General features: G+C 33.3%; 12 protein-coding genes across 13 annotated transcripts; 4 read left to right on the forward strand and 8 right to left on the reverse strand.

Moving 5' to 3' along the window:
- Positions 1 to 13,768: 13,768 nt before the first annotated feature.
- Positions 13,769 to 16,750, forward strand: LOC129312062 (uncharacterized). Its single transcript, XM_054954625.1, has 3 exons — positions 13,769 to 14,527; positions 14,645 to 15,193; positions 15,465 to 16,750. The coding sequence occupies exons 1-3, from the start codon at positions 14,044 to 14,046 to the stop codon at positions 15,782 to 15,784; spliced, it is 1,353 nt and encodes a 450-aa protein (XP_054810600.1). The 5' UTR covers positions 13,769 to 14,043; the 3' UTR covers positions 15,785 to 16,750.
- Positions 16,751 to 34,536: 17,786 nt separating this feature from the next.
- On the reverse strand, positions 34,537 to 37,802 carry LOC129311521 (cyclic dof factor 1-like). Its single transcript, XM_054953853.1, has 2 exons — positions 37,416 to 37,802; positions 34,537 to 36,073 (listed from the first exon to the last, which is right to left on the reverse strand). The coding sequence occupies exons 1-2, from the start codon at positions 37,539 to 37,541 to the stop codon at positions 34,874 to 34,876; spliced, it is 1,326 nt and encodes a 441-aa protein (XP_054809828.1). The 5' UTR covers positions 37,542 to 37,802; the 3' UTR covers positions 34,537 to 34,873.
- Positions 37,803 to 52,393: 14,591 nt separating this feature from the next.
- On the forward strand, positions 52,394 to 54,410 carry LOC129312077 (myb family transcription factor PHL8-like). Of its 2 annotated transcripts, XM_054954642.1 has the most exons (6): positions 52,394 to 52,824; positions 52,925 to 53,001; positions 53,108 to 53,165; positions 53,269 to 53,344; positions 53,444 to 53,510; positions 53,603 to 54,410. In XM_054954642.1, exons 1-6 carry the CDS (start codon positions 52,692 to 52,694, stop codon positions 54,182 to 54,184), a joined length of 993 nt encoding a protein of 330 aa, XP_054810617.1. In that variant the 5' UTR covers positions 52,394 to 52,691; the 3' UTR covers positions 54,185 to 54,410. The 2 variants fall into 2 exon arrangements, with proteins under 2 accessions (XP_054810617.1, XP_054810618.1); XM_054954643.1 differs by lacking the exon at positions 52,925 to 53,001 and having other exon boundaries at positions 52,397 to 52,824.
- Positions 54,411 to 54,766: 356 nt separating this feature from the next.
- On the reverse strand, positions 54,767 to 55,921 carry LOC129312078 (E3 ubiquitin-protein ligase MPSR1-like). Its single transcript, XM_054954644.1, has one exon. The coding sequence runs from the start codon at positions 55,628 to 55,630 to the stop codon at positions 54,962 to 54,964; it is 669 nt and encodes a 222-aa protein (XP_054810619.1). The 5' UTR covers positions 55,631 to 55,921; the 3' UTR covers positions 54,767 to 54,961.
- A 3,183-nt stretch (positions 55,922 to 59,104) lies between these two features.
- Positions 59,105 to 61,094, forward strand: LOC129310852 (protein DMP8-like). Its single transcript, XM_054952759.1, has 3 exons — positions 59,105 to 59,229; positions 59,899 to 59,982; positions 60,408 to 61,094. Exons 1-3 carry the CDS (start codon positions 59,105 to 59,107, stop codon positions 61,024 to 61,026), a joined length of 828 nt encoding a protein of 275 aa, XP_054808734.1. The 3' UTR covers positions 61,027 to 61,094.
- A 915-nt stretch (positions 61,095 to 62,009) lies between these two features.
- Positions 62,010 to 67,714, reverse strand: LOC129311869 (beta-1,3-galactosyltransferase GALT1-like). The gene is given in 9 exon segments (XM_054954338.1): positions 62,010 to 63,215; positions 63,496 to 63,603; positions 63,889 to 64,068; positions 64,140 to 64,268; positions 64,568 to 64,849; positions 64,950 to 65,122; positions 65,125 to 65,172; positions 65,264 to 66,397; positions 67,519 to 67,714. Coding segments are annotated over 8 exon segments (1,920 nt in total). The 5' UTR covers positions 66,045 to 66,397; positions 67,519 to 67,714; the 3' UTR covers positions 62,010 to 62,996.
- Positions 67,715 to 75,520: 7,806 nt separating this feature from the next.
- LOC129310853 (uncharacterized) lies at positions 75,521 to 87,284 on the reverse strand. Its single transcript, XM_054952760.1, has 3 exons — positions 87,002 to 87,284; positions 78,558 to 78,660; positions 75,521 to 75,863 (listed from the first exon to the last, which is right to left on the reverse strand). Exons 1-3 carry the CDS (start codon positions 87,282 to 87,284, stop codon positions 75,521 to 75,523), a joined length of 729 nt encoding a protein of 242 aa, XP_054808735.1.
- Positions 87,285 to 89,220: 1,936 nt separating this feature from the next.
- LOC129310854 (uncharacterized) lies at positions 89,221 to 89,532 on the reverse strand. Its single transcript, XM_054952761.1, has one exon. The coding sequence runs from the start codon at positions 89,530 to 89,532 to the stop codon at positions 89,221 to 89,223; it is 312 nt and encodes a 103-aa protein (XP_054808736.1).
- A 966-nt stretch (positions 89,533 to 90,498) lies between these two features.
- On the reverse strand, positions 90,499 to 92,381 carry LOC129311962 (ribonuclease 3-like). Its single transcript, XM_054954481.1, has 4 exons — positions 92,050 to 92,381; positions 91,796 to 91,951; positions 91,268 to 91,466; positions 90,499 to 91,156 (listed from the first exon to the last, which is right to left on the reverse strand). The coding sequence occupies exons 1-4, from the start codon at positions 92,155 to 92,157 to the stop codon at positions 90,933 to 90,935; spliced, it is 687 nt and encodes a 228-aa protein (XP_054810456.1). The 5' UTR covers positions 92,158 to 92,381; the 3' UTR covers positions 90,499 to 90,932.
- A 6,747-nt stretch (positions 92,382 to 99,128) lies between these two features.
- LOC129311982 (ribonuclease 1-like) lies at positions 99,129 to 101,565 on the reverse strand. The gene is made up of 4 exons (XM_054954516.1): positions 101,375 to 101,565; positions 101,124 to 101,279; positions 99,721 to 99,919; positions 99,129 to 99,638 (listed from the first exon to the last, which is right to left on the reverse strand). The coding sequence occupies exons 1-4, from the start codon at positions 101,477 to 101,479 to the stop codon at positions 99,415 to 99,417; spliced, it is 684 nt and encodes a 227-aa protein (XP_054810491.1). The 5' UTR covers positions 101,480 to 101,565; the 3' UTR covers positions 99,129 to 99,414.
- A 22,444-nt stretch (positions 101,566 to 124,009) lies between these two features.
- Positions 124,010 to 129,673, forward strand: LOC129311743 (probable apyrase 6). The gene is made up of 8 exons (XM_054954180.1): positions 124,010 to 124,819; positions 125,404 to 125,516; positions 126,176 to 126,283; positions 126,558 to 126,612; positions 127,128 to 127,319; positions 127,431 to 127,528; positions 127,709 to 127,905; positions 128,918 to 129,673. Exons 1-8 carry the CDS (start codon positions 124,219 to 124,221, stop codon positions 129,183 to 129,185), a joined length of 1,632 nt encoding a protein of 543 aa, XP_054810155.1. The 5' UTR covers positions 124,010 to 124,218; the 3' UTR covers positions 129,186 to 129,673.
- Positions 129,674 to 130,801: 1,128 nt separating this feature from the next.
- On the reverse strand, positions 130,802 to 133,224 carry LOC129312198 (uncharacterized). The gene has a single exon (XM_054954826.1). The coding sequence runs from the start codon at positions 132,681 to 132,683 to the stop codon at positions 131,160 to 131,162; it is 1,524 nt and encodes a 507-aa protein (XP_054810801.1). The 5' UTR covers positions 132,684 to 133,224; the 3' UTR covers positions 130,802 to 131,159.
- Positions 133,225 to 144,179: the final 10,955 nt, after the last annotated feature.

Genomic DNA, 144,179 nt, shown 5'->3' on the forward strand with positions numbered 1-144,179 from the left:
AAATATTTTCTGTAATAATGATAGGCCTTGGCTAAACGATTTGATTTCTTTGTAATCTTATCTGTTTCGTTTGTACTTTTTGTAAGGTTATTTAATGATATTTTCCTTGTTCATCCAAAGAAAATATACTACGTATGTGCTGATTCAACTAAATGGACCGACACATCAACCTTAAAGTTAAATTTCACAATCTCAAAAGCCCATAACTTTCAAAAGTAAAAAAAAAAAAAATCAATTCTATGTGTTGAAAAAAAATTAAAGACAAGCGTTTCTAGTTCAACTCTCATATATATATGTACATATTGAAAAAAGGTTGAAGGCTAAGAATTAAATTGTTTATTCTTTTCAATTTTTATTTTAAGAACGATTCACCCATGTAATGTTAAATAATCACGTTAAATGGTGATTCTTTTTACAATTGTATTTTCATTTAAAAAAAATAAAACATAACAAGTTAATGATTATTTAGTAAATAAAAGTAATCATGCATCGAATCTCTCTTACCCATACTGGAGAGCCATATACAATACATTCAACATGTGCAATTTAAGAAATAAATCATGATAAGAACAGAAGTAATTGACATAATATTTATTTTTTTTAAAAGAATTATTTAATTGGCTGGCCGGCAGAGCGGGCAGTTTGTTTGTTTGTTTGTTTTTTCCCGGTACAGAGCGGGCAGGTTTTTGACAACTTCATGGGTCTAATTTGGTTTGGTTGATGTTGGTGTGTGTTGGGAGTGCAAGGGGCAATGGGTCCAACCCAAGTTGGAAACTGTCCTGACTCCTTTATTAACGTTCGCCTTCCTCAGTTTTTCCCCAATTCAAGTTGAATGTTAGATATTTGATATTTCGCACACCTAACGAAAATTCACTCTGATGCACGGGCAAGTCAGTCTAATACAAGGAGTATGTTTGTGCCTAGGTTGTAGCAAGCTTCAAGCAATAGCTTCTAATTAGGATGTACAGGAATTCATGAAATAATAATTGTCGTTAATGGTGTCTTTTTGGAAGAGTCTGATGACTCCACTTCTGCTTTTCTGTTGCTGCTAGCTTCGTGCCCTCTTTGACTGGGTTTACGTTGAACACATCGCAGTAGGGTCCGCTTGTTGTCCATGGGTTTTGTCTTTTAGTTTATGTCTCTCTCTTTCTCTTCTTTATCGTCAACCATCTAATCTGATGAAGCTTAGCCGTTAGCAGGTGGGAGAGGCACACCCAATTCATGTCCCGCACTCTCTCCTCCAATTATACGATGAAGAGCCATCACATCATGGTACCCCCAAAAATACTGTTTGTTGTTCAATTCACTGTTTCCTTTGCTGATGCTGCCGTAACCACTTGGCTTAGCTTAGCAGATGTAATAGCATTGTTTCTCTCTTCTGTTACTTCAAGACTTCATCGTCACCGAGATCTAAACTCGTGGGGTTTTTAAATTGAAGTATGCCGGAAGTTTGAATCTTTATCATGGGACGGGATGATTATATCGCTTCTGATGTGAGAGCAGAGAGATGAGAAGGAAACAGAGCACTTGCTGAACATCCCATCCCAAGAAGAAAGAGCCATTGCCCTTATTATTATGATTTTTCTTAAAATTTGAGATGTTGATGTCAAAATCAGATCCTGATGGAATGCAATAATAATAACATGCTTTTTGGGTACGGTAGCAAAAGGACCAAGAACCGTTGGGCCTGCTCTGCTGCTTTGGAACAGCACATGGGGGTCTACACACGTGGGCTGGTACAATCTCTTGTTCTCGTTTCAAAGGAAGAGAGAGAGAGTGTCCACGGATTATTAAGAGAGACGCAAAATAGACAACTATTTAGTAGTGGAGTGGGGAAAATTCAAGATTCAGATACAGACAATTCCTCTATGATAGTAAAAGCTGTGTCTCATCCCCAATCAATGAAGCCAAATCTCATACAAAATCAACGCCCTGTCCTCTCTCTCCCTTCGCACCCTCTCTCTCCTGCCATCCTCTGCGATTACTTAACCTCTCTCAAAACCCCATAAATACTGTGCAACAAAAATTGCCGTGAAATCCCAACAATACCCTCAGGTCATATGCTTTCATCACTGTATCTCTGGTTCCACGGTACAGAGTACCATTCAGCCAGGACCTCAAAGACCGAAGAGTGAGAAATTGATGAGTCCAAAATAATAAAATATGGGAGATATGTACCTACACACGCATGGGGATCAAACCCTTTTACTGTGCTCTTAAACCGAGTTTCTGTTATGACTCGTGAGCTGTTAACATCGGGGAAATCATGGTAAAGTGTGGGGAAACCAACACAGACTTAACAGGGTATTGAATTTGCGATGAGGTCATCTCTTTTTTGAGCTCTACGGAGGGATTTCTGACTCCCTCCTTTCTTTTTCTTTTATGAATCAGGACGTGCGTGTTACGTTACCGACTGAGTGACTGTTAATTGTTATAGATTATGACTGTTTATATGTGGGCATTATAAGCATCTTTATATTTATACTTTTTTTGGATAACTCACGGTGGTCAGTAAATTCCGCACACCCCTTTCATAAAAGCGTTGAAGGCAAGTGATAGTTGAATTTACCATCACCCATGCCATGCACATCCTTCTCCTTTCTTTTTTTTTTTTTTTTTTTTGGGTGGGCGGTGAAGAATCCACTCACCACTTTTGGCAGATTAATGACGCAGTTCTTTTGGCTCCTAGACTGAGTTCAGAGCTGTAGAATATCAAATTCTTGCTGTCATTGCTGAGTTGACTGTCTATATGTGTAGACTGTCCTTGCAATGGGTCCGTTGTTTCGTGTGCCTTTGTGTGACTCTAGATTCTGAAAAATGCTACACGATAAAGAAATTATTGCACATGCTTCTTGCATGTAGTTAATAGATGTTTCGTTGTTTTATTAGTGGAGTTTGAGCTAACCATGTAAAAAATGTCCATTTACTAAATCCTAATTGACTCTTCGCTTGACCCGTATTTAGGATATATCTAACCCAAAAATTTTCATAGATATTATATAACTCTTAAATTAGAAGAGTATAACTATAGGGCTTCAAATATTAGTGGCCATATACAAATATGGAAGAACTTTGTGGCAAATTAAATAAGCAGTGCGTGTAGTAATCTTAAATTTATGGCTAGACCGAAATGTTGAACAAAAATTATGTTTGTAACTTCTTTTTATTTTTTACTCGCGTCTCTTTTGCACATGCATATGTGGTATGGGTTGCATTGTATTTTTTTTTTTTTTTTGCACTATTGTTTCATAATTATTGTCCTTTGGGAGGATACCTAATCCTGTTCTTTTGCTATCTATCTTTTCTCCTTATGAAACTCCTCACTTCTGTCTAAAACCAAATATGTAATTATCTGTTTGAATTGATTTCGGTTACCGCATTACTTCTCAAGTATTTTGTTCATCTGAAGTAGAATTATTTTCATAAGGTTGGATTGGCTACATATATACAATTATTTAAAAAAACTAAAAATTCTTTAAAAAAACTAAAAACTCCAGGAACATACATAATTACATATATTGTTGTAACTAATCAATGCATGAGCTCCACGTGACCATGTATCATATGTATATATGCTGACTTGAGCTATATATTTGCAAATTCTGAAAATGATATCTAGGTCTAACACGACTTCTTGGGTAGACACTACAACAATATATATAACTTTTTTTTGTGGGGGATGAAGACTGGGAAGATTTACATATATTGTTATGAGCTCCATATATACAGCTGATTTGAGCTATCTGCAAATTTTGATAATGATAACTAGAGTGGAATCTAAAACAACTTGGGTAGACACGGTGCAATGTATACAACTTTTTTCTTGTGGGGAAGATGAAGACTGAGAAGATTTGCATTTACACCGAGCAGGTATTTGCCGTTAAGACTTGAGCTATTATCATTGTCTCTGCCCTTGAAGCATTTCTTGGTTGGTTTGACTTGTCCAATACTCTGCCCTCTGCTTTTTTGGATAAAGGATTGGCTTTCACAATCTTACTTTTGAATTGAATGGACGTCTCCATCTTGTTCAGGATAGGCTTTGTTTAAAATTGCAGACAGCCTTTAAACTAACGAAAATTTATAACTTCTGCATGAAACTAAATTTTGCAGCTAAATAATATTGCCGAAGGAGTTGATCTGAGCAAAGCGTGCCTCTAAAATATATAGATGAAATTATTGCAAATAAAGACACATAAATGTGCGTGCGTGCGTGCGTGTGTGTGTAAAAACATGTTTGACAACAAGGCTTGAAGCTTATAGTTAAATTATTTGTTTGTTATTAATTTCACCGGTCAATTTGTAGATTTTAGTTGACAAAAACAGCGTGATAATCCTCCAAAGATAGGGCCAGATATAGGTGAAACCGTGAAAGGTGTTTCAGATCCACATGGGTGTGGGACAGAGCTGGTGCTTCTTAGCATTACATGAGCCATCAGACAAGCTTAACTGACTATCCAACGGATGAATAAGAAACATAAACGCAAAGGATTATGTGTTTTATTAATTATATTACCTACTTACGCGCGCACGCGCACATACACTCTCTCTCTCTCTCCCATTCTGTCTGTGTCTCTGAGTATGTGGTTTAAACTTCACAAACACAATTTACTCATTAGATCTGTCTTGTTCTATGCAGTTAGGATATTGCCCCTTGAATTTCAAGTAGTTCCAAGGGAACAGCCCCAACAGAATCTTATGGTTCAGCCTACCTATTACCATGGTGGGTCACTCATACCACCACCGATTCTGACATTTTTTCCTATTCATGCACGTACTTACGGCTCCTTATTTGACAGTAGAGACCACCCCACATTCTTGCTTGGGCCATTCCAAAAGCATTTTGTTCACTTGTGTTCACTATAACCGGACTTAAGCACATGAGCTTGGAGTCTTGTGTTGTGTGTGCATGTGGGGTGCCATCCCCATCACTACTTACTAATGCACCAGAAACCCCTCCCACTTTCACTCTGATGTGAACACACGCATGCAATTATCAATTATGCATACGGACTACGCAGAGCCATATTTGCTCTCAAGTGCCAACTTCACTATCCTCTTTCACAGCTATTGCTTCTTGGCCTGGAAAATTAACTACATATCCATTTTATGCTTCAGGCCTGTGATGACAATGACCTGTGGCTGTAGTCACACACACACACACACACACACACACACACACACACACACACACACATAGTCCCTCTCATGCCCCAACTCTACTGACCTATACCACAAAAGGAGTTCCCTTTTAACAAACATCAAATGACCATTTTTGGTATGGTCAATATCTTCAACCCTGATCAGTTAATCTAACATGACTCTTCATATAAAGTTATAGTAGATAAATATGCTTATTAAAGCATGTTATCATCATTTCACCCAGTAAGTACTCATCAAACAATATATATCCTATTCACCAGTGAGATCTACTAAAAGTGTAGTAGGTGATGTTACAATGACGTTGTGGCAACTTTAACCTTGTAAGGAATTTCTTTAACAAGATGATGTTTACTAGCCCGCAGCTTCAAAATAAATTGTTGCAGCTGGGAATATATTTGGCCTGAAAGAAATCATTTAAGCATATAAGAACAATGCAATTTGCAGGAGGGATTAGGCAGACCATTGCTGTGATAACTATCAAACCCTTTTCTAGTTGTAAAATACTGCACCAATCATTTCTAAATGTAGAATCATGGCCAAGGTTACTTTTTCTCATATTTGGTTGGTCTTCACCAAGTACAATGGTTTAAATTTTGTGGTGATGAGTGAGAGGGATGGGTCCTGCAGGTTTCTTGACAGCTCGCAGATACGAGGACAAGTGACCTTAGGGCAATAGAAGGGATCCTAAGTAAGAAGGAAGCAGTGAGTAACAATAATGGTTGTATGTAGGGCCATGAAATGCAGACCACTGCATGTGCAAACAAGGGTACACATGGGGACTGTGGGAGTCAAGGAAAAAAAAAGAAGAAAGAAATAAAAATAACTATTCAGAGCACAGTTTTTATTTTGGCAAAGGTAAAAAGTAAGGAAGATATTGCATGATGGGAGCAATATTTCCCCACGCTTTCTTCTGCTATCTCTGCACACATATTCACCTGTCAATAAGCCCACACACTACTACTAGGCGCACGTATTGATGATTGTTCAATCTCATTTTCATTTGGTCTCAGAAGTTGGAGACCAATTGAACCCCTTTGTCCTCTTACATCAGAAAGAGGATAAAATCAAAGGGCCCTTTGGAATGCTTATATGTTTAACCACTGGTCTCCCTATTTGACCCACAGGTTGTTTTCCTTGGACTTATAACTAATCCTTCATTCTCATCTCATCATCCTCTCCATTGATCCCCTCGCTTGTGAGGTTCTTTAGTCATAAAGTAACCTCTTTACATATGATATTTTTATCTCATCCTCCTACTGAAAAAGTTAACATACATTCATCAAATGATTGAGTATTCGAGCATTGGGAAACAGTAGGTTTGATTCCATTCCACCAAAAAGTAACTAACTAGTTATTATTATAATAACACATCTGATCCAGTAACTTTGAATTTGAATTTGGGTCTTCATAAACTCTCTGATTTAGTATAATTCAAGGCCTTTTAAAATTAAAGTTATTAGCAAAAAGACAAAACTCATGTTTTTTAAGATATATACTTGGAGAGAACTTGTAATTAGGACATAATCTGCAATAAATTCTTTAAACATGTGTTGCAAGTTTACCTCCCAAGAGGAAGCTTGATAAAATACTTTTGTGTGATTTGGATCTCGCAGATTCCCAATGTAATTTCTGCAGACGTGAGTTCATCGGGGAAGCGGAAAAAAATAAAATTAGAAAGACTGTTCACATAGAAATGTATATGCATCTTACTACTATTGGCATAAACCAGTACACCAAGTTGCAGCATCTGCTGCATTCACAATCAATGTCTATAACTATACTGTATAGTGATTGATTTATGAGCCGGTAGTGACAGAAGAATTGAACCTTTGGTGATGACCCCATGTCGATGCTCACTGATCAGAAGGTGGTGTTAGGGAATGGAATTGGCACCTACTGGTCAGTTTGGGAGGGTTCAAATGTCTCTTTAAGGCCATTTGTTGTTCTGGTCCATATTTTGTAGTAGTTATTGGGTCTGTTCAGTTGAGCTTTTTTCCACGTAAAATATAGGCTGTTCAGAGTTTTGCTTTTTTGACTCAACCAAGTTCTGTTCTTCTTCAGAGTGCAGATATGAACCGTACATTCCTGCTTCACCGTGACAGAAATTTAAATAAGTGAAGCGTCTGCAGATGGGTTTCCTCTACAACCCCATAGAGTGAAAACTGAAGACCCCAGGGTCCCTTTTTTTTTTTCTATGCAGTTTTTTTTACTGTGACCCAGAGAGAGGAGGGGATAGGATGGTAAAAAGCAATGAAATATGAGTAGATGACAGTAAAACGGGAAAAAAACAAGAGGAAAAGGAAGAAGAAAATAACATTCCATATGGGGAGAATTTTTTAACCAATTGTTTTGGTTTTTTGAGACTGTTGAATGAACTTTTGGTTTCTTGTTGAAGAAGGGTTTCTTGTAGTTCTGTTAGATTGGAAATTTAGAATGTGCAGGTTTCATGCCTTGAGTACTTAGTCTGATGATCAGAAGCATTAATTATGTCTAGGCCTGGCAATCTGACGAGTAGAAGCCGGCGATGCAAGTGGTTTTGAAGATGGGTTCCATGCATTGTGTTTTCTACATTAATTGACTTTTACCGTTTGCTTGTCTCATCCCATCTGTCTTCCACGTATCTTCTTTTCATTTTTCTTCACCCTAATCATGGTGTCTACGAAATATTTTTTTTCCAAAAAAAAAAGCAAAAAAAATTAAAACATTCAATGCCTTGAAAACATGGCGTTCAATTCACAATTCAGGCCTACACGGTGTTAACTATTCCCATTTCCCCATCTCGATGGAGAATGATATTGTTAAGGCTTAAGTCTCTTAAGTTTCGTGATTTAGCAGAACTCATTTTGGAGTTAATAAAAAAAAAACCATATGAATGGTCGCCCTAAAATACTAAATACTTGAGTTATTAACTTATTGCATGGTTTAAGGAAACGGAAAATTGTGAATAAGTCTCGACTAAACGATTTATTATAAATTAATGAAAATAATCTCGAGTTTTTAGGAATTAGATTGTAATTATGTTTCTTTAAAAGTCAAACTTACTCATTTAAAAAAAAAAGGTTAAAATATTAATATTTTACAATTTAGAAGTCAAACATAGTAATAAATTTACAAATGAACTAGTCAGTTTTTTTATGTGATTGCAGAGGATATGGGATCAGTGCTCTAGTCTAGTCCGCAAAACACCGATAGAAATCTAATTACAATTAAGTCTCAGAGAGCATGAGAGTATTTAAAAAAAAATATAAGACTTATTTGTAAATAAGTTTTTTAATTATAAGATTTATTCATAATTTTCCTTAAAAACATAAATTATGCTGGTTATTTAAAAAAAAATATGTATGTTAGTTTTTCTAAATTACCCATCCTTTTAGCTGTATTTAAAGGCTACAAATAGATTCTTTTTTAAAACAATAAATAACTCTAATTTTTCTAAGCAGGACAACATGGGTTAGTTGAACAAAAAGTAATAAATACAAGAGACAAGATAAATTAAGATCTTATATTTAAAACTTGAATAAATCACTTTTAATTAAAAAAACTTGAATAAATCACTCAACAAATTCTTATCCTTCGCGTTTTTCAATCACAATTTCAGTTCGTGCATATGCCATCCGACCGCACCTTCATATATCAACCAAACTCGCTTGGATCTTGACCTGCCATCATTTCTGGTTCTCAGGAATTAAAAGGCCTTCCTTTACATATACATACACATCTTTCTATTAACTGGACGACAAACAACATCAACAGTGTTCATGTTTTATATATCATATTTTCTGTCGATGAAAAATGAGATAAGAAATGTGAAACCTGAGCTGAGAGGGGAATGACATAAAGAGGACAGAGACAAGGAAGAGCAGGGAATGGAATGAAGTTCATGAACTGTTATAATTAGCTGAGGAAGATGAATGAATGAATCCAGTGTGGTTTCTGTGGTCAAGTCAACCTCAGGTGCTAAACTGAAACCCAGGTTAGGCCTTAAACCCTCTTCTTTCTCAATAATAATACTCGGCACAGTGACGTGGATGTGTTGATGTGATAGACAGAGATAGAGAGAGAGAGAGAGGCAGAAGAAGATTAATGGAGGAACATGGGGTAGCTACGCCTTCATTTAGAGGAAAATTAGAGGGAGGAGAGACAAGGCATGCTTGTGGGGGTAAATGATATATTTAGTGTTTTGGGGCTGTGACGTGAAAGCTGTCTCATCGTTTCCCACCACAAACCCTAACTAAGCTCACTTCCTCACACATGACGCTGCCCTTGTCATTTTTGAGAGAGACAGCCTATATCCCTGCAACCCCATCCATGGGGGAAGAGAGAGACACACACACCCTTGTTCACTTTCTCTCACTCTCACACGTGTGACTGACTTGTAATCATTTCCTATAACTAGACGTGCCGTAAAATTGCAAATTTGCCCAGACCTAAAATTACAAGTCACTAGTGCCAATATAAAAATTTCAGTCATTTAATTTAGAAAATTAAATCATGCGGCTTACTGGCATTAGAGTGTGCCTTTGTTTACAAAGTATTTATAAATTATTCACAAACAAAATTTTTATATAATAATAAAATTTGATTTCTTTATGCATTTAAAAATATTTTTTTATTTCAATGAGCATGTAACTCAATTAATAAATACTTTTTAAATTTAAATTTAAAATGAACAATTGTATTAAATTAAATACTTATAAAAAAAAGACTCTACCTTTCAGCTCAACCCTTGAGATCTTAAGTCTTGAATCTTAATCTTACAATTTTGACTAAATTTTGAGGCTCAACGTTTGTTAAAAGAGTTCAAGATTGGGTTTAGAAGTCTGAATTAAAAAAATAAATATTATAATTTAATATTTATTTTTTAAAAAATAATTTAATTCAACATCATAACATTTAAAAATATAATTTAATTTTGAAATTCAACATAAAATAAATCAAGATCTCACATTATTTAGAATATAAATATAAGATTTAAAAGTCTAAATACATATTAGAATTCACAACAAAGTTTCAAAAATAAAAATATGAGACATATTGATATAATCCTCACATAATAAGATGAAGGATCAAAATTTTTAAATTAAATTAAAATCTTAAAAGTGAGTATCACATTGAAATCTCAGACATTTATAGTCTAAAAAAATTCTATGTCAGATGAGAAATTACTTGAAAGTAAGAGAGTTAAATAGTCCAAGCAAAATAATTTTAAAGAGAGATATTGAGTCAAGAGATGAAGAGAATTAAAAGGCAAGCAAAGTGGGAAGACAATTAAAGAAAATAAAAAATTGAGTTGATAAATAAAGAGAGTTAGATAATTTAAAATAGTTAAATTTTTAAAACTTTTTTTATTTATCAAATGGTGCATCCTGAAGTAAGAGAAAAAAACAAAAAAACAAAAAATACTTTTAACCACCTCAAAAAAACACATTAACAATAGTTAAGTCATTAATTATATCAATCAAAAGATACAGTAATAAACTTTTAATTTTATGATTTTATCCTATTTAATGAAAAATTTAAAAATTTTATCAGAGAAAGACCAACAAATATCTCATATTATAGACCAAATCATCCTTTTGCTAGTGTCCAGCTACTAATCTTTTTCCTTTTGCTTTTTCTTTTTTTCTTTACCTTTTTTTTCCTTATTTTATTATTATGTTTTGTACTATTGACTTACTATCCAAAAAAAAAAAAAAGACCAAATCATCCTTTTAAAAAAAGGTGTGTGCTAAGGAGAGGGAGTACGTGCTCTGGAGGAGGGATTTTAGGCACCAACACACTTTCCAATGCTTTTAATAGGCCAGCCCCCGAACACAGCCTCATTAATGTTGTTTCGTTGCAACATTTTCAATTATCAAATAAAATATGTTTAGTGGGCTTTCGGTCTTTAAAATATTTTTGTCCTTAAAATTTAACGAGAACTGACCTGAAGATAGTGAACTTGTCCAGAATGGCATTGTGGATACCAAAAACTACTGAATGCATTTGCAAACAGACTCAAAATGAGACAAATTATTTTCAATTTATAAATAATATGATATGATTTTTATAACTTTATATTTTATTATAATGAATCGTGTATTCATGAAAAATTTGAAATATCTATTATAAGTTCTTATGATGATATTTTAATTCAAAAAATGACCTTAACATTGAAAATCCGAAAAAACTAAAGGACGTTAAAAAAATTGAAATTAAAAAATGAATCATATTTTTGTGCACAAAACACTTTAATTGATTTTATGATTAAAAATATACATATCAAACTTTTACGTTAACGTCATATGGAAGTTCATTTGAAAGGAAACATAACTTACATGAACTTAAATAGAAATAGCATATTAATGATATAATCATGAGTCATTTATGGGTAGCTTTAAAGTTCTCATTTTCCTCTCACGCTTTACTTACACATCTATACTTTAAATTACAATTCATTATAATAATAAAAATATAATCTTTAATTTATTTTTAAAATTAGGATCTCAATTTTATAGAAAATATGTTCAATAAAAAAGGTTAACAAAAACGTAGACACATACCCACTTGACAAGAAAATTAAACAATTATTTTTTTCAAAAATAGATCATGCGTCGCAAGATGTACCATATGCATCACAGCATATGATATAAAGCAACATGTTTTACCCCTGTGACATGTGCTGCGACTTGCATACCATGCACCACAATACATTATAAGATTTTGCTGTCATGGTAAATTTTTGATATGAACTTCTATCGCACATCATTTTCACATCTGATGTTCGATTGGAGTAATTAAAGAGCCTCCATGAAACTTATAACATAATATATCTAATAAGATAAGTTTGGATACGATCCAACTGTTTCATCTTAAATTGAACACCGGACGTAAAAAGCTAGCCGAGCAAGCTCAATGCCTGAATTAAGACTTCCAACCTCATATAAGACAGGCCCACCAAACTACTGCCTTAGATTATGTATCATAAATATGGGTGGTCTCTTAAGTCTTTACTAACGGAGCACAATCAACACTTGGACTATCAAGAGCTTAGGATTTTCTCGCTTTACACAGTATGGGGCCATGATCACTCATCCTAGTTTAGAATGCATTTGTGGATACATATACTCCTAAGTCCTCCTTAGCAAATCATCATTAATGCTTAGGGCCTTTCAAGACTTCTTAACTTTACACAAAATGGGGTTGCAACTCCCTACTTTAATTTAGAGTACACTTGCGAATGCAAATGCATGTGCATCTTTGCATACATTACAAACATCACTCATAAACACACATATTTCTTTCACAATATTGATACTTTATCAATTCATAAAACACAATGTACGTAATTCATATAAAATATTTGTAAATCATTTTACAAACTAACAAATAAAAGAGTTACTCCAATACCCTTTTACTCTTATTACCAGGGTTACTGTTCATGCTGAACTTTTCAAATCAATTCAACTTCCATGAGCAATCCTTTAATGCTCAATCCACATAATAAACATCCCTTACTCAATTTTCAACATTCCACACAGGGTATTAATTTGGCTAAGCAAAATTTTTTAACATATAAAACGTTTATATTAACATCGTTTGAGTTCACAAAATCCATTATCTATAATCATTTACTCCTTAGATTATCCAAATAATCAAAACATCTCCTTTCTCATTAAACCAGCATTTTCACCTCTATTAACATAGTGATTCAGGCTTATTTAAGCCTATATACTTAATGTTCAACTATCAAACCCTAGATTAGTCTAAAATCTTAGCTTCACATTCAAAAGTCCTTTTAAAACCTTTCTCTTTAATTCTAACCTCTTAAAATTTCCTAATTCAATTTATCTATCAACCAAATTTAGAGAAATTAGGTAGATATGTAGTGTAAAATGGTGCGAAACTTATCCGACAAATTATTGGTCGGAGCAAACTCCTAAGCTTCTAATAATCCTTGTCCTAGTAGATCTGAGCTCTTCTCTTCTTCTTAGGCACATTTTCTCTTCTCCTCTCCTCTAATTTTCACAAGTTAGCACATTAAGCTTTAAGTAAATTCTATAATATTGGCGTGTGGCATGATAAAATAACTCTCACTAATGCTTGCTCGTCATGCTTTAGATTGTCGTCTTGCCTTTCAATTTTATTAACACACCAACCAACCAATACCATACATTAATTCCCTCTCCAAAACTATAATCAATTCATTAATTATTAATTTATTCCTAATTAATAATTAATTCTCTTGAATTGAAATTTAGGATAATACACTAACTCTTTTTAGAGTTCATGTAACCAATAAATGGAGATATGCCTAAATATATTATATTATAATATGTAAAAAATTGTAAAAATTGCAAATTTTAATAAAAAATTAAATTAATATTGTAGAATAATTCTGACTGCTAAATAATAGAATTCTTCTCAATTGCAATTTTCAGTCTGACCTCCCGTGTGCAGTAGTAACAAGAAATTTTGGCTGTGCCAAGCAGCGTAAATTAGGAAGCCAAGTTTGTTGTGTCATTCTAGGTGGGTCCCCCATCTCATCCTCTCCCTATCCCTCTCCCTCTCGTTCTCGTTCTCCTTTAAAAGGTCAGAAACCATGGGACGAGCGTGTGGGACTGCGGAGAATCCGTGTAGGATTGTGTTCGAAGGCTCTCTAAACAACTTGAAGCTGTTTTGGCTGTCTCAAGTCTTCACTTCCCTCATCTCTTTTCCTTCTTCCTTAACTTCGGCATTGTCTCTCAAAAGTGCCAGACCTTGCTGCTTCTTCTCTGCGCTACACTCTATATCCTCCCTCATGCATCAGTATTTATATATCCTCTCTTGTTTTTGCTGTTCTGAGTATATGTGACTTCATTACAACCCTTCCTTCACCGAGACTTGTGAGATAGGAGGGATGAAATGAAGGCAGCTTGGCGGAACAGCCTCGTTTATTCTTCTCAAGAACACCCCAATGCTCTCGCATCTTCTGATCTCTCGTCTTCTTCGATGGGAATGGTGTATGCAGACATGGGCTCTCTTTCTCTTTCCTCTTCTTCTTCTGAAATGGGAAATAACAATGTTGGGGGCACCAGCTGGGGTGATTTTGCCTTTACGAGGGATCACCTTCCCAACACTGGTACCACCGATACTAATAATGATGATGCTTTGGAGGGTAAAGCTTCTGATTCTAGTACTGATCCTGAGAATCTGATGGATCATAACCAAGAAAACCCTAATGAGAATTCTGGTGTCAGTACGGGAAAAGAAGCAGATTCCGGGCAGTCAAAGCTTTGTGCACGAGGCCATTGGAGGCCTGCAGAAGATGCCAAGCTGAAGGAGCTCGTGGCTCTCTATGGCCCTCAGAACTGGAACCTCATAGCAGAAAAATTGGAAGGAAGATCAGGTGGGTCATGTGGAACTTAAAATTTACAATATAATATTCTTCTGACATCAGAGCATGTTTTGATTTAATTTCTTGTGTGTAATTTTGCATATTGTTTGAACTGTTTGTGAATTGAAGGCAAGAGCTGCAGGCTGAGGTGGTTCAACCAGCTGGATCCAAGGATAAACAGGAGAGCATTTACTGAGGAAGAAGAAGATAGGCTAATGCAGGCACATAGAATATATGGGAACAAATGGGCTATGATTGCCAGGCTATTCCCGGGAAGAACTGATAATGCAGTGAAGAATCACTGGCATGTTATAATGGCCAGGAAATACAGAGAACAATCCAGTGCTTACCGGAGGAGAAGGTTAAGCCAATCTGCAAGTTTCACAAGGTCATCCTTGGAGGACCAAAATTCGAGCTTAGTAGGCATATCAAGTAGAGGCAGCCCAGGGACAGAACCCCCACAACCTCCACCTTATTGTGTCGTCCCCCATAATAACATCATGGCTAGTTTCCCATATGGTCAGTTCAGTGGAGCTAATGGTGGGGTTGACTATGGCTTCAATGCTCCACCCTACATGACTGCTGGATTTGAAGCATTCTCCAGCAGCAGCAAGCTGGCCCCTCATCCTCACACGGCCTTTTATGCTCATCATCGTTCATCATTTGATGTCATCCCGGGTTTGGCCTTTCCCCTTTTTTCTTTTCAGTTTTCACCTTTCTTTTTGGGATCAGATCAACCATACAGAAATCCTGCATATAAGAGATTTACATTTGGTTTTCTTGCTGATATGACACTGACACTTTTGGTCTAGCACTACCTAGATTTCTCTCGTAGGTTTTAGTGGTTTCAAGATCTTAACTTTTTCAAGCTTCTTTTTATGATGTGATCTCAAAAAGCACACACACAGGCATGTGAATCTATATTCACTTTCCGGGCTGAAATTTGCAGGTGGTAGAGGCATTGACATGGTGGGAGGGGCTTTCGGGCAGAGCATTTATAGGGAAAGCAGGCCAAGTGAATATGAACTTCACTCTCTTAATGGCTTCTTCTATCCCCAAGAAGATAATTTCAACTCTTATATGATGCCGACAATGCAACAACCACCACAGTCAAGCTCAAACACAAATCCCAGTTTTCACAGCTGCTCACCAAATTCCATGGCCGCCAATGTTTCTTCCGTTGAAGCATCGTCATCAGAGAACAGAGATAAAGTACTGGGTCGTCGTCCTCCTCCATTCATCGACTTTCTCGGGGTCGGAGCTATATGACATGTTATGATCAAGTCAAGTTACAGAAAGAAGAAGCAACTAGCCAAACGAGGCTCGAGAAAAAAAGCTGCGAACTTAGCCAGAAGGTCCTCAATATAGATGTGGCCCAACATTTCCGAGAAGCCATTAGAGGTAAGCAGAAAGGATAGTTTAGCCGAGTTTGGTGACTGTGTAGCTTGCGTCACTTCTGGTTAAAGATCCTCCAATCTGTTGTGATTTCCCTTCCCGCATGGGGACCCCTCCTTTTCCACCCAAAAAAAAAAAACTATTATGAATATCATTATTATTATTATTTAAATTTTTGTACTTTATCAACTTTTCTCTTTACATTATCTATTCATTAATGAGTTTTGTCCGAGACATTCATTCTTACCCAGAGAACACACATGGACTGGCTACGTGGTTTATAAGAGGAAGGTATAGATTAAGAACAAGTTGGGAAGGAAAAGGGATAGTGAGTGTCGTTTTTATCATTTTTGAGGGTTTTAAGCAAAGCTTGTCATGTCAAGAAGAGAGAGGAGATGATGATGATGATGATGGAGTGGACGATGAACTGAAACTGTTTTGGAAAACAGAAAGAAAGGGATGTTAGAGATGGGAACTGTGGAGAACATCCTTTTCTGATGGTCCTGCAAAATGCAATAAGTAAAGGCACAAATTTAGCAAACAGTAACTTGAAATGTGCATTGGGCAACTGTTCAACCTCCTTCTCTCTTTCTCTCTCCATGAGCAGAATCTTTCAGAGAATTCATTCATGCCACTCACATGGCTGGTTGTGGTTTGTTTATTATATGTTTTTAAACTGCGTTGTTACAGTCTGTGAGAGACCTCATCTTTCTTTACTGATGCGGGTTCCATTTTTTAATCGTTTCAAAAAGGGGGAAAAAATAATCTTTTGATCAACGTAAGACTAGAGATAAAACAAACAAATGTACCTCGTACGGTCTGTGGTCTATAGACAATGAGAACTGTTTCCAGGGTATGTTTTTATGGTAAAGTAAGGATTAGTTGATCTTTCATAAGTAATAGTTTCTGTCAATGAAGTCTGAATATTATGACTGTTAAATTTATGTTGGTGTCTTGCCGTCTTGTTCCTGACTTGGATTCGGGCAGAATTTTTAATCCATTCATTTAATGAAATATATCAATATTTAAAAATTATGGATATATATATATATATATATATTATTTCTTGCTCACTATATAAAACCTTTAACTTTTGGTTACATGTCACTTTTCTCATTTTTTAAAATTTAAAATTAATTTTTTTAAATTTCGAGCAATTATATATGATTTTTTTAATTTTAAAAATTTAAAATTAACTCTTAATTTTTAATTTTATTTTTTAAAGTTTTTACTGTTAATTATTTTATTTTTTTATAAAGGTTAAAATATCATGAAATTAAAAAATGTTATTCAACAAAATATTGTATGATGAAAGGGTGGTAATATATTATATGGTAAGGTATTTTTAATTGTTTTACTTTTTAATAAAATAATTATTTATTTTGAAAATAATTTTATTTTGTTATATTTATTTTTGTTAAATATTTTATAATAAATATAAAGTCATTGATGATATTTTTAAAAAAATAATGATTATATTTTAAAAAATTAAAAATATTTTTAATTTAACTTTTAAAAAAATATCTTACATTTTTAAATGGAGGGAGTAATATAATGATCATATTTTTTTTGACTACAAATGCCTCAACTATTTAAAAAAAATAAAAAATTGATTATAAATAATTTTATAATATATTATTCTTTTTTAATAGCATTTTTAGTTAAATAACATTTTAAATTTTATAAAAAATAATATAATTAATGGTAAGGGTTTTTAAAAATAAAATTAAAAGTTAATGAATTAATTTTAAATTTTAAAAAATAAAGAGAGAAAAGGAAGAAGACAAAAGTGTATGAATGATTTGACTGATATCTCTTCCATTAAGCACAAAAGTATATATATACATGTAAGACACCAGCGCATGTAATAAGCTAGGCTGTTATAGAAAGTTTCATAATTAGTTAGAAACTAATTAAGGCTAACAATACCTTTAATTATTATCTTATAGTCATGTGCGAAGTTAAGAAGAAAATTTATGCATTTTAGTCATTATTTTATTTTTCAATCCCAACCAATAGGGCACTCCATCACATATATTTTATTCTAAAAAAAATGTGTTTGGGTTAAATATGAAACATCGCTTAAATAGGTTATAAGATTAGTTGGACTAAATAATCAAAACGTTAGGCCCAATATAAACAAAAGGGGTCGGCCTCGAAATTTGGTAAAGTCTACAATAAGAAAATATGTCGAAATCCTGTCGGCTGCAAATACTAGATCGTTAGCATGAAAACAAGATTCTAAGTAATGCCAAAATCTACACCTAAGTAGTTTGGTGAAATGGGCTAGTTATCAAAATGGAAAAACTGTGCCATAAGTTTCGCGAGATTCTTGATTCTTTGGCAGAATGTGCTAAATCCTAAGGGAAATGCTTCTGCAATTCGACACTATAAATAGAAAGAAGAAAAAAAATAGAGAAGGTAGTCAACACTCAATCAAGACTCGCACATTTTTACATTCATTAGCTCTTTTCAGTTTGTAGTTTTAGTCTGTAATCTTTTACACTTCAATAAAATCATATACTTGTTCTACCAAAGCCTTGTATCTTTTTACATCTGAGCAAACTATGGTAAGGGAACTTGGGACCCTTTTCATTATCTATTGAAATTCAGCATTTCTGGCACGCCTGGTATTTATTGCTCAACTACGAACAATTTCTAGCACGCCTGATGGGACCTATGTAACAAAGATGGCAAGGATGCAAAAAGACAAAATGACTGATGAAACAGGTGTTGGTTCTCACGAATGAGAAGGGATCTCTGTGCACGCAGGATCAGAACACTTATCGCTCGATGCTGAAGCAGCTGAATATCGTGAGCACATAATGTCGATGACAACAGGTAGCAACAGCATGAGCCCTAGCTCAAAGTCAGGAAGTGGCCAACCTAACCCACTGACTTGTGGCAAAAGTGCTGTGGGGAATTTAAAACTGAATGGATAAGTAGCTAAAAGAGAACTAAAGGTTCTTTGCAACATCCTTGAAAATGTTAGAACAGAAGTTCCACATCCAGTTCTATAAAGTAGAGCCAAAGGTCAGCATAGCAAAACTCTACAAGTTCACACAACGGGCTGGAGAGACAGCAAACCAATACTTGGTGAGGTTCAAATGTCTGAGGAGTAGGTGCCACATGCCGCTTTCAAAAACTAAATTTGTCAAGCTGGCACAGGCAGGACTGGATATACAGCTCTAAAAGAAATTGCAAGGGATGGAATTTTAAGATTTCTATGAGCTCGCGGCCAAGGTGTGGGGTTATGAGGAACTACTTAAGGAAGAGGACCATCACCGATGGACAACAGTAGGGACCTATTTTGGGGACCTAGACGTAGCAGTGGCAGAATTGAAGAATGTTGGTAACTACATATGCCCAGCTCTGATAAGGAAGGCCGGAGAACTGCCCAAAAGATCGAAGGTAATTCAATACACCTTTGATACTACTAAAATAGAGAAAATTTTTGATTTTCTCCTCAAGGAAAACTTTATCTCCTTGCCTATGGATCATAAAATTCCTTCGAAGGAAGAACAAAGAGGGAAGGAATACTATAAGTATCATCACTTGCGGAGCCACAGCACTAAGGCATGCTAGGAATTCAAGAACATTGTCCAGGATTGGATCAACAAGGGAGTTCTGAAATTCCTTAAGGAAGAATCCATGGTAGTAAATAAGGACCTATTCCCCCCATTTGCTACGGTCAACATGGTGGAGATAAACTTTAGTAAATGCGGCCCAAGAAAAGTGATGGTCAGCAGAAGAATGGGAGACCTTGGAACGTCTGGAATATGGATAAAGTAACTTAAGGAAACTCTAAGACAGTATGGGACCACCTGGGGAAACCTACAAGCCGGTCCAGTAAGAACAGCTCTTCTAAATGGGACATAGGCCCAGAGGACCAAAACATGAAAAGCCCAGATGGCTCTAAAGTAGTTTAGGACCGCTTGGGGGAAATCCATAATGGAGACAGTTAGCAGAAGGTGGAAAAAAATGACAAACGACCTTTAGGTTGGGATGTTGGCCCTGGGGGATTAGTAATGACAGAACCAAATGGATCTAAGCTGGACTATGACCACCTAAGGAAACTATTTGGTAGATTCGACTTCTTTATAAAGTACTCAGCATCCCCTGGATCAGGTGAATCATTCACAGGGACACCAACGGGTTAGGTTATAGGCCTCGACAGCCTACCGTTACTGCCATCAATGCCATTAGAAAATAACACAAAGGTTCCTTCAAAACCAAAAGTCGCTAAGGGCTCGGTCAGGTTTGTTATGCCGCCTGGCAATATGCCGCTTCTGAAATAGAGTTGTGAGGCACAAGAAGTTCCCAGCTGCCTTAAGGAGAATCCAGAAGTGACGTCTTCAATGAAAATGGGCTATACAGAGGTACCTCGAACAATAAAAAACTGAGGTATAGGATAGCCCCGACATTCAACAGGAGGCTAGCAAGTTTAGAAGGAAGTCCACTGAGAATCAGGATGAATGAAGCGAGGCTAAAAATTAGAAGATGGGATCATTCACGTTGGAGAGATACCGCTCAACCTCTACTGTGTGGTCTCATTAACACTTCTTTCTCAATTTCGGTCCACCACTGGTAATACCTAGGGCCAGCAAAAACAGAACTCCTCGGGATCGATGTAGACGACTCGTATCAATATTGCCTAATAGAGCTGAGAGAAGAAGAAGAGTATGAGTTTATAAGCATGCATGCATAAAAAGGAGAGATTGCAGAGCCTGTCTGCTAAATCACTTTACAAGCAATAGAAGGAAAACCAAAGCGGGTTATCCTGGAGAAATCCAGTGTGAAGATGACTCAGCACTTGAAGCTTTTATACATCAGGGCACATTTCGATGGGAGACTAATGACTAGGGTCCTCGTTGACAATGGCTCGATGATGAACATTCTGCTAGCCTGCATGATGATTAAGATGGGATAAAAGGATCATGATCTGATACCAACTGAGGTATTAGTTGTAGGGTTCACTGGGATCGCATCGAAAGTCCTTGACGTACTACAATTACAAGTTGATGTCGAGACCAAGTCATCATTGATAGCCTTTTTTGTGATCAACACCACAGCACAATATTAGGCCCTCCTAGGACGACATTGAATCCATGCTAATGAGTGCATACCACGTTCATTGCACTAGATGCTCCTTATGTGCAAAGGAGAGGAGGTAGAAGTGGTGTGGGCTGAAGACAAGCCATTCACAGCAGCCACTAACTTTGTGGATGCAATTCATTATGACGCTGATATGGGCCAGTTTACATTTTGAAAGCCTCAAGGAATCCTCTCATATAGAACAACAATGAACCTATAGTGCCTCTAACCTCATAGAGGCGTTAGCCCATCATAAAACTAATTGATAACCAAAACAAATAGAGGAAAGGCCATAGTAGCTATGGCCATCCAAAAGCTATGGTTGCATAATATACAAGAGAAACTAGAAGACTACGGACCCAAGACCTACGGCACTGAAGTTGTATATGAAGATGAAACCCAAAAAGTAGCACAACTGCACAAGCTAGACCCTGCACCCTTAAAATTTAAAGACATAGCCCCAGAGGTCCAGGATCTACTAGAAGAAGTAAACCTCAGATCCTCAGAAAAGCTAAGGATCACATTCATTAGCTCACTACTAGATAAAGAATAAAAAGATGCCATCAAGCTAACACTGCTGGAATTTAAGGACTGCTTTGCATGGGACTATGATAAAATGCCAGGGGTGGCTAAGTAGTTGGTCGAACACAAGCTTCTTATAAAGCTAAATTATAGACCGCACTAACAGCCCGCCAGGAGAATGCTAGTAGAAGTGGAGCTACGAGTAAAGGAGGAGATCAAACGCCTATTACCAACTAGATTCATACGGCCCTACAGGTATGCTCAGTGGCTCTCAAACATAGTCCCAGTAATCAAGAAGAATAGGAAACTATAGGTTTGTATAGATTTTTGAAACATAAACACGGCCACACCTAAAGACGTGTATGCAATGCCTATTACAGACAGGTTAATAAATGCTGGGGCCAAAAATGCTTTATTGTCATTTATGAATTGCTTCTCCAAATACAATCAAATATTTATCGTAAAAGAAGACATTCACAAGACCACTTTCAGGTATCCGAGCTCCATTGGAATATTTGAATGGGTAGTTTTGGTTTGAAAAATGCTAGGGCCACCTATCAGCGGGCCATGAATGCTATCTTTCATGATATGATAGGGAAGAATCTAGAAGTATACATGGATGACATAATAATAAAATCTAAGAAAGCACATGATCATATTAAACATTTGAGGACGAGTTTCCTTTGCATGGGGGAGGTCGGCTTTAAGTTAAACCCATTAAAGTGTGCTTTCGATGTAATTGCAGGTAACTTCCTTGGATTCCTGATCCATAGAAGGAGAATTGAAGTAGACTGGAATAAAACATGAACCATCTTAGAGGCAAAGGCACCGAGCAACAAGAAAGAACTTCAAAGGTTCTTGGGGCAGGTCAATTATCTCAGGCATTTCACTCAAACCTTATAGGGAAGATGAAGGAGTTTTTCAAACTCTTAAAACTTAAAAATGTCGAGGAATTCACCTGGATCAGAAATTATCAGGTGGCCTTTGACAAGATTAAAGAACACTTGACAAAACCTCCGATCTTAGTAGCCCTGAGGGAGAACACTCAATTTCTATTGTATTCAGCTTCTATCGCCACGTCCATAGGTTGTATGTTAGCCTAAAATGTTAAAGGAAGCAAGCGATCTATTATTTAAGTAGGTGTTTAACTCCCACTGAGGCCAGATACTCAACTGTGGAAATAGCATGTTTGGCATTATATTATGCTTGTACTAAGTTGAGGCATTATATAATAAATGCAGTTATGCATGTAGTTTCTCATTCTGATTTAATTAAATACATGCTTAATCGAAAAATCATGATGGGCCCTATAGGGAAATGGAGCTTGGTCTTAGCAGAATTTTTTTTAATATTTTTGTCTCAAAAATCAGTAAAGGGCCAAGTGTTAGCAGACTTCCTGGTAGATCACCCCTCAGCTGGGTCCATGAAGATGAGCAAGAATTACCTGTGCTCTCAATAGATTCGGGGCCCTGGGTGCTTAAGTTTGATGGATCTAGCATTGAACAGGCATCTAGGGCCGATAAAGTGATAACCTCTCCGACGGGGATAAAAACGATACTATCCCTTCAATTAAATTTTGAGTGTACTAACAGCCAAGTGAAATACAAAGCACTGCTTACAGGGCTTAAGATTCTTCAAGAAATGAAGGCTCGTGATGTAGTCATAGAGGGAGATTCTCAATTAGTCATCAAACAGTTAATTGGCGAGTATAAGTGCACGAGCCTGGTTCTAGTGATGTATTACGCTGGGGCTTCCCAGATTTTAGAAGAGTTTGAAACAGTGACATTGATTCACATTCTTCAAGCTCAAAACTAGGAAGCTAATGAACTAGCTCAAATAGCGTTAGGGCTAAAGCTGTCACCTGAACTCACCAAAAAGATAATTGTGGTAGAATGGAAAGAACATCCCTCAGTTGTTTAGTATGGTTTGACAGTACAATGTAGTGCGGTCTCGCAAGGGTTAGCCCAGGATTGGAGAGATGATTTTAAGATTTCTCTGTAAGATCCCAATCAATGTTACCCTTACAGAATAAGGATATGTGCTCAACACTTCATTTTAATTGAAGATGAGTTATACAGAAAAGACCCCAATGGGTTATTACTTAGGTGTCTGGCCTTTACTGATTATATGGAGGTTTTAAGACAGGTACGTGAGGGAGTTTGTGAGGCTTATTAGTTGGGGCCAAAGATGCAATAGCTAGTGCATAGGCATGGATACTATTAATCATCAATGACAAAAGACTGCATCGAATACATTAGGAGGTGCAAGAAATGTCAGACTCATAGGCCAACACAATAAGTGCCAGCATCAAACATGCATCTGATCATCAAACCATGGCCTTTTTAAGGATGGGCTATGGATATAATAGGGAAAATCTATCCGGCCTCATCCAAGGGTCACTTATTCATCTTGGTGGCTACAGATTATTTTACTAAATGGGTCGAGGTCGTCCATATGAAGAAAGTAGAACAAGGCGATGTTATTAACTTCGTACGTGAACAAATCGTGTCTTAGTTTGTGATTCCTCAAACGATTACAACGGACTAGGGGACAGTGTTCACCGAAAGTGAATTTAAGGCCTTCACCGAGGAAAGTGGGATTAAGTTATTGGCATCCTCACCATATTACCCCCAGGGAAATAGACAGGTCGAAGCTTCTAATAAGATCATCCTCAGAATTCTAAAGAAAAAAATTAAAGAGAATTCTTGAGAATGGCATGAGTGATTGCTCGAGACACTAAGGGCATACCGGACATCTAAAAGAGAAGCTACGTGCATGAGCCCGTATGTGTTAACATATAGGCACGAGGCTGTTTTACCTATGAAAATAACAATTCCTTTGCTACGCGTTGTGAGCAGTCTAGGAAGACCATCTGATAACTATAATGAAACTATGATGAATGAGTTAATTTAATTAGACAAAATTTACTTACAGTCACTCGATCATATAATCACCCAGAAGAAAGAAGTTTTAAGAATATACAATAAGAGGGTAAGACGGAAACACTTTCGGGCGGGCGAGATCATATGGAAACTTGTGCTACCACCTGGTTTTAAAGACCGGATACTTGGTAAGTTTTCGCCTAATTGGGAAGGACCGTTCAAGGTAGACGAAGCACTTAAAGGGAACACGTACATGTTAGCTAGCATTGATGGGATTCTACACAGACAGGCTATAAACGGGAAATATTTGAAGAAATATTGGCCGTCATTATAATAACAAAGCAATCAAGGACCTGAGGCTTAGAATGGCCTTTAGGCATACAAAAGTTGCATAATAAGAAAAAATATTTGTTCTTTATTATTATGTTCGAATCGTGTTACAAAGAATAAATAATAAACAATATAAAAAAAGTATGTGTGTATATATACATAAGTACACTATTTACAAAGATTGCACATGAGCTCCCACGTCGCCAAAGCTGAGTTCAGATTCACAGAAAGGGTCTGGTGAGGAGTAAGGGCCACCTCGAACTCAAGCATATACTGAAGCTTAGCATTTGAAATGGCCTGTGCCTCATCCAGAACCTTGGTAGCGACCTCCAGTTCTAGTTCAAATGGACCATCTTCAGCTTCAGCCTTCGATAACTCTTCTTCAACTGTTACGAGCTGGCACCTCAAGTCCGCCACCTTAGCCTGTAGCGCCTGAAGGCGATCCACTCGAGGAGCAATGTCATGGACCCGATCAGTAGTAGCAGTCGTTCGGGTCTTGGCGGTCAAATATTCATCCCTCACTGACTAGTTGTTCTTCAAATACTTTGACAAGAAGGGGAATTCTTTACGGTATTCGCTAATAATGCCATAAGATGTCGGGATTTGAGCTCACAGGAGCGCCAACTCAGACAAGGAGACCTGCTTCTCTACAGTCTCGAGAGCCTAGATCATTTCCTCAAAATTTTATTCAAGGATGAGGAATAGATCACGGCTAAGTTGGAACTGTACTACCCTTCAAGCATCCAATATAACGTCCATTTTAGGGACGCGAATGTGGGATAAGAGGGCATCAGTAGGTACCACCTTCAGTGCAGCCAGCTGAAGAAAACAAAATAACATCAGCAATAAAAGACTAAAAAGAAACTGGAAGGATGAGGGGACAAAAAAAGCAAACAGGATTATACCTGAATTGGGCCCACGAGTACTTTGTCTTTGCTCATGGGAGGGGGAGGAGTGTGTACAAACTGCGCCATCGAGCGCAGAGCCTTCTTTATATGGCTCGTCAAAGTAGAAGAGTCAGCTTGACCCCGCACTGAGCCACCTTAAGGAGAGATAAGAGCAATCATAGCGTCACTCACAGACTTCGTCTGTAATCCCTCTAGGGACCTCTCAGAGCTCCTACCCTCTTGGATACTTAACAAGTGGGAAGGAAGGATCAGACTGAGTGGGTAGACCATCTGGGGTCCTGTGGCAGCAGCAGGGTCTTGGACCCCAAACTCCAACTTATCATTCGAGGCTACAGCAAAAGCTTCTCCTTGATCAAGTGTAGCCCCAACGTCTTCTAAATTGCATGGGATTGCAGTAGACAAGGTAGCCCCCAGAGTTTCATCACGTTCTGCCACCTCCCGGCCACCTCTTGAGTGACTTCAATTGGGTCCATGGGTGTGGGCTCAGGAATGGCAGCGGCTTGAAAAGTGACTATTTAGAGATCTGAGAGTTAGGCCTCTTTGTCCCCTTGTTGAATTAGACTCACTCTGCCATCATCAGAGTCTACTGACAAGATCATCGTCCACTGGCGCTTATGTGTACGCTTTCCTTTTTAAGGTATAGGGTCGGTTAGGAAAGGGGTAGAAGCAGGTTGGTCAAGCGGTGGGGACGTCGTCTTCTTCCTTCTCTTAACTCCAGGAGATAGAGACGAAACTTGCTTCCTCTTGTCAAGAATATCTCCTCTGTCAAGATAACTGGAGGAGCTCTTCTTGGCCCTAGGTTTTCTAGAGATTGAGGGAACATAAACTTGGGAGGAAGCGTCGTCCTGCTCCATCCCTTAGACCACGATCCTTAATAAGGGGGCCGTCAAGGTCTTAGAAGCGGCAGGGGCATTAATGTTAGCCCTCAAAAATGTCATTAGCACGTGAGATTGTATCCAATCATGGCTTATAAAAAACAAAGCAGGTTTAGTTTGGGGAACAAAATAAGAAGGATAAAGCTAAGACAAATACGGGAGATAATACTTACTAGTATGGCTCTTTATTATGCGTCTAAAGCGCTAGGGCCATTATTTGTTAAAGCGGACGCAGGCGTCTCTATCTACAAGTTTTACCTTGTACTGCCTTTGGGTGGTGAGTGGAACAGCTATCTAGTCGATAGCTTCCCTATCTAACAGCTCCATGCTAATTTGGGGGGATAGGCCTCGAGGGATGCATTAGCTCAGTCCAAACTGGCTTGCCACCAGTTGAGGATGATAAGACTTCAAGTATACTTTAAGAGACTTAGAGGAAGAGCCAGTGTACGACAGCCACATCTTTCGGGGAGTGGTAGCTGAAAGGAAGATCTCATCCCTCAAGGGGTTGGCGGGCTTATTCTTCTTCTCCACCATATACTTGTACTAGGTAGGAAGGTGACAGTTAGGGATGTTGAAAGCTTTAAGGTCCTCCCCAAGGACTAACTTTGCTGATAGAAGAACTCGAAGAAGTTCTTCAACTCGACCAGCGAATGACCACCCAAAAGATAAGTGAATGGGTGGCTGGTGCGGGAATCATTTGGGAATGGATCCCATCAAAGATTGGGAAAGTAGGCTGTCGTCCATAACTTCAGAAACCAGACGGGCCCATAGAAGTTGCTGAAGGGCTTCTTGGTCAGCGACTCCCTCATGCCGTCATAAAGATGGTATAGAAACATAGTCCGCAGGGCTATTTGGTTGCCATAAAGCAAGAATTGAGCAATCCTTAAGTGTAACTGCATGGGCTTCCCTCCCCCCGAGGCCAGGATCTATTGGCTTAATAGGATCCATTTGAAGACCAGGTGCTTCGTGGCAGTGATGGCCTCAGAGGCTAGCTTCTCGGAGAACAGCTCTATAATCTTCATATAGAAGCCCACACCCCTGATCTTGCTCTCTAAATCAGCAAGGAGGGTGGTGTAGGAGTCGTGTTTCTCAAGAATTGCGTAGAAATTCTCCTCCCCAGTGATAGGCAGCCCTAGGAATATGAAAACATCTCATAGCATAAGGGACATCGGGCTAAACTTAAAGATGAAGGCATTACAGCCCAGAGCCTCGAAGCTGAGGAGGGTCGTTAGAAGATACGCGGGGATGTTGACATTGGCCAAAGATAACTGAATCAGGTCATATAAACCCATCTCTTTCTACTAAAGCACATGTTCTGACTTCAAACACCTCACCCAGTTAACCCAAGTATGAGGAGACCGAAGCCAGTTCCTGAGCTTTCTACAGGACAACTTGGGAAAGGGCGAGGTTGTCCGGGCCAAGACCAGATTGAGATTGGAGGTCAGTGGCTATAGATTCGGTTGTGTGGGAGCAGTGAGTTCAGACAGGTCAGGAGAGATTGTTAGATGCCCAACGTCGCTCTTGTTGGAGATTTAGAAACTCTAAAGCGAAGTGCTGGACAAAAAGGAAGCACAGTTAGAATACTTTTTAATAAAATAGAAGGGTTAAATACTAGAAGCAATAAACTTACCAAAAAGCCACTGATTCGTAGAATGATAAATCCTCCTAAAAAGAAATGAACAACTATTAGAGTGGGAAACTAGTTTAAAGGAGAAAAGGGTATCTCAAACCACTAAATAAATACCGTCATGAGCTCGCCTAATGTGTTAATTAGGTTTCAGACAGTCGCTAGAGAATCTAACAGACTACTAGTGAAAGTAAAAGAAGTTGTGGTGGTAGAAGCGGAAGAAGCCATTTGAAAGTTAAGGTAAGAGAAAATGTAGCGGATTGAAAACTTGAAGTTCAAGAAATGGCAAAGAAAGCAAGAGAAGTGACCAAAATATAAAAACGAGTTTATATCGGCAGAGGGCACTCAGAAGCGAAGCGATGTTTCAATTTTTTTTCAAACGTATCATGTGGCTGATGTTAACAGCCATTGGCACGTGGGGGGCATTGTTTGGGCTAAATATAAAACGTTGCTCAAATAGGTTACAAGGCTAGTTGGGCTAAGTAATCGAAGTGTCAAGCCCAATATAAACAAAAGAGGCCGACTCCAAAGCTCGGTAAAGTCCACAACAAGAAAACATGTCGAAATCCCGTCAACTGCAAATATTAGACCATTAGCACGAAGACATGATCCTAAGTAATGCCAAAATCTACACCCAAGTAGTTCAATTAAACGGGTTGGTTATCAAAATGGAGAGACCGTGCCATAAGTTTCGTGAGATTCTTGATTTTTTGGCAGAACGTGCTAAATCCTAAGGGAAATGTTTCCACTATTCGACACTATAAATAGAGAGAAGAAAAAAACAGAGTAGGTAGTCAACACTTAATCAAGACTCGTACATTTTTACATTCATTAGCCCTTTTCAGTTCTTAGTTTTAGTTTATAATCTTTTACACTTCAATAAAATCATACACTTGTTCTGCCAAACCCTTATATCTGTTTACATTCGAGCGAATTATGGTAAGGAAACTCGGGACCTTTTTTGTTATCTATTGAGACTCAGTGTCTCTGGCATGTCCGGTATTCATTGTTCAACCACAAACAAAATGTAAGATTCGATAATTTTTGAGGATTATAGTGCAAAATTTTTGACAATTGTTTGATTTAATTAAATAATTATTATGATATTATGTGAAATATTTAACCAATCCAAATCCTCTACAACCCACCTCGTTATGGTAACAAACACGAAATTCCTTTCAATTAAAAAAAAAACAATAACTTTAATGGTGTTTTACTTCGTATTTTGAAGATGGAGTGAGAGAAAAAAAATATAAATGTATATGGAATTTTATTTATTTTACATCTCTTGTTTTACCCCTATGAATAATTTTTAAAGATCGGATTCAATATCAAAACTTGTAGTTTTTTTTTTAACTGAAAAAAACTTGTAGTTTTAAACACTGGGTTCTATTGACCACCAAAAAATAACTGAAATCGTAACCGTGGCAAATAATGTTGACGACAATTCATAGCATGCATTGCATTATTTGAATTTTTGGAAAATATTTCTCATCGTTTGTAAATTAGGTTGTGGTCAAAAGACTGGATTAATTTATCTTTTAAATCGAAGATAGTCGTGGGTCATTTATACGAAATATATAACATGCTTATATATATATATATATATATAATGGTTTTTCAAAATTCACCATAGCAGTATTCATTATTATACAAGAATTGTTTGTGCCACTGAATCTTAATTTTATTCTAAGTGTTGTAATCTTAATTATTCAACCATCCTTTTGCTTCAAAGGAGAACTCGAAGCAAGTTCAAGAAATCAGGTTCTTTATTATTATTATTGGTCAAGGATTCTTCCTTTGGGAGTGGTTAGGAAAGACTGTATTGCAATGCCTTGGTTGGGCATCAAAGGAGCCCAATAAAGTGTGCTCACAAGATCAACAAAAGAAGACATAGTGTTGGACCAAAACAGCAAAAAGACATCGTGTGATCCAGCTGCTTCTATTGGCCCCAAATAATTTTGTTAGTCAAAATTCAAGTGATCAATGAACTGGATTAAGTGATTAAGGACGTTGTACTTCTTAAATAAAGTTATGCTATATTTGGATACATTTAAATTTGAATTATTAAAGCATGTAATTTAGCATTTGTAATTTTCAAGGTGGGGTATGTTTGGCTATCAGTTTTGTGGCCTAATAATACTTTTTGCAAACCCAGTTTGTATTATATGATTGTCTTTTTGCATTATTCTATTATTCTGTGAAATGGAGTCTCACTAGAACATTGCATTTTGCTAACAGAAATGGAAGTTCATATTAGAAAACTGAGTTTTACCAAAGAAAACTGGGTTTTGAAAATTGTTAGCAAATACTCCCTCCGGGTCTTATTTGTTAATCAAGTTCTATAAGATTTTTTTGGTCCTTTTATAAAAGTCAGTATCCCTTTTTTTTTCTTTGTAATTTTTTATACATAATTTCAAAAATACCCTTCTGTAAATTCTAAAATGAAATGTAATTTTTCAATTTAAAAAAAAAACTCTCCTCACATATCAAATCACCATTTTTAAAAATTTAAAGGCAAAAATAAAAAGTGATTTAATTTTAAGATAATTTTATTACTCTAGCTAACTTGTTTTGATTTTGATAAATTAATTAAAAGTAACTTCTATATAAAAAGACAGGAAGGAGTACACTCTTAGAGTTTTAAAAGCATGTTTGAAGCTATAAAGAAAGATTTTGTATTAAAGAAAAAAACAGAGGAATATTGTTTTGTTTTATATTTGAAACTCCCAAGGCCATCGGTAAAATTTTAAGTAACCTTGTCCTGTTTTTACTGTGAAGAAATCTCATTGAAAGTTCACTAAAATCAAAAAAAAAATATTTCAAAAAGTCATGCCTTTCCAATAATATCACATTTAAAGGTGATTCTCTCAGAATCACATTTAAGGGGGGGGGGGGGAGTTTTCAAACAAAAAACAGTCAATCAATCTAACATACTTTTGAAAATCATATTTGACCAGCTCCAATTCAAAAGGGAAACATTATCGAAGATTCTCTTTAAAAAATAAAAAAATACAATCATTAATCATTATAATTTTATTAAATTTTATTTTTAATCTTTATAATTTTTTTTAATGTCTTTAGTTTTTATAATTTCAGCTAAATTGGATGACATTTGTTCCCTAGGATCTTAATGATATTAAATTACAATGACTGTAAGGACTGAAAACAAATTATATGGATTACAAACAAAACTTGATAAAATTCTAGGGATTAATGATTATGTTTTTTAATTAAAAAAACTAACTACAATTAATTGAATTTATGAAATTTTTTCAGCGTCAAGGAGATATTTAGAGGCCAAAGGTGGTTGCGTTTTAATTACGTGAAGATGCTGTCTCTGGGTATGTGTGTGTGTTGACAAAATTGGGGCACGTGAATAACTAATGTTGATGAATAAATATGTGTTGACAAAGGAAAAACATGAGGGCTGTGGAGTCTCGAGGATTAATGAATAAACCGAATTCAAATACGTATTGAACATAATCTTTTCAACAAGTTGGGCTATGAAACACCAATAACTAATCAAGATTATGGCAACACACAATCCAATTTCAACCACTAACAAATGATCATTACTTGTTTCATTGAATCAAATTTATATTTTGAAGGCTACCGTGTGGTTGCAACCAAATGAGGAAAGGACATGCATTAATTAATTTCTTCATCCTCACAATTGATGATTTGACATCTGCGTACTATTTATTTACTTATTTAATTAGCAATTGGCCTAGACCATTATAATAATAATAAGGAAAAAAGCTTATATACTTAATAGGTTTGTTTTCAAGTAAATCAAGACATTTAAATATTTTATAGATTATTTATTTTATAAAAATTTCTTGATATTAATTTTATTATCACATTAACTTGTCATAATTTGAATGGATGTAAGTATACTACATATATAAGACTAATTAAGTCTTATCCTAATAATAATAGCAGTAATAATAATTACCTTTTTTAAGCTCCAAGCAACATTTTGATTGTCATTGTTATATACTCCTTTCATCTTGTTTTATAAGATATATATAAGATGTTTTGAAAAAAAAATTAAGATTTCATTGGTGATGATTTTTTTGCTAACCATTAATGATGATTATTTCAATGTTATCCTCCATTATTTTAGTATACTAAATATATAAGACTAATTATATAAGTCTTATCTTAATAATAATAGTAGTAATAATAATTACCTTTTTTAAGCTCCAAGCAACATTTTGATTGTTATTGTTATATACTCCCTTCGTCTTGTTTTATAAGATATATATAAGATGTTTTGAAAAAAAAAAGTAAGATTTCATTGGTGATGATTTTTTTGCTAACCATTAATGATGATTATTTCAATGTTATCCTCCACTATTTTACACGTAATAATAATTAGTGTAAAATAATGGTGCTTCGGATTGAGTGCTTTGCACGTAATAATAATTTTAATTTTAATTGCTTCGTTATATTTCTTAAAGAATCTTTTGTGCACATTTTTTTTTGGCCAAAATATTTTGTGCATATTGATGTTAAACCTTGATGTTTCTGAGCGCAGAAATATGATGCATATTAATTATTAATATATATATACGTATAGTTATAGTCCATCATATATATATATATATATATATATATATTGTATTGCTCGCTCCACTTTGAGATAACGATAGGGCTCCAATTAAGCAAAGTTGCAAAGACTTTTTGCCAGTCTTTTTCTCTTTTAGGTGGGAATTAAAGTTGCACTTGGCCAACACTTTTTTCTTAAGAAAATTGTTCACCACTTTTTCTTCTCAAGACTTTTCCTCCATAATTGAAGCAACCAAACACTGCTTCCTCCAATATCTTCATTATTTTCATAACATGTCCCACGCATTGCCATGGCCTAAGAAATTTGTTCCACTTCTATGAATATTTTATTTTTATTTAACTGGATTGGATTTAATTATTTTTATATTTGAAAATGTTCAATTTGTTAAGTAATGCTCTTTCCGGACAATATCACTCTTGTCTTTATTTTTATTTTTGTTACAAGCAGTGTTAATCAACAATGAAAAATATATAATTTAACATAAATCTAATTAATACCTTAAGGCTTTGGATTAAGATATATGATATTAAGTTTACTCATTATATGTCTTTCTCGTGAAGTTGAATAATACAACTTAGTATGTGTGGTGCTCCTTCAACCCCAACATTTAAAAATATTTTTTTATTGAAAAATAATAAATTCTGTTAAGTCCAACAATTACTTTAATTTCTAAAATTTATCACATTTTGTTAAAGACCTTGAACATGGAAGAAATTTTGGGCATATTATTAAAAGTGAAAGGCCAAACAGGCAAGGGGAAGGCAAAAGCGGGTGGAACAGAGACCACTAAAGAGTGATGGCTTCACATTAAGTGGGACCCTCAGAAAGCATTTGCGCATAAAAATTGTGGCCACCTTGTTCTGATACCAACCCTGAAATATCTTCTTGTTCCTTCCCTCACTCACCCATGTACATCATCAGTGACCTCTCAAAACATGCCTACTGTATCCAGTGTTTTTTTTTTTTGGGCCTAATTTTCATAACCTTATTTTATTATTAAATCTCATTTACTTATGGGCGAAGTTCATTGATAGCGTCCTAATTGAGGTACCCCAGAAATATGTGTCCTCGTCTAGTGCTGGCACGGAAATAAAGGAAAAGGAGCAAAAAACAAGAGAGATAAAAGTCAATAACTTTATCTTATACCTCCAGTTTTTGGATTCTCTTTGGGACATGTTTGTTGTTTTGTGATCTTTATTCGAGTTCATCCACTCAAGTGGAGACTTTGTAATAAAGAAGTGAAATTCTCTCCCCTTTTTTAAAGTCATGCACTCTCCTGGTTTTATAGCTTTCTCTAATACTTAATTACTCCTTGTAAGAAGAGTTCTACTTGATGCCTTGTACTCTGTAAATTCTACTGTCATAATGTGTGGATGAAAATTCGCCAAAAAGTGGTTAGAGAATTTGTTAGACCTGAAAAGATTAAATAAAGCCAAGAAGAAAATCATGTCTTTGATCATTTTTTCCCCACAGCAGCTTGATTTATAGGGCGAAGGAAAACTGAACTTCTGGGTTGAAGAGTATGTTAGTGTGATGTTATATACACGGAAGTTCACATACTTCAAGTCTGTACTTTTAAAGGAATGGGAGTTACTAATTTTTCTTTGGATTTCCTTGATCTGAGAAAGAGAGTCAAGAATCATAGAAAGGAAAATATCCCTCAATTATTAGGGGAGCAAGTTGTATAAAGTCTATTCCTTCCTTGAGTATTTCTACTTTTACTTTTCAAGCAAGGGAACAGTTATTTTGTAGTGAACTGGGACGAAACAGTACTATATAAATGGAGAAAATCTCCAAAAGGAAACAGCAGGCTTCAGAAGAACTATTATAGTTTCATTTTAAGACATAGATTTCAGCTCAAGAATCTCCTTTTCTTTTCCTCTCTCTTCATCCCTCATTATTTTTCTCGCCCCTCTTGTGTATGTACATCAAGATATTTACTAACAGATCATCTAAATCTGCAGCAAAACTATACCTGTTAACTATAACAGGTTCAACATTGCAGCTAGGGAAGCTAAACTATAATTCTGTTCCTAAGAATGCAGAAAAGAGGAGGTCAAGAAAAACTTGCAGGGGGCCAAAGGCAAGAATTCCACTAGATTCGTTTCATTGAGGCCTCAGTCATTGGAAATCTGATGAGGCTTTGCCGTTAAATCTGCTCATGGAAAGTACGAGATCGTGATAAAGCTGCTGGGTTGGCTTGCAACACCAGTGATGGTTCAACCATATGTTTCTTGTCATCCTTCTTTGCAGGAAATGCCTTGAAAAACCCTCCTTCATTCTCATTCTTCATCCCTAATGCTGACCATATAGAACTCTTTGCAGCTTCACTGGGATCACCAACTCGTAGAGTCTTGGGAATCAAGACACTATTTTCTGAACTGCCACTCTCCACATTAGGATTTTCTTTTGGCGAGTTGACTGGATTGATAATGTTCCCTTCCCTCGAGTGTTTTCCCAGAGATGGTGAGCTAGGGGTTGATTGGTTAACAGAAGATGATTGTGCAGAGATGGATGGTATATTCCAAGAAGCTGGCAAAGTACAACCCCAATATATAGCATTGGGACAGAATGATGCCGGATAACCTTGCGGGATTGAAGAACTCCACTGTGATGAGTTCCATTGACAAGGCCATGAGAAACCTGGACGAATATTATTTACAGGTTCCAGCAACGTAGCATTGCCTTTCCTCTCCGTACAAGTTGAAGCTGTACCAGAAGCTCCAACGGATTGATCATTCTCATTATCAACAAAGTTATTTCGATCGCGTAAATGAAACCCATTTACAACACCATTCTGCGTTTTCTCTGCAAGGTTTAACACAGAAACCATGGAATCACAAAGAGGAGAATCTGAGCCAAAGGTCAAGACAGCTGCTCTATTGTACAATCCATTGGCAGATTCGTCTTTGGCAATCTGAAGGGTCTTTGGAACCATTATTTGACGATACTGTGAGGCAGAAGAGTTTTTGTTCTTGCGACGACCTGCCCCTACAGGCACATTTCTCATGGTTCCTCCAGCAGTCCAGTATCTCTGACAGTTCTTACAGAAATGACGCGGCTGATTCACATTGTAGTTGTTAAAATAACAGAATTTGGTGTCCATGCTATTGCATCTTGGGCATGGAAGTATCTTGTCAGGTTTTTTGGGAGTTTTTTCTTCTAAATTGCTTGTCTCACTTTGTTCTCCATGTTTAGTAGATTTGACTAAAGATGTCTCTCTTTCTGCTGAGGGGGTCTTAGGATTCTCAAAAACGCCTGAAGATGCAGAGGAAGATTTTAACTCCTCTGTGCTTTGATAGGAGGCATCATCATCTTGTACTGAGGTGAGTTCATTCCTTGACAACTCCTGAAATAATAAGCGACTCGTAAGTATTAAATATGACTTAAAACATTGAATGAAAGGCAAGGAATTTACAGCTTCAATACAAGAACAGAATATGAAGCACAAGATTTTCTTGGTATTTTTCATTTTAACAGACAATTCTGCTGTTGATAAATTGCCAAATGATATGTTATTTGCATACGATTTCTGAGCATATCAGTTTCTTTCCTATCATGGAATATCAGTTTATAAAGAAATCAGCTTCAATAAAATCAATAATTATCTTCATTTTACTTAGTGACCCTGATTCAACAGATGCAATATTAAGGAAACTTAAAGCCAAAATAAAGGCTTGTTAAAATCTCACAAGAGGAGCAGGGAATCATTGGAGTACACTCGTATTTTTCTATATGATCAAGTTGAAGTTTGATGTTGATTTTGATAGAATAGGGATAGGCCATGATGGAATTGATAGAATACTTGACCTCCTTTTCTCGGTAATAAGAGGATTATAGAATGGCCGATTACGAGAACAGAAGCATAAGAACCTTATAGGAGGAAAAACCTAAAGAAAGCTCTAGCATCTGGTCATTGAACAAGAATCCAAAACTTAATCTTGGTATTTTAGAGTTAACCAGTTACATATAAACTAACCTTTAAATGGAAAACGAACACTCCAACCCCGACATACAAGTTAATATATGCAGAGAGAAGTTTACGAGTATAAAATAGTTCGTCAATAAAATATAAGCACATATATATATATATATATATGAATAAAATTTTCTGAAAGGACACAACGTTACAGATCATTTAGAAAAGGGTTATTTATATTCCAAAGCGGAATAAATAATAGAATATAGACAAAGTGTCACGCGCAAATGAAATTAACTCCGATTGAAGCCCATGGCGTGAAAAGGAACGCGATAAGAGTTTAACAGAACAAGAAACCCAATAATAAATCTCCAAACCATTGAAATGGTCATATCTGAGATGTTGCCAGAAATCCAATATCAAATTAAAAAAAAAAATCCAGAACAGGATCAAATTGACCACATATAAATCAGTCACAGGACTTCGGAAAGCCAGAACCGTTATAAAAAACTCGAAAACACACCCTGAAGTACAGATCAAAGATTGGAAACAAGTGGGTTTATAGAATTGAATTGAGAAACCAAACAGAAGACGACTGGAAAATGAAAGTGGAATCTCAGAAATGGAGGAAGGAAGACACAAATAAAAGGGGGAGAGCTGAACAAGTCGTTAACCACCCAGAATCATCTGAAGCAACCTCAATATTGAATGAAAAGAGAAGAAATGGGGTGGCACGTAAGGAATGATATATATATATATATATATGAAATACCTGAGGGCGGGGAGAAGGAGGAGTATGATGGTGAGAGGAATGATGAAAAGGGGAGGCATGGCGGTTGGGCGGGAGAGAAATCGTCCTGCCAAAGAGCTTAATCGCCGGGTCTTTAACCTCCGTCATTTGTGTTATATTGCTGCTTCCTACCACTCTTAAAGGTTCAGGTACAGGAATCTCTCTGACCTCTCTCTCTCTCTGGTCTCTTTGAAAAATTGGGGAAAAAATAAAGGAAAATAAATAAGGGGGGACTATTTATAGGAAGTGGAAGTGTAGAGTCTTAGAGTTAGTCGTTTGGAAAGGGAAGGGAAGTGGATATGGGGAAGGGAAAAGAGTGTGAAAACAGGGAAGGGGGAGACACATCAGCAAAAGGAGAAGGAAGGAGAGCCACAAGTTCTTGTGGCGTATGAGATCTTTGGGTGATGTTGGATTCCCCCCTTCTTGCTTATCAAGATAGATAGTGCCCTTATATATCCCCCTCTTCTCTCTCCCCCACTTTTCTTCATTCCTCTTTCTTTCCCTTTTCATCTTCATTGGTCATTCTTCTTTGTTACATCTTTTCACCTTTTTCCCTTTCTTACCTTTCATCTTTGACCTTCCATCTCCCCTTTGATTTCTCTATTTCACTTATCTCTTGTTGTTGTTCTCATATTTCTCTTTACATTTATTTTTTTATAACATTTTAATATTTTAAAATTATTTTAATTATTAATTTGGTCCTCCAAATCCAATTTTTTTATCAATTTATCTTTAAAATTTATGTCATAGTCCTTATTATTTAAATAAGAGATAATAATATAAAAAATTACATTATTTCACTTATTAAATAAGATTGTTATTAATGATGATTATTTCAATATTATTTTTCATTATTTCATTTCTTAAATAAATTTCCTTCCCCTCTCTCTAATTAGTGAAGTGTATTTTTAAAAAGTTTATAAAAAAATTAAGATGATAAACTGTATTTAATAAACTTTATTGATATGTATAGTTTTTTTAATTAAAAATGCATTATAAATTATAAATTGAGATAGAGAGAGTAGCTAATGTCAACTAATGAAATTCATATAGTAAAATCTAGTTCAATCAAGAGCATATCTCTTAACATAATTCTTTATTTGTAAAACTTAAGCCATTAACCTTACTTTAAAAAATTAAATTTGTCTATTCAGCTCAATTACCATTAATTCTATTTTATCACAAATAAAATACATTATATATATTCCTTCATTCCTTGTATATATTTTTCCCTCTTTCTCCATGACAAGCCCTTTTTCTTATTCATCAGAAAATATGAAAATCTCATCCACTGATTGATATTTTATTGTTGCATGTTTGATTGGGCTGCATTTTCTAAAGTAGGCTAGCTACAGTTTTGTAATTTTCGTGTAAGTAATTAATTAAACGTTGGTAACATCTTTTGAGTATGTTTGGTGAGCAAAAATGATAATTTAATTGTTATTTTGTTGCTACCATATCATGAAAGTATCCACATGAATATGATATAGCTATATTCCAGACCTAGATCTTGCAACAGAGATAACAAACTATATATGATCCCAAGTATAAAATTTGGCGATCATATGAATGACCTAATAGTTTTAATTTATATTTTTATCTAATCACAATCATAAAAATATTTTCATACAATGTGTTTATAGATCAGGCTACCTAAGTTAACACCAACCATATCCAGAAAACAGTAACCACGCTGCTAATCTACGTCAGTAAATACTAAAACCAAGGTGAAAACGATGAATATAAAAGTCTTACAATTCACTGTGATGTTTGGTCCCCAAAAAAAAAAAAAAAATCACTGTGATGCTTGCAGAATCGAACCCATAACTAGCAACAAAGTGAAGCCAACATGCTCCGACCAGCAAAGCCGTAAGTTTGATGAATTATGAATGCAAAAGTCAGCCTACATAAATTAACACAAATCATACAAAATATAGATATAAATAAATAATTACAGAAATGGATGTTATTCTATTTTTGTTTGGATTATTTATTTTTCTTTGGCCTTAAGTCAAGGTTTACGGAGTTTTATGTAGGTATTGCCATATCACGACAAAATGCGCCGAATTTATTGATTTAAGTTTAATCCAATGTCCTTATACGCTAAAGAACGTTATGTGTGAGAGGTTCGACATTATGGAAATTTTTTTGAACTTCCATAATCCAATAAATGAAACACTGTTTTGATAAAGTCCAAAAAAATACCTTTCATTCACGCCATCCTAATCATATTATAGATTATATGGATAAGATTGTTGGGGGCTTTAAATAAATATAAGAGAAAATTCTAATCAAGCTCCCGCGCACCAATTTTTTTCTCCACATGCTTGTTCGAGATATTGTTGGCATTAATATGGGCACCTTTATCAGATAATTTAAATATTGCTTTATTACATTATGAGGGACTAACTTATTTTATTAGAGCCAAGCCCAATTGATCTTTGCACCAAATTTCTTTCAAGTTAATTGTCACGTAAGTTCACTTACTTAATTGTAAAACTAAGTTAAATTACATTTTTAGTTTTTTAATTTCATATAAAATTTTATTTGGTCTCTTAAATTCACAGTGTTCCTTCAATCTTTTAAATATTTCATTAAAAAAGATTATACAGTAACATTTTAAATATTGACAAAATATTTTTAAATATTGACATATTAGATTTAAATTTTTTAAATTAACATTGATTGAAAAAAAATAAACTAATTGTATTAATTCTAACTAAAAAGATACTTCATCTATTAAAAAATGTAAAGTATTTTTAAGTAAATTTTATCTCTAATAAAATAATTAATTATCTTTAAACTAACACTATTTTTTATATTTATCCTAATTTAATAGGTATTTTAATTTAAAATAAATAAATTTTTTATCATAAATACTTTTAAAAAATATATTAACTACATCTTAAAATATTAAAAATATTTTACATTTTTTATTATTTATTTTTTAAAAATATTTTAAATTTTTAAATGGAGGGAGTACTTTATAAAAAAATTAAAGGATGAAACGTTACATAAAATTATATAATTAAATATGTATATTAACCTACAAAATGAAAAAATATTGGAGAGATTTAAATTTAAATTCCATCAAAATATTGGTTGTCACGCGAATTAATAGAGAGTGGGCCTTTGACACGTGGCAGCTAGGTAGGACCAACACAGAGCAGATTGCACAGCTCAGCAAGATTATGTACGTGCTCCTGCCACATCAACATGGGAGTCCGCGTGCTGAAAAGCGAAGTGAAAAGGTCATCAAAGGGAGGCCAGGCCATCGACGCCGTTGAGAGGAAGCAAATTATATTTGGACACGTGGCAAAGCGGGCATGCATCTAGGTAATTCTGTGAAGTTGTAGGGGTATTTAGGAGAAGAGAAGAATCTTGGGTAGTGGCCGTCGTTTGCCAAAGAAGCAACCGACAGCCTCCAGTGGACGACACGTGTCGATATCACTGGGCGGGGATAATAAATTTGAAGTTGGGGACCATATCTTTTTCTCTTATCCAATTTGGTCGCCTCTGATATTTTTAACAAAAATTTGGCGTTGCCTTGTGTTTTAATCAAGGATTAAATATTAAATTTATCTTAAAACTTTTTTCCTGAGTGTTGGGTATCATAAATTTTTGCTAAGAGTATTTTGTTTTAAAATTTTTAAAAAGAAAATAATTTCATCTTGCTATTAATGTAACCGTTTGTTAATTGTTACTTTAACCTTATTTATCATGCGACAATTATCCAACACATTTTTTTTTGTGATAAGGTCAAATTTAAAATTTTTTGTATTGAAGTTATATTAATAATAGGGTGAAATTGTTCTCTTTTAAAAATTTTTGAGATAAATTATTTCAAATAAAAGTTTAAAATATTTCGCATCTCTAAAAAAATTTAAAGACAAATTTTTCCTTTGAAAATTCTCAAAAACAACAAGGCAACCTTTATTTTTTTTATAAAATAAAATAAAATAACTATTAGGGGCATCACTCCATCTTTATCATTTTGTTCCGTCGTTTTGCTTTCATTTTGAAAAAAACATGAAACTAAATTTTCTTTTAAATTCTAGGTTAAAAAATTTATTTCAACTTAAGAAAGTCGCATTTTCCCATCAAAAGCAGAGATAGTCATCATTTTATTATCACAAGTTTTCAAACATCATATTTTAAAAATTTATATTAATGTTTACATAAAATAACGGATCTACTTATATAAATTTTGAAGTTAACTATCCAGATTTACGAAAAAATTTAAAATTTTAAAAACACTTTGCATAGTTAAACTATTTTTATTTCTTTTCTCTTGAAATAGTCCTTTTCTTTATTTCCTTAAGATGTCATGTATTATATGTGAGCTAAGTTAAAGCAGCAGAATGTACAAAATAGATATTTTTTTGTCGTATCCCTTTTTGGACCAAAATAATTAATTACCTATATTTTTTTCATAGTTGCTCAAAATTGACAAGCATATGTAAACTTTTTAATTTTTATATATATATTCTTTATCTTTCTTTTTCATTCTTATCCAACATTATTTCTACTGGCATGCATCAGAGTCACATTATTATTTAAGAAAACGAAATAATTTCTTGAATACATCTCTATAAAAAATTATCATCTCTTGGAGGGTATCATTAAGAAAAATATTTTTCTCGTGGGAAGATACCTTTAAGTAATAAGAAAAAGTTACTTTATTGGCTTAATAGTAAAGTTTAGAAAATGATGAATTAATATTAATTGAAAGCAGAAAGGAAATGTTGGGGAAAAATTACTATAAATATAAATTAGTTAAAATTGTTTGTATTAATTATTGGCATGCATAAGTTGAATAATTTTTTCTGATAAAAGTGAACAGAGTAAGTAATATTTAGGGCCAGACGATGTTAACCCCATAGTCATCCTCATCCATACGACCATACGCTGTTCTTCTTATGAGTTATAATCACCATCTCTTCCCCACAAATTAAACCTAAAAGGTTAGATAGAGAGAGACTTGAAAGAGAAACATGATGAGTAAACTAAATAATTTATTTTTAAATTATTTTTCAAAATTATAAAAAGTTTATAAATTTTTTTCATCATATCCATTTATCAGTAGATGAAATAAGGACATTTTAATAAAAAATAATGCAAAATGTAATGTAACATTTTTGAAGGATGTTGGTGAATATTATTTGAAAATAAATTGAAGAAAAAATTGTAAAATTTTAGCAAAACTGAATAAGAGCAAATATAGTTTACTAAGAAAATTATTGTTTATTAAGTCCTAAAATTGAATTCGAGATGAGGTAGTTTGGAGTTTGGACATACTTGCTCGCGAGGGAAGGTCCAGTGAGATTAATTAAATTAGATTATTTACTGGAGCATTTACAAGAAGATATAGTTGGATATAATGAAAAAAAATCTATCAAATCAAAATTGTCATATATAAGCTACTAAATTTTTATAAAAAAACAAATTATAGATAAACAAGTCCAAAAGGAGTATATGACACATGTGAGATGAACTTTAAACTTGTATGCATGCTTAAATCTATAGAAAGAGGAGACACAACTTTTTTTTCCTTTAACTAGGTATAGATTTCATTTTACTAGAGGCGATCACATTGAATTATGATCAGGTATTACATGTAGGCATCTCAATTAATGAATATTTAAATTTTGATTTATTATGTTATAAGAGATTAATCTCCTTTACTAGATCTAACTCTCATTTTACACAATCAAGAAAGAAAGAGGAGACAATTAAGGCATATGTATGCTGCTGCTTAAGGAAACTTGGAGTGCTCATTGTCAGCCTCCTCAATTATTTTCAACCCACCCACAAGTCCACAATCGCAACTCTTGACCACTAGTTAACAGTGACATATATAGGATCATATATAGGCTCACACAATTTTCTCATTGTTTAATTTAGTACATGTGTGTGTCTGTGTTTGTAATGCTTGGTGGGGCTTGGGAGTTCATGTTGTGTGTGTAGGTTTTGAAGATAAATATAATGAATCAAAGGAGACCGGAAGAATACGATTCCTGGGATTTAAGATGGTGGGTACGTGGTTCTATGTTTGCCACTTTGCCCCTCGCATGCTCAAGAACTTGTACTCTCAGATTTTGGTGTTCTTCATGCTACTCCTTCGATCTTGTCAATGTGGACCTCTACAAACTAGCTTGTACGAGTCACATCTCTAATTCCCATACTCAAGAATCCCGACGCGACGATAATTGATTTAAAGATGTCATGCTGGATCGAATAAAAGGGACTTAATATTTTATAATATTATCTTTCCATTTGGAAAATGATATGTAACTCAAATCCAATCGATTTGATAATATTAGAAACAAAGATGGCTTTCCACTCAAAACATTTGGGAGAATGACAATCAAAGACCCTATAAGGAAATATAAAAATCTGAGTTGTGAATTCTTTAATCTCCACTACTACAAATTTATTGATACATAACGAATCTTATTAGACGGTTATATACTTAACCGTCCAATAAGAAAATGTGAGGAAGAATATTGGATGATTATTTAAAAAATTATTCAATATGTGTTTTGAATTTATATTTTTAAAATTTATTAATTTAATCCAAAGTTCACATTGGATGGTTATTTAATGTAACTATCCAATATGTAATTGGTATATTGGACAATTAATGAAATAATCATTTAAAATACATTTTAAAAACCTCCCCTTCTAAATTTAAACTCATTTTTGCAAGTCGTTGTCCTTCTCTCTTCCTCTTATCTCTTTTTCATTTTTTCATTGTCATCAACTTCGTAAGCGTTCTCACATTATCTTCTCTTCTTTTCATTTGTTTTGAATCTTGTGTGTGCTAACTGAAACCATGTAACTAGGTTTTTGTGTTTGATTGTTGTTTGGATTTTATTAGGCACGTTTGATTTCTAATAAGGTTTTGATTTGTTAGATTATATTATATAGATTTTTATTATTATTATTATTATTGCATGCAAGGTGTTTAATAAAATGTTTAAGTTATGGATGGCTTTAAAATATATGTTAGAGCAATAATATATAATTAGATGGGAGTTATATTTAATTCTTATTTTTGTCCAAATTTATTGTCTATTTTTTGTGTATTTTTGATTTGAACAATATTCAATTGATTTGAATTTTTAACTTCAATTTATTTTCTTTCTTATCAGGGTTATTATGCTTCATTGCATCCAAAAGAAACTTCTTGCATCATTAAAGTACAAGTCATATGATCAAGCTTACACTAATCAAACTTGTCACTACTAATTTAAATAATCAATACTAACTTTCTAATTAATTCAATAATATGTTTATTTCTCTATGCAGTCCCCATAAAAAAATAGCATACAGTGAGGATTGTAGATACCATGTGATAAGATTTTTTAAAGATAGCATCACTCACAGGATAACTCTACTACCACAATATATATATTATTTAGTTTCAATTATATATGATTATGAATTTTAATTTACTCAATTAATTAACTTTATTATCATATTACATTATTTCAATATTATCTTGATTCATAATATGAAGAATTCAAGAACTATCATATTAATGGAGTCATTTAGAAATTGCGTGAGTGTATTTTCGAACTGGGGGAAAAAAATTAAGTAAGCTAGATATTTTTTTTCCATATAGTTTTTCTCATTAGGTTTTATAACTTAGAATAATTTTGATTTAGTATAGCAAATAATTTTATTTTACTGTTGACCAATTGTATAGCAAATAATTCTAGTTTTTATATAATTTTAATAAAATTGTTGGTTTAATAAAATTGATATTAGTTTAGTATAACTTTAGACTGAACTAAACTAGACTTTTCATTGTTGTTTTGTTGCAGGGGGTTGCACATTGGATGATTATATACTATAATTGTCTAATATAATGCTTATATTGTATGGTTATGATCATAATCGTTTAACATATTCTTTTCTCTCATGACTCATGTGTTGGACCACATACTGGACACTAGCTTCTTTAAACTATATAATATTATAATATTAAATGATTGTAATAATTGTCCAATATTTATTTTCCCAATATATGACAGAGGTATATTAGATGGTTCTAATATAAGAAAAAAAAAAAACCATATAATACGCTTTTTTTTATAGTAGTGTTTATTTATAAAATTTTAAAAAGTCCTTGATATCTTTTAAGAGTCCTTGTTTGTCATTCTCCCAAAATATTTGCTTGTTGATTATGATGTTTCTTATTCTAAACCATCAGGATTCATGAGGTCCTAAATTTGATTTTTTATATTAGAGGATAATTAAAATCAAAGTCCTGTGTGTAATCATATTTTTATTACCAATTAAGTGCTTCCCCGTTTTAAACTATAAGTTTTTAAATTAGGGTTTTAGCACATAAATTAAGGAATACTTAATACATTGAAATATTAGTTACATTGCTAAATTTACTCTTATTTTAATGCATTGAAACATTTCACTTTAAAGTATAAAAATAAGGGTGTAATAAAAAAGTATAAAAAATGTTGTAATGAACTTTTAAAAGAATATATATAAAAGAAAAAAAATTCTTCTTAAAAACCTATATTTTAAAACGGATGGAAAATAATAGTTTACTTTGGTTTTGACTCTACAGATAATTGAAGAGTTTTAAAAGTTAAAACTAACTAATTGACCTAAATTTTGGGGTATAATGATAATGGTTCACAATGTGTCCACCACTAAAGCAAATTCCTAAAGCAAATTCTGAAAGTGTGACCAATAAAATTAATCTGAGAGAAAAGACAAGAAGTGACAAGGAGCGATAGAACTAAAATCCACAATTTGATTGGCCACTTGAAAAAGAATCCCACTACTAAAGAGCAAGCACGTTGGCCAACTTTTCTAAAGTAACAATCATGTAATCAAGTAGCTTTTGAGATATATGGTATGGTTAATCTTAATCCCCAGTAGAAACTTTAATTAATAACTTGCTTTTGTTCCCCTTTTGACTTTTGGTTTAAGATCATAATTAATCATCAGTTATTAATTAGCGCGTGTGCATTAACTGAGTCCATGTATTGTGTTTGTGTTTCTTAGTAAAAAGCTATTTAACTTGCAAATTGCGATGACAAAAAGTTTGAACTTTGAAATGACAAATAAAAAAGAAGCTCTTCATCATCAATTTGGTATTAATATTAATTATATAATGATCTTCTTATCTCTTTATAATGCCTTCCCATCATGAACTGAACTGAACTTCACTACCTAGTGGAGTGTTTCACTCTTTCCTTTCTCCTTATTCTTGCATAAACAATATTAATTAATTAACAAACAAACTCAAGATATTTTATCTTCTACCACTAATTAATTAATTCATTCATTCACCACTATGTGTTTGTGTGAATATATCACACCCACATGCATGTACAAACCCGAAGTGGCGGAGCCACCGGTCGTTGGAGAAAATTATATACTTTGAGTTATATGTTCTCATATTTTAAACTTTTAAATTTACTTAAATTTTAAATGACAATAAGCTAATCGTTTGATGACTTGAAATCATTGTTGAGAAAATTTATAAAGTATGAAAATTTTAATTAATTTTAATTATTAAATTATGTTTTTGATTATTAATATATCAATAAATTTGTCTTTCCTAATTTTGAGGTCCTAATTCTGCCACAGAATGCACATGCCCGCACAAATGAATTAATTAGTAGATATCTACTTGTAGAGACAAAATATTATAATATTAAAGCGTATTAAATAAGGTGTTGTATTGTCCATAAATCATAAATATATAGGGTGATTTTGCTCAAGTTTCAGTTTAATTTGTATATTGTGTTAATAAATGGTTTAACTATACTTTTAGTCTTCTAACTTTGTATAAAATTTTAATTTAATTCTTTAATTTTATAAAGTATCTTTTTAGTTATTTAACTTTAACATTATTAGTTTAAAATGATTTTTTTATACCAATTATTATTATTTTGAAAAAAAATTAAGTTTAATATGGCAATATTTAAAAATGTTTCATCAATATTTAAAAGTTTAATATAAAAATTTGTTAGGATAAAAACTAATGGCATCACAGTTAAATAACTAAAAAGATAGACATTTTATAAAATAAAAAAAATAAATAAAACTTTATATAAAGTTATAAAATTAAATGTATACTTTACCAATAAATAAATCAATCAGAAGTCTTTGGTGGATCAGGTAAGTGGGATGTGAGGTGTTGCTCACTGCATTTCCATCTCATCTACCATGTTGCAAAATTTTGAGCACACAGGATTCATAGCTTTTTATTTAAAGTTTTTACCCCCAAGAAAAGGTATTTAAGGATTAAGAGATATTTATCTTTCCCCCTCTTCAACGTATCAAAATTACATTTATTTATTTTTTCCAATTGAAAGGCTCACATTAATTTGAATTGAGCAAGACAGGGTCATAACAAAAGCGACAAAACTTTTTCACCAAGTATTTAATGATATTCCGTTTTTAGAACTTGAACTTAAAACATCTAATAAAAAAGGAACAATCTTTTATCAATTGAATCAAACGTTAATTAGTGATCCAATTTTAAAAAATCAATAGATAATTTATACAGTTTATAAAACCAGAGTCAACGCTTTTGTTTTTTAAAGTAAACAATATGTATTTTGTTATTCTAAATCTGGAGATACGAATTTTGATGTCTTTGCAAATAATGTAATACAAAATTATTGCAGATCATCATTGGTGAAATCTGTGTTTGCTGTGATACGTTGGAAAACTAAAGATTGATCGTTTAATAATGCTCTATTTTGAGTCTAATAAACATAACTGGATTTTCCTATTAGATATTTTAAAATCAAATTAATATATGTTTCAAGTGAGAAAAAGCATGGGAATTGATAATTAAAAATTAAAATACGCCTGATTTGGTATGAGGCCACTACGACAAAACATTGGTATTGTCATAACATATATAACATGTAATTCCTCACAACTTATAATAATGCAACTTGATTTGATATAGATTCCTTGTTATATGTTATTATTAATTTTTAAAGAAATTAAAAAAAGGCAATTGGACTAAAATTTCTTTCCAATTGGACTGGCAACTCTAAATGAAAATTGGGCTTGGGCTTATCATCATTCGTAGTAGTTAAATGATAGTTAAATAATGGGCTGCGGAGCCCATATATCAATGAAATGTGCTTCACATTCCTTAATTGATAAGATAGCTTGAATTTTACAACAAAAAACGACAGTTTGAACTTTGAATTGATCATCATCATCATCAAATGCTTGAATCGATTCTTGACAAGTACTTCCTCTGCCTTGTTTTATAACAAATTTTTAGTGTTTTGATGTTATGTAACACTAGTATAAGATATTTCGGGAAAAATATTGACTCATTAATGAAAAATTATTCTTTTGACCAAAAAAAATTAATGAAGTTTATTCTAAAATTGCTCCTTGTTATTTTTGAAGATTGATAGTTAAGTTTCAAAATATCGAATTAATAACAGTTAGGTCCCTAATAATTTTCTTAAAAAAATGAGTTATAAATATTAATTCAAACGGTTATAAATAGAAATCTCTATTACAATTAAAGAATTACATTTTATACTTAAATACTTATTTTCAATTGAAACTCTTAAATTTTCAATTATTTAGATCAATTTTTTTAATTGATTTTTTAAATTTTTTAATCAAGGACCTAACTGTTATTAATTTAATATTCTAAAATTTAATTGTCATTCCCCCTATTATTTTACTGCTGAAAAATATATATCTCTCTCTAAATGAAAGATATTTTATATTTTTTAATAAATTAAAATTTTAAATTGTATTTAATTGACATCACCAACTAAAATTTTCAATCATACCCTTAAATGAAATAAATATAATATTCAACTTATTCAAAATAACTTTATCAATTACTTGAGTCGAATGTAATCAAGTAATGGTATAGCTTGAAATATATATATATGTATGTATGTATGTATGTATGTATGTATGTATAAAACTTATTTAATATCCTACATTTTAGACTAAACATAATTTTTAAAAAAACACCCTATATTATGTTATGTAGATAAGATACTTAAATTTAGAAAATATGCTCTATTCTTGCATATATGTTCTAAATAAAAAAGCTTGAAAAGAACTCATGTCCATGTGAATAACAAGGGCACTCATGCCTTAAGTAAATAGTTGAGAGTTGGATTTCAAATCTTATATATATAAAGTATGATATAGTAAGAAGGGTTTATCTTTTGGAGAATTGCATCTAAGGTTTTCAGAATATAAAAAAAAAACCACACACACACCTAAGACTCAATATGTTTTGAATTTTGTTTTTTGTAAGCCCAAAAGCCCTAAATGCAAATATGTTTTTTTTTTGTGAAAAGACTCATTTATTTCAAATGTATAATTTTTCATGGCATGTTTACAACACAATACTTACAAAGAACATGACAATGTCCATATGTAAGCAACATATGTCCATTTATTATATAAAGTCTGTGTGGTTAAGTTGAACAATAATGTATGAGCTTTTCAAGTATATGTACAACAAAGTTTCCATAAAATACATGATAAGATTCATATATAAATAACACAATGTTTATTTATTATGCATAATCCATGTGATTAAGTTGAATAATAATGTACAAGTTTTTTAAATGTATGTGCAATAAAATGTTCATAAAAACATGACAAGGTTTATACATGAATAATAAAATATACATTTATTATATATCATCTATGTGGTTAAGGACAAATATATTTTTTACGGGGAAACAAATCTGCATTTGGACTTGCAGAAACAATTCACAATATATTGGGTCTTAGGTGTGGTTTTTCCATCCGAGAGTCCTAGGTGCAATTTTATCCTTTTTCTATGTGAGAAATTTGTGTTTTGCCACTAACGGTAAGGGAGAATGCCTATTAAAAGAAGGCATGAAGATGTTGATTTTATCTACGTCAAACTCAAATTTCTTTTCAACACTGGTCAAAAGAATCTCAAATATATAAAAGAAATTGTTAAATATGGGACAAAATAAAATACCCACGTATCAGAGTCACTTTCATTTTCTGTAAAATAGAGAAAAAAAAATCCAATGAAAATTAGGGTACTTGCAAATCTTACTATGCTAAAACAATTCCACACCGCCTTAGATATCATTGTGAGGTGACAACATAATTTATATGACATTTTTCAAGAACCCAATATTTATTTATTTATTTATTTTAACCAATTACTTTGCTAGTGGATTTGCACTTGCATGAATCACTCTTGTATGGCCTCTTGGGTCAAGTCATGACAGAACTTGAATGAATGACTAAATTTTTAGCTATCAGCTGGTCTAATTATACTGAGAGAGAAAAAATATGATCACTTTTCATTAATCAGATTTAATTAATATCTCAATTTGCTTCCTGTCTACTCTATTTTTATAAACCCCACAATGAGTTTGTGACGCACTGCCCAAGTCATTCAATGTAAGCAACCATGTTTGAGTTTGACACAGTACTTTGATCCCCTAAATCTCAATCATCTCATAGTTGTGGGATGTGGACAAGTTCTTTTTGTGATTCCTAAGGCCACATCCATCTTCTCCTCTTGCTTCTTTTCCCTGCTTTTGGATTATTGAGATCCCATCAAAGGAATCATAATTGATGACAACCCAACTTTGCTTAAGTGACTTTTGATTCATATAACCCCTCTCTCTCTCTCTTAACAATGATAATATTCCTTTCTTCACGCTTCAAACAAGGCATGCCATTGCTCAGTACATAATCAGTATATGCTTTTCTGTGGAACAACCTTTTCTTTCTTTCTGTTACTGATGGACCCACCTAGTCCAACCATATAACAACACACACAAACACACATGTTGCCGTATTTAGATCATATCATGTTCTGGTGTATGACTTCTACTCAGTTCTGATCAGTAGTGGGAAATTGTGCAGCAGCAGTAGCGGCTAAGCTGGAAAATTCACGGTGGGGTTGTGGTGGTGAGTGATGGCCAATGATCAAATTTATTTGATTCTAGTGATCAAACTCTGGAGAACCATACCAAAACCCAAGAAATCTTAAGTGTGATTTATCTGAATTACATTTAAGATTTCTTGTTGGCCATTATTAGCCACCCTTTTCCTTTTCTTCTCTGCTTTCATTTTCTAGGGGTGGAAAATTTCTTCTCTTCTGCTGGAATACACATCACACCATCAAAGCAAAAAAAAAAAAAAGATTCCCTTTGGAATAATTCCTTTAGGGGATCTTTGTTCTGCATTAGCCCTTTCAGCTGCTTTCATTGTACACACAGCATAGAGAGAGGAGATAAAAGAGATCTCACAACACATTTACAGTTGTCATTAAAAAAACAAATCTTTCTTTTTACAGTAAAATCTTTTGTATCATACGTGACATGCATACTTGGTAAGCGATCACTCTTCGATGAGATTGTAGGGTGAGATCCTTAATGTTTGGATTATCTTAGAAATCATGACGTGTTTGTTGGTCAGTTTTCCATGTCTTGAACAAAACAAGAAACGCATTATTATGGATATTTTGATTAGAGGTTTTGTATTTTATGAGACTGCTGATCGGTTCTTTTTAATAATAGCATGCTTTCTTTATAGAAAAAAAAATGATATCAGGAGGCTCTGGGTCCGAAAATCCAATCCTAGATTCTTTGATTCCTCTATCTCAACGTGGAACAAGAAGAATCTGCCAACCGCATCACACAAATAAAACCTTCTGGTAAACAAAAATCAAAGTGAAAGAGAGGAGGAAGAATAAAAATTCCACAGCAGCATAACCATCATCAAGTTACAATTTTTTCTTTCCTGGAAAGCTTCTCATAGAATTAAGAAAGTTGCGTCGGTTATTCATCATGGTGGGCCTACCAGTTTCAGAAGGGAATCAAAGAGAAAACACCAAGATAAAAACAAACCACATACTTTTTCTTTTTTATTTTTCTCTTCTTTTAAGACTCAAAATTGAACTGCGCTATCTTTCTTTGTTTTTGTTGCATCAGAGAGATTCTAATTCTATCCCTCTTCTTTCAAGTCAAAGAATAAAGAGTAGGGAGGGAGAAAAATTTAAAAAAAGAGAAAGTTTTATATAAATGGGATAAGAGAGAGAAGAATAGCCATAATAGATAATGGCATATATTCCCCCAACAAAACCCCACTTATGTTTCCTGATATGGAGGGAAGAGAGAGAGAGAGAGTAGGACATTCCAACATCTCAAGTCTATAAAGAGGAGAATAGCCACCATAAACTGACTCATGCCTAAAAGGATCAGAAAATAAAAGCAAATGGATCTGCAAAACTTGCAAAATCAAAGTATGCATTTGGTTCTTTCCGCTGATGCAAAGCCAAGGCTGAAATGGACTCCTGAGCTTCACCAACGATTTCTTGATGCCGTTAATCAGCTTGGGGGTGCTGATAGTGAGTATAGTGTGTATATATATTCAAGCTTAACCACCTCTTCAGTATTGTTTTTCCCCCTTTTGAAACTAAACTTTAGAATTCAACACTACGTGAGCAGAGGCAACCCCTAAGAGTCTTTTGAGAGTGATGGCTATTCCAGGACTTACTTTGTACCACCTGAAGAGCCACTTACAGGCATTCCCCTATTTGTGCAATGATTGTATTGTATCATTATTTGCTTTTTTTGATGCATCTACAAATCAGGAGCTAAATCTTTTTTGTTTTCTGCTTCTGGTTACAGAAATTCAGACTTGCAAAAGACCAGCAACTAGAAACCTGCTGTGACAGAAAACAAGAAGGTTATCTATTGCAATAGTTCTAGTTTAAAAGTAGTCACAACATGATTGATGATTCTCTCAAATGGTATAGAGCGCCTATTCTCTAATGCTCTATTTGTTGCAGAATACAGAGAAATCCAGAGCAGTGTTAGCCATTGCAAAAGGGAAATCTGCGTTGGGACTCAGAATCAGATGACTGAGTAATGGCCAGAAACTGATCGTATTTGACCGTTCTTTCTTATCTTTTTTTATGAATTGGATGAAACTGATATTGCCTATGGCATATCGTTGATCAAAAGCTTGCAGATAGCACAGGCTCTCCAAATGCAAATGGAAGTACAGGGGAAACTTTATGAACAACTTGAGGTAGCAGCACATATGATCTAAACTTGCATCTATTTGAACTCTTGCTGAAGCAAATGGACATGTCAATAATCAATAAAGATTGAAACTTTCAGGTGCAGAGGCATTTGCAGCTTCGAATTGAAGCTCAAGGGAAGTATTTACAGTCAGTGCTCAAGAAAGCGCAGGAAACACTTACAGCATACAGCTCTTCTTCCACTTCTGATACAAAACTTGCAAAAGCTGAGCTTTCTCGGTTATTGTCCATGATCAACAATGCTTGTCCAAGTTCTCCGATCTCAGAACTAACAGAGACAAAAGTGTTGAGTTCTAAGGAGGGGAAGAGGAAACAAAGTAGAGGGATTATGTGTTCAATGGAAAGTTCTTTGACATCTTCTGAGAGCTCTGGCTTAAAGGAAGAAAAGCAACGCAGGGATGAAAGAGGAGACCCTCAAAAATCTAATTCTACCACTTCAGTTGAACTTCAATTAATGGCCATTCGTTCAGTGGATGAAGCATCAAATGGCGATGCAAGTGATGAATCTAGTGGGAGAAGGAGAAGTGGAGGAACCAGTTATGATGGCGAAACGTGTGCTAAAAAGCAGAGAAAAATTGAGCTGTCAGAAATGCCCGACTTGAACAGGCAATACCAGAATGATGTTGATTCAAATTCCAAGGCTATTGATTTGAATCACTGATAAATGATCAGTCCTGGCTTTCAGGAACCATGAAACCAGATGAGTTCCTTTCCTTATAAAACATATGCCAAAAAGAAAAAAGAAGCCATTTTAGAAGAAATAGTGCTTATAAACCATGTATTTTATATGATGAAAGGGGGAAAAAATTGAATCCCGTATAGCGTCATGATAGGCATAGCGCATGTACTGGCTAGTTTCCTCTATGCTACTGGGCAGAGATTTGTTATGGGCTTAGTTTATATATTACAAATGCTTATAATAAAACTTGTGAACATCAAGAAAAACCAATAGCAAAATCATGGCACTCCAAAACACGTGAAGCTGTGAAACTCCACCAAATCGGGTCATAGATCAACTGAGAAACCGTGAGTTTATATATAGTTCAGATTGAGAAATAATCATCGCGTTCCTCTCATCACAAACCAATAAGCTTCTAGGTTATGATACTACATGTGATTGCTGTTCCACGCAAATTTGGAGCTCCTCTTCCCTCAGACACTTAAAAGATAATACTCAAATGATTGTTTCCTTTAGCAGCACAATCTTCTTTAGTGTATAAGCTTGAACAAAGGTTCTGATTGATTTTATTTGGGCAAACTCTAGTTACCAGATTCATTAGAATAACATCGATCTAACCCTAGCACTCAATATACAGCAGAAAATATCATGAGTTTATTTATATCCACAAAATTTGATCAACACAACTTTGTAAATGTACCTGTACAGATTCTATCTACAAATGAAAACCTACCCCGAAAAAAAAAAAAAACTTTTTTGCTAATTCTCTACCTCAGAATCACCTCTTGGACTTGATGAAGGATCACTGGAATTATCAGAAGGAGCTTGGTTCGTATTCTCACTTCTAAAAGAAAAGCTCACCCAAACTTCTCTGCCAACCCTCCTTCTCTCTCCTCCTCGTTCTTCTTCATCTATCTTGCCCACTTCTTTCTCACCCACAGGCATCTGGTATCTACAAACAGGGCAAGATCCATGAATTCGCAACCACTTCTCTATACAATTTTGATGAAACTTGTGCTGACAAGGCATCTCTTTCGCTACCCCACCAACCTCCCATTCCTCCAAACAGATCACACACTCGCCGTCTTCGTCTTGTCCGATTTCCACGCTCGTCATCGCGTCTATAGACTCCTTCGACGCCGGCGGTTGCCCGTTTTTCACATCCAGTTCGTGGAACAGAGTCTCGAGGCTCGAAGTACCGTCAATCACCACCATGCCTTGCGTAAAGGGGTTGATCAAGACGACTCTTTCACCATGGGTATTACTATTTTCTGAATTTGTGGTTTCTTGATCCAGGTCTTGACTGTCTCGTCCGGGATAATCGGTGGAGAAGCCTAAGATGAAGGGTAAGAACACAGAAAGGTCTCTGAATGTGAACAAGCTTTCAAAGAGGGACGAATTCTCAGAGACATCAGATTCAGAAGCCATTGATTGAGTTGGGAGTGAAAATAGTCTTCTTCCACAGGAAAAAGTAGGGGAGAGAGAAAGAGAGCACTGAACAGTAGATTATGAATTGCACAGTGACGAAGAAACAAGGGAGGATGCTAGGGAAGAAGGAAGAAGGAATTAAGGGAAATACAGAGAGGGTGATCGCCCTCTGAAGCTGGCGGAAGGACCTGGTAGCTGAACACGGAGGCGCATGTGTCGGAACTGTTATGACATAATTTTCTTATGTCTATCTTCTATCCAGTTTCAAGTTTCTTCTAAATGCTTCCAATTATCATCCGAGGGAAAGTTGATTAAAGAAATAACTATACATCAAACCCCATCTAAATTTCTAATCTAACATTTTTTAAAATAAATCAATCATTTAATCTTTAAAATTTTAATTTAATTATAACTTAATTTTTAAATTTTAACTCAATTTTTATAATTCATGATTCAATCTCTCAACTTTAATTTTTATAATTTAATAATTTTAATTATTTAAATATTAATTTTAATATTTTAAAAAATAAAATTATAAATATTAAAATTATTTTAAAGTTTTAATTTTTATGAAAATTAAAAAAATTTAATAATTTAAAATATTAATATTAAATTTTAACATAATTTTACTTTTAAAATATAAAAATAAATATTTAAATAATTAAAATTATAAGAATTAAATTATAAAAGTTAAAATTGGAAATTGAGTTGTAATCAAATTAAAATTATAAAAATTAAATTATAATAAAATAAAATTTAAAAATTAAATTATAATCAAATCAAACTTAACGACCACATTATTAACTTTTCTCATTTTTTTATGACCCTCACAAACAAGTGGACATTTGATGTGCGGTTTATTGCGTCCGCACTCGGATGAGCACTTCATGCTCATCAGACGTGGCTCCATCTGGGACTTTCATTTTATTTTAAAATGATATTTATTATTCACTTAAATTAATTTTTAAGTATTTTTAAATATTGTGATTATAAATATAAAAATTATAAAAGATTTAATATCAAATATATACTATCCATGTATCTAAATAGTTAATTTATAAAATTTTTAATGTTAAATTTAATTATTTAAATTATATTTAAATTGTCCAATATGCATTTGAATAGTTAAATTATAAAATTATAAAAAATTTTAATTTTAAATTTAATTATTTAGATTAAATTTGTATATGACTAATTAGTAATGACTAAATTCATTAAAATTTTGTATATTTTTATATTTTTTTATTTTAATAAATGTAAAATAAAAAAATTAAATTTGGATGATCCAATCTCGCCATGTAATGAGTAACATAGTATTTATTTCATCCATATTTAATATTAATTTTTTTTATAATTTTTATATTAATAAACACAATATTTAAAAATTAATTTTTTAGGCAAAAAAATTAATTAAATGAATAGCAAAAATTATTTCAAAATAAAATGAAATGCGTTCGCGTGGTTTATTCAGCTATTGAAAATTCTAAAACATATTAAAATCACTAAACAAAAAGGAAAGCAAATAACACGTGGCTGATATTTTTATCTTCTCAAGAAGAAGAGCGATCCATGGTCCTTTCTTTCTTTCTTTTTTTCTTTCTTTTTTTTCCTTTCACCGTAGCGATCCATTGATGGCTGATTGACACATTTGGAATAACTTTTTTTTTTTTTCAAAAAACATAAAATCAATGGAGAAATTTTCCTCTTTTTGCATTTTAGACATGTATTTGCAAAAGGTTGATTGGTTATGAAAGGAATTATTTACAGGGAACGTCTTCAATATCAGTGAATCAATAAATATATAGAATTCAAATCATATTTGACATTTTATTAATTTCTTCATTTAAAAAACATGACACTTTTACCTGTTTTGTAAATATTAAAAAAATAGTTAAAATTAATTCATATAATCGATATAGTAAAAACTTATCATTACTTGTCAAGATTATTTTCTAATTAAAATCAATCTTTCTTGAATAAGTTTAATTAATTTATTTCTTAAATAATATCTCTTTACAATATAATTAATAAAGAATACTCCCTCCATTAGAAAATGTAAGGCATTTTAATTAAATCTCACCCCCTCATAAAATAGTTACTTACTTTTAAACTAATTTTATCTTTTCATATTTATCTCACTAGATACTTTATAATAAATATAAAGTCATTATCAATAAGGGTACTTTTGAAAAAAAAATGCAATGATTACACCTCGAAAGTCTAAAAATGCCTTACATTTTTTAACATCCAACTCCTCAAAAAATGCCTTATATTTTTTAGCAGAGAGAATATCTATTAACAGGGTTAGATTTAGCAAAAGGAGCTAGTCTCTTATAATATAATAAACTAAGATTTGAATTTCTTTTAAAACAGGTGCTTATACTTAATATACAATCATGTCTTAAACATGATTACTTCTAATTAAAAAAAAATGTGAGTCTTTATAAGAATAAAGGACATTGGTCAGATTACAGGAGTCTTTATAAGAAGTGTTCCTGTAGATTGGTCATGGGAGTGCCTAGATACATGGTGCTTTTGAAATAATTTTGCAGGTTTAAAAGAAGCGTCCAGAGGCATTATGCATGTGAGAATTATCTTCAAGAGGAAAGCCTAGCCTGGGAAAATATCTGGGTTCATATGTTGATGGAGTTGTTAATTAGTAAGAGTGTTACTTACCAAGAAATCTTGGACAAAATTGTTAGGAAACTTCAATGTTAGAGAGCTTCTTCACTCTCTCAATTTGCAAGGATGGTGTTGATTAAATCGGTTATTTCTTCGTCACCTGTTCTCCCTTTATCCTTCTATAAATTGCCAAAATATATTTGTCATAAGCTTGACGTGAAAACGGTTGATTTTTTCTAAGGTTATCAAGGTGATTCAAAGAAAATGCATTTTTTGAATTGGGATGAATTATGCAAACTTAACGATCAAAGTGGTTAGGGGTTTAGAAAGACTCAGTTTTTTAATCAAGCACTACTTGCAAAGTCTGTTTGGAGATTAATTCAATCGGATGATTATTCTCTCTTATCTTTAATTTTGAAACCCAAGTATCTTTATAACCTTGAAGAGCGGATTAATAATAGATCTTTAGAATCCTTCTATCTGAAGGAAATTAAAGAAGCTGCTGATAATGTTGTTAAAAATCTCTGATGGAAAGTAGGAGATGGTTCAAAAATAAACATGTTTGGCCATTTTTTGGTGGCCAATTGAATGCTGATAGCCTTTTATTGCATAATCAAAACAAGTGGAACAGGGATTTAATTCTGCATTTCTATGATAAGGAGATTGCAGAAAAGATTTTCTTGACTCCTTTCTCCATTACAGGGGTTAGTGATACTCTTATTTGGAAAGGTAATTTTGAGGGTCTTTTTCAAAGTTAGTAATGCCTATAAACTCATGATCAACCCCCATCTTCATATAAACTCTAGTGACAAATTCAGGAAATATATCTGGAGAGTCCCTTTGAGGGATGCAATGCCTGTTTCTCAAACTCTTATCCATCATCACCTTCAAATTGATCATGTCTGTTTTCTTTATGGAAATAACACAGTAACAAGAGAACATGTTTTTCAGGACTGTGTCATTGCAAGAGCAGTCTGGTTTGTTTCTCCTTCAAACCTCAGATTGACACATGAACTGGTGATTTCAATGGTTGGTTGAAGGATGTGTTTATGTTCTTAGATACAAATGGGAACATTTATTTTTTTTCTATCCTTTATACAATTTGGAGAAGTAGAAGCTGCTTGGTTCATTAAGGTTTGAATGTTTCTTCCCAGGCTATTTTAAGAGATCTTGACTTTTCGCCATCAGGCTTCTATAATCGAAGATAACACTGATTAAAAGTTAGGCCTATCAGACTTGATTTTCTTGGTAATCTGAGGAGTTAGTGATTGGCAAATTATCTTTTATATAATTTCCAAGGCAAGAGGTTGTAATAGAATTATCATACACCCTTGTATATTGTTTCAAAACAATTTCATTTGATTGATTTTTAGGCTACCTATCGTTTATCTCAATGACAACTACTTGCCTCAATCGTGGAAATTAGGGGACTCCTTTATTTTATCAGCAATATTGGCCCTTGTGAGCATGTGAAGAATTATAGCCTAAAGATCTCCGCCAACAAAAGTTTAATCCAAGCTCTGATGAATTTTTCTCCACTTGTTGGTTCTTGTGCTCTTCTTAGTTTGTTTAGGTCTGTAAGTTTTCAAGCATGTGTAATTTTGCTGTTTTTTGTTTGTGTTTTCTCTCCTTTCGTTTGCTTTTAGTTTTGTATTTGTGGCATGTTTGTATTTTGGTTGTTGTTTCGCCTATTACAAAAAAACACAGAGGAAAGCCCAGCCCGGGTCCAGGTTTGTTTCTTGTAATGGAACATCATGTTCTTGCAACACAGATAATAAAATAAAATGTGTTAGGTGGATGTATGTCCAAACCCAATTAATTCTTGTACTTCATATTAATTGGGTTTTTAATATTTTCGTCACATATCAAAATACAAAATAAAATGGTAAGGATTCTTTGTACATGAGGCCTTAAACCCAACGGGGATTTGGGCAAAAACAAAAAAACAAAAAGAAAACCAAACTGTCATGCTGGCCTTCTTAGCGTGGAAGAGTTAGTTAATGACCGTTGGGAAAAGAAATGGTTCAAACTTCAAACTTTGGTGTAAGTTGTTCAGCCCAATCCCTTTCTCTTTAAAACCGATCCTCCTTTATCCAATCCTCTCAATATCAAACCAGAGGGTCTCATGCAACGATGGATGACAAACCCCATCAAGAACAAGATCATGCGGGCATCAGAATCTACACCACCACCCTCCACGAAACGACGTCTTGGCCGACAGGAAAGGAAGCAAGAGACAAGCAATGGCCAAGGGCATGCAGAAGACCATATCCAAAACCTCAATGCTCGTCAACTTCCTCCCTACCGGCACCCTCCTCACCTTCGAGATGCTCCTCCCCTCCGTCTCCCGCAACGGCGACTGCTCCGCTCCGGTCACCACCCTCATGATCCTCGTACTCCTCGGACTCTGTTGTCTCTCCTGCTTCTTCTTCCACTTCACAGACAGTTTCAGGGGCTCTGACGGCAAGGTCTACTACGGGCTCGTGACCCCGAGAGGGCTGGCCGTGTTCAGGCATGGTTTGGGAGAAGAGGTTCCGAAAGACGAGAGATTCAAACTTGGGTTCACCGACTTTGTACATGCGATCATGTCCGTGATGGTTTTCTTGGCGATTGCGATGTCGGATCACAGGGTGTCGGATTGTGTGTTTCCTGGGCACGTTAAGGACATGGAACAGGTTATGGAGAGTTTTCCTCTCATGGTTGGAATTGTCTGCAGTACTTTGTTCTTGGTGTTTCCCACTACTAGGTATGGTGTTGGCTGCATGACATCTTGATAGTTTTTGTTCATTGTTGACATCTCATTTCTCAATGACGTAAGAAGTGTTTGTGTAAGAGATCTATTTTTTTCCCGTTTTATTTTAGTATAAAAAATGTTTGTTAAATTTGCAGTTATATGGCCTCAAAAAACTGTCGTTGCAGTTTTAAATAGATTAGATTAGATGTTTTATGTTTAACACTTGCCATATCTTTTATTTTGTTGATGTCAATAAAAATTGATTAATCTTTGCCGTCATAGCAAGCTAAGAACAAAATCATAATATCATAATTCAATACCGTATGAGGAATGAATTTATATTTTCATACGATGCAAAAAATTAATTTTTATAAAATAAGCATTTTGTTTTTTTCCAGTAAATTGCAATATGTATTTATCTAGAGATGTTAAAGCAATTAAAGCAGTATAATTTTGATAGCATGTTTTAAATTAAAAAAAAAATACTACCTCTGCTAAAAATGCAAGCAAGGCATTTTTAATTGAATCTCATTCTCAAATAAAGTAGTTATTTATTTTTAAATTAACCTATCTTTCATATTTACCCCTATTTAATAAAGTATTTCATCCTAAAAATATAAAGTAATCTATTCAATAGGAATATTTTTTTAAAAAAAGGTAATGATTACATCTTAAAAGGTTTAAAAATGCTTTACATTTTTTAACATTCAACTCTTCAAAAGATGCCTTACATTTTTAAATGAAGGGAGTATATATATATATATATATATTTTTTTTTGAATGCACGAAGAACATATTCCACTAACAGCAGAATCTAACATCCCTGGAGTATTGACGGAAAAAAAAGGGCATACTTTTCCAATTAAATTACAATATAAATAAAAATTGAGATTTAAATCCTCAATCACTTGCTTAGTTAACAAAACCCCCTACCACTTGGGTTAATCTAAGTTGATTAAATTAATTAAATATGATTTAAATAAATGATGATAATAATAGAGAAAGAACAATGAAGAAAAGAAGTTAATAGTAAAGAGAATAATACTTGTGATATGCGTCATGAAAGAAAGAATTCAAAATTTGAAGTTCCTCGCTTACCTGTCCTGAATCTAACCAAAAAAGTGTAGTAGATTTCACAGATCTTACATAACCTATCTGGGATCCAGATCCTCACAGAAGCAGCGTCCCTCAACGTCCCAAATCTCAACCCTTCATTCAATATTCAATGTATCATATTTTGTCACATCATCTCATATAAAAACAATTTTACTTTAAAAATTAATTCTTTCATTAAAATAATTTTTTATTTCATTTTTTATTTTAAAAACTTGTTCTAAAAAATTACTCTACAGATTTTCACAAAAGAACTCATAATCCAACTTATTCAAACTCTAACTTGACTTATTTAATAAAAATATGTTTAAAAAAAAAGCTACAGAGTAAGTTAGACTTTAAGCAAGTACTTACAGCCTGATTTAGTCAAACTCTGACATGATCTATTTAATAAAAATTTGCAAAGTGAGTCAACTATAAGTAGATACTAATGGTCAAACTTGTTCAAACTCTAGCCTGATCTATTTAAAAAAAAAATTAAAGAGAATTTTTTTTAGAACAAGTTAAAAGAATTAATTTTTAAAATAAAATTATTTTTATATGAGATGATGTGGCAAAATAAAGGACATTGGATATTTATTGAAGGGCTGAGATTTGGCATGCTGAGGCACGCTGCTGCTGAGAGGATCTGGATCCAACTTATCCGCTACTGGGGTGCGGCTCTAAACTCTATACAAGAATCTCCCTCCCTCCCTCCCTCCCTCCCTCTCTCTCTCTCTCTATCTACAAGGGACAAATTAATCTAATCTTCACTAGAATCTTGAAAGAAATTCTGAGCAAAAATATACCCTACAACTACTTCCAAATCCTAATGATCTGTTAACAGGCTAGTCATTTCAGTGTCGTTCTGTGGGTTACTTACGTTGAACGTTACATTCTGGTCTGTCAAGTTTGGAATCATCTTCTTCTATCACCACAGCACTGTGCGCCTTTTCCTTGTTGAAGCTTCTGCCACAGACACAGCATCTCTCTTGGTCCTTGATAATGTGCAACCACATAACCATCCTTGCAGCCCACGTTATTAACTCTGTCGTCATTCTCGTACCGAATTTCTAGACCTTCCTTCTTCATCTCCGATATCCAGATGCCCATTGCCACGTCTTCTAACTTGAACATCTGCTACACAGCGTTTAAATTGTTGAGGTACCCAGCTATTAATGTAGTATCAAGTACAAAACATGTCCTTGACCTTTCCCAATTTTTTAGCGCACACAATGTAACAATTTGGCAGGCAAGGAGCCGGCGAAGAGTGAAAACTCATCAAAGTGTGTTTCAAATAATAAGGTCCGCGTCACACTAATTTGAATAAGTTTTTATTTGCCTTTTGCGCCAGTCAGTTTTACAAATACTGGATGCTAAAATTTATCTCTAACCACGAGTAATAGATCCCACATACCTTCAAATGGCCCTCTCTGTATTTCCGGTATACCGTCCTTGCTACATCATGTGAGATGACATAGCCTGGACCATGTGCCCATGGGGGATAAGATGCTTCAGGCCATTCCTGTGACATAGCAAACAACAAAATACAAAGACGTCAGATAAGAAAACAGCAAAATCTGTTAGGTATTCTTAGAAGGGGGGAAAGAGATAAAAGAAAAGACTATTTATACCCAAAATCCAGCTGTTTCGAACATAAAAAACAGAAAATAGAAGTCCTGAGTTGAGCAGAAATTAGCAATATAAACCTATATTATACTTTGATCCAAGAGATCTTACAAAAGCTTGTGCCCATTTATACAAGTTAGAATTCTGTTATGCTCGGAATCTAGTAATGTAATAGATTTACCTCGGGACTGATGTGCCACTTGCTATCTGTATGACGGTGAGGATGAGAATCTGAATTGATGAGACCATAGAGTAACCCAGTTGCCACATTGATTCTATTTAATGAAGCAAGCACTTCATCCACACGAACAAACGCATCATCATCTGTCTTCATGACAAACTTTGCTGAAACAACCTCTGTCTGTCATAGAGGTGAGAACAATGAGACGAAGGAAGCAATCTCCCAGTCAAAAGTAGAAGGCGAGACATTACCCCATATATGCAAATTGCTAATGTTTTCCAGGTGATAAGGCCGTAGTAGTCAACAAATGGCATCAGTTGTATGTCTCCATAAGTCTCTGCTTCTTTCCACAGTTCTTCATTAACTATTTGGTTTTTATGCTGCATCGTCTCCAAGAGAAGACAAAACTCAGCAACGTGCTAATAAGCACAGAAGTCTAAATAGAAAACATAAGATAACATATAGGCTTGAAAAGAAATGCTCTCCAACAACAATTGTGTAGATCTTACTGTGGCTAAATTATGAGCAGCCTATGCATTATTAATCAGACAAGCACTAAATTTGAAGACTATTTCACAAAACAACTGAAAGAAAATATAATTCAATTTCAGGATTAATGAAAGCATTCCTACGTCAACAAATCTTAGAATCATGCATGCCGATCAGAAGAAGCACCCACCAAACCAACAAAGAAGCGCACTGCAGTTTTGGCTGATCGGACTGCATCATACTGCATCCAGGTCCTCCTAACAGCCATCCTGCGCTTAAAATTATTGGCTGTAGAGAAAACACCAATGAGGAGATCCAATGGCCTTTGCACAGGTATAGGTTTTGATTTCAATGATTCTAGATCAATGACGTGCTCTGAATCTTCAGATGTGGGCAAACCACTGGCAAGAACAGAAACAAGCTTGAGGTCTCCAGAAATTCTCATCTCACTAACAAGCCATGGCTCCAAAGTCTGCAACATTTAGTTCAGTCAGTAAATAAATCAGAAGCTACAAATATTTAATCCTCAAAATTGAAAGAAGGAAACCAAAAAGAAGCAAGAGAGGCAGTACTTCACGAAAAGCAAATGATGTTATGTGCTTTCCATCAACTGTCATCTGGATTCCCTCTGATCCCACTCTAAGAGTTGCAGCAAATGGATAACCTTGCTTAAACGGAAAGTATGTTCTATTTTTTGATCGTTCATCAGTCACGAAAATCTCCTAGAGGTCTTGGGGATGGAAAATTGGTTTGTGTTCCTCCCTACAATCCTATTGCACTGCTCCAACTCATCAACTGGATAAAGAAACAGCAACGTCAAGAACAAAACCAAAGAATGAAATTTAGATATCTTTCGCCTGGACAAACTAGATTAATATCTTTTCACCTTTTGTAATCTTTTCTGGAGTAGGGGATGGGCAACGCTCCTCTTCTCCCCAATCATGAGCTACTGTCCAGGTGTTTTGGACGATGACAGGATCTTCAGTAATTTTATCACCGTGAAGCCTGACATTATAGTGCAAAATAACTGGTGGGTCAGGCTCCCCAGGAAGTGGCTCTCCTGTCAAGTCAATCCGAAAGTTTCCAAGAAGACCATTTGGAATGCCAATGATAGTGATGGAAGAACCCTGTGTCAGGCCACAAGGAACTCGCAATTTATAACTATTATTATCATGCTCTGTGAAATTCATGTTATTTAGAAAATGAGGACATTGTTTCTCTTTCCTTCTCCCATTTAGACTGTCATTTACACCACCTTTTCTTTCTTCTTCAAGTGAGGATATAAGATTTTTCCATACACCCACAGCTTCCTTGATAGCTTCTGCTGCATTAGGTAAACCCTGAGTATTATCAAGCAAGTGATTTAATTGGTTCCATGTCTGCAGAGCTTGTAGCCCTTCCTTGGTGAAGTTGCTCTTAGAGAAGAGGCTGGACAGTACAACATCAGCAGAAATCGCATGAATAGCACTCTCTCGATTTTGAATGGCAGGTGAAACCTCAGGATTTATCCATTGTAGAGGATTAGAACCATTAACAATGACAGTTATATTCTGATAACCTTCCCCAATAGGGTTTTTCATAAATCCATATCTAAGGAACAGTAGCGTGAACAACATAAACGAAGAGGCAATAAGAACTCCACCATACCATTTCTTCATTTTGATCATCACATGAGCAAATCCATAGCCCTGGACCTCAATTTCATGGCACTTGAGCAGGACACAAGACTAGTACGAAACCAACCATGAACATAAGAGTAACTTTTTATTTATTCTTGTTGAATAAACAAAAGTCAGAAGTCAATGATAACTGATGCCATCTGAAGCAAAAGGTAAACTCTTATCAGACTGTAGGAAAAATACTGAGGAAAACTTTTACTTAATAGAAGTGTAATATTTGTTTCCCCCCTCCTAGCTAAGTACCAAAAACCAGGGATTACAAGCCTGTTCTGGGCTTAGATATCCACTTTCAGAGTTAATTGTAATTGGAGGACACATCAGATGCAGTTACCATATTAGACCTGCATTCAGATCAATAAGGTTGTCAAAAATTAGCTTTTAAAAACCATAGCTTATATGCATGCAACAGCCCAAACAATATTTTTTGCCAACGCTCAACCACGCACTAGAAGCATATACAACCTCTATTTACCACACATTCAGCAAAGCAAGAAGGGTATATACTCCATTTAGATAGTCTATAAAGCACCTTTAATGAAAGGCAGAAATATAACAGGAACTATATTAATTGGTCAATAGGTTAAAAGAAAAGGGTTTAAAGAGGAAGATCCCCAGTACATATTATATAACTAATACCAAGTACATCAATAATCAATTTCATAAAAAAATGAAACGCGTCACAGCTTTTCTTCAAACATAATTCAGATTTAGATTAATCACTGTTTCAGCGGTTGGTTTGCTAGCATCAACTAAGAAAATCATTTGTATATAAAAGTGTCTGCTATTCTTCTTCATCAACAAATTATTTGCGATTCTGGTAAAAAAAAAAAATATTTGCGATTTAGTTCGAACCTTAACATAACAAAAGTATCGACTTTATCGGTTTTTTTTCCAATTTGGTGTCAAATCTGCCAAATCGCTAATAAGAAAAACTATCATTTTGTGAGAGGGCGGGGGCCATGGGAAACCGGATTTCCAATGTGAGCTTGCTTCCTCAAATCTCGCGTTTGTTTTAATTTTTCCGATTTGCATGCTCAAAAACAGTCCAAATCTTCAGAAAGTAAAATATAATATTCCGTCACTAATTTTTTCCCAAAAGAATTTAAATATGAAAACGAATTATTCTACATAGCAATGCTAGCATCTATCTTAGTCACAGTAACTGGAAAACATGTATCTATAGGTCCTCGAAAACCAAGCAGAGTTGAATATAGAGCAAAGTAAACCAAAGTAAGGACATCAAAACTCAGATCGAACGCTTATAACGAAAGAACACCATAAAGAAACAACTGACAATCACTAAGGAGCTGAGAAACAGAAAAACTAGGAAGAATCGAGGCAGAATTATCCTGTATCATTCGACAATACAAAGCAAGAAAAGCGCAGAGAATTGAAGCAGAAACAAGAATCATGAGGCACAAAGAGGCAGCGTCAAGTAGTTGAGAGACGAAATCTCGCATACCAGGTGAAAATTTCTCGGGAAAATGCAGGAAAGTGAAAGGGAGAGAAATCGAGTAGGGAGTGGTTTTAATGTGAGTTTATGAAGCCGCAATTCTTCAGGTTGTCTTCTCATCAAACGAGGAACACTTTGGTCCTGGTCCCCTTTCAGCACCAAGGAAAAACCAGAGACATTTCATATAGTGCTCATTCAACTTCTTCGCCGCGTTCCGTTCTACTCCTATTTATTTATTTATTTATTCTTTAATTAAAGAAAATGTCAGCTTTGAATTTTGATATTATTTTATTGATTGATAAGTTTTCAATTACAGATTGGAAATTTATCTCGTGGCGGTCTCTTAATGGACCTGAAGACGGACGAGAATAGAACTCTTTCTTTTAATTTATTTTTCTAATTTCTAATTTAAGAGTTGAATTCATTGAACTATTCTAAAATGGAAATAGTGTTCTGTTAAAAAGGTAAAAGTTAAAAGATTCACCCAATCCAAATCCATGAAACTGTCTTTTTGAAATCATTTAAAATTTATCCAAATTTTGTATGCAACTGTCTATACTATAATATTCAGTTTCGTTAGATCAAATTTAAGCGTTACTTAATAGACTCAATTAAAGATAAGTATATAACTATCTCAACGTGATCCAAAAAGTAAACAGTAATAAATAAAAAAGGGTATAAAATCATGGGCAAATAAAAAATAAAATTTTGAAAAAAGAAGAACGTGTTGACGGTTGTTTGTGGGAGATATAATGGTGGGCAAAGTCGTAGTTGGAATTTTATGGTGTTTAGTTGAATAGTTGGCCGGCGGGCCGGACATGGTAAATGTCGTTTTGACTTAACGACAAAGCAAAAGTGTCGTTTGTATTGCAATGGATGCCGAGTAACTTTCAAAGCTGGAGAGGTCAGTGACAGATCGGCATCGTAGTAAACGACTTGCGTGATTTTTAATTTCACAATTTTATTAGTGGTAATAGTTGTGGTAAGACATATAATAAATGTCAGTCTCAACAGTGTGTCTTAGAAGGCTTGCCTTGGATTTTTTTTTTTTTTTAAGTTCAAATGTTAATGTCAGTCTTATGGTTAATTTTCGTGTTTTCCGGTTCTTCCCCTCTTCTTTTAACATCTGGCATTTCTTATTCTTAGCGAGGTGTCGTCGTCGTCGTCGTCATTATAATAATAATAATAATACTTTTAGATTCCTTATTTTACTAATATATTGAGTTATTGACTACTAATCAAAAAGTATATTAAAATTAAGAAAAAACATAACTTTGCACTTTTTTTTTCAATCATGTGGGATGGAAAGAAATGTTTATAGTTAGCTACAAAGTTTATTTTATATATTGTAGGAAGTTTCATTTTGTTATTACTGAGAGTTATTGGTACCATTTTATATGGTTGGAATAAACTAACATTAAATTTTGAAATATCAACTAATCAATCATATTTTATAGCATTAGAAATAATATTTTATATTAAATTTTTTATTGCTTTTGCCATCAAATTGTCGGTGATGCCCTTAAATACATGGTTACCAAACACTCATAGAGAGACACATTATAGTATTTGTATGTTTTTAACTGAAATTTTATTGTAAATGGAAGCGTATGGATTGATTCAAATTAATGTAAAATTATTACTCCATGCTCATTCTTTATATTTCTTTTACAACAATAAAAAAAAGTGTAAAAATTTATAATAAAATTCAAGTGAAATGTAGGATTTAAAATTATATTTTTTTTTTAAAATTTAATGCGTTTGAAGTTTCTTTTTATAAATAAATGCCAAGGTCAAAGCGAGAGAGAGAGACCCCTAAACTTGGATGAAAGCATGGTGCTACCAAAAGATCTAATCAGTCAGTGAAGAATGCCAGATCACATGGGATCCCATTCCAGGCTGAAAACTAATTTTCTTTCTTTCTTTCTCCTTTCGTTTCCTTTCCTTTTTTTTTTTTTTTTTTTTGGTCAGAAAGCAAACCACTTCCATAAGACCACAAGGAAAAAAGTCAACAGCAACCAAAAAAAAAAAATGCAAGGGGACGAAAAATACACCAGCAGAAGAAAATAACAAACAAAGCTAGGAAAACGAACAGTAAACTAAGAGAAAACAGGAAAAAAAAAAAAATCAGCCAATTTCCAGATAAAGATCGGCATTAGAGGTCTGCTTAGTGGATCGGCTCATAACTGATTATCATTAATTATGTTCAATAAAAAAATTAATATGAATTTCTTTATAGTTTTTCTTTAATCTTGAATCAAGTCTTTATAGTTTATTTTATTTTAATCAAGCTTTTATAGCTTAGTCGATTAAATGTGTTAATCTTTAAAGTTTAATATTATTAATGAGTGATTAACTTTCTCAAACAAAAACTCTTTTTAATTTAAAATTAAAAAAAGTGATTTGATACAATGTTTATATTTTTATCATTTTTTTATGAAAATTCCATAAGTACAAAAAATTATTTAGAAGCTAAGACAGCCTAATTATATAGATTATGAGCGATAAAAATTATGTACATAATTATTAAGCTATATAATCTTTTAATAAAAGTATAAAAATTCTTAATTTAATTTTTTGAAAGAAAAAATTCAATGATTTTAACTTACAAAAATTAACATATTTAATTGATCAAATTATAAAAGCTTGATTGAAATAAAATAAATTACAAGGACCTAATTCAAAATTAAAAAAAAACTAAAAAAATTTGCAGATTAATTTTCTCAAAATAAAACTTATCATTATCAGTTTGAATTGTTCAAATTGATTTTAGAGGGGTTAGATTGTTAAATATTTTTTTGTTGGTATAATGTAAGTTGGTTAAAACTATCTCATCATATACTCCCTCTAATTTATTCTAACTATAGGACCTCTTCAACTAATTCAACAAACTTTAAAAAAAAGAGAGAGAGAGAGAGAGAAAAATCACATTAAAGTCCCACCTAATTAAGTTAACTTCAATTAAGTTCCTTGAATTTGTTTAACTACTGAGAGGTCTCAAAGAACTTGGGTGTTATTTTTAACGCATATGAAAAAACGAAAATTCCTTCTAAGTGATAAAAAAAAGCTGAAAAAAAATCCTGTCAAATCTTATTATCATCACTTTTCTCTCATATAAGCCACTTGTTGAAGTTTTCTTCCCCATGAAATTTGTCACAACTCAACTCTCCCTCCTCCATGTCTTGCCACCTCCATTATCGTCATCACTCTTCTTATGCTTCTCACTACTCCTTCCCTCTCTCGCGTCTTTGTGTTTCTTCCTCTCTCTCCTCCTCAACTCCTCCAGAATCACCATGAATATGAAGCCCTCTTCCATTCCCCATTTATAGTCCAACTCAGACCAACAAGTTTCCCCCTCCATTGATGCGCTTCTTAAGATTCGACATCACCTATCAAAGTCAAGGCAAGTCATTGTGACATTGTAGTAAGATGATTCAAATACAAGACTCCTAGGGTGGTTACATTAATGTCCAAATGTGGAGATTGAGGGAGGATTCTCCTCTTTGACAATTTTATGAGGGCAAGAGGGGTGATCAAAAGGAGGAGGGCTAATGTGATTAAATAAATAGTCAAGCTCGCCAAAGGAGGAGGTGGTTGGGGTGATTAGAGTCGGTAGCAGAAGGGCGGGTTGCGGTGAGATTGACAGGGAAGCCAAAGGATGGAAGCATGGTGTGTGGAGGGAGAAAGTGGTAGCTGTAGGAACAGAATCAAGAATGAGACCCATCCTCGATCCATGAAAGAATACAAGCAGACAAGAAGAACATTCTTGTTGTCATTGAAGGCTAGAGGATTTTAATGTAATTGCAACAAAAACTAGTTTACTTGGGACTTAGTAATAATTTATATATTTCATGAGACTTTAGGGTAATTATAATCATTGTGAGGGATTAGATAATAATTCTCCCTAAAAAAAATACTTCTTTTCAACCACAATACTGAACATTTCCTAAAAGTCCTACTTAGTTCAAAATATAGGACATTGAATAATTCTTATAATTATTTTTTACTATACTTCTACTTCATTTATTTTTTTTAAAATAATGTATTAGAATTTTAATTATCATTATCAAAATACTTATATAAAGTAGTTAATGAAGGTAAAATAGGAAATGTGTAAAATTTCTTACAAAAAATTAAAATTTTAACTAACATTTTTTAAAAATTATGAATTAATTACCAGTAACTTATGTTTTTGGTAAGTTGAAGTAGTAATTAAATTAATTATTTCTAATTAATACTGAGAAAACTACAATTGCCTTCAATGTAAATATTTCTGCAACGCTTTGACTTGTGATGAAACGTACAGCCCATCCATTGGTTTTTTTTTTTTTGGGTCAAAGCGTACGGCCCATCTTTTTATTTTAAAACAAAATTTTTGTCAAAACGTCCCGCCCATCTTTATTGCATATAATTATCGAACGATTGATCAACTAGGAAGGAACAAAAAAATTTGCTTTTTTTATTATAAGAAAAAACTAGGGAGGAACAAAATTACGAGTTCATTTTTATATATTTTATAGTACTAAGGATTACACGCATAATTTGGATTTTAACAAAATTAATCTGTAAGTCTTTATAGTTTTTAAAATTTTAAATTAGATCCATATAATTTATTTTATTTTAATTGAGTTCTTATAATTTGATGTATTATATATGTGTAGCCCAAACAATATGTTAACTCTTGAAAATTAAAATTAATAATGGATTCTTAAATTTTTCAAAAAAAATATGTTTAGAGTTTATAGAAATTTTAATTTAATATTTTTAGTCAATAAAAAATAATGATTTAATGCACTTTTAACATTTTTATTAAGTTTTTATGAGAACTATATACTATAAAAAATATTAAAATACAACCTAATTATATAAATTTTGAGTTATTAAAATTATTTAATTAATTCTAAAGTTATATAATCATTCAATAAAAATATAAAAGTTCTTAATTTTGTCTTTTTAAAGAAAAAAATTCAAGAATCTTAATCTTCAAGGATTAAAAATTTTAATTGATCAAAATTATAAGGGTTCAATTAAAATAATATAAGAAAAAATTACACCTATGTCCTATAAAAGAGAATTTACTACTGAAAAATCTCATAAAATTTATAAAATACTCTCATGTTTTAAATTCTATGCATTTGCAGCTTGCAAAAGGAATTTACAATTAGGTAAGGACATTAAATATGGAATGAGCTTTGAAATTATAATGGAAAGATTTGTGATGGAATTTTCATTGCAAATGCTATTACAAAATTAGAATAAGGTATCCTAAAAATTAGCAACAGATCTTTGTTAGTAAATTTGTTGCTAAATTATTTCTAATGATTTAGCAATAAAAATTTTAGTGTAAAAAATGTTTCATTTCTAAACTTTGTTGGTAAAATTATTTTTGATGGTTTGCCAATAGAATTTTTATCCACGGAATGTTTCATCACTAAATTTCATAGATAAATTAGTGACAAAAATTTATTATATCATTAATTCACTATTTTTTTTAGTGTGAATACCATTAATGAGGGGTTTAGAGTTAATCCTAATTTTAAATAATCAAGTTTAAGCTAATGAAGGTAGCAAGTAGCGATTATTAAGTTTACTGGAAGCCAAATAAACTAATGGAAGTTAATTTTGGGACTAGTTAGGCTTAATCATACTTAATAATGGGTCAGGGCTTAATCTTGATAAGGGAGTTAATTAATGATGATTAATCATTAATGCTATTTTGCGAATTATGATTGTAAACTGATTGTGCTTACCATGACAGATTAGGTGTCTTGAGTTGGACACAATGAGGCAAGTGATCTTTGTATCATAAGCCATGGTGAAGAGATAATTTAACTGTGATGGTTGTTTTTAATCTTGCTAAATGATTGTTTTACTCCTAAGTGATTGTTTTCTCAATGCTTTTCTATTTTCCATGCTCCCGTGCAACTTTTACACTTTGATGTTTTAAAGAAATACCTTTTATAACCTTCAAATATTTTTGAGATTCTTATTTAAAGGTTGGTCTTTATTTTTGTAGTTATATTTCAAAGCCATGGTTGATCCTTAAATGCGTTTAATTTGGGTTAATGACGGGTCATTACATTAATTACAGCCATGAAAGAAAATGCCTTGTTCAACTTGTGAGAGAAGCTCTTGTTAAAAAAATGATAGGACGGAAAAGGTTTTTCTTTTTTTCTTTTTTTTTGGGTGACACTGGAGGAAAAGATTTATGTCTTTAGAATTTATACAATGCACGTCCCACCTGGGTTTGTAGGCAACAAATTAATTCTTTTTTAATGTTATTTTGATAAATAGGTTCAATGATTATTAACCCACTCGCTCGTCAGATTGATGTAATAAACCATAAGGAATATATCCTGGATTAAATAAAATAAAATGTTTATTTATAACTTTTTAAATTGCTATATTTGCAACTCATTTTTCAGTAAATTTTTTTTACACGTAATTGTTATTAAATTAATAATCCTTAATATATCGTGGTGGTGATTCTCTTTTAAATATATCAGAGATGTGAAAGGCGAAGTAGCTAGCAATGCTTTGACAATTGTTAACTAAATCATCAGTTTATTATAATTAAGCAAACAGTTTAATTATTTGAAGCTTGAAACATCTTAAAGCACGAAGTTACTACACAAGTTATTTCTAGACCTGATGGTGCAGTTAAAAACAATGGAAGTGATTGGGTTTTTGGTTTCAATCTAACTTTGGGAAATTTCTCCTTGCTATTACTAAAATTGTTGTTATTATTCAAGGCTTGAAACTTTGCTCACGGAGGGGATTTTAATGTGTTAAGTGTTCACATATGGCACTGAAGCAAGAATCTTCTTGCTCCTTTGGATTTAACAAATCATCCTTTTAGAGATGTAATTGATTATGCTAAATTTCTTTTATGTAATTGTAGTTATGTTTTTTTTTTTTTTTGTCTTTTATGTTTAGAGAGGAAAATACTTGTACCTAGCTGTTAGCTATGCGTGATCTTGATTTATTAGAGTTTTTTATATGTTTTTATCAACCCTCACCTTAGTGTTGGAAGGCAGTGGATAATAATAAAAGATGATCATTTTTTATGTATTATTCATAATTTTGATTGGTTAATGGTATTTCTTTAGATTCAAAATTTTTTAACATAACAACAGAAATCGATGATGAAGGCACAAAGAGCCCAATAACTATATTACCTTATATAGAACTAGGTTAGAAACCCTAATGCTGATAAAATGATTAAAATATACAAAAGAATAACAATCTTAGACATAAAATATCTCCATACAGTGTAATTGGTTCAGGATCATGAGAGGGTATTGGGTCATCTCCTTTGGACTGCAACAGTAACCTATTGGGCTTAACACTTCGACAATTACCAATTCAACACAAAGTGGACTCCAACTCAATACTTAAGCAAGTTTAACAAGGATCTGGATTCTGAACAAAATAAAGAAATAAATAAAAAGGATCTGGATCACATGCAGCATTTTTGGTTAAGCGAATGGGAAGTAGGGCGATCTAACTATTCATTTTATCCAAAGGGAGAAGTGCACAAAAAGTCTAAAGCACACAAAATTTTTTTGTAATAATTAAAAATTACTTCACAATTTAAATCATAAATTATTCCACTTGGCTGGATTATTGTATGAAGTCCCATACACCAACCACTGTAATTGTGAAGTAAGAATTTTATAATTTAAATTGTAAACTAGTTTTTTATTGTAAAAAAAGTTTGTATACTTTGCAAATGATAAGGCTCTTTGTACACACATCTCTTTTTAACTACGATATCAAATAAACGGTTAAAATTTCCCTATTTTTCATCTACTGCACCAAAAATACTGCATGTGATCCAAATCTAGTTTAACAAACTTATAAGCCACTACCATATGAGCTTTTATTTAATTAAAAGACGCATCAAAGAGTTATACTTGAGATACTAGTATGAACAAGCCACTAATAGTGAGCTCGAATTATTATATATTGCGGACGCAGTCACACTTTATTACAGTTCATAATATAGGGTCTAGGGATGGGGAATGAGATGGCAGCGTCTAGGAATGGTGAAGGCAATTCTAGGATTGATGCCTGAGTATTTCCACGTGTCAGATTTGATGATAGCATAGAAGCATTCCTCCGAAACTTGTGAGAGAGGCTCGCAGCATTTTGGAGGCACAGGAATGGTCAAGTCTCTGGCTGGTTTGGCACAGTGATGAAGAACATGAGTGAGCATCCTATCTGGACTGAACTTGCCACACACACCATAGCCATCAGCTTCTGCCCCAGCAATGGCCACAATCACGAGAAGTAACACCAAGCAAACCAACTTCTTTATCCTCTCTGATTTCTTCAGCTCTCGAACAAGTAAGCTATATGAGTACGTGATTGATTGCGTTTCATAGCTTCTGCTATATATATATAGGGTGAGAGAGAGAGAGAGAGAGAGAGGCAGTAGCTACACTTTGGAATGAAGCAAAACTCGTTCTTAAAGTCTTATTCCTTTGGCCCGCGGACTGTTATCTTGGATGATTTTTGAAAGTCTTAGGACTTGCCGATGAGTGCATATATATATATGTACATACACAGAAGCTGGAGTCTTAAAGTTGTGATCACAGTGCTCATGGTTATTGTGAAAACTTGTATCATATATGAATTGATTAAGTTATTCCATCACCTACTCCTTCCTTCGTCGATGGGTGTTTTGCTATGGGCATCACTAAACAAATGACTTTTGAGTCATCTTTTATGAAGAAGTCAAATTTTTAGGCTCACGCATAACATATTATTTTGAAAAAATTGCTACTAAATTCTCCTGGAAACTAAGATTATGATGAAAGACCAAAGAACCAGAGTGCAAGTAGATAGGTTCAGGATGTAAGTTGATAGCTATAAAATCCCAGGTCTATGTGCTTGTATTTGGGTCCTTTAATTTGATCCTTTAGCACAATTATATTTTGACCTTAAGGAGGGATTTATTAGCAATTTTTTCTATTATTTTATCAAATTCAATATTAGAGTTAACTGAAATTAAGCATTGTTTTACGTTTTAAATATTCTAACAATTAAATTAGCTGTGCTAGCGAGCAACTATGGCAGCTTAGTTCAACAGATGAATTAAAATTTGATACTCCCTCATAAGAATATGATTTAAATTTTTTTAATATAATATATACTCTCTAATAAAAATATAATAAACTCATAACAAATCTCATGCATTTTTTCTTCAACTCTGGAATAGATGTTTGGTTGATAAAGAAGACTACTAATTAACTTGATATTTTTTATCCTAAGACTTTTTTTTTTTTTTTTGTAAACAGAAGGAGTAAACTCTATTGTTTCGATGACAATAGAGATTATCTCTCTTGAGACATTAATCTTAAGACTTTGTTTAAGAAAAAATAAGTCTTCCTCCAATTAATAATTCAACCACCATTATTTTGATCGAATAGATTATTTAATTAGATGTCTTAATTATGCAAATACTACTAAATAAGTTGTTAAATATCCAAGCGTAGAGTTTGAAGTATTTATTAATATTCATAATTTTATTCTTGAATTTTAAAAATAGACAATTAAATTTGATAAAGGAGGCAAATATTTAACTCTAGATCGGTTCACTAGTTAAAGTGCACTCACTCTGATAAACCTACTATTAATTAACAACTTTACATATATTAAGTAATTCTATATATTAATTTTAGTTAATGTTTTTAAATTTTCAAAATTATTCTGAATGAAATTCATCAATTAGAGAAGATTAATTGTTTAGTTAATTAGATAGGAAGTTATTTAGTAAATTAGGTAGGGAATATCAAAAGCAATTAAAGGATGTTTAACTAGGGAAAAATCAATGCTTTGTACAAAATGTTTTATATTAAACACCATGAGAATGAGACTTAGAAAAAGAGAAATGGAAGGAGTAAGATGCATGATATATAGTTTAGTTCTCAATTTCTATATTTTTAAACACGTATGTTAATTATATGGGGGAAAAAGTTGAAATCCTATTGAGCGTGAACTAATTTATCAAATTGATGATATACTCAATGACAAGTTATTTTTTAATAGACCGAGTATTATCATGCATATACTATATTTGAATATTGTTGAACTTAATTGCATCAGGTATTGTTTCAATCTCAACCTTTCATTTGACCAAATTTTGATTAATAACTCAACTTATTTACCCAACCAAAGAGCCCAATCTGTCATGTAACAAAGCATGATTCATGCCAAACATACATGTGGAATTCAAACAAACAAAGCTTTCTAATTTAGTGAACCTAGCTACTGGTTCATCATTAATTAAGAGAAGAATAATTTATTTATATGAAACTTGCGTGATACATCTTGTTGGAAAACGGTGGATCACCTTATCACCCTTAAAGGAATATAATAGTGCAACTTTGACATATTGGAAAATACTATTCCATGAAAGAAATAACCTGATACAACAAGTATATATACAAAACAAATTGGAATAAACGATAGGTGGCTGAACTAACTAACACTACCACACAAAACGACATGCATACAAAGGCTTATGTATCCTCAATACTCCCCCTCAAGTTCTAACTATGAACACCAATAGTTTGCGACTTGTTGAGGAATCTGTCATAAAGCTTCTTTCCTAAAGCTTTGGTTAAGACATCTAATTCTTGATCCCTTAAATGATCATGATGCAGATAGATTAGCTTTTGTTGTAGCTTTTCTCTAACAAAATGGCAATCAATTTTTATGTGTTTCATTCTCTCATGAAACATAGAATTGTTTGCTATGTGTATAGCTCCCTATTATCACAAAACACCTTAATAGGTTCAATATTATAAACACCTAAATCTTTCATCAATCCTATTACTCATATTATTTTTGAACAACAATACTCAATGCCCTATACTCAGCCTTTGCTAAGGATTTTGACATAATTCTTTGCTTCTTAGTCTTCTAGGAGATTAAGGAGTCTCCCATCTTCAAAATAAAGCTAGAAATTGATCTCCTTATTATGTGGCACATAGCCCAATTAGAGTCATAGAAGCATCTTAGTGTTGAATCAGCTTTCAAACCAAGCAGTATCCCAATTCCTAGTTTGTACTTGAGATACCTTAACACGTTCTTTGTTGCAGCCATGTGGGTCTTTCTTAGGTTTTCCATAAATTGGCTTAAGTTCTGCACAGAAAAATATATGTTAGGGTGAGTTATAGTCAAATAAATCAACTTACCTATCAATTTTCTGTATTCTCTAGGATCCTTCAGCAATTCCGTTTCTTATTTCTTCCTTCTTCATGAGTTGAGAGTTTGAGGTTGGGAGCTATAGGCATTCCCAATGGCTTACACCCATTCATACCTGTCTCAAACAATAAGTCCACAATAAATTTTCTTTAATTCATTATCATTCCTTTTTTAGATCAGGCTATTTCTATTCCTACAAAATATTTCAAAAAGCCAAGGTCCTTTATCTTAAACTTACTGTGCAAAAATTCTTTCGTTTGTCTAATACCAATCTCAGAACTATCAGTAATCAATAAATCATCTGTATACACAAGAATTAATACAATTTTGTTATTAAAATATTTAACAAATAGTGAGTAATCATGTGGGCTTTGATTAAAACCACTAAGTTTAAGTGCTTGTGTCAGCTTATAATTCCATTGGCTTGAAGCCTGTTTTAATCCATATAAAGATTTATTTAGTTTGCAAACTTTATTCTCCTCCTTATTATTAAGACCCTATAGGATAATCATATAAACTTTCTCATCAAGATCTCCTTGTAAAAACACATTATAAACCTTCATCTAATGTAAAACCTAGTTATGTTGAGCAGCTAAGGATAGTATAGTCTTGATAGTAACCATTTTTATAATAAGGGAAAAAGTTTCTTGATAATCCAATCCACCCTTTCTTTTTTACTATACCCTTTTACTACCAATCTCGCCTTATATCTCTCAATATTTCCGTCTACCTTATATTTGATTTTATATGCCCATGACCCTATTAGCTTCTTACCTTTAGGTAAGTCTACTATTTTCTAGGTCTTGTTATCTTTCAGTGCTTAAAACTCAACATTCATTACTTCTACCCATCTCTTATCTTTAAAAGCTTCTTGATAACATTTAGGTTCTAGGTCAGAATCAATGGATGAAAGAAAGCACTTATGAGATTTATGTAAATAATCATAGGAAACTTGCTTCTATAAAGGATATTTAATGCTAGAGGTATCACAAGTAGAGAAAACATAGTCTTTAGACCAAATAAGTGGCCTCTTATCTCTAGCAGGTCTGATTTTGTGTTGTTCTTGATCATTAAGTTCAATTATGTCATTCTTTCAACAACATGAGGTTCTCTTAATTCATTTAATTCATGAGATAGTTTAGGTATAAGATCAGATATATAACAACTATCTTTTTCATTTTCATGTTGGAGAAAATTTGAACCAAACTAGAAATTTTTATCAAATAATTATTGTGCCTCATTTTGTTTTGAATTCTTGATATCTTTAAAAGGGAACTTGTTTTCAACAAATTTGACATGTCTAGACACAAACAAATGGTTAGTTCTCAAATCAAGCAGAACAAGTTCCTTTTGATTCTTAGGATAACCCAAAAAAACACAAGGAAATGATCTAGATTCAAATTTATCAGTAACAGTTAAATCAATGGCAAAAACAAGTGAACTAAAAATCTTTAATGTCCTAAAATCAAGTGGCTTACCATAAACTAATTCATATGGTGTCTTAAACTGTAAGATCCTTGATGATGTTTTGTTTATTAAGTATGCTGCCATTTGGATACACTCACCCCAAAACTTAATAGGTAGTCTGAATTGAGAAATAAGAGATCTAGACACTTGTAAAAGTGTTCTATATTTTCTTTCAACTACTTCATTTTATTTTGGGATATAAGGACAAGTAGTCTCATGTATAATGCCTTTATTCTTGAGAACAAGTTTCAGTTCACTATTCAAAAACTCCTTACCATTGTCTGTCCTTATTCTTTTAACAGGAACAAAAAAATTGATTTAAAATATATGCCATGAAATGCTTGATATGATCACAACCTCATATTATGTTTTAACAAAAAAACTCAAGCTACTCTAGAAAAATCATCAACTATGATAAGAAAATATTAATAATGTTGGTGCGTGGGTTCTCTATAAGGTCCCTATATATCTATATGCAACAATTCAAAACAACATTGAGTTTTAATAGAGCTAGAAGGAAAAGGGAAATTTCTTTGCTTAGATTGAAGATATATCTCATAAATCTTATTATTCATATGAACACCATCTTTTATCAAGGGAAGGTGTTTCATAATAGGAAAAGAAAGATGGCCTAACCTATAATGCCACAACCATTCATCACTGAATTCATTGTTTACATCATTTTCAATAGCATTAACAATAAGTATGTTAACTGTTAGGATGTATAACCCTTATAACAATTTAGTAGTTGCTTTCATCTTGCTATCTCGAAAGACCTGTACCAAACACATATCAGGATAGAAAGCAACTATACAGTTCTCTTCTTTTGTTAGCCTCAGGATAGATATCAAATTAAAACGCAACTCAGGAGCATATAAGACATTTCTCAATTTTATTTTTCCTAATGAAGTAGTTCCTACATGAGTAATTGAAACTCTTTGACCATTAGGAATCTTAATGTTTTTAACAAGACCAGTATATTCCTCATGAAAGTCTAGATATTTCAAATCACTTACTATGTGAGTAGTGGCACCAAAATCTAAAATCTAATGTATTTTAGATTTAAAACTAGAAGAGTTTTGCAAACCTATATCAGTAAGTGGATGAACAGTAGGCTCTGAGTCCTTCTTCAGCATTTGAAGTATTTGCTTATACTACTCTTGAGTAAAGGTAGGCACCACAGTCTATTCTGTTTCATTGGCCCTATTAGTAGCTTCATTTTTCACTTAACTTAGTTTATTCTATTGAGAGATCTTATTCTTATTTCCCTTAAAATTATCTAGAAATCCAATTATCTCGTAGAAACTCTCCTTAATGTGTCCCTGTTTGTGACAATAGGAACACTCCAGTGAGGAGTTACCATGTTAGCGACTCCTTCTACATCCTTGTCCTCTTCTTATAGCCATGGTACTTCCTTTAATTAGAGATAACTTGCTTGATCCAGCAATAGTTCTTTACATCTCGTCTTCCACAATCATATTATAAGCTTGGTTTATAGAGGGAAGGGTAGATATTAGGAGAATCTAACTTCTTGCCTAGCTATATGACTCAATGAGCCTCATAAGAAATTGTAAGAGATGTAGTTACTAGACTAAATCAGTATAGACTTTAGAAACATCATATTTGCATGTTGGGATGGAAATTAATGTTGATTATTCTTCCTATAATTCTTTCAACTTTGTATAGTAGCTTGAAACAGACATAGAACCCTAAATAAGGCAATAGATCTCGTGATGTACAATAAAGATTCTTAACCTAATGACTTTATTAAATCTCTCTTTTATATTTGTCCACACATAGAATGCATTTTGTGCATATGTGAGTTCATTTACCAGGTCCTTCGACATCGAGTTCAACAGCTAGGAAAAAACTATAGCATTACATCATTTCGATTGTGGATGAAGCGATGGTTCTTGTGACTCCTTTGTGCAAGTGCCATTAATAAAGCCTACCTTATTCTTGCCAAGCAATACTATCCTCATAGGCCTACTCCAGATAGTACAGTTTCTTGGTCTAGTAAGGATGTGAGGCATAAGAGATGTGGCTTGTGTGTCTGAAGGATGCAGATAAAGGCGATGAGTAAAATCAATGGTGTTTCTAGTGTTCTTCTCTTCAGTTATAGTTGGATCCATGATGATTGAAAATTTTTGAAAAGTCGATGGAAGGAAGAGCAAGAATCGACAACAACATATAAGAAGAATTAGGGCTTAGTAGAAGGAGATGCATATTGAATCACCTTTGGGTAAGCTTCCATTTCTTCCCTCTCCATTTTATACGAAAATTCTGACTTTTGGGACAATGGGGGCTTTGATCTTGGTTTTCTTAGATTTAGACCAAATCCATTGACTTATTTAAAGTTTTGAGGGGTTAAATCAAGCCTCTAACTTTAGATTTATGAGTTTTATGGTGAATTGAAATTTTTGCTGAGGATTTAGATGAACCCTAGGCGTAATTTGAGAGTTTTGGACAATGTGAATAATTGGATAGTGATTTTGGTATGTTGGGATGTTTAATAGAATGGTTAGAATGTTTGAAAATAGTTGATATTGTTAAATAAGAAATTTGAGTATTATGGATACTTAAAACTTAGTAAATTTGGGTTTTATCTAGAGTGATAATTGACAATTATTACTTAATTGTGTAGAATAAGGGTTGTTCATGTGTTATTATACGAGTGAGAACATGTGGAACTAACGTTGAGCCATAGTAATCCTTTTATGATAGGATTGATATAAAAATAATTTATACTATTTAATTATATTACTTAACTGTTTATGAGTAGATATGTTTAATTTGTTATTTGCAATTTGATAACCTTGTATATTGTGAAATGTGATTTCGTGTATGAAAAACTATTTGCAAATGATAAGAATGGTGAAAGTTTATATGGACTCGTTGAGAAATTTGAAATGTATGTATATTATATATAATGAGTGTGAGCATGATTGTATTAGGTGGTGAAAGTTCACCCGTATGAAGAAGTAGTGGAAGTCCATATGACATGTATCTCTTTAATACCTAGTGAGTCATGACGTTGGAGGAAGTCTCCTTAGTATCCATGTGGGATATGGTGTTGGAGAGTGACACTCCTTAGCATCAGTGATATGGTGTTGGAGTAACGACACCCCAATTCATGTGCGATAGGGGGAGACCATAGTGTAAAAGTCAGATAGGACACCTTTGACTGGGTAATTCTACCACTAAAGTTGAGCTCAGGTCATTGTAAATGTGCGCTTGGCCTAAGAGCTTATGGTTTCAGTCAAGGTGATTTGGAGGCTCAGATGGTATAGAATGATCATACTAGTGGTAAATAACTTGTATTTATGGAGATAATTTGTTGAATATGCTAAAGTGGCAATATACATTTACTATAGAAAATGCTATGTTGTAATATGCTAAGAGTGTATTTTAATGCTTAATAGCTTTACTCCTATATGATTGTGCATGTTAATTAACAGTAGTGAATTATTTTGTTACTGAGATATTTATCTCATCCCGTGGTTATATTTTATAGTGAGGGCTCCGGTAGGGATAAAGGGAAGGAAAGGGCGACCGAGAGTGAAGAGCTCATTTATATAGCTCTTCTCCTTGTCATTTTAGTTTGTAACGAATATGCCATAAATATTATGCCCACTTAGGAATATGACATTGTTTTGTTATCACTTGTATGAGAATATGTGAATTGGGTGTGTATCTTAGTTTAAGATTAATTTTATTGTGATTAAATGAGTATGTTCGACCAAGATACAATTAAAAGTAATATAATTGTGATGATTTATGTGTGAAAATGACCAAAATGATATTTTTATGGAGTTTTATCCACCACTTTGTATTACTGAAAATTTAAGGGTTTAGTGGTTATTTTGAGTATGAATGCTTATTTATGTGATATGATTGGCTTGTTATGTTGTGTGTGGTCCATTTGAGGTGGTTAAAGTGATTCCAGAGCTAATGGCATTTAGAAATGTGTGTTGGACACTTTTGAAAGTGTTTTGAGGTGAAACAAATCATTTTGGGTTCGAATATCTATTTTTTTAACAGATGATTATTTGAGTGTGAGACCAGTTTCATTAGTTATAGAGTTCGAAGAGCTTCGTGTGAACACTTGAATTGCTCAAATTGAATGCTGGATGGCGAAACAGCACGCTTTGAAAGTTCAGAGTGTTGTTATCTACTGTTATGACAGTAGGTGCACATTGCGATGTATAGCAGTTGCGCTGTGGTGTAAATGCTTGCTGAGGGACTTGTCCCTCTATGCCATCCTCCTCAAAGGGTGTGGCCTGCGCCACAGCGGATGAGCTAGTTTATAGAAAAATTCTAGATTATATTATCTTATTTTCATATGCTTATGATTTTTATGCTTCCGTTATCATGTTTGATTGATTTTTAACTTTAATTTGAGCTAAAACAATATTTTTAAAAGGATTTTCTTGGGATCTCATTGTTTTAAACTAATTATATTTAAAATTTTTGGGTTGTGATAACTTTTATTTGTGATTTTATCTAATCCTAGTTATTACAACAGCGTGTAAGAGTGTTGTTCTGATAATGCCAAGGCGAACGTTACAAGCTACACGTTTACTTGACTCAAAATCAACATGAATTATAGAAGCATGCTTAACAACCTTATTATGAGCTACTATAATGAGATCTTGTTATTATAATTAATAAGGACATAGTCACTGTAACATTTTAATTTAATTTTTAGAGTTAATTAGAATTAATGAAAAATATAGAAAGAATGTTTGAAGATAAAGAAATTAATTAAAAGATTTTTAGTTTAACATAGAATATAATTTTATGTTAAGATGTGTTTTAGAAAATGAAAAAAAAGGGCTAAGGCTTGTTAACTTAATTATTAAGTTATGGTATAATATAAATTAATTATTAAGTTATAGTATAATATAAAAAAAAATGAGACAAGAGGCGGCAGAAAGAGCATATAAAAGTGCTCTCCTTTGCTTTTTTCTTTTCCCACAGAGACAGAGAGAGAGAGGAGAGAGCGAGAGAGGAGGAGACAGGAGAAGACAAGGGATTTGAAAAGATTTTAAGGTAAGTTTTAATATTTAAAATTATTTTCTATTATTAAAATCTTTTTTAAAATATTTCCTATTCATCTAGAGTTTTCTAATGATAGTAAAATTTTGATAAGTGGAGTAAATTTTAAAGTTTAAACTTAGGGTAAGTATTGACTTTTAACAATGAAAACTATTAATTAGTAGAGATATAATTAGTACTTAAATTTTATAGGTTTAGATTTATTTTATAAACTGATTTGAGAGTTTAAAATAAGTTTTTAGCTATAAAATTTTTGATCTATGATGTATAGGATATCTATATGAATTAAATTATATTTTTGGGATTTCGATAAGTTAATTTAAGTTAATTTGAGTTTTTATCAGAGGGATTTATTTAAATGGAAGGATATGATTGTAAATTTAAGAAGTTTCGTTGAATTTTATATTAATCAATAAATTACAATATATATATATATATATCTATCTAATGGTATTTATATCATTCGATATCGTAGATTAATCTATTATCGCGGTTAACGAAGTTCTCTACACATCTGAGTTAGTTATAGCTTGGGAAAGAGGTAACATTGGAATATCCTTTCATATATTGATATACCAGTTTTAGTATTGTGTGTGTGTGTGTATATATATATATATATTAATACTTATGTGACCTTATTGTGGAATGTGACATTTGTTTTATGTGATACAAAAGAGGTAATAAGGATGGCTAGTAATATAATTGTTTATTTAGGATTGATGATTGAATATTATGCCACATGTTTTGCCTCCACTACATGCGTAGTGGTTCGCCTTTTCTTGTAGTTCTCAATATCTTTGACATTTTGGGATGATAGGCACCTTCTTTTTAAGGAGGGGAGTCCTATTCTGACAGTAATGTACCTTTGACAGGATATAACCTCAGTTTAGGCTCCAGCTAATGGTAATAAGGGAGTTGGAAGCCATAAGGGTGAGGTTAGGAAATGTATCACTATTATTTTAATTTGACATTGATTTAGAAATTGTTATAAAATTGTGAATATTGCATTTCTTGTTTTATATATTGATTGTGAAATGTGTATATATATATATATTTATGGATATGTTTGCAAACTGATTTCAAAAAGTATGTTGGTATATGTTAGAATAACCAACTGTTACTGAGATTTTTAATCTCACATGTTACTTCTTATCATTTTTAGGTGAGCAGTCAAGTGGAGCTACAGGGAAGGCACCGAAGAAGTGAGCTTAAGCTCCGTTCTTTCGGCTTGACACGTGATTTTCTGTTTATTTTGTAATTATAATTATCATGACCTAGGGACCTTTATAATTTTATTTTGGATAATTGTTATAAGTTATTTGACCATAACTACTTAATCTTTTTATTTGAGCTGGATAACTTTTAAACACGTTAATTTGGACCATGGTTTTTTATTGGGCCAAGCCCATTTATTTTGGATCGTACATATTAATGGTATAAGAAAATGTGTGTTTAGCAGAGTTAATCACATCTATAAACTGTTGCTGAACTCTAGACTTGTAAATTTTTTATTGGGCCCCATCTGCTCTAAGTCCAATGGTAATTGTTAATCTTGATGTCGCTTTGTTTGGACAGGTATATTTTTTTAAAAAATGTTTATTTATAAAAATAAAGGGGGAAGGATTTTTTTTGTAAAAAAAAATTGACAAAAATAAGGTCTGTTACAGTCACACTTTATTACAGTAGTACTTTGACTAGGTGATTAGTTGATAAGGTGTGTGCAAGTGGTGGTGATGGGGAATGAGGAGGCAACGTCCGGGAATGGTGAAGGCGATTCTAGGGTTGATGCCTGAGTATTTCCACGTGTCAGTTTTGATCATGGCACAGAAGCATTCCGCTGAAACTTGTGACAGAGGCTCGCAGCATTTTGGAGACACAGGAACGGTCAAGTCTCTGGCTGGTTTGGAACAGTGACAAAGAACATGTGTGAGCATTCTATCTGGACTGAACTTGCCACACACGCCATAGCCGTCAGCTTCTGCCCCAGCAATGGCCACAATCACGAGAAGTAACACCAAGTGAACCAACTTCTTCATTCTCTCTGAGTTCTGCAGCTTGAACAAGGAAGCTATATGTTTATGTGATTGATTGTGTTTCACAGCTTCTGCTATATATATAGTCAGAAGCAGCACTTTGGAATGAACAAACCTTGTTCGATCCCGAAGTCCTAATCCTCTGGCTTTACAAGTTGGAATCTAAGTTTATTGATTTCCATGGAGAAACAAAGTTATTAAGCCCGCGGATTCTTTAATTTTGTCGTCAGAACGTTTTTAATTTAAGGCTCTCAGGGCTTACATAACATAATGGTTAGCACATGGAGAGTCAGTAACCTGGAGTTTCATAGGTATTGTAATGAAAACTGTATATCATCGACTTCTTTAATTTGGTCAATGGGTTCAGATAAACAAGGCACTTCTGAGTCTGCTTTTATCGAGTCAAATTTTTGGGCTCATGCATAGTACTTACAATATTTTTCTTCTCTATGAACGTACATCCAGTACATGCAACGCACTTAATCAAATTTTATATTAAAACTAGTTAAAATTAAGTATTGTTGCTTTTTACATATCTAATTAATTAACTACTCAAGCACAAGGACATACATGGTACGTGCTCATGTTTGAGCTGCCTGGCCATGATGACTTAGTCAAATTATTGAAAAAGGTGTTAATTAAGAATATGGTTGAAATATTCCAGAGACAATTAAAGAATGAGAACGCCAACGAATGAAATTGTATTCTCTGGCTATAGTCATCTGTCTCTCGTCTTGCATGACAAAAATATATATATTAAGTGTAAATTTTTAAGTAATTATATAATATACTCTAATAAAAATATAGTGTGTGCCTTAAATTATCATGTATCTCAACAAATTTCATAATTTATTTTGATCTATATTAACACAACTAAAAGATTCATACATTTTTTCCTTTCAATTTCGAAATGAATAGTTAAAATTTAACAAAATAAGATAGACCAGTGATATTGTTTCACCCTTAGACCTTACTTGAGAGATTGAGTCCCCCTTTCCTTAATTAATTCAGTCGCCACGGTTTAGCATATATAGATTATTCTTGTATACTAAGGTACCTTAGCTTAAATATGAAATTACTACTAAATAAATTGTTAAATCATGGGATATATTCAATATAGATTTTGAACTATTTATAAAAAATTATATAATGTCTATTTTTTAAAAAAATAATTCCTGCGATATCGAAAATTTTTATCATCCATCTTTGCTATTATAACGCTCATATTATACCTACTACCCGGATAACGCTCATATTATTCATACTTGTTTTTTATTTAAAAAAATGGGTAAGTAAATTTGATAAAGGAGGCCAATATTTAACTGGAGCTGTTGGTTATGTCAACTTTAATTTACATTTTCGTATATAATATTAGTGGACATCAAACATTCCTGCTATGAGTACGAGCTAATTTATCAAGTTGACATATGAAAACCCAACACATTTTTTAATAAAACTATTTTATTATAAAATTATATTTCAAACATTATCTAGCCTAATTAGAATTATCTCTTCTAATATGATTTTTTTTATCCTTAACAAAAATTAAAGTTGATCTTACAGGGAATTAAACCTTGTACTTAATTTAACCATCATTTAGTGTCGCAATAAGTCAACAACTCATTAATCTATACCTGGATCGGATTGGAACAAGTAACGCTTGCTAATTAATCTGCTAAATAATACCAAGTGGTTTATCATAATCAAGAGAAGAACGATTTACTTATAATACATATCTTTCAGATTAAAGGATAAACTAACAAACCATTCAAACTCAATGAATCCGCCACTCTTCACAGTTTGAACAATACACATATGCACTCGATTACAGTGGAACGTGTTTAACAATCTTATTGATAATTAAGGACACAGTCACGCTTTATTCTAGTACGTAGGTAGGTGATTATATTTCATATATAGATGTGTATATAAGTTCTCTCTAGGGGTGGTGTGGAATGAGGTGGCAACGTCTGGGAATGGTGAAGGCGATTCTAGGATTGATGCCTGAGTATTTCCACGTGTCAGATTTGATGATGGCATAGAAGCATTCCTCTGAAACTTGTGACAGAGGTTCGCAGCATTTTGGAGACACAGGAACAGTTAAGTCTCTGGCTGGTTTAGCACAGTGACGAAGGACATGTGTGAGCATTCTATCTGGACTGAACTTGCCACACACGCCATAGCCATCAGCTTCTGCCCCAGCAATGGCCACAATCATGAGAAGCAACACCAAGTAAACCACCTTCTTCATCCTCTTGGTTACTCTGGGCTTCCTTTGATTTCTTCAACTTGAACAAGGAAGCTATGTGTGTTAGTGTATGTGATTGATTGTGTTGCACAACTTCTGCTGTGTCTTGAACTGTCTACATATGTATATATATATATATATATAGTCAGCAGCAGCACTTTGGAATGAAAAAAACCTGGTTCTCAAAGTTTTAATCCTTATTTAAAAAAAAAAAAGTCTTAATCCTCTGGCTTTGTAAGTTGGAATACTATCAAGGTTTATTTATTTTCACACGGAGAAAGAAGCTAAGCCCGCGGATTAATTCTGCTGTTGCCGATATATATCACTATTAAAAATAGGAAAAATCACATTTAAGAATTATACAAAAAAATTATTTATAGATGAGGACTAACAACAAATTAAATTTTTATTTTAATAATAATTCATTTTATATTGATTCTTGTCTATAAATATTTCCATAAGTGATTCTTGGGTGTGATTCTCCCTTAAAATATCAAGACTTACAGAATAAGCACATGGATTTATACATACATACATACCTACATAGAGAGAGAGAGAGAGAGAGAGAGAGAGAGAGAGAGAGAGAGCGAGAGAGAGAGAGAGAGAGAGAGAGAGAGAGAGAGAGAGAGAGAGCCAGAAGCTTGAGTTTTGAATATATTATTCTGAATTGCTCCTAGTTATTATCATGGGAACTGTATGAGTTCATTATCTATTCCATCACCTACTCCTTCCTTCTTCAATGGGTTTAGCGATATTATTAAACAAATCACTTTTGGTCTGCTTTTGTACATTAAGTCAAATTTTTGGGCGCATGCTGGACTTTCAATATTTTTCCTTCATAAATAATGTACATCCAGAACATGCAACGTACTATGCCAAATTTTATATTAAAACCAAATAAAATTATGTGTTGTTACTTTTTACGTGTTTAACTATAAAAATGTGCTAGCACAAATATGACAAGTTAGCTTGTTAAAAAATTGATAAAAATTCAACACAAGAAAGATGGATAATAAGAAATGAGGTACAGTAGACACAAGCATGATCTATTGATAACTTAAGCGCCAGGACATGGTTGTGGATCATGCTTGTTAAGTTTTGTCTCAGTCAAGCCCAATAATAATCAGAAGCCCAACTCGTAAATATTAGAATGGGCCTTTGTTCTGTTTTTTCCTCTGTACATGGATATTTTGTATCCTGACCTAGGGTCTGTCTTGACTCCATATCTCAATCAAATTATTGGAATAAATGTTGAGAATGGGACTGAAATAATAAAAATCCAGAGAAAAGAAGGAGAACGCATACCGGTCACAAATGATGAGAAACGTATTCTGTATTCATATATCTATATGATTATATACAATATTCAATAATTTCTTGCCTCAATGTAATTCTAAATTGTCTTAAAACTTGGGGAATTGGACTTGTGAACCACATCTGCTTGTGGGAAGAATAGGACACTCAATGAAATCTGACCCAGAAGTGTCCGCGCACAGATAAACTTGATAAAGCTGACTCTTGTGTTTTGCATCCACATTGCACTCAATTCCTGGAGTGAACCCAACACCATTTTTTATAGCCTCTTTAATGCTCTCTAAACTGTAGAATCCATCGTCTGCTTTAATACCTGAAAATCCAATTCCTTTCAATATGCTTACAACCAGACTTTGCCATATTCATCATCATCTTTCTGCTGCTTGGAGTTTCAATAGAGAGATGAAGTTTTATTAGAATGTACCTGCGTTGTGGAGGATGTTCAGGAGGTTTGCTTTCTGCTTGAGTTTAAGAGCACTGTCAAAGTAGTCACGCTGATCAAGCTCAGATTCTGAGCAGGTCCCATGTTTTTGCCATTCGTGAGACCAAAACCTCAGGCCGTTGCTACTTGGACAGCTCAACGATGGCCAATGCTTTTCCATACTGCTCATCAGCTCTGCAATCTGTACGTAGCCAAACATTTTGATCACCACACCATATATATTAAGCCTTTTTCACATGGGAGTTCCATAATAATATAGGTTTTTTTAATCAGAAAAAAATTAGGTGAGTTGGACGGATATCGGGGCTCTTGGAGGTGCCTAGCTCTAGGCTTAAAAAGCACTCGCAAATATACTTACAAATCACTTATCAACAAGGTTCTCATTAGCTGTGGAATTTGATCCCACAACCTTATAGATTATGGGTCAAATCCCTATTGAAGGATCTTTACTGGCTGAGAAGAAATAGTTTATACATTACATTATTCACAATATATATGAAATAACAATACCTGAGATTTGTCGAAAACACTGTCAGGGTCACAGTTAGAGGGCCAAGAGCCATCCTTATAGTTGGGCCAGAGTCCATGAATGCCGAAATCTGCTGTAGGTTTTCCAGTCTTGGGGTAGCAACAGCCATGCTTTGTGTCACAGAATGCTCCTGGCCACTGCACCAGTGGGCACACGCACACATCATCAATCATCATCATCATATATCATTCACATACAATTCAAATTCAAAGTGAAACAGCTCAAATATTTTTACCTGCTGAACAAAGTAGAAGAAATCAAAATCCTGAGAGCAGCACAAAACTGATAGGCATTGTAGCACTATAAGCTTGGACAGTAAGGAAAAGTTGGGTTTCATATTCATGTGTCTCTGTGTGATTCGCGATGAGTTATTATTTGGCACTCTATATGTTTAAGTGAATGATCGACGAAGAACGATTTGGTTGAGTGCAAGGAGCTGGGCAAACTTAGAAGGTGCATATATATATATATATATAGGTCAATGGATCAGAATAAGCATACGAATCGTATGTCTTTCATCATCTCAATTATCATCATAATTTTCAAGAGCACTGAGTTTTGCGTCTGTTTCTCCAGTAACTTGTAGTGAAGGTTGGGACTTCCATCGATCCGTCAAAAGGAACAAATATCATTGATAAAGTTATACGAAAAGAATTAGTTAGGTAGCACGGTTGCGTTGTATGGGTGCAGAAGCAAAGTTTAAGAATGAAGACATGTAAGTGGTGACGTTGCTTGCGTGCAAGTCAAACGAATAAGTTTGAGGTTGAGAGTACTCTAGCTTGGCGTGATTAAGTGATCATAATATATGCCTTGAAGTGTGCCTGTGGACGGTGAATTTATTAAGCATTAATTAAAGAAGCATCTTATATGACGTTCTTTTTTTTTCCCCTGATGAATTATACATGAATACTCTGTCTGTATTCAGAAGCTACCACCAATAGGAAAATTGCGGGTTTTTCACATTATTATAAAAAATTAATCTTTTAAGTTATGACCACTTAAAATAATTGATTTCAAGCTCAATAATTTGTTTAGTGGAAAGTGGAAATTCATTAAAGAAAACTGTACAGATACAAGTGGCGAAGGCCAGCTACGTCAAAGACATAAAATTTCTGGCAACTTTAAGAGTATGGTCTACTAGAATTCTAGTATGCATAAGGAAGGAATCCACTTCAAAATGTTTGTCAGTAAAAATCCTTTGGTTCCTGACTTTCCATAACTTCCAGCAAATAATACCGATGCCCACTTTCCAAGAAGTACCAATTCTTTTAGAAAGAATTGTGTTAAGCAGCCATGTGTCAATCTTATCTTTACAGAATTCAGCATACATGTCTGTGGGTAGGATCTTCTTCCATACCGATGCTGCGAAGGAGCAATTCTTGAAAACATGATTGATGTCCTCTAATATGTCATCACAAACTGAGCAAAGACGATTTTCGGTCATCTTTATGAGAAGAAGCAGATTTGAGAGGAAAGATAATAAAAATTATTTGAATAGTACGATCTGATTATATTCTTATATGTGTACATCATCTATATTTAAAGTGTAAAATCCTCTTCTTAGCAGACTAACTGATCTGTTAAGGCTAACTAATCATAGCAACTAATATTGTTATAACAGACTGACTTACAACTGAACTTATATTCTAATATCCACCCTGTTACAGCAAGAAAAAGAAAACTGAAATTAATTGGAATCTTCATCAGACACAGGTGGAAACGAGAATTCTTCTAGGCCCATGACACTTAGACAATGCTTTAAGTAAGAAAATGGTGCTGAAGGAAGTGCTTTAGTAAAAATATCAGCAACTTGTTCAAAAGAGGGAACATAATTGACTGCAATGACACCACTAGCAACTTTTTCCCTGATAAAATGCAGATCCAGCTCTATGTGCTTTGATTTAGCATGTAAAACAGGATTAGCAGCAAGTGACACAGTACCAGAGTTGTCTACCCAGATTACAGGTGTACCTACTGTTGGGATCATCATTTCACTTAATAGAGACTTGAGCCATATTATATCAACAATTGCATCAGCCAAACTACGATACTCGGCTTCAGTTGACCCTCTGGAAACCACTGCCTACTTCTTAGAATACCACGTAATTGGGTTAGAACCAAGAAAAGTGCAAAAACCACTAGTTTATCTACCATCTCCTCTATCACCTCCCCAATCAGCATCTGCAAAAGCTTGAACTGAAAATTGAACAGCAGGTTTGATTAGCAAACCATGAGCCACAGTGCCACAAAGATAACACAGTAGACGTTTAACATAATCCCAATGTTTTATAAGTGGAAGCTGCATGAACTGACTGAGTTTATTTACAGCAAAAGATACTTCAGGTCTAGTGTAACAAACATACTGTAAAGACCCAACAATGCTTCTATATAGTTTAGGGTCATGAAAAGGCTTGTTTTGCTCTTTTTCTTTATCCGATTTCTTAACAATATCATCTGAAAATGGATTTTCTGATAATTGAATTCCAAAAACCATAGGAGTGGGTGATGAATTAGCATAAATCATAGAGGTACGTTCAAGCAACTGAAGAATATACTTCTTCTGAGTTAATAAAAGACCATGAGGAAGATATTTGAACTCAATCCCAAGAAAAAAGGACAAATCACCAAGATCTTTTAGAGAAAACAACTTGCTCATCTAATGAATAAGACCTATAATTTCAACTTCATCACTTCCTGTCATAATAAGGTCATCTATATGGACTGCCACATAAGCAACACTATGAGCACTCTTTTTCACAAACAGATAGGAATCTGCTTTTGTATTAATAAATCCCAAACTATAAAGTGAATCCTTGAGCTTATAGAACCAAGCCCTCGGTGCTTGCTTTAGTTCATAAAGTGACTTTACAAGCTTACAAACTAATGGAGTACTACTGTCAGAAGATGATATTTCAAAACCAGGAGGCTGCTGCATGTAAACATCTTCAGTCAAATCACCATTAAGAAATGCATTATTGAAGTCTACCTGATGTAGTTTCCATTTATGAGTAACAGCTAATGTAAGAAGTGCTCTAACAGATGTAGGTCGAACCACAGGGCTAAAAGTATCTCCATAATCTGGACCAGCTTCTTGAGAGAATCCTTGAGCAACTAAACGTGCTTTGTATTGAGCAATAGAGCCATCTGCATGAGTTTTTACTTTGAATAGCCATTTGCAACCAATTGGCTTTCGATCTGGAGGAAGAGGAACAAGCTTCCATGTATTAAAACTTATCAACACATCATATTCCTTTTTAACAGCAGTGGCCCAATGAGGTTGACTAAGAGCTTCAGTTACATCATGAGGAAAACAATCTTTCGGAATAGTAGCTAAGAATACTCTTGGTTTGAAAACTCCAGCTTTTACTCTTGTAATCATACGATGAGTATTGGTTGAAGTAGGAAGTGGCGCTGAGGAAATACCTGAAGTTAAATCTATATCAATAATAGGTGACTCTGTAAATGACTTAGATGTAGAATCAGAATTAGAAATAGGCATAAGAGACTTATTAAAAAAAGAATCAATAGGAGGAGGAGCTGTAACAGGAGATGGTGAAGAACTAGTAGATGAATCAAACGAGGATCGAGTAGAGCCATAAACATCAAGATTTTTATTCTTAACAGCAAAGAATACTTTCCTAGGAAAAATAGCTTCATTAAATCTGACATGCCTTGAGATATATACCCTTCAAGTAGTCACATCTAAACACTTGTACCCTTTGTGTTGAATACTATACCCTAAAAAAAATGCAAGGGATAGAATGAAAAGCAAGTTTATGATTGTTGTAAGGCCTAATACATGGAAAACACTCACACCCAAAAACTCTTAGCAATGAGTAATCTGGCTGTATATTATATAATTTGTGAAAGGGAGTATCACCCTAAAGTGCAGTAGTGGGTAATCGGTTGATTAAGAAAACTGCAGTAATAAATGCATCAAACCAGTAGTAAAATGGCAATGAAGAATGAGCAAGCAATGATAGACCAACTTCAACAACTTGTCTATGCTTTCTCTCTATTAATCCATTTTGTTCAGATGTATAAGGACAAGTGAATCTATGGGAGATTCCAAAAGCAGCGAGAAAAGACTTAAACACTATAAATTCTCCACCAGAATCAGTTTACAGTATTTTGATTTTAGTCTCAAATCGATTTTCAACCTTAGTCTTGAATACTTTGAATACTTGTAACGCATCAGATTTCTTTTGAAGTGGATATGTCCAAAGAAAACGACTATAAGCATCAAGAAAAGTGATGTAATATCGAAAACCATTAGACAATTCAGATGCAGGACCCCATAGATCAGTAACAATAAGCTTTAATGGTTTAGTATAGGTAGTAAGGGAGTCTGAAAATGGTAGTTTATGACTTTTGCCTGATTAACATGCTGAGCAAACATCAGAAGATTGCTTAAAAGAAATAGAAATATCATTCTTATTCAGAATTTACTTCACTACAGTATTGGATGAATGTCCAAGTCGATAATGCCAAAGCATGGCTACATCATCATGAAGCAAAATATGAAAACATTGCTTAAAATGTGACTCCATTAAGGAATCTTTATGTAATGCACTTTGGCATCCTGATTCATTTAGCTTGTACATGCCAACAGTTTCATGACCATGCGTTAGGAGCTTTCTTGTCTGCATGTCCCTAACAAAGCAACCATGAGGCCAAAATTCTACAAAAACCCTATTATCCTTAGAAAGCTGAGAAACAGATATCAAATTTTTAACCATAGCTGGAACATGGAGTATTCTGGGCATTTGTAATATAGATTGAGAAGTAGAAAGACAAGATTTACCAACCGCAGAAACAGTCAACATATTTCCATTACCTACTGCAACAGGTCCAGTGGTATGAGAATTGTCAACTTCTTGAATTTTAGATACATCTCTAGCAATGTGTTGAGTAGCCCTTGAATCTAGATACCATGCATTATCAACAGGAGATACAGCATGAACATTAGCAGTGTGACTCTGTTACGACGAAGCTGAACAACTAGAGACAGAAGGATCTAGACTAGTAGGAGTAGAACTCATATATTCAGAGTAGTCAGGATAATAGAAAGAGTAATAAACTTTAGAGGCAAGCAGAGTAGAGAAATCATAGTTAGTATTATATGTGTCAGACGTAAGATGAGCTTGAGAGACAGAGGAAGAAGAACCATGAGGTGCATAATTGTAATCAAACCTGAAATAACACCTCCCTGCTGTATGTCTAACTTTATAGCAAATCTGACAGATAGGAGTGTGAGACAGAGGAAATCGACCACGTCCATGACCTCCTCCTCTAATGAACATAGGCCTCGGTGGACGATCTCCAGCACTACCACTTGAAACTGGAGTGGAATTTGCTAATTATGGAGGAGATACTTCTTGAGCTTGAAAAATTAAAGGAGCGGATGAACGCATCTAAGGTACTAAGGTAGCAAAATTGACTTGAGGAGCATGTTGAAAATACATTTTTCGCCTTGCTTCAGAGTCAAGAAGCATCGTGCTCACAGTGCTGATGTCATATTGTCCTTTTGACGCATTAATCACAGTAATAACTGGCTCATATTCAGGAGTCAAGCCATTCAACATATAAGAAATTTGAGATGAATCTGGTACACGTTGGCCTAAAACTGCCAAATTATTGCAAATAGACTTGATATTGATGAGGTACTCTTTTATGGAAAGATCACCTTTTCGCTGATTACTGAGAAGGTTTTGATAATGAAGAATCTTAGACTCTGACTTGGCAGAGCAAAGATCACAAAGACGATGCCATATTTGTGCAACAGTATCAAATCCGACTAAATCTGGGAGAATAGAGTGACTCACAGTGGAAAGAAGCCAGGAAGCTAACGCTGTATCATGTTACTCATAGGTCTCAAAATCAGGATTCACGACTGTTTGTCCTTCAACATCACGAATAGTTGCAGGTGGAATAGTAGCAGTTCCTTTCAAAACCGAGTGTAGTCTATGTTGTTTAACCATAAGGGAAACCTGTTGTTTCTAAATAAGAATCAGAATCATCAAGAACAACATTTATTTTCTTATTGGAGAACGACTTTGTAACAATCGGAGCTTGTGAAACGGCAAGAACAAGGATTTCAGCCATTGATTAGTCAAGCTAGAGCAAAGAGAAAACAAAAGAAAAGAAGTGGAAAAAATGAACAGGTTTGGAGTCACCAGATCGGTGGCTCTGATACCATATGAGAAGAAGTAGATTTGAGAGGAAAGAGAATAAGAATTATTTGAATAGTATGATCTGATTATATTTTTGTATGTGTACATCATCTATATTTAAAGTGTAAAATCCTCTTCTTAGCAGACTAACTGATCTGTTAAGGCTAACTAATCATAGCAACTAATATTGTTATAACAGACTGACTTACAACTAAACTTATATTCTAATAATCTTCCTCCGATGGCGTTCAGCATTCGTGAGTAGTTTGCCTTTAAGTAATAACCAAATAAAGGTCCTAACACGTTGAGCAACTGGAAGTCTTCATACCTTATTCCATCTTGTATCTTCATCATTCCAGTTAGCAAATTGAAAGGCTTGATATGCAGATTTGATCGTGAAAATCCCATCAGAGTTAAGGTGTTAGAAGCAAGAGGGACCTAATTCAGTGGAGGACATATTCGTAGCACTTAATAATTTCAAACTGATATAGGAATACTAGATATCATATGTTTTTATTAAAAAAAATTATCTTAAATAGAAAAAGAAAAATCTTGGTCTTCAAAATTTGTGCTTTGATCCTTTTGTTTTAATTGGTATTAAATTGGCCCAAATGATTTTCAACCGTCGAATAAATGATCATTTTTAAATGTTGTAGATAATCATGGAACAAAGTTTTACACAGGATACAATGTTTTTTGGTTGATTATATTTATTAGATGTTTTTGTTGGCAGAAAAAAAAGATTTATTGGATGTTTTGAAATCATTTATTTGATGATTACTTGAGATTCAAGGCATTAGGATGATGTATTTAACATTTTGAAGCCATGAATAGTAATTGGTGAATCAATTAAGTATTGAGGACTAAAAATCTAGTATGTGTTTGGTTAACGAGCTTTTCATATTTGCAAAGTACTTTTGGAGATTTTCAAATGTCAAAGTTATTTGGTTTTTTTTTTAAAAAAAAAATTCAAAGTCCATTGAAAATGATATGAAATATACTTTTGAAACTTATACTTACTTCCCAGTATCCGTTTTTCAGTTTGAAAGTGAACCAAAATTGCTCAGACCATAATACCCTTTTAGTTTAATTTTCTTTCCATAAACTTGTATATTTTGAAGTCTGAACAGAATTATTCAATGATATATTCCTTGATGACGTGGAGAAGGTCAAGTAAAATTACATATCTGATAAGTGCACACATATCAAAAGCAACTTTGGAAGAGGAAATTACATACTTATAAGATATATAATTATATATATCCTATAAAGGGCTGTTATAGAATGAAGCCCAATTCATCAGACATGGAAAAGAGAGATAAAAATCGTAAGAGTTCCTTAGTGATCAGTCATCCATTTTCTCACAATATAACTTCCTTTAATACAGAAGCAAACCTTCTTTGGGAGAAAAGAAAAGGAAATAAGAATCAGAAAGAAGGAAAGTGAATATGAGATAGACACTTGGAGGCAGGGAAGACAGTGCAGTCAATGAAGTTAGAGGCAGAAGTGTCAACACACAAATAAACTTGATAAAGCTGACTGTTTCCAGAAGAGTCCTGATTGCACTCTATGAAAGGAGCGAAACCAGTTGATTCCTTTATGGCATCTTTAATGTTGCTTAAGCTGTAAGACCCTCCATCTGCTTCTATTCCTACATATAAATCAATCCACGTTTTGTCCTCAGAGATTGATTATTTCTGTGTGGTTTTTCAGTTTCAGTTTTGAGAATGTACCAGCATTGGAGAGAGCCTGGAGGACGTTGGCATGTTGCTTGAGGTTGAGAGCTGAAGCAAAGTAGTCGTGTTGGTGAAGGAGAGACTCAGAGCAGGTGCCATGTTTGTCCCATTCATGTGTCCAGAATTGTATTCCGTTACCACTTGGGCATGCCAGTGTTGCCCAATTCCTCTCTAAACTGCTTATCAGATCTGATACCTGCCCTCCAATACATGAAATTCAATCATCTTAATCATAATTAGGAATTGTTAATGTAAGTTTTGATCGAATCCTTGTATTTTTTTAATTATTCTAGAATAATCATATATTTATCAGAATAGCTCTTTTATATTTGTATACATACTCTTCTATTCCGGAATCTGGATGAATGAACATTGTACATTTCTTGTTGTATCCTCTACTGCTTTTCTATAGTCTAGTCTTCGAGTATACTCGTTCAAATCAATATTCCATATCATATCATATATGAAAAAAAAATGAATTGGTAGTGTTGTTTTGTTTTACTGTCATATATGGACGTGACACTTTTCTTTTGATATTTTTGCCTGATATATTCCTTAAGTTGTCATTTCTTGATTACTTAATTCTCCTGCGTGACCCGGTGAATACGCTAATTAGGACCCAAAGAATATCAACCAAAAATAACATTGAACTGAGTCAAGTATTTGACGGAAGAGTTTATGGGGCAAGCTGATTTTTAATAACTTAAAAGGAGCTCTAATGGACAATAAGCGTACTAGCCATCATAATCCTTCTCCCTTGGCGTTTTAGGCTTTTTAAAACTGTTTTAATTTTTTTATTTGATTAAGTTATATAAATTTTTCTCTAAATTTTGATGATTAGAATATTTTATTTATTTTTAACACAATGCACGTATTTCAGGAATCATGTTAGAATTACATATTTTTTATTTAAAAAATTACACAAATCTTACACTAAAAAATATTTTATTATATAAATTTTAAAAAATAAAAAAATACTAGAGTCTATTCAATTTTGACAAACTCTCACATAAGATATATGTATGTATGTATGTATGTATGTATATAATTTATTTGATTTACTCTTTTTTCAGTGAAAATATCCATACAGATTGAAAAATAAAACAATTGTATTATTCTAATTAAACTAACTATTTTATTTTTTATTTGAAAAATTAATATCAATAGCAATGCCAAATGTAAAATTAATTAATAAGAATGTTATATAATCCACCATCACTAGACAAGACAAGCCATAACAGAACATGGAAATGGGTTTCTGTTCTGATTTCCAGAACGCATCCTCTTCCTCAATCTTTAATTAGCCAAGCAGGTTAAAGAAACGTTCCAGTTTCTTCTATAACCCAGGATTAATTAAAGAAGCTAATCAAAATCTAAAATTGGGGTATACGATTACATACCTCAGATTGGTTAAAAGGGTTATTAGGATCACAATTTGATGGGTATGAGCCATCGTTGTAATTAGGCCAGAGTCCATGAATGCCAAAATCTACTTCAGGCTTCCCACTTGTTGGGTAACAACAACTTCGCTGCGTGTCACAGTATGATCCTGGCCACTGAACCCAAAACAAACACGTTTTTGTAATCCCCAAACATGACCTTTGATTGACACATTATATTACAAAACACACGCACGCACGCACACACTGACCTGAAGAACAAAGTAGAAGAAATCGAAGTCCTGAGAAACAGAGAGATCTGACAGATATTGCAGTAACAGCAGAAGTTGGATCGAGATGGACACTTTAGACTTCATATTGATGATCTCTATTCTATGGAGTGTTGGAGAAGGTGATGGATTGATAGACCTATTTATAGAAAGATAAAATAGGAAGGTGGGATGTTAGAGACAGAGTATCAGAGATGGAATATGCGTGTGAAATGAAACCCCTTCATGATACACTAGTGTCACACGTCGTCTATTTTATTTTTATTTTATTCTATTTATCATTATTATTAATTATAATAAATCCAACGAGGTTGAGTTAGTAAATAGCATATAATATAATGGGGTTGGGCGAGTTTTTTTTTTCTTTTTCCTTTTTACCTTAAAGTAGCTTGAAAATCAAGTATCAAAATCTTTGTTTATAAAGTAATCCCTCCAGTTAAAAATATAAATATTTCCTCTCAATTAATCTTGATTTAAAATATAAATAATCTAGTACATATAAAAAATATTTTCCACATTTTACCCTTTGTATTTTTTAATTTAAATATTTGTGTAAATGTATCTTCCACTTATACGTTGGAACTTAGGACTAAGGGTAAAAAAATAATAATATATATTTTTATAAGAATAAAAATTTTATTCATATGCAAATTTTTTTAAAAAAAATTACTTATATTTTCAACCAGTACGTTTGTTTAAACAAGTAGCCAAGAGCAGCTCAAAGGAGCAGGCAGCTTTGTTCACATGGAAACACGTAATTGTTTGTTTAATTTTTATTGTTAATTAATTGATTATGACCAATCATATTGGGTTGCTTACAATTTCATGCAATCTGAAGATGCATTCACATAACATGCCAAAAGCAAATTTGGGAGTTAAATTTATATTTCCAAAAGTTCCAATACTATCAACTAATTAATCTTAGCTAACTTAGCTTCTTTAAACTTGATAATTAATTAAAGGGAGAATTTAATTTAGGATCAGAAATGTGACATTATTTGAAATCAAACCCAACGAATTCTAAAAATTCACTTAAGGGCCAAGGCACTAAATTGAAAATAAATTTTGAAAAGAAGTGACCACGACGTCCTTTGAATATTATTATTTTTTAAAAAAATTCATCTCACTAGAACTTGGTTTATTGCACCACCCCAATGGCAGTTGTTAGAGTTCCGGAGCTCTGACCATTAAAAATCAATACCCAAAGATGACCATCATCAGATTTCAATTCATGTTTCACTGATTCAGCATCCTGATGAATAGATAGAATTTCCTTTGTGAAAGAACTATTGGCATTATCAAATTCCAATTCATGTTTCACTGTTTCACAAGTTTGTTTCATGCTTCAAGTGTGTCGCTCTATATCCTTGCCCAAAAAATCTATGTGAAACAGAACTAGGACAGACTCAGAGCAGGTGCCATGTTTGCCCCATTCATGTGCCCATATTTTTGTTTCATTCCCACTTGGGCACGCCAGTGTTGGCCAATTCCTCTCTAAATTGCTCATCAGATCTGATACCTGCCATCCAATTACGTATATTAAACAAATGAATTCATGGTATGAAATCTGTGTCAATCTGACCTGTCCAACCCAAGGTTAGTTTAATGAAATGCTTTCTTCATAACCAGTCTGATGATCACTGTTTGACTTTGGTTTTGATAACTCTTCAATGAATATTTTGACCAGAACTCCAGTTTTTCAGTATCTTTGATTGCTAGTGTTGTTTTACTGACCCTTTCTTTCTCCCTTCTGACTCATACATTCCTTGACTTTCCATTTGTTGATTTATTAATTCTCGTGCGTGACCCGGTTAAGAAGCCAATTAGAACTCGAAGAATATCAGCTAAAAACATTGAACTCAGTCTCGAGTATTTGGCAGAAGAGTTTACGGGGCAAGCTTCCTTTCTAATTACTTGAAAAGAAGCTCCAATGGGTAATGAATGTAAATAGTTATATAATCCTTCAGCTTTGGCCTTATAGCCGCTTTAAAACTGTTTTAATTTTTTAAAATGAAGATTAAGATTATATTAAATAAATTTAAAAAACATAAAATACTAAAATCTATGCTGCTTTGATATATATATATATATATATATATTCACTCCATTAAAAAAATATAAGACATTTTTAATATTTAAGGGCATAATTAATATATTTTTTCAATTGCTCTTAATAAATGAATCATTTTATATTTATATTTAAGTAAAAATATTTTATTAAATATGGGTAGATATAAAAAGACAGTTAATTAATTTATTAAGAATGAGATATGATTAAAAATACCTTATATTTTTTTAAGGGGGAGTGTATATAATTTACTTTATTTAATATTTGTTTCAATGAAGTACCCATACATTTTGCAAATAAAATATTTGTACTATTCTAATTAAACTAAAAAATTAAATTTTTATTTAGAAAATTAATATCAATGTATCAATGTCAAATACAAAATTAAGATTTATAAGAAACCATGCTATTTAAGTTAGTATACTCTTTATCAATTACAAAGCCAAGCGATAGGAAAGTGAGATTCTAAGTTGGAACATCATGAATAATAATACAAAATTACAAACACACACCCCTATCTTGGACCACCCTAATTAATGAAAAATAAAAATAACAGGTGTTAGCTTTTATGATCACTTAAATACAAGATATTCAGTTCAAAATTATATAAATAAAGAAAATATTTTTAAAAGAGTTACTTTTACTTGAACATGACAATAATGTTTGAATCTAAATCTTATAATCATGTGAAAAAAAAATCCTGACTTAGCTTCTCAAATGGATCAAGTACTATTTTATATAATTGGCCATCACAAGACAAGACCAGCAACACAACATGGAAATAGGTTATAATGATTTCTAGAACCTATCTCTTTCCTCAATCTCTAGTCAAATGAAGTAAAATTCATCAGTTAGACCGAGACTTTGCAGGTTTTACCATTACCTAGGAATAAAAAAGCAAATCAAAGCCGAAATTGGGGTATGATTATATTGTTGAAATGGGGGTATGAGCCATTGTTGAAATTAGGCCAGAGACCATGAATGCCAAAATCTGTTTTAGCCTTTTAGGCTTCCCACTTGTTGGGTAACAACTTTTTTTTCGCGTGTCACACAACGATCCCGGCCATTGAAAACCACAAAGGCCCCAAAACAAACATGTTTTTGTAAAACCCAAACATAACCTTTCATTGACACATTAGATTAATTACAAAACACAAATATACACTGACCTGACCTGAAGTAGAAGAAATCAAAGTCCTGAGAAACAAAGAGAACTGACATTATTGCAATAGCAGTAGAAGTTGGATCAAGATTAACACTTTAGACTTCATATTGATGATCTCTCTTTTATATATGGAGTGTTGAAGAAGGTGATGGATTGATAAATCTACTTATAGATAGATAAAATAGGAAGGTGAGAATGCAGAGACAATTTGGATTTGCATATGTTCCATGTGAATGGAACAGAATATTGTAATCATGAGCAGCAGATGTGAAAGTGAATTATTAATTATTATTTTATTAATTATAATAAATCCAATGTGGTTGGGTCGTGACCAAAAAAAAAAAATTCCAATGCGGTTGGGATAGTAAGTAGCATAATATAATGGGCTTGGGCTTGTTTGTCATCTGTGAGTTTTTTACTTTTTCCCGTGTGGTTTCATATGTGATAGTGTGGCAAGAGTGTTCACGTGAAAATATGGTATTGTTTGTTCAAGGGTTAAAATCTATCTTTATCCTTAAAATATTTAGGAAGGAACACTCAATAACTTGTGTTTGTAATGTAATAAGGTATTGGTTTAAAGATTCAGAGGGAATATAATGTAATGAAATGCTAAGGAATGGAATGTAATGTAATAAGGATTACATGTGTTTGTTTGGTATGTTATATGAGGAAGGATATTTTGATATAAAATGTGATTGTAATGGGGATTATATAGGTTTATTGATGTAACCTTCTTTACAGTGTATGATGTAATCCCCTTTACATTACCTGGTGCCAACCAAACAGCTGAAATCATGTAATGCATCAAGATTACAGGTAATCCCCTTGCACTGCATCAAACTAAAGAGGCTATAAGTCTCATTTGGTTTGCCAGCAACATTTTGAAGGAATGGAACTGAAAAAGGAATTGAAATGGGATATACAATGAAAATGAAATTTTAGTTTAAAAGTTTTGTTTGGTATGACTAAAAATTTAAATAGAATTTCTATGTAAATCTTGTTTTGTATGGCAGAATTGAACGTGGAAAAAGAAACTTGAATGTATTAAAAGACAATAATACCCATTAAAATAATAAACAAATAAAATAATTTTATAAATAAATATTAGCAAATATCAATTTGTTAATACGTGTACATGTCCAAAGACAATAATAAACTAATATATTAATGTTATTTTTTGTTGGAAAATAAATTGATATTATTAATAAATATTTATTAATATTTTTTATATTTAATTAAAAAAAGAACGTACATGATGTGCAAGTAACTATGCTGTACGCCTATCCATATTTCATAATTAAATAAATGCTAATTTATTTATATAGTTTCATGCTAGTTAATAACCAGAAAGACTCTTGAAAAAAATATTAACTATACCTATTTATTCAAGAGACTTCATTTAGCACCAAATATGTCACTTGCTAGCAATCCCAAAAATTTGATAATTTCAAAATTGAATAAACTACTTGTTAGCAACCCAAAAAATATCATCTACTTGACAAAAGACTTGATAGCAACCAAAAACCATTATCTACTTTCAATCCACCTAATGCAATAAATCACAAATCATTTTTAGTTTTTCTTCATTCCACAAGATTCCAAAAGCAACCAACAAAGCATCATCTGCAAGTATCTTTCGATATGCTACACATCTTTCTTGTGAAGTTATGCCTTCAAACTTAACCGTCTCAAAAAATAGAGAGACTCTTTGCACATCTAAACTTGCTTCACAAGTTATCTTTTCTATCATAGCTTGAATGTGACTACTCATAGTGATAACCATCTCCTTCAATGCATCAACAACAAACTCATCCCTATTGCAACTATTCCTTCTCCTCTTCTTTAAGCTTGATGCCTCATTTGTATGGTTATGTGACTAATTTGCCACTTGTTTAGTTACTTGTTCAATTAGGTTGGTGTTTAATCCAACTTCTCATTCCTCATCAACTTCTTCTTCTTGTGCCTCATTGTTTACTGCATCAAATTGTTCTACATAATCTTCATCTTTACTAGCTTCAGTACCTATAACTCTATCTTTTTCATAAATGGTACAAAGAGTATCAAAATGTGGGAATGGTTTATTTGGTATCTTGCTAGCATCCTTGTGAAGATGCATAATTAAGAAAAAATAAAATCATATTACTTTTTTTATTTGTCATAAATAGTACAAAGAGTTTCAAAATGCAGATAATTTTTTATGTAAAACATACCTTAATATATTCCTCCCACACAGAGTTCTCTGTATAGACACACTGCCTCACTAGATCCCAACTAAATTCGAATGCTTCTCCACCATATATCATATCATACATGGCTTGCCAATGGATCTTAAGCGTATTCAGTCGAGATTAGATATGAGGGATACCCAATACTTCAGCTCCAGGTTTCTCTTTTTAAATTTCTCTTCTAACACACCATGATACCTAAGTTTGAAGCCATTGTCTGCATTATGTGTGGCTTCATTCTGAAGAACAATGAGACAATCCATGAGCAATTTATCCTCTTCCAAGGTCCATGAATGGAACTTTGACTTTGAAGATGCCATAAAAAAACTTCAAATATACTATGCAATGAAAAGTAACAAACATATATTATAATAAGGATATTCATTATATAGTTACACTCAAGGTATAGAAAATAAATTCATTGAAACATAATTCATTAATGGGTTATAAATCCAAATCATAGAAGACACACTCAATATAATGAGAATAGTCATTGATCAAACAAATCAAAGACATAAACATCCAATTTAAGGGCTATTTGTCTATTGCTTCTACGCTTTAAGAATCCTATAAACATCTCATTTGCTAATGTCTCTCTAAAATTGCTCTATGCATTAAAAGTTTGCATTGTTTGAATAGGATCGATATCTCCTTAGGCATTTTTATAAGCACGTCGTTGAATTGCACATCTAATGGATCAAAACCATCTTGTCGAATCAAGTTGTGCAACAAACAACATGATATAATAACCATGTTGTGTGTTCAAACAGGATTGAAAGAAGGACTTTGAAGAATGGCCCATCACAACTTTAACATTCTAAAACATCTCTCAGTAACATTACGAGCTAAAGAATGTCTCATGTTAAATATTCATGAGCTGTTACTAATAGTCATCCATCTCTCTATTCATTTAGGTGGTATCTTTGACCTCTAAATGGTACTAGAAATCCTTAAAAATTAGTAAACCCACCATCCACCAAATAATTGACCTATAATAAAACAAAATACACATTTAGTCATTACATTGGTTTTGATGATGTGATTTTAATTTATGTTTGAATATTTGCCATGTGGGACCTTCAATCCATGTCTTCTTGTTATTATATCACATAAAACTCGCCCACTAGCTATAGAGCCTTCCTAACCAGGCCAATGCATAAATGAATTGACTATCTTGAGAGTACACACTTAACACATTATTAGTGATTTTTCCCTTTTGATTCCTATGTCGGGCTTTATCTGCCATTAGAACCTTTATTTTTATGTGTGTCCCATCAATTTCTCGAAGACAATTTTGAATACAAAATAAAAGCATGCTCAAAACACAAACACATTAAATTAAATTGACCACAAGTACAAATGCATATATATATATATATATATATTACCTTAAACTACTTCCATTTATCATCTTCTAAGTTCTTTGAAATAAGCTCATGTTTTTTTTCACAACTCTCTTCCCAAACGCACCATTGCTTTTAACACATGATTGAAGCACCTACTAATAGTTTCTTTGAATCTCCTAAAATAAAATTGTATAACTCTATTCTTAACATAATGTGCAAAAATGTGCAAGAACGTTACTACTTGTTCATCAACAAGCATATTTCTTGTAGGCTTCAAACCTACTATGCTTTTAAGCATTTGACATAATATATCAAATGTTATCCTACACATTCTAAGTTGGTTATAGCAAGTGCCATTGTTGCTGTAAACCAAACTCCAAATATGAGCTCTTTTAGCATAGAAGTTTAAATTGTAAGAACCACAACTTATACAACACCTACGCATATCAACTGTTATACATATAATTATGAAACATTAATACATTATGTTCACAACCATTAGCCACCATACCAACAACTTTGGAACAATTGTTCTTCTTGGGGAACCATCACAATATTGTTCAAATAATACTACAAAGCCAAATTACACTAACAATAAGCATGTCATATAGAAAAGGAAAAATAAAAAATATAGCAAAGAATTTAAAAAAATCGAAGTCATTTCCTATTAAAATAAAATTAGCCACATGCTAGCGTATGTAAAAAAATCAATGAATATATATATATATATATATATTATATAGAAAACCAATGTATTTTTTAATCACCTACTCGAAGGCAGGTAACTAATGAATTCAAAGCAATGTACGAAGTACTAGTTGAACCAAGTTACGTACCTAGGCTATGCATAGTTACTAATTGCGTCTTGGTCTTTACTTGTATAGCAGTTCTGGATTAATGATTTCTACGGTTTAGGGTTTAAGATGGTTGAATTTTTTTCTAAATGAAAGCCAAAAAGCCATATCAATCGAATTTATAATGGTTAAATTTATATGATTCAAGGTTTAAGATGGTTGAAATTAACTAGAAAAAAATGAAAACAAAGAGACTAGAAAAACTAAAATGAAAACAAAAAAGTTAAAAGAAAATGAAAGAAGGAAAGGAGAAGGAAGTAGAAGTACTCACCCGAACCTGGTCACCTCTTTTTCTCACAGGTTGTCGCACCTCTTTTCTCATAAACTAGTGTCCTTGTCACACGAATGATGATCATCTTCTTTTGTTTATTGGTATTATGTTAATCTAGGTTATGATGGGTAATTTTAGGTTTACACAATTTTCACAAAGTTAGGTTAGGTATGAAAAATAATATTCCAAGGAAAATATTTTTTGCCATGAGGTCTTACCTGTAACCCATTTTTTATTCTCTTTCTTGAATCTAAGTTTTCAAGAATTAAAAATGATGCTAACCAAACTCAAGAAAATACCTTTTCATTTCCTTTTCCTTTTCTTGGCTCTGGTTTCATGCAAACCAAGCAAGCCCTTAAAGCCCTTGTCATAGCAATGCTGTTCTTTAAGTAAGTAAAAGGGAGCAATTTTGTCCCCGATATTAAATCCTCATAAACATCGTTAGTCAAGGTTAGTAGGACTAATAGAACACATTTGTTACTCACTTTTATTTATCAGTTAGGACCTTTTTATTAATGATTTATCACTTTCAAGTACTCACTTTCAAGTGCATTAAATTTGAAATTTTGCCTAAGTTTCTAGGTTCAGTGCACTATGGGCATTTTAGTCCAAAAAATAAACTTTTGAGAAAATGTACGAGAAAATTTGAGAAAGTGAATTTTATGTCTAGTTAGTGAATGGTGTGAATTATATTTTTAGAATTTATTTTAGTTTTGGGAGTAATTAAATAAAAAAGTTAACATTTTCTTAAGTGCCTTAGTTTGACCTAGTTTTTGGTTTGCCTTTGTGGAAAAAATTTATATAATTTTATGTAGCTTGAAAATTAGTTAATTTAATAAATTCTACATTCTAATTATAAATTTAATTCTAGACATTAATTAAATTTTATTATATCACATGCCATTTAATTGAATTATGTGATTTATGTGACATAGGTGGCATGTGACTTGTGTATGAATTGGGCAATTGAAGTCAAACACTCCTTGAGGTCAATGGCTGAGCATTTCATGTGATTTATGCTACTTTTAGGATTTTAAATTAGCTTAAATGATGTGGATGACACATGAGAAATTACACACACTTTGGAATCATCTACAAAACCAATAGAAGGTTTCCATCTTGCAAGTGTGACAAGGCTTCCATTTTTATTTTAATTTTTTTCCTTTTTTAATTAATTTTTAGCTATGCCAAAATAGAATAAGCATGCCATTCAGCTCCCAAAAGGAGATTGATCACTCATTCACTCATCTTTCACAATTTCTCTCTCTAGTTCATCGTGTTCTTAATTTTTAGCTATGCAAAATAGAATAAGCATGCCATTCAGCTCCCAAAAGGAGATTGATCACTCATTCACTCATCTTTCACAATTTCTCTCTCTCTAGTTCTCGTGTTCTTTATTTTTCTCCACCTTCTCTCTACTTTCTTCATTTTTCCAGCACCTATAACTCCATATTCATCCATGAAACCTCCACAAAACCACCACCATTCTATTCGTCTTACTTGGATGAACCTATCCTACTACTTGCAAGGAGATTTAAAGCTTGATTCCACTATTTCCATGAAGCTCTACTTGGCTATATCTAGTTCTTGGAGGAATAAGAGATGGGTTTTGATATTTCTAGCTAAATTCTCTATGAATCCTAAGGAGAGTTTGATGGAAGAGGAGTTTGAAGTCTTCATCTTTTTGGTTAAGCTCAATTATTTCTTCATCTTGTTTCAATTTCACTAGAATACTATGACTATGGTTAATTTTAGTTCAATTTGATTCTAGTTTCATGGTTGGTTGTAATTTTAGTATTGAAACAAGATTGTTGACTTCAATTTCACTTCCTTTTGTTGCTGGAAATTTCTACCACTTAGTGATTTGGCATTGTAATATGTGATTTTATTTGGTGAATGTCTTGTATTAGCCTAGCATGTAATTATGTGATGAATACTTGATGAGTTGGCTTAAGTTTTCATAGTTTTAAACTTAGGTACAGCTTTGGCTAATGGCAATTAGGAATGAATTTTAACTAACACTTAATTAATTCTTGAGCTAAGCTAGTGAGATTACCTAAGGGGCTTGTAATAACACTTAGGGAATTGAATTAGTGAAGCTAGGTTGCTTGAGATAATTATCTTAAGTAAATACATTTTTCAGCTAAGGAAGAAAAATTGAGTAAGCTGCCATAATTAATGAAAGGCTAAGATTCTTTCATTAGCAACACCCTAGGGTTCCTACATTAACAAGAAGTCCATTCCATTCATAATTAGGATTACTTTTCTAACTTAATTCACTAGATAATTAGGTTAGCAATTAGTTAATTAACTTCAAACTTTAAGTGATTTATTTCACTAGATAACTTTTAAATTAGACTTAAAATCGTTCCTTGAGACATGACCTAGGGTTGGCCCTCTATTGCATTAGGGTTAGCTTTAATTTAATTTTGAAGGCAAATGACAATCCCTATCAGGGACCCACTTTTAAAACATATGGTGGTGACTTGGCTTTGACTCAAGCAGATTTCTCTAAATGAAAAGTCGTGACCATCACTAAACTTAAAGGCCAAGGATCTAAACTTGATAATCTTCAACCAACCAACCATTATTTCATTTAGCTTTCTTACTCTTTCTCCCATCTTTGCTAACCATATGAAGGTAAAAAATGTAAGAAAATATCAAAAACTAATTGAGCTTTGAAATCTTGAAGAACCTACAATACTAGATGAGGGAATCATGGAAGTTTTGGAGCCTTAGGGTATAATTGACAATCACAAAGGTAGTATGGATTGTGAGTTTGAGATCAATGAAGATACCCTTGACTTACCACTACTAGAATAATTTGCTAATGTCCTTGGAATCAAACTTCAATAAATCAGTTGTTAATAGTTCTTGCTTGAAAATCCCTTTAGGCTGTCTAATCATACCATACAAGACTCCAACTGTAACATCGCAAGTTTTAATTTCCCTAATTAATTAAACCTATTGGGATAATTAAGTAAGTTGAAGTGGTGTATGGTCAGAGAAGTTTAATAATCATATTTAATGGTATTTTAGCCCTAATTGTGAGTTCAGTATTGAGGCGGACTGCCTGGGCATTAAAAAGAGAAGAAAGGGCGAATTGAAGTTGCTGTGCCACATGTCAGGACGTATAGATCGTCCGTCACGACCCATAGCCATTTCTGAGTGAGGGAGGACCTCTCTGGCCATTTTTAATAGTTTATCAGACGTGAAATGAGATAAAAATAAAGAGAAGAGAAAAGAGAGAAAGAGAGGCATCCAAAGCTCTGCTAGGATTTACTTGGGAATGACTTTGAGAGCATTTTAAAGGCGATAAATACCCAAGGTAAGTATCATACTCATTAATCTCCCCATTTCTTCTACATTTATGAGTTTATGGTTAGAGTTTGATAGTAGAAGTGGGATTTCAGTACATATAGGTTATGGGTCTGAATTTGTTGACTCAAATAGAGTTAATGGAGGTAGATTGGAGTATTTAAAACCTAGGTGTTTGGTGTTTAAGTTGTTGGGCACTATTAGTGTTCGAAAATCCCATTTATTATGAGTGGTTAGAAGTTTGTGATGCCATTAATGGAGATTTAATGGCTCATTAATGCTATTGTGGGCTAAAGGTAACTATTAAAACTTAATAGTTCGGTTCTACCTCTTGTGAAGTGAAGGTTGGCCAATTTTAGAAGTAAAGATTAAGGGTTCAAATGTTTGGAGTTTGTTACGTTGATGGAATTCACTTAGTTGATTGTAGTTTGGCTCTTGGTCACTTATTTGATTGGAATTTCAAGCTTGGAAGCTAGTTGATTAAGGGTAAACTTTTAACCTCTTAAAAGTTTGAGGTAATAGGGAAAAACTCTACTAGTAAAAATTGCATATTAGTTTCATCGAGTGCATGAAAAAGCTACTTTTGACTTGAAAATGCAATATGCAAAGTTAAGAGGATTTTAACTATGAGCATGCTTTTGTCGTTGAAAAAAATGAATGGGATGACATGTAGAGATAATTGTTGGCCTATGAGAAATGAATTTTGAGAAATGATAAGAAAACATACTGGGTAGCGTAAGATTGTGAGCCTAACGTGGTTGTTGTAAAAGTGAGTATATGAAAGCGAAAGAGTGAAAACAAGTAAGTAATGATTGGCATGATCAATGGCGGGAGTTTACTAGGGGTTGGAAGTAGAGAAAAATTCATATGGTATTTAGATTACCCTCTGATGCACGGTGGTATAGCCTTGCCCCACTGTTTGTCAAGGGATTGTCCCATAGTTTGTTGAGGGATTAGAACCTAGCTATCTCCACTGATTTGATAAGAAGAATAGCCTAAGGTATGAGACACCTCAGGGATTCGAGAATGGGAGAAGCCATAGTCCGAGGGTGAGTCTTGTGATCTTTTGCCAGGTCACACCTCATGATTGGTGAGCTTGGGTAGTCCAGTCACACAGATGGAGCCCTAATTAGTGTTATAACCCACGAATTTTAATATGAGAAAATCAGGAGGATATAAGGTTGGTTAATCATTGTCTAAGTAAATATAAGATGTGTATAGATGCTAAGTGGTGGCAGGTCGCAAGAGTATAGGTCATGTCAATATCTGAGAATATGGTTATAATGCACCTAGTTATGTGAGCAAAGAAGCTATAGAGTGATAAATGATAAATTGTGATATATGTGGACTTGTTTTACATATTTGATCTCCTTGTACATGTAGTTGTTTTATAATTGATATATAATTATATAGGGTAGATTTAACCTTCGTTATTGAGTGACTAGACTCACCCCTCTTATTTAATACTGTTTAGGCTCTAGCTTGGTGTTGAAAGGGAGAGGACTAAAAAGGCAGGAAATTAGTATATTCCTACTATATGCCTCTAGTCTAACTTTAATTGTATAATGGTATATGGCTTGTCAATTCTAGGGATGCATATTAATATACTTGCACATTTTGGTTGTTGAAAATGTTAGATTGTATTTTGGGCCCTTAGCCTGTGATGTTGAATTATATATATATATATATATGTTTATAAGGCCAAAATACTAGTGCAGTGTGTGCAGAGATAAAGATGTGAGTATGTTTTGAATAATTCGAGTTAAATGCAATGCAATTACCTTACCCTTTATTTTTGGTAAATTGGGGTTTAGGAGTAAATTTTAGTTATACTGATCTTTCGATGCTTGTGATGTGTTGTACTGGAAGCCTAAGTCCATTGGACATGATCCAGGTGTTAGGAAAAAGCTTTTGGCACTTGTTGAAGGTTTGGACACCCATTTTTGTGTAAAAGTGTTAAAAAGTGGTTAAAAATGTGTTGGGTGTCCAACTTCCTAGTGTGATTTGTTTTGGAAGTGAAATTATGCCATTAGCTAGTTCATGCAAAAAGCTTTTGCAAACACTAAGATCACATCATTCGAATGTCGGACGGAGAATCAGGGCAAATCGAAAGTTTCCCCGATTCTACTATCAAATGACAGTAGAACCAATGAAAATTTCGTGCCAAATGCCGCGGCGCAGCGTGCGCAAGCCGCAGCACATGGCTTTGAATCACAGCACATGTTTTGTTTTCAGCTATTTTTGACTTCTTTCACTCCTCTGAAGTTATCCCATACTTTTAAAATTTATTTTTACTCTGATATGAAAGATGTTGATCGATTTTGACTCGTTTTTATTTAAAACTTGAGATCCTTTACTTTGGATTAAACCTTGGTAATCACTCTTGAGCTAATCCTTTGATTACCATGTGTTTCATTAATTAATTGTGTTTAGTAGAGTGAGAACGTTGCACCGATAATATCTATCTCGATTTCATCCTGAGTCGAGGAAGGTTTGGTTGAATATTTTAGGGGTCAAAGCGTGGGTCCACTAGGCTTCTATAAAAGAATAAGAACTTGTTAGTATGGGCAATCCTAGGACCCACAAATCACACCTCCACCTCTTAAGTAGGCTAGAACTGCTGCGCATCACATTAAGCAAGATAGACAATAAATATGGATCAAACTTCTCCTTAAGGCTTAGATTCACCCAACCTTATTATGAGCAATCAAGAGATTACTAAGGAATGCTACACCGTCAATGACAAACCCTCCACGAATAGTCCATAAATCTTAACGTTTGAAATCATGGGCTACAACTTTGGCATGTTCAACACTAGTCTTTACAAATGCTACTAGAATCATGTGCATAGGATTGCCATACTTGAGGTCTTTGTAACCATCACTATTAAAGAACATCACATCTGTGCCATGCCATATGTGTAGAGATTTCTTCAAAACATTAATGACAATAGTGTATCACGATTAGAACTTCAAAATGTAGAAGTGCCACAAGACCTTATCGAAGGTGGCATGTTCATCGAGCCAAGTCAATACCACTTGTTTTCAAAAAGTGGGTCCTAACTAATCTTTTGTAATGGAGTTCATGGAGATTTAACATTAGGGATAAAATTGCACCCTTTTAATTACTTAAAGGAAATATTGTTATAATAAGGATTTTAGGCCATTGAGTGCTCCTTCCGAATACTTTAAGGATAAAAATGGACTTTAACCCTTTGTTTAATTAATTGATAATAATTAATTGATTGTGATCACTAATCATAGTGTTTGTTTGTTTGTTTGTTTGTTTTTTTGCCACAAATGGCGTTTGTTTACTTACAGTCTCATGCAATATGAAGATGCATTACATATTTACATCACTTGCAAGATAAAAATATAGTTAAACACTATTTTTGCCATTTAACCATCTCATATGAATATTTGGTATCCTAAATCTTGTTGTGATGCAGTATTTCCTTTCAAGTTTCAACATTTGAAAATGGTTCAATTTTGTCCTTTTCGTTAAATATATTGAGTTTGATCATTAATTGATTTAAAAAATTATTTAAAAAACCTCAAAATTATATTAAAGGACCCTATAAGAAATTAATATTGATTAAATCCCTTAAATTGCAATTAAATTTCAAGAGATTAATATTATTTCTTACCTATTTAAAAGACCAAAATATATTTTCACCAACCATTTTGATCAATTATCGAGCTATCATTGAATTGTCATTGCTGGCATTGGCAATAACATTGGTAAAAAATATCAAATATTAAAGTGTTGACGTTTTAATAAGATATTTTAAAAAATATATTATTTTAATTAATTAATAGTATTGTTGCAAACAATGATAATCTGATAACTATCTGATAATTTGTTTGGTCCCATTTATAAGTTATAATGCGACTTTTAAATAATATTTAAAAAGTATTTTCAATATTACTCTTTATGAGAGAGAAAAAGTAACATGACATTACTTTATAAATTTGTTATATAAAGGCATATTTAAAATTCTACACACTTTTATTACTTATATTTTTTTATATTGATATTAATGAAGTTGGTATAAATTATAAAGAAAAGTATATAAGTATTTAACTTTGTTTTATAAACAGCATGGGAGAGAAACAATAACTCTGTGATGATTTTTTTTTTTTTGAAAGAAAGATATTGCTAAGCCATACAAGTCAATCAACTTGTGACAAGTTAACATACAAGGGTGGTTCAAAAAAAAAAACTCATGATAATCAAAAACCATAATTTAGAGCGATCGGGTGCATAATGGAAAGCAACTTGGGAGAGGAAATAACATTGTTATTAAGATGTGTTATAACTTAAATGACGAAATGAAACACAACTCACGAGATCAATCATTTGTGAGCTTTTTCTCCTTCCCCTTGTCGTCAATTATATAAGGACCTAGTAATTACTCTATGTTGGAAAAACCAATGGAAAATATAGTTTGAGTCATGTTGAAATATAATGTCATTAAGAGTTACTTCACTATACATGTTTAAATGTAATAGTTCCCCCATTAAATGAATCATATTTACAAAAAAAATAGGGCTGATATATCAACATAAATATAACAAGAAAAATATGACTTGAGAAAAAAGAAGAAAAGCTCAAAAACTCAAGAGTGGCAAATTAATGCTACTAGCATGCATGACTTTATATAGGTCGACACCAAACAGTGATAATCGGGGAGCTTTAGCTTAAGTGGAATTAGAGACAACTTCAATATAATCAGTAATCATAAAGGTTAGTTTTAATGTTGTGATTAAAAGATGGTTAATGAAAAGCCATTTCCAAACTTTAAATTAAAAAGTAATTAATGGTAATTAAAATGCTCAACACCATATTTAACTTTTGCATGGGAAAAAATAGTCAGAGCTTAACTGCATTGACTTCTTATTATGTGTTCCAAAGACTGAATGGTCTCAAGCTTTTCTATTAATCTCAATTGAGGACTGTTCATGTACCTGATTGACTGATTAATTAGTTGATGGGATGTTAGTGGCTTTATGGACTGATTCCTCATCATGTTGGGCTCTATCATCTCTTTATTAGGCTGTCCTCTTGAGCCTTCTTTTTAAAGCCGATAATATGTAGGTTACGAGCATGTTAGGGCATGCTAGCATAACTTGCCTGACGAGCTAGAGTTTCAAATTTTCAATTCAAAAATGGAAGCACGAAACAAGAGTCTTTGGCAATTGGCACACAAGATCAAGAGAAGAATTTAAATCCTTTGAAATTGGGATTTGTAAATTTAGGTAAAAAAAATTTTAGTATTTTTTTTCATTTTATTTTTTTATAAAATATAAAATCTTTTTCTATTTAAAAAAAACTTTACAAAAATTCATCAATTCTAATTTTAAAATATTTAAAATTTTAAATTCCAAAAAGTATCAATGATGTGACAGTGTGGCTGATTGTTCTTCCATTAACTCCCACACAAGTTCTCCATCCCATAAATGTCCTCCTAATTAATTATCATTTACAAAGAGTCCTCACACAAGTTTTATCTTTAAACTAGCATAGATCCCGTGAGATGCACGGGTTTGATAAAAAAAATCAAGAAGTACTCTAAGTCAACACATTTATAAAATTATTATTTTAAGTAATAATATTATCTTATTAGACTAAATAAATATTTGTTAACACATATTATCAATAATAATTTTTTTAAGAAATGAATGAAACTTTTAAATAATAATGTTGACTTATTAGAAGAAGGTATGATTTTCTAGTCCAAAGCCATTTGCTGCTATATTTTGGAAGGTTCATTTGCTGATGAAAAAAGCAATGAATATAAATGATAGATGGAGATTGGTCAAGAAAATGAAATTGGTTCGAATTTCCTTCACGAAGAGACCGAAACACAAAAAGATGTATTCATGTCTTTTGAGAAAAAGGTTCAACTATTATTGTTCAAGCTACAGTTTGAAAAACTTCCTTGTAAACTACATTTGTTGTAGAACTAAGAGGCCTAAAATTTGAATCATGAATAAGAAATTTAAGCCCATCCTTTGATTTAACCCTCGAGAAAGCAACATATAGTTGCCCATGAGTAAATACTGGATTTGGTAAATAAACTCCAACTCTTGACAATGTTTGCCCTTGACTTTTATTGATGGTCATTGCAAATGATAGGACAATAGGAAATTGTCACTGACACATGACAAAAGAAAGATTACCCTCAAAAGGATTTAGATCTATACGATGAATATAAACTTCTTCACCTGGATTTGATCCATTAAGAATTATTCCCCTTATAAAGTGGTTTACCAATAAAGTGATCCTTAGCCTTGTTCCATTGCAAAGTCCATTAGCCTGATCTATATTTCTCATAAGCATTACTGGGACTCCAACCTTAAGGGTTAACTTGTATGGAGCCATTCCAGAACATTCAATTATGTTCAAGAATTTAGTATTGTAGACATCTTCAAAAGAATCTGAATCCTCAGTTACTTTGCATATTGAGTCTGAACTAAAGTATGTAATAGCCTTGCCCGGGAAGATTGAACATATGTAACTATTCAATTGATCGACAACTTCTAAAGTTGGAGCCAATATTGCTTTATTCGTGAAAAAATCTTCTAGCATGAAATTTTCTTGTAACTTTAGATAAATACATTTCACAATTTTTTTCAAAGGATCTATGTACTTAGAGATTAAAAATTCTTCAGGTATGTCTATGTTTGATTTACCATCACCTTGATTATTGATTGATATATCTCTTACACTTAAAAACCAATTTGAGAAAGATTGAATTTCATCCTTTTCTATTTTTAAACTTAATGTAGCAAGCCTCATGTTCTTGGTCAACTTGTAGATTTTATAATGATACCACAGATAAGATGAATTAATAGAAGCATTAACAATATCAGCCCTAGAACCTCTAGGTATTATAGGTAGAATTTTCCAAAAGTCCCCCTAAGAACTATGACTTTGCCTCCAAATATTTGTTCACTATGTATTGTATCTTTTAGAGATCTATCAAATGCTTCGAAATAATGTTTTTTAGTCATAGGTGCCTCATCCCAAATAATTAAATCAGTGTTTACCAGTAAGTTGGCTATTGCAAAACCATACATGATGTTGCACGTTGAATCTTCTGTTATATGAATTAGAATATAGAACCTTGAATGGGCAATTCTTCCAGAAGGCAATAATGTTGTTGCAATTCCACTTGATGCAACATTTAAGACAATCATTTTCTAAGATCTAATGTAAGCTGTGAGAGCATTCCACAAAAATGTCTTACTAGTTCCTCCAAAGCCATAGATAAAGAAGAACCCTCCTGTTTTTGATTGGATAGCAAAAATGATATCTTGATAAATTTTTGTTTACTCATCTGTCATCTTTTGCTCATATATTGTTGTCTTAGACTTATAAAGGTCTATATCAAAGTTCAATTCTTCCATGACAAGATGATTAACTATGTTCATATCAATCACAGTTGTAGGCTTTGGCAAGGAAGGAAAATCATCTAGTAACCTTCCATTTTAAAGAAGGATCTTATTAATCTCTAAAAGTGCAGCATTTTCCCTTTCTTTATCACTAAAGATAGATGCTGCATATAACCAAATATTAAAGTGATTAATAGAGTTTTTTTCTATTGTATAAATTTAGTCATAAAAATTATCTTATGACAAGTTTATAACTGAAGATGGATATATATATATATATATAAAGAATAAGATACTGTGGCTATCTATTTTATATATGATGAGTATGTTTTTAGAAATAAATTTCAAAAGGGAATGGAATTTAATAAATAACAAACCATAATGATGATATAAGAAGTGAGTTTGATAACATATATTGCTCTTTTAGACATTTAATTTTAAGTGATAAGTACTTTTTTTTTTGCTTATCAAATTTGAATGAGACATTTTTCCTATTTTGATTAAAGCTTATGTATGCCAAATAATATCTCATTTGGAAAAAGGGTTTAACATGTTTTGATTATTATAACTAATGAGGCATTTTACATTACAAGAAGAAGGGTCTAACCTATTCCAAATTATCTTGAAATTGGTGAGTAATACATATCCTCATATATTAACTTGGCTGTTTGACTCCAAACTAACTCTGGCTAGCTAAGACATTGGCTAAGCAACATATTTGTAAAAAATCTTCTCAGATAATGCCTTAATGCCCATATAGAGGCTTCTTTGATTGTATTAATATACTTTGGTCATCATCAAGAAGTCCAAAGCGTAGCATGCAGATTTGTATATTGGATATTGAACATTATTTACAGTCCTTATATCTTCAAAGGAAATTGGGCCTCTGACTTTTGTAAGGAGACAATGTGGATAATATTGTTCTCCTTGAGATGATGAAGCATGTGCAATTCTTCTAATTGAGAACCGTCTTTGTCATTTTTTCCATATCTTTATCTTCTTATCAAAGACATAGTATGTGGGGAACTCAAAATATATCAAAGTTCTTGTAACTGTATCATAAGGATCAGAATTCTTTTCCATCTAAGCTAAAAACATGGAATCTCTTATTTCTTTTTTATTCATCAAGCTTCGCACATCTTCATTTTCTCTAAATATTACATATTGCCTGTTTGGAAGATGATAGCTTAACCTTTCCACAGAAGGAAACCTATGATGGATGTCGAATCCAAAAATTCTCTATGCTCCCTTACATGATGATATGTACCTACAATTTAAATAGTGACTGATTTCATCAAATGTAACTTGTGAGTTGTTTTCATTATTATTAGTGTACATCCCTACTATGACCCGGTCATTGCCTTTACTTACGTACTTAAATAGATACTTGATTGATGAAGATTAATTAGTCTTTTCAACATTTATGTGAGCCTGAAACATCTTTAGAAGCTTTACATTATAAGGAATAATGTATTGTTGTCTAACACTATTCCTTTCTTCACAATTTTTCTGTCATCATTTCTCCTTCTATATGTGGGATAACCTCTATCATCAATAATTATCTCATCAACAAACTTTTTTAGAAAGTATTTGCTGCACATAGCTTCTTTCATATATGGAGAACTTTTGTTTGCATGTCCACATGGACCATAAGTCATGAAGTTGCTAACTAAATCATAAAGAATTAGATTTTCATCTTTATCTGAAATTTTTGCAGACATAATGTTATCAACCTCTTGAAGAGCGTTGATTTTATCCTTGTTTTCAAAGAAGAGAATGATATGAGCATGCGAAAACCCTTATTTTGAAACTCAATTGTATAGATATCTGAAATAAAATAAATATAATTTTAGTGAGTAAAGAATGTTAGTTTAATATTTAATTGTTTTGTAGATGTTGAGGTAAAATTGGAAATGTAAAATGATATCATACCTGTTTTGACTACTCCAAAAATCTGTTCATCTTTTATAACTTTCATAAGCTTGTTCAGTTTGAATTGAAAAACTCTAAATAAAATATCAGGGCGGTCGCTTGGTGATAAATTCATCTTCTCACAAAATCTTGTAATCTCTGGCTATGCTGGATTACAAGTGAAAGTGATAAATATATCTGGATATTCTGCCCATCTACAAATTGCCATTGCATCATGATAATCCTTAATCATGTATTGAGCTCCTCCTGTAAAAGATGATGGTAAGATAATCCTTTTCCCAGTTGTAGCAGCTTCAGTTTCACCTCTAAACAAAGCATCAGATAGACCTTGATACAAATCTACTCTAAGTTTATCTTGATGATTTGTGATGAAATCCAATCTTTGACTCTCTATCATTGCAAATCCATCAACAATGAATTATTGTAACAATTTTCTTCCATGAAGAATTAGTGAAATTTCATTATCTCTATCCATCAATCGGTAACACAAGTATTCCTTAATAGTTATAGTCTTTTTCTTTAATGTATGGTTGAGGCTTTCCTCCTCATGATTCAATGTTGGATTATAGCCATTGTTTCCAAAAGTGAAAAGTAGAGGATACTGAAGAGGGATATATGACTTGTGCATTTCATCAATTCTTTTTAGCTGGCCTCTTTTTTCTACAATCTCTCTTCATGTAAGCTTCATCAAAATCTCCAACAATAAAGGCTGCAACCTTTGAAGCAATGGGTAAATTGAAATTCCTATTTTTCCTTTCATTTTGCCTTATCAAACAGATCCTAACTTGAGCTTCTGGATCTTCTTTTAATATATCTCTTGCCAATCTATACTTCTTAGATAAAGAATTGTGACAATCAAGAATTTGCTTGATAAATTCAACAATTTGTGGGTCTAATGTACTTTCCCTAGAATGCTTACTGTAAAGTGAAGGAGAAATCAAATAAACAAACATTAATAACAATTCCTTCCAAAAATAATTCACAAATATAGTTTCTACATAAAAAAAAAGAGTTATTAGAAATGACAATGTACCATTTTTTATAACTGAGCAGAACTTTATATTCTTTTTGTATGTGGAGCTTTTTAGTTTATTACCTAATTGCATTAATTCTGTTTGATACTTCATTCTCTATATCATAAATGTAGAGCTAAGAATATACTGGAGGAAGTCCATCCGGAGGGAGTAGACTGTCAAGACGGTGATAAGTTTGGCCAGACATAACAAATGTGTATGGTCCACCCTCATTATTCAAGCTATGATCAATTTTACCACCCATCAAAATGAAGCTAAATGTATTATTATATGCCCTGATATTTGATTGGAAGGTTTTTGAGTGTACACAATCCTTGTCCATGAACAATTTATAGAGACCTTCAGGAGGATCTTCTAAATTGGGAACTTGAATTTTTTATGACAACAACACATTGAAAACATAGGATTAACTTTAGAAGAGGAGCATTTAACACGCTCAACTAATCACACCTTTGCAGCATAGTTAACACAACTGAAAGTAACGCCACCATCATTATATTCGCCAAACTATTATTATTTTTTCCATTTTTGATTGGAATCATATATATATTACAAAATAAAAAATTAATATAACACGATCTAAATCTAAAGAACAAGTATTTTTTTTCTGGGTAAAAAAAAAACGAATACATTAAGATAATAAAAATTAAACAAATAGCATATATGTTTATCCTACAATTGTAGTCTAGTCATGATTCGAAAAGGGAAACATAACCATTGTTCTCGGATTTTATTTCTAATCTCTATAATTTATTTTTAGTGTTTTTAATATTTATAATCTTTATAATTTAATGTGGTTATATAAACTGAAAGTAAACTTGGAGAAAACTATATGGAATGATTGTTGTGTTTTTACTTTTGAAAAAAAAAAAGTAATGACTTTATAATATTAGTAATTAGTAATAACTCCCAAAAGAAATGGGTCAAATGGTCAAATTAGTCTGAGACAGGGTTGAGAATAATTGATGATGTTGTTGTCTCGTTGATATGTCATAGATTTGAATTCTGTGAAACAGTACTTGAAAAAAAAAAAGAAATCACTCCGATACGCGCAACAAGAGCAGAGGGGGAGAGGAAAGAACCGAGGAAGAGAAGGCAGAGAGGGCGAAGCTTTCCATGATTGACGCCCTCTCCGTCCCAACACCCACCTGAGCTTCCTCGAATCAACCCCTTTCATACATCTCATGTTTTTCTCGCTTTCTCCCTTCGGATTTTCATGCGACGGTTGAATGCCCGTACTCGGGTCAATTCCAAATCTAGACGCATGGATCCGAATCCGATTAAGCTTCATCTTCGCCCCAGCGCTCGCTCGGGTCTCTTTTCGCGCAATTCTAAGAGTGTTTTCAGGTCCAACTGTTTTGTTTTCTCTTCGATTCTGATCGCCCTTGCTTTTTTCATCGGTTACGCAATCTTCTCTGGCAACAGTTCGCATTATTCCGTGGTAACAAAATTTGCGATCGTTATTGATGGAGGGAGCACCGGGACCAGGATTCACGTGTTAAAGTACAGGTTGGAAGGTGGGAATCCAGTGTTTGATTTTGGGAAGGATGGTTTGTCTTCGATGAGAGTAAACCCAGGTCTTTCGTCATTTGTGGGGGAGCCAGATGGGGCTGGCCACTCTCTTTTGGAGCTTCTGGATTTTGGAAAGAGTAAAATTCCAAAGGAATCTTGGAGGGATACGGAAATTCGACTGATGGCGACGGCTGGGTTGAGGATGCTGGAAGTAAATGTGCAGCAGCGGATTCTGGAATCATGTAGGAGATTGCTCTGCTCATCTGGGTTTAAATTTAGGGACGAGTGGGCTTCTGTCATTACAGGTTCTCTTCCTACCGACGCTGCTACTTCATGTTTAACTTGTCAATTCTTTTGCATTAATGTAAAATGTAAGAGTTCCAAGGAAGACAATACAATGAATGATACTCATGCAGCTAACATCATTAACTCTATTTCGTAAACAGAATACCCCTGCATTAGTACAGTGGAATTTTTGTTAGTCCTCTTTTTATTTGAACTATCAAAGAAAGATAGAATTGATCAACTGCTGTGTAATAAACGGAACTACAAATATGATTGCTTTGTTGACAGAGTAAACTGTTTTCAGTGCTATCTCCCCCCTCCCCCGGGGTCTTAATACGCAGAGAGCCGCAGGTGATTGGTATTCAATTTTTAACGCCATATCTTTCACGTTTTGCTTTTTTTCCCCCAAAAAAAAATTACAACTTGTCTTGATCTCATTTCAATGCCTTCCATCTTTGCGTCATGAAGATAATGTTATGTTTTTTCTTGTTTTCCCCTTCCCTTTCTGTTTGTTTTACAATGTTCAATGATATGATGAACCAACATATATGTGACTATTGGCTGCTTCACTTCTGATACGATCGTTCAATATTTGGTTGAATAGGTTCCGATGAAGGAGTATATGCTTGGGTTGTTGCAAACCATGCACTTGGCACACTTGGAGGTGATCCTTTGCATACAACAGGGATTATTGAACTTGGTGGGGCTTCTGCTCAGGTGCAGTCACTTTTTCTCTTTACCCATAGATCCAAAATTTTTAAGTCTATCATGATATCCAGAACCAAGTTGTTTTGTGCCATAACACAATTTAGGGCTTGATCACAACTATTTTGAGACACATAAACCAATAATTAGAAGCATGGTCACCCGCTCTAGATTGTTGATGGCAGGGGATTCTCCTGGAAGCTTGATTCAATCCATAATTCTTGCCCATTATTCTTCTCTAATAAATTGATCATAAAGAAAGAACCTTACAGAAAAGTTGCTGACTGTGAATTATGATTTTGCTCCTTAAGCAATTGGGAAGATTGTGGCATTCAGCATTCTGTTTACAGTTCTCTTTTCCATCTAGAATCCAACCATTGTGGGATTACTTGTACATAAAAAGTTGTGTCTGAATTGACATGGATTATTGGTAAGCATTTTCCTTTACATAATGGAAGGAAAGCTTAAGAATCTAACACTATCATTAGATGTCAGAATCTTTTATTTTCCAAAGTCATGAGCTACTACATGATTGTTAATACTGCTACAAAACCCTTCAGGTTTCAACTGATTTGTTGTTTGCTTTATGAGTTTTAAATTTAGGCTAGAATTATACACTTGGGGAGCATGATGTATGGAATTACAACTTAGAATTTTTGCTTGACTTTCAGGTAACATTTGTATCAACTGAGTCATTTCCATCTGGGTTCTTACGTGCTGTTAGACTTGGAAATACCACTTACAACCTTTACAGCAACAGCTTTCTTCATTTTGGCCTGGTAATTGCTATTTGTCTTGCTGTGTTCTTTAGGCTCATGTCATTGGCCAGTTTGGCTTTCTTAACAATGGTCAAAACCCATTTCAGTGTGCTTCCTATGGGTGCACTTCATTTTTTTAACTAATCTTTTGGTGGCTTTCTTTCCTGTACATGTTTGAAGTGTGCTAAATTTAATGGCATTCTCTAATTAGATTCATAGGCTATTAGTGAGCATTTGTACGTATGAATTGCAATCATATATTGTTAGAGACCTTCTAATGGTTGTAATTTTGCAGAATGCTGCTCATGACTCAGTGAGGGAAGCACTTGTATCTGGAGAGTTTGACATGGGTAATTTTAAATGCTGTATTCTGGGACTGATTTCTTTGTCTTGAGCATGTTTAAACACAATTATCATTAAAAGAATATGCTTTATTTCATGGATTTAATTGTTGCATTCATGAAGAATGACCTTAGAGATGTACACTTAACATTCTTAAAAATTTTAACATGATTGTAAGTATTCTTGATGTCTTGGGGGTAAACTTGGTATGAAACTATACTGATGTCATCTCTATCCTGAACATAATATCTATTTTGCTTTGTATTGATGCTGATGTGCAATGGAAGTAAACATTAATTGGCCATCAAGGTTAGCCTGGATAACACATTCCTTGTTCCATGCCTGACATATTATATATTATATTATCTGTTCTATTGGGATATGAAATGCTAATTTTCTTGTCGTCTCATATAATAGCTTGTTAATTCTTGGTCAGCTATCCTCATTTACGGCATGCAGAACTGCATAATATTTTCTGGTTGTAGAAGAGTCTGGTATTGATTCTTAATTCTCCTCAGTGCAGCTACTCAATCTCTTCAGAAGGGATTGCTAATTGATCCTTGCACTCCCAAAGGCTATTCTCACAATGATAAGTCATGGGATCGCTCTCCTGGTTCAATGAAGGAAGAGAACCAATATCTTTCTACTCTTCAAAGTAGGGGAAACTTTTCAGAGTGCAGATCTGCTGCATTGATGCTATTACAGAAAGGGAAAGGTCATATTTGCTTTGACCAATTTGTATTCTGTGGTTCACTTTACCATGGCATATCTTCATTTTTAGTTCTCATAATTGAGTTTTTTCCCCTTACTATTTTGATTGATACAGAAAAATGTTCCTATCAGCATTGTGACATCGGATCAACTTTTGTACCTAGGCTTCAAGGGAAGTTTCTTGCCACAGAAAATTTCTTCTATACATCCAAGGTTCTCTTTCTCGATGGTTAACATGCCATGAGTCTAGTGTTATATAATTGTGCGTTTTATTATTATTGTCTTGATTGAATGCATCTGAGATTATAATAATTTTATGTTACTGTCATTCCATGAATTCTTGGATTTGCTTGCAACTTACTCGATTCACTGTTTCTTCATTGGTGCTGTTAGTTTTTTGAATTGGGACCAAGGGCGTTTTTGTCAGAGTTGATGGCAGCTGGTCAAAAATTTTGTGAAGAGGATTGGTCAAAGCTGAAGAAAAAATATCAGTCCCTTCATGAGGAAGATTTGCTTCGGTATTGCTTCTCTTCAGCGTACACTGTTGCTTTGCTTCATGACAGCCTTGGAATTGCTTTGGATGATGAAAGGTACATGTCCTTATTAATCTTTTTGTTGATATGAAGACAGAGAGAATAATAATATTTCTTGGCACTGATCACTTAGGGTATGTTTGGTTTGAGGGGAGGGGAGGGATTTTGCTTCCCTCCGCTTGTTTGGATTGTAAAAATGGAGGGGAGAGGAGGGGAGGGGAAATTTTCCCCTCCAAACCCTCCCCTCCAAAATGGGGGGATAAGGAGGGGAGGGGTATAATTTTGTTATGGTGGGATTATTATACCCCTACTAAGATTTGATAATCCAAAAATGCTCCTTCCATCTTGCACCGCCATTGTTGCTCCCTTCGTTCAGGTCATCATCTATGTTGGAGATCAGATTTTTTGGCTAAGGCTTCGTCCTTTCATTTTACTTTTGCTATTTTTCTATTATATGTTAATAAACTTACTGCTTGCTCATACTTTTATTTTAAAAACTATGAATTAATTATTATTGAATGTATTATTGGCAATATATATATATGATTTATGGATAATTATATATTAAAAACATTAACAACTATATTTTATGAGGAGAAAACAATTTTATTAAGCTAGGGCTAAAATTGTCTATATGTATTTATTTTCTCTCCCCTCGAATCAAACAGACCTTTAGTTTGAGATGAAACAGATTTTCTTAGGTCTGTTTAGATATCCTCCTCAATGTGGTTCAATGGGGTTAATGAACAATCCAGTCGTCTTGTGTCTCACCATAATTGATTTATTAGTGGCCATTAGATATTTGTTTCTGGTAGGTCTTGCATCCAGGATTATATCTTAAACTGAGAGATGAATTCATACCTTCCACTGTTATTGCATCGTTTCAGGCGGTTATAAACCTCTTAACTTTCCAGATACAGTGGGATAGAATTTTTTTTTTCTTGCGTGGATGTATTTATGATATCCATATGTTCCTGCTTTTTGCTCTTATCTACTTATGGTTGGTTCTGCATATGTTTGATTTCTTCATGTTGATGCATTTATTAATTGATTAGAATTAATTTGTCAGGATTAAGGTTGCTAATCAGGTGGGAAGTATTCCACTTGATTGGGCTTTGGGAGCTTTTATCTTGCAAAGCACAGCTGATTCAGATGCACAGAACCATAATTGGATTGCCAACGTCAGCAATGGATCACCGACACTCCTCTTACTTATTGCCATTTTTGTAATATTGTTTACAGCATGGTCTATATCTAAGTGGAGAAAACCTCAGCTAAAGACAATCTATGATCTTGAAAAGGGGCGTTATATAGTTACACGAGTTGGGAGATCTTGAATACTTCGAGGGCAGACCAGACCTTTGTTCCTGGCTTGCATATACGGAAGCAGTATTGTGATCTCAACATAAATATTTATCATTTTCACCTGGTGCCCCTGCCATACTCTGGAGTTCATACCTTTGGAAATATTGAGATTACACGTCATTGGATTTGGAAGCAGCAACATATAAGGCAACTCTTGGTGGGAACTAGTGTAGGGTAGCTAATACCATGTAGTTAGTGGAAGTGGAATCTAGAAGGCGAATAGTGTGCCAGTTGCTGCATCCATTATACAAACGTAGTCTAAAAAGTGGCGCAGACAAGCCTTTGAGAATTGTTTAGGAGAGATTAAATGCTGAATTCTTCAATTCAGAAACACCTTATGTTTTTTTTTTTTTTGTGTGTATCGTGTCTGTATACCAATACCTAACATGACATAAAATTATTGAATTCATTGTGCTTTCCGATTGCCACACACTCAAACGGAAAGCATTCTGTTACCTGACTCAAGATTTGCTGAAGCTGGAGTGGATTTTTGACCCCCCTTTTTTGAGGATGAAGAGAATGATAAAATTGAGGCAAACTAAATTTTGGGGAGATATTTATTTATTTTTAATACCTTTTCTTATCTATTTTTGTTTAGTCTTGTTTTTTTTTTTTTAAAGGAAAATAAGTTTAACCAAACGTTTTGCAGCTTGACATGATCGAAAGCTTTTAGTTTGAGCTGTGACGTAAATTGTTGAAGCAGACTAGACCTGTGCTTTGACAGCTGCACATGGAGCAATTATATGATTCGCTACCTTAAGTGGTAGGCGACCTTACAACCACCCCAACCCTCAGATTCTAATCTCAAAATTAAAAAAAGAGGCTTGCTTCCTCCTTGTTCCGCGATAAGAAATTATCATATCTTCGTTGTAAAGAATATTCTAACCACTTCCTCTTTTTCAGTCGGAAAAGATCATACCAGCAAAACAGTAATATCTGGTGCAAGAACGTCCGATCAAACGCTTATCACTAATTGTGATTGCAAGTAAAATGGGACTCTGTTTTAAATTAACAAATATTGGGGTCAAGTGCACAAGGAGAGACCATTAAGTTCAAGCTTTGAAATATCTTCCCACATATTCACAAAATTCTTTAAAAGAAGGTAGGTCCCATAATATATATATATATATATATATTGGAAAACATAATTTGTGGACCTATGGTTTCACTGGATTTTGTTTTTAATTCTTATAGTTTTTTTTTTTAATGTTTTCAATCTTTATAAAGACTAAAAACATTGAAAAAATTGAAACTATAGGGATTTAAAAAACAAATTGTTACCCAATATGTTTGAAATTATAAAAACTAAAAATACTGAAATAATTTATAGTAATCAAAAGTAAAACTCAATAAAATTATAAAGATAGATGATTATGTTCTCCCCCTCCAAAAAAAATTCGGGGAAAGACATGTAGGCGGCAAGGTTGGGTCAGGTTACCTGAGTTCAAGAGACACCCTTTTTGTGAATTTAAAGTCTGAAGCAAAGTCATGGGTGGAGAAATTAGAATCTTTTTGTTATCATAATTATCATGCCATCAGAAGTACCTGACTCACCAAGATTGCTAAAAAGCATGTGAGGTCTGAAAGCTCAAGCCTATCATTTAAGAACTGGAAAACATGAAAGGACAAATATCCTTAACTGAATCGAAGAACGGTGGAATTAAGAATTGCAGAAAGTGAATAGAATCCCTGGAGAAGAAACAAAAAATTCAACTAAGAACTTGTCATGTTCCTTTAACATGAAAGAAACAGCTATCACCTACCAATTTAATGGATGAGGCCTTGAGATTTCAAACCAAAAAGGATTCACCCATTTGTCTGTACATTTCCATTGCTTCTTCCATCATATGGCATAATGACAAGAACATTCTCAGATTTCCAGACATTTTCAGCCGCCAAGCTAGCAGATTCTCTTGAAAGAAGCAAAGCCCAGATGCTAGTTTCCCCTAATAATCAACAGGAGCAGGAAGATTGAGATCAATCAGGCATGGAACAACAGGAGAACCTTGTTTGATCACTAGTGTGTTCTCTTCAGAACCTCCAACAAAATGAGACCTTTTATGACCACCTAATGCTTGGCCTGACTTGAAAATTCTGTAGCAGATGGGGCATCTATGTTCTCTGCTTTTCTTTGACTTCAATTTCTTCTTGGACTTGCTGGTCTTCTTTCCATTGATGACCTTGCTGCTAGGAGGCAATGGAGAAGGATAAGCATCTGTGTCCGTACTGCTCTCGTCACTCTCATCATATGCTGAATCATAAGAGCCGCTGATAGTTTTTTCACTGTTTAAGCTCTCTTGCTTCCATGATCCCTCACTGTGAAAACCGTTTGGTGTCTTTTTGCAAGAAACACCAATTGAATTTTGTTGGCAAAGAGAATTACAGCTTGTTCTCTTTTTCCAATTGATGAATTGTTCCTTTGTCGCTCTATCTGTTGTATCACAGTCCATATCCTCCAAAATTAGTTTTCTGGGTTCAATGCTTCTGGTTCCTCTGTTCTTGATTAACATCTTCCTAGATTCAGTGTCATAGTTCTGAGCAAACTCAGACTCAGACCTGTCTGCAACTTTTGGTGTCTTGAATTCTCCATTCCCGGTATACTTATCGACTGTTACATCCAAATCCAACTTTCTGGGACCATTTCTGAAATACCCAGAACCTGAATTATCAGAATCAACAATCTCAGCAGACTTCAACTTCATGTTCTTACACAGCACCACCTTCCTCTTGTCCTCCACGATCTCAAAACCATTAGACACAGAGCTTTTTTTACCATTTTTTGAAGTAATTCTCGTGTCCCAAGACTCAGTAGGCAAAACGAAACGATCCCTATAGGTAGAGTCTTTGGACAATAACATCAAACACCTGGCAACCTCTTCTTGTTCTTGCTCTACCTCAGACACAGGGGAAGAACCATTCGCCAGAGGAACAGAGGAAGGGTGATCATTTGTCTTAGAATTCACTGTCTTGAACCTCATTCTTCCGGATCTCCTAGGATAATTCGGAGCAGAAGTCTCTGTGTCCGATTGGCTATCCATCATCAACATCTTCTGCTTCACGCTAAACCCAGAATTGTTCTCAAACTTGGTCGTCGTCCCTTTATCTTTCTCCGAATGACAAGCCATGTGGCCACACAGAGCTTTTAGAGACAGAAAGCCTTTCCCACATTCTTTGCAAAACCTTTGTTTCTGTACAGCAGCGTTGGATCTTGCGAGCCTAGTTGTTTGTTTGGGGTTGTCTCTGAGACCATAAATGAGGTTTCCAGAAGCAGCTTCTTCAGACCCAAAATCTCTCTTCCGCTTCCTTCCACCATCGAACTTGACGACACCATCATCGGCATTGTTCCTAACTTCCTTGGATTGAGGTGATGTATGTTCAATGCTCATATGAGTTCTGATGTGTCCTCCCAGAGACTTGCCGCATGGGAACTTCTTGTTGCAATACTTGCACACGAACTTCCTCTCTTCCATGAAAGCTTGATCTGAATTATCTGATCTAGAATATGTCTGTGTGTTAAACCCAGAAAACGAAACAATATCAGAAAACTACGGGCCTACCAGTTACCCTGAATCCTCAACTTGTTACGCGATTATCATGTCCTAAATGTTGTGAAGCAAAAGGAATGAAGGAAGGTACATCTGGGAAGCAAAAGGGACAAGACTGCAGATCAAGTTCAGGAAAAACAGAAACAGATCATGAAGTTTCTTGCTTTTTCACCAGAGACGATCAGAGATGTGACAGTTCTGTAAGTACAAGATCCAACCCACTAAAAGGGAGAGAGACCCCATGATTTCCGATTCCCCAAGTACTCTCTAAAAAACGCAAACAAAAAATGCTGAGAAATTGATCTCAATCCCCATACTGCAATGGCCTAAAAAAAAAAAAAACCAAAACTCGAAGAAATGGGTTGGTGACAGAGGCAATGGGGTTTAGAAGAAGAAGAAGAAGAATCGGAACAAGCAGCTAGCTCGGTAAGACTGTTTCTCATCGCTTGTTTTGTGTTGGAGTCAGGAGGAGAATTCCATGCATGAAGTAAGAAATTAATAAGTAATAAAAAATAAAAAAAGAGAAGAGAATGAAAGAATGATAATGGGGCACGTGTGGTGTGTGGAGAGGGCAAAGGTGTGAACATAAAGGGCTAAGAATTAAGATGGGGTGTTTCTTGTGAGGATCCCTAGGTGTGGGGAAGCAGCAGGCATGGCGCACGAAAAAACTGAAACATCCAAACAATGCCTTAAATTGTATTGCTTTTATTTTAAGGTCACCTTTGCGAAAAGTCAGAATCTCTAACCGTTATTGTTTGGACTTTGGATCTCCCTTCGTTTGGCCCCACTCTCATTCATAACCATATTTATTTGCATTTATTTTTTTCTCATTCTGTTCTCAAATCTTCAAAGTATATTTTATTTTTTGTTTATAATTATGTCAAGTTTATTAATATGAAATTTGAGAATATTTGTTGATTAATCATTTGTTGCTTCGATAACATTAACAAAGAGAAAAAAATCATAATTTTTTTTTTACCCGGAGAATAAACAGGGAGAATCCAGGGTCTCATACATGGGGTAAATTTTTAAATCATATAAAATATATAGGGCTAGAATCAATTCACTAATTTTTACAAAGAAAAAAATTAAAATAAATGCAAAGAAAGTTATGACCCCCTTATATTCGTCTTTGAGAATAACTCATATCTAAAGTTTCAAACTTTATATATTTTTTTGGCCAAGAAAAACTTTATATACTTTAAAATTTAAAAATCAAAAAATTATGACCAAGAAGGGTTTTAAAATACCCTGCCTCACTTTATTATTATTTTTCATATTTATCTCTTAACCTTGTTTTCCTCTGCAAGCATTCTATTTTTTATTTTTGAAAAATTTGTTAAAAAAGACTTATCACAAATTTAGTTGCTCATAAGGCCCTAAGAACTTTTCTAAAATGAGGTTCTTTAGTGGCATAAATTACTGAAGGTTAAATAACTTTAATGCCCTTTCTTCCTTCCTTTCCTCTTTCTCATTGTCAATCCTCCTCTGTACCACCACTAGCAGCACCTCTTCCTCTTCTTGTTTGTCTATCCTTGCCTTGTATCACTCAGTCTCATCGATCTTCCATCGAATGCATCTTACATGTTGAGAACTTGAATCAATTTCAGAGAAGCCATTGAAATTAGAAATCACCATTTCAAACTAATGGCCAGGGCTCCAATTGCCTCTCTTGATTGAGTTGTTCTAACTCCTATTAGCTTTTCACCATCTCTTTGCTCCTCCTCCTCTTATTTGTCTCTTCCTTGCTTTTCACCAACTTGTGGCTAGGGCCATAAATAATGTTTCTTCCATCATATGTTAGGCTCTTCCAATATATGCGAGCAACTTCCATGGATACATAGTGCAGAAATTTAAAAACCAAAGGACCTTATTTGGCATATTGATACCAAAAGAACTTGTGTAATGTATCGACACTAAAATTATTTACAGCAAAGGACCTTATGTGATTTATTAACAGTGAAGGACTTTGCTCAAATTTTACTTCTTTTTTTTTAATAATTTAAGGCATTTATGTCATTTAACCTTAAGCAATTAATGAGAATGAAAGACCTTATTTCAAAAATATTTCCAAAACCTTCAAAGTAATTAAATTTCTGGTCAAGTTCTTTTTAGTGGTTTTTTTTTTTTTCTTTTTACCTGATTCCGGCCGCTCTATCATCCATATTACACCTCTTCATCATGTCCCATAAAATATTTTTAAAAAAATATGTCTATCTTTCAATAAAACATCTTTCCAATCAATATAGTTGTCTCCAGTACAAAACACAATCAATCTTTAGTCCATATATTATAAACATCATTTCAATAAATTCATATACCATAACTTTGGTCTTGAAAATAATTATAATTTCTGAAGAATATTTACCTTTTGATGAAATAAAATAATTTTTAATAGAAAAATTGTAAATAATCAAAATAAGATTTTCCTTAAATTAATAAAGTAAACGTGTAAAAAATGTCAAGTCTTGTGAGAAATTAATCAACCTAACATTATTCTTTTTCTCGTACGATTAAGTCTGGCTATGAGACTATGTTTGCATCTTCTACTTATTCCACAAATGCTAGAGCCACATTGATGCTTCCTTTTGTGTTTCCTTACCGATGGTTGCAATGCCCAATAAAATATTCGAAAGAGGCATTCAAATTGGATTCAAATATATTATTAGAAGATCCAATTAATTAATAATTATGGCCAATCTCTTTATGATTGAATCTCAAGCTCAAGTCCTTTTTTATTTTTAATTACCTTTCTCAATTGTGAAGATATCCATTTTAAATGAATCAGATTCTTCAATTTTGTTCCTCTCCAATCACACTTCCTCCTTTTATGTGTATAAATATATGTGTATATGCCTATATTGATATGGATTGGATTGCATTTAAAAAAAGGAAAAAAGAAAAAAAAAGTCATTTGTTGAATTGCATATCTTAGTGAAAACTATCTACTCTGTCTCTAACTAAGCCCTAAATGTTAGATTCTAGTCAATAATAAAAGAACAAAATTTTATCCCTAGAAATCTCCCTCGTTTAGCCCATGGTATTCTGTTCTCACTTCTCGTCATTCATCATTAAATCATTAATTTTAATATCATTTTTTTGTACGTAAAGATAATCTGGTGCACAGAGAGACAAACACAAAAGCTATTACCATTTTTGTGTTGATATTTTTTTTATTACTCACAAGTATTTTTTTTATTAAAGATAATTTTATTTGAAGTATTTTCGAACACTAAATGTGAGCACTATTTTTAATAAGAATTTAAATTTTAATTTACTACATTATGTGGAACTATCAATTTTAAATAGACCTAACCCTATTGATATTTTGCATTGATATCAAATTATATTAGATAATACATGACCATTTCAATTCAAGAGAAAACCCAGTCCATGATTTCATAGTGTATTTTGCGTTAACATATTAGGATTAAAATGGATGGTTTAAATTTTAAATTTTAATGATTATAGGATTAATAAATTCTAATAAAACTTTCAATCTTTAAGTTTGTCTCAATTATTGATTTAATCTTTAAATTTTAATTTTTATCAATTTAGTCTAAATGTTTTTTTAAATTATTATAATAGTCCTCTAACTTTTAAAATACAAATTGACTTTCAAATTAACCTAATGTGTAAAGTATGTTAATTATCTAACATGTATATATATATATATTTAATTGAGAATGCATTAGCCTTCAAATTAGTCTTTTTTTAGTTAAGTAATTACACTTTTTTCATTAATTTACATGACTGCCACCAATATTTTGTTATTAATATCAACGTATTTTGATAGCATTACCTTTTTTTCAATAACAAGGATCAAATCGATAATCCATGCAAACTTAAAAGATTAAATCAATAAAAATTAAACGTGAGAGATTAAATCAATAATTGAGATAAACTTGATTAAAGAATTAAAAGTATTATTATTCATTTTTATTTAGCCTAAACAAATTAAATTTAGGCAAGATCTTCTAGAAAAATTATTGTAATTGGTCTTTTTTATACAAAAGATGAGGCATGATATTGATCTTATGCCCCAAGGTTTCCTTCTCGACTAATAAACATAATAAAAACTCATCTCTTCCTCTCAATAAAATGACAATTATTATGCCAAACATTTGGTAGATACCAAACCTAAAACTGTAGGAATTAGGCCTTTAAAATTCATCTGATAAATTCGATTAAAAAAATCAACATGATTTATGCATAAAAAATATTGAAAATCAAGTTGAGACCAGGTTTCTCGCATAGCATGAGTTGGATTAAGTCAACCCATTAATTTAGAGACGTGTTTGTCGCCGTATGGAACTCAGATTCTCTTTTGTAGCTCATCTGTAGACAGGCATTATTAGGTACCACTGAACCTGAGGCTTCATTTACTAAATAATCATTCTAAAATTGGTTAATATATTTTATCAATTCTCATTACTTGTTAACGAAAATAAATTGGTTAGTTAGTTACGGAATATCAAAGTACTAAATGATACTCCTCTTTTAACATATTTTATCATAATCAAAAAAATACTAAAACTCATTAATTTGATTTAAAAATTTAATAAGTTTTCAAGTCCACCCTTATTAAATAAATAAATATATATATTAATCAAATATTTTTTTCTCAATAGGATGGTAAAAAAAACTTATGATAAAAAGTTAATGAAATGATTTATAAATAAAACAAAAAAATAAGTTTCTCTCCTTATAAATAGGATAAGATAAAATATTTAGGGAAAAAAATAACATTTTAGACAAAGAATCTCACGCTAAGAACTACAAGGAGTGGCATGATAAATAAATATCAAGAGAAATGACTCTTATCACAATATATTTAGTCTTGTGTATGTTTTTTCGCCAAAGAAAATGTTTGGCCTTGTGTTTATCTTTGTTTAAAACAATATGCCAGGCTACATTAAATAAAACCCGAGACAAGCCCAGCCTAGTATATATAGATATGGTAGAATCACACCCAATCCTTTCACAAAGAAATTAATCACAAATAAAGATTAATAATAAGTCTCATTCAAAAAAAAATGTCATGCTCTCATTCTAACAACATTCATTCCACTTTAATTTTTATCTATGATTAATTTCCACAAGGGGATTGGATGTGATTTTCCCTATAGATATTTTTTTCTAACATAAATATTAAATGATTTCATATGATTGTTTTTCTTGATATATCTCATTTAATAAATTAACATTGTGATTATAATAACCAAGATTTTTTAAAAAATCAATATCTTAATTTAATTTATAATTTCAAATTAATATTTTAACTAAATATTACTCCCTCCATTTAATAATGTAAGACATTTTTAACTGAATCTCACCTCTCAATAAATTAGTTACTTATCTTTAAGCTAATATTATCTTTTTTATATTACCCTTATTTAATAGTGTGTTTTACTCTAAAATAAATATAAAGTAATTTATTAGATAAGGGTACTTGTGGGAAAAAAACAATGATCACACTTTGAAAGACTAAAAATATAACATCATAAAAGTTTAACCCCTTGTTAATTAGATTAATTAAGGATAGTTAAATGAAAATTAGAATGGTGTGTGGATAAAGAAGACTGCAAAGTGTTTTGGGTTGTATTTTTAACCATAAATGCAGGTCCAGAGTGAGATTGAGTCACTTGAACCTTAAAATGGAAGAAAAACAAGGGAGAGTGGCTCTGTGCCACATACATGAGTCACAAAAATGCAAAGAAACTCTCGCTATGCCACATGTCATAACGCATGGGGATATGTGTTGCGGCACACAGGCAAAATCTAAGAGTAATAAGTCAAGAAATCAGACTGAAAACAGAGAGAGATAGAGAGAAAGCAAGGAAAAACACCCTACGGCTTTGTTAAGGCTTGGTTTTGTGAAGACTTGGGAGAATTTTGGAGCTTGCAATCCCTTGAGGTAAGTTTCTTAAGCTCAATTATCCATTTCTCTTCTATTTTTACAGACTTTTGAGTTAGGATTTATGTTAGAGAAATGATTTTCGATCTATAGAGGCTATAAGTCTAAACTCATTGACTTAAATAGAGTTAATGATAGTTATTTAGGATATCTAAACTTAAGATTTATAAGTTTACAAGTTTTGATAGTTGGGGGACATTAACCCCCAAAATTTTGAAATAAATGGAGAAGTTGGAGTTTGTTGGAAATCATTAATGATGGTTTGAGAGTTTAATGAAGCTCACAATAGCTAAAGTGAATTAATGAACTGAATGGCTGTGTCTAAATGTTAGAAATGAGAGCTTTAGATATTTTTATGTTGAAATAGGAACTTACAAATTGTATAAATAGTGATTTTGGATTGTTGGATGTTTAAATCAATATTACTCAAGTTTATATGAATTAATTGTAGTTTATGGGACCTAATATACCCATTGGTCGTGAGTAAATTCAAGAGGTTGATATTATGTAATAGTTAAAGTGTTAAACTGGGAAGTTTGGAGATTGTAAATAGTGATATTGATAATTGTGAACTTAGTTAATTGTAGATTAATCATCCCTAACACTGAATTGAACTTGAGGTCAACTTTAAAAGCATTTATCAAAGGGTAAACCTATGACCACTCAAAAGTTTGAGATAATTAGGAAAATTTATTTTGTGTGAATGCATGTTAATTAATTTAAATTCCTAAGTAACATATTCTATAAAGTATAATTAAGGCTATGATGAAGTTATAAATTATGATATAATGATAAATTGAACAAAATCACATGTTATGTCATGGTAATGAGAATTTTATAATGATTAATTCATAACAATGATTGTGATATGCAAATGAGAAAATGCGTAATGGTGTATGTGTATGGAGGAATGAGAAAATGCATAATGGTGTATGTGTATGGAGGAATGTGAATATGTGAAAGTATGTGTTGATACATTGGTGTGAATTTGTATATCATGCTCATATGTTATAGCTTGAAGAATATCCATAAATAAGCTTGCCATTATGAATTGCAAACATGTGGATATGTGAGTATGAGTGAATGCATGATTGTATTGACAGGAATTCACCTAGTAAGAGGAGTAGAGATAAAATTTATATGGTATTTATTGCTTATCATTAAAATTAAAAGCTAGCCTGGCTATCTATCGTTGGAATCTAAAAGTAGCCACTGTCCCACTGTTTGTCGAGGGATCATCCCATAGTTTTTCAAGAAACTCAAACCTAATTATTTTCACCTGTTTGTTGAGAAGACTAGCTTAGGATTTATGACACCCTAAAGATTCAAGAATGAGGGAAGCCATAGTTTGAGAGTGAGCATAGTGACCTTACCTAGGTTGCTTCACACAATTGATGAGCCTGGGTAGTCTATTCACATAGATAGAGCCCTATTTGATTAATAGTATATGGTTTCAGTCGGAAGGTATAAGAAGGATATAAAGTTGGTTTGATCATGCATTTTATCCGAAGTGTTACATGGTTGTTAAGTTTGTGGCAAGTCTTGATATCTGAGTTGGCCATTGTCACATGGTTGTTATTATTGTGACAATGTGCTTTGTGATTTGAATTATGAAATATGAGATTATGATTAATCATACGAAATGACATGTGATATTTGTGAAATCGTACGATAGGTGATTGTATGCCTCATATATGATTTATTTTGAAAATGTCAAATAATATGTAACTGCATAGGGTATAGGAACCTTAGTTATTGAATGGTTATACACACCCCTCTCTCTTAACATTTTACAAGCTTTAGCTTAGAATGAGAAAAGGAAAAAACATTTGAGACATAGGACCACGTGTTCCTATAGTAGACCTCACCTTGGTTTATTTTATGTATAATACAATATTGATATTGCCAATTAAGACTTCATTTTTTGAGTTCATGCATTCACTTGCATCAAATACTTATTAAACTGATATTTGTATTCTGGGCCCTTAATATCATGTAATGTGAAATGATGATGTTGATATAGCATGAAAAAGGAATTTATTATGACATTTATGCTATACTGTGTAACTGATTTATTTTCATACAAGTAGGGCATAAGAGATGGGTATGAGTGTGAATGCATGAAAAGGAATTTATTATGACATTTATGCTATGCTGCACCTCCCCTGTCTGTTTTGATGTTAAGGGGTTAAAGGTTGAGAATGATATATATGAGTTATATTATGTTTGTGGTGTGTTGCATGAGTCCATAGAGATCCATTAAGGGAAGTCTAAGGGTTGGTGTTGGCTTTTGACACATGTGATGTGTTTTGGTGAATTTTGGGCACCCTAGCTGTGTGTTATTGTGAAAAAGAAGTGAGTTTTGTAAATGGTGTCTAACTTTTAATAGAAAAATAATTTGTCGTAAAATTAGTACTATTAGCTAGAGCTAAGAGAAAGCTCTCTGTAGACATTTAGATCATCTCAGTTGGATGTCGGACAAGAAATTAGGGTGCGTCGGAATTCCACCCTAAAACGTTCTCACTCCACTAAACGCAATTAATAAAAGAAACTCATGATAGTCAGAGGATTAGCTCAAAAAGTGATTACCAAGTTTTAATCCAAAAGTAAAGGATCTTAAGTTTTCTAAATAAAAACAAGTTAAAATCTATCAAAATCTTTCATATCAAAGTAAAAATAAGTTTTGGAAGCATGGGATACCTCAGATGAGTAAAAGAGGTCAAAAACGATTGAAAAACAAAACATGTGCTATGATTCAGAGCTATGTGTCGTAGCTCATGCACGTTGTGCCGCGACGTGTTACTCTCTGTGCCACGCACCGTGCCTCAGGCACCATGTGCCGTGGCGTGTTGTATAAAATTTCACTGGTTCTGCTATCATTTAACAGCAAAATCAGGGAAATTTTTGGCTCTCTCATATTTGCCGTTCAACATCTGAATGACATGAACTAGCTAATGGCATGGATTTCACTTCCAAAACAAGTCACACTAAGAAGTTAGACACCTAAACACAATTTGACCACTTTTCAACACTTTTACACAAAATAGGTGTCCAAAACCCTCAACAAGTGCCAAAAGCTTTTCTTAACACCTGGACCATGTCCAATGAATCTAGAACTACCAATACAACACATCACAAATACTAAAATATTATTATAACTAATATTCACTCCTCAACCCCAATTTTTCAAAAATTAATCGGGAGGTAAATTAGCATTGCATTTTGCTCAATTCATTCAAAACATACTCAAATCTTTATTTCTATACTTGCACTAGTATTTTGGCCCTATAAACACACACACACACACACTAACATTCATAAAGGCTAAGGACTCAAAATACAATTTAAACATTTCCAATAACCAAAATAGTGCAAGTATGGTGATATGCATCCTAGAATTGACAATTTATATGCTATTACATAATTAAATCTAAACTAGAGGCATACAGTAGGAATACCCCACCTCTTTAGTCTTCTTCCTCTCAACACCAGAGTTAGAGCTTGAAAAGTATTAAATAAGAGAGGTAAGTCTAACTACTCAATAATTAAGGTTAAACCTATCTTATGCAGTTATATTTCAATTATAAAACAAATTCATGTACAAAGAGATCAAATATGTAAAACAAGTCCACATATATCACTATTTATCATTTATCACTCTATAGCTTCTTTACCTTACATAACTAGGTGCATTGTCACCATATTCTCAAATATGTGACATGACCCATACTCTTGTGACCTGCCACTACTTAGCACGTGTGACGCGTCACATATTTATTTAGACAATGATCAACCAACCTTATATCCTCCTTATTTTCTCAGACTAAAATCGTGAGCTATAACACTAATTAGGGCTCTGTCCGTGTGACTGGATTACCCAAGCTCACCAATCATAAGGTGTGACCAGCCAAAGATCACAGTATTCACTCTCAGACCACAGCTTTCCCCCATTCTTGAATACCTGGGATATCTCGTATCCTTGGCTATTCTCATTAAACCGGTGGAGATAATTAAGTTCTAGTCCCTCGACAAACTATAGGACAGTCTCTCGACAAACAGTAGGACAAGGCTATAGCCCCCGTGCACTGGAGGGCAGCCTAAATACCATATGAATTTTCTCTACTCCTAATCCCTAGGCAAACTCTTGCCACTGATCATTCCATAATCATTACTCACTTGAGTTTACTTTTTCGCTTTCATATACTCACTTTTACAACAACCACATTGGACTCACGACCTTATGCTATCCAAGTATGTATTCTCATTATTTTCTCACATACATTTCATCACTAACACATAAATATCTCTAATCATCACCGCATTCATTTTTTTTCTAAAACATAAGCATTTTCATAGTAAAATCCTCTTGACTTTACATTTTGTATTTCAAACTAAAATAGCATTCTACTTAATTAAATTTTCATATACTCATTGAAAACTAATATATAGTTTTACATAAAAATCAATCTCATGCATGTAACATTCACCATTCGCATTCAATAATCAATTAACATACAACTACTTAAAGTAGAGTTTTTTCTCAATTACCTTAAACCTTTGAGAGGTCAAAGGTTTACCCCTTAATCAACTAGCTTCCAAGTTTTGAATTTCCACTCCAATAGGTGACCAAGAGCTAAAATTACAATCAACCAAGTTGAATTCCATCAACATAACAAACTCAAACATTTGAACCCTTAATCTCTACTTCTAAATCGGCTAACCTTCACTTTACAAGAGGTGGAGCATAATCATTGGGTTTAATAATTAACTTTAATCCCCAATAGCATTAATGAGTCATTAAATTCTTGTTAATGACATCATAAACATCCAACCACCCATAATAAATGGGATTTTCGAACATTAATGGTGCCCAACAATCAAAGATATCAAAACTCAATATACCTAGGTTTAAATGCTCTAATCTACCCTTATTAACTTCATTTGAGTCAACAAATTCAGACTCATAACCTATATAGATTGAAATTTCACTTTCACTATCAAACCCTAACCATAAACTCTCAAATGTGAAAGAAATGGAGAGATTAATGAGCATGATACTTACCTTGAGTGTTTGTAGCCTTTAAATGCTCCTAACGTCATCCTCAAGTAAATTCTAGCACAGCTTTGGCACGCCTCTTCTTTCTCTCTTTTCTTTTCTTTCTTTTTTATCTCATTCCGCGTCTGATAAAGTACAGAAAATAGCCATGCACCACAGCGAACGCACAATACGCTGTAACGCATGGCACAGAGAAGTTTTCCTTTACTCAAAAATGGCTGCGCATCACGGCGGATGATGTACGCACTGCGACGTGTGGCACAGTAACTTCACTCTTCCTTTTCTTCTCCTTTCGATGCTTGGATGGCCCGCCTCGATACCGGACCTACAACTAAGGCTGAAAATAACATCAAACATAATTATTAAATCTTTTTGGTCACACACCACTTCAACTTACTTAATTATCCTAATTAGGTTAAATTAATCAGGGAATTAAAAATTGAGATAT

Source organism: Prosopis cineraria, unplaced genomic scaffold (assembly GCF_029017545.1).
Source record: "Prosopis cineraria cultivar Desert tree isolate PC_DT_omini unplaced genomic scaffold, ASM2901754v1 PC5, whole genome shotgun sequence".
NCBI classification, from domain to species: Eukaryota; Viridiplantae; Streptophyta; class Magnoliopsida; order Fabales; family Fabaceae; genus Prosopis; species Prosopis cineraria.

Excerpts from the sequence above, each read along its gene's own strand:
- LOC129310852 (XM_054952759.1), top strand. The coding sequence starts at position 59,105 with ATGCCTGTTTCTCAAACTCTTATCCATCATCACCTTCAAATTGATCAT. Across the intron at positions 59,230-59,898 it reads GTCATTGCAAGAGCAGTCTG|TTTTGTATTTGTGGCATGTT; the intron begins GTTTGTTTCTCC and ends GTTTGCTTTTAG. Across the intron at positions 59,983-60,407 it reads AAAGCCCAGCCCGGGTCCAG|AACAAGATCATGCGGGCATC; the intron begins GTTTGTTTCTTG and ends AACCCCATCAAG.
- LOC129311982 (XM_054954516.1), bottom strand. The coding sequence starts at position 101,479 with ATGAAGTCTAAAGTGTCCATCTCGATCCAACTTCTGCTGTTACTGCAA. Across the intron at positions 101,280-101,374 it reads TCTTCTACTTTGTTCTTCAG|TGGCCAGGATCATACTGTGA; the intron begins GTCAGTGTGTGC and ends TTTTGGGTTCAG. Across the intron at positions 99,639-99,720 it reads CCAGGCTCTCTCCAATGCTG|GAATAGAAGCAGATGGAGGG; the intron begins GTACATTCTCAA and ends ATTTATATGTAG.
- LOC129310853 (XM_054952760.1), bottom strand. The coding sequence starts at position 87,284 with ATGAAGAAGTTGGTTCACTTGGTGTTACTTCTCGTGATTGTGGCCATT. Across the intron at positions 78,661-87,001 it reads CGCCTTCACCATTCCCGGAC|AACTTAAGCCAATTTATGGA; the intron begins GTTGCCTCCTCA and ends TTTTCTGTGCAG. Across the intron at positions 75,864-78,557 it reads AGGAATTGGGATACTGCTTG|CTTACTTGTTCGAGAGCTGA; the intron begins GTTTGAAAGCTG and ends GTACTCATATAG.
- LOC129312062 (XM_054954625.1), top strand. The coding sequence starts at position 14,044 with ATGAAGGCAGCTTGGCGGAACAGCCTCGTTTATTCTTCTCAAGAACAC. Across the intron at positions 14,528-14,644 it reads AAAATTGGAAGGAAGATCAG|GCAAGAGCTGCAGGCTGAGG; the intron begins GTGGGTCATGTG and ends TGTGAATTGAAG. Across the intron at positions 15,194-15,464 it reads ATCATTTGATGTCATCCCGG|GTGGTAGAGGCATTGACATG; the intron begins GTTTGGCCTTTC and ends TGAAATTTGCAG.
- LOC129312198 (XM_054954826.1), bottom strand. The coding sequence starts at position 132,683 with ATGGAAGAGAGGAAGTTCGTGTGCAAGTATTGCAACAAGAAGTTCCCA.
- LOC129311962 (XM_054954481.1), bottom strand. The coding sequence starts at position 92,157 with ATGAATATGAAACCCAACTTTTCCTTACTGTCCAAGCTTATAGTGCTA. Across the intron at positions 91,467-91,795 it reads GTGTTTTCGACAAATCTCAG|ATTGCAGAGCTGATGAGCAG; the intron begins GTATTGTTATTT and ends GGCTACGTACAG. Across the intron at positions 91,157-91,267 it reads GAACATCCTCCACAACGCAG|GTATTAAAGCAGACGATGGA; the intron begins GTACATTCTAAT and ends TTGGATTTTCAG.
- LOC129310854 (XM_054952761.1), bottom strand. The coding sequence starts at position 89,532 with ATGAAGAAGGTGGTTTACTTGGTGTTGCTTCTCATGATTGTGGCCATT.
- LOC129312078 (XM_054954644.1), bottom strand. The coding sequence starts at position 55,630 with ATGGCTTCTGAATCTGATGTCTCTGAGAATTCGTCCCTCTTTGAAAGC.
- LOC129311521 (XM_054953853.1), bottom strand. The coding sequence starts at position 37,541 with ATGACGGAGGTTAAAGACCCGGCGATTAAGCTCTTTGGCAGGACGATT. Across the intron at positions 36,074-37,415 it reads CTCCTTCTCCCCGCCCTCAG|GAGTTGTCAAGGAATGAACT; the intron begins GTATTTCATATA and ends TTATTATTTCAG.
- LOC129311743 (XM_054954180.1), top strand. The coding sequence starts at position 124,219 with ATGCGACGGTTGAATGCCCGTACTCGGGTCAATTCCAAATCTAGACGC. Across the intron at positions 124,820-125,403 it reads GTGGGCTTCTGTCATTACAG|GTTCCGATGAAGGAGTATAT; the intron begins GTTCTCTTCCTA and ends TTGGTTGAATAG. Across the intron at positions 126,284-126,557 it reads GCTTTCTTCATTTTGGCCTG|AATGCTGCTCATGACTCAGT; the intron begins GTAATTGCTATT and ends GTAATTTTGCAG.
- LOC129312077 (XM_054954642.1), top strand. The coding sequence starts at position 52,692 with ATGGATCTGCAAAACTTGCAAAATCAAAGTATGCATTTGGTTCTTTCC. Across the intron at positions 53,166-53,268 it reads CTGTGACAGAAAACAAGAAG|AATACAGAGAAATCCAGAGC; the intron begins GTTATCTATTGC and ends TATTTGTTGCAG. Across the intron at positions 53,511-53,602 it reads AACTTTATGAACAACTTGAG|GTGCAGAGGCATTTGCAGCT; the intron begins GTAGCAGCACAT and ends TGAAACTTTCAG.